The sequence below is a fragment of the Lutzomyia longipalpis genome, chromosome 2 (genome assembly GCF_024334085.1).
Source record: "Lutzomyia longipalpis isolate SR_M1_2022 chromosome 2, ASM2433408v1".
In the NCBI taxonomy this organism is placed as follows: Eukaryota; Metazoa; Arthropoda; class Insecta; order Diptera; family Psychodidae; genus Lutzomyia; species Lutzomyia longipalpis.
The window spans coordinates 5559895-5701455 of NC_074708.1; the positions used below are offsets into that span (position 1 = coordinate 5559895).

The window sequence follows — 141561 nt, forward strand, 5'->3', positions numbered from 1 at the left end:
ATGAAAAAAAGAACTTTCCCAAAATCCCACAATTTCTCTTATTTTCTGATTCTCCTCTTGAGTTTTTCCTCTTCACCCACTCACATCATTTACGGTCTTGTGTTTTCAATTAACATTCAGTGAAAATACATACACCCTGTGGCAGAAGAATTAGAACCAAGTTTTCTTTAAATTGTTTCTTTGGGGTAGAGAAATGTGTTGAGAATTATTTTAAAAAAACTGACAGAAAGATTAAAACTTAAGGGTCGATTCTGTTAAAAAATCTTTTCTCTGTTTAGAGAAGAAAAGAAAAAGAAAAAGAAAAGATTTTTAACAAAATCGACTCATTTCTTAAAGAAGTTTTAAATTTTTCAAACTGTATGAATTTCTTAGAAACCAAAAACGTTGGAATGTAAATATAGAATTAAAAATAACTAAAAACTTTATAATGAAAAAAACAATTCTAGATATTAAAAATCATTAATGATTTTCCGGGTTTTTTGTCGGCTAAATGCGGGTTTTTACCCAGAAAAACTCACGTTTTCCAGAGCTTTCGGCTCCACTCGGAGCCTTCTTCAGTGGCTACAAATTAAAATTATCTTAAAATGTAGCCTTTAATTGCTATAAAATGTTGAACTTACTAAATCCACCACAACTGGCGTTTATGGAAGGTGAGGGCGCTGATTGCCAGTTTTATAGCAATAAAGAACTTTCCTTTAGCCAACACACATTTTGTTTTTGTGCTATAAAAAGGAAAATAAAGTCAAAGAAACTAAGAAATCTAAATGATTTCCTTTAACTTGTGCGTATCTTTGAAGGGGTAGCATAAAAATGAATATTCTCCTTTTGCAAAAGACCCTTTACCTTATTTTCTTAACACTCTAATTGAGGTTTTTCAAGCCAATCTCCATTCTCTTTTCTCTCTCTTTAAATTCCCATCAAAATTGGGCTTAATTTATTGTCAAATTTCGATGTTTACGATTTAAAACAAATTCAAAATAAATTTTAAAAAATGCAATCAGCAAGTTTAACCTTTTTTTTGGGCAGTAAAATACAATTTTATTGCTTGAAAAAATCATTTTTGTTGCATAAAATGATTTAATTTGAAAGCTTTAATGGTTCTTTCTTAAAGTGTTTTAATTCTTCTGCCACAGACTGTAAAGCTCTTCTCCACAAGCAAAATGAGAGATTTCTCCCTCGATTTCCTTCGGACAAAAATTCATTTTTCTTCTCCCACACCGCGCTCCACTTATTCCCAACAACAACAAAAAATAAAGAGAAAAACAGTGTCAGGTACAAAAACTTCTCTCTCTGGGTGACACAAACATCCCTAATGTTACAAGAAAGGTGGAAAAATTGCGTGATATGAAGCAGTTTCGTTCTATACCCAAAGTGTTTTATCAGAGTTTTTTTCTCTTCTTCTCACTTCTTCCATTCATGTCTCAATCGTCCCTAAACAGCGAGTTATATTGTGAGGATTGTATTTTTGGTTTTTTGAGCTTTTATCAGTGATTAGAGGGGATGCTATTTTCTATTTTTCTTTTCCTTGTTGTCAATGAGAAAACTTCCAACTCCAATAGTGTGGGAAATTTCTCGAAGAAAAAAAGGAAGATTAATCGCCGGCGCGCGCATCTTTTTTAATCATCATGGTGTAAGATGGAAGAAATTCAGCGATGGCGACAAAATTATTAGCAGACAAGTGTTTGATTTTCTTTTTTTTTCAAAATCCACTTGAGTCTCAAGCTCCTGATTCATTCATCCTATTTTTGTGGCTAATTTCATTTTGCAAAAATTTCCACACGTGTGATGAATAAATAACTCTGCGTAAGAGAGATGCATAAAAATACTCGGAAGTTTGTGTTTTGTATGTTAAAAGACATTTTGCGCTAAATCGGAAGTGATTGTAAAAAGTGTCTGCATTGATTGTTTCTTGTGCAAAATCTTCCCAATTTCTCTCTTAATGTTGAACAAACAAATTAAAAAAAAACTCTAATTGCATTCCCTTCTAAATCCTTCATACTGTGCTGAATGCATGGCAAAATGGACAGGAAGCTAATCACAAAAGGTCACAAACAGGGTGTCTCAAGAGCAGAGCATAATTTTTTATTTTTACTTCTTTTTAAAGTTTTTTTGTCAGACTCGTAATTTTTGATTTTTTTGAAAATATTTTATTTCAAAAGAATGCAAAATGTTGGGAGAAAAAATATTTAACACCGGAGGACTTTACTGGTATTTGCTACCAATTTGAAACTAAAAATCGTCACAGAATAAAATCTATTGGGCCTATCTCGATGAATTTAGCATCTATGTATAGGGACATTTAATTACTTTAAGATAGCAGAAAGAAAATCTCGAGAAAAGTCTTTTCTTTGCAAGATAATTGAGGTCAAAGTCAGAATCCAACGTGGAGGATCAAATTGGTACTAACTACCAGTCAAAATTCCATACATTTTAACCATGGTTTTGAGGTTATGTTTCCCCGTATTTCCCAAATAAAGTTCTCTTGTTCACTTTTCCTCGGTGAAAATCATTAATATGGACTAATTTTATTGTCGGAAGTGACTAAAAACTTACTTTAAGAATCAAAGTTTGTGATGATTTAGGCGCAATAATAAAGTATGTAAAATTGTAGCTAAAAAAAGTAGTTTGAATTGGCAATTTTGCATCGATTCGATGCAATTTTCTTTCAGTGACGATTTTCTCAATTAAATATTTAGTAATTAGGTGTAGAAATGCTTGAAGGAGATCAAGAATTAGTGAAAATTTCGATCCTTCATCATCATCACTATGGTCAAATAACACAGTGCTCAACAACTTGGGCTATATGCACAGAAAAAATTTCGATCCTTGTTCAATAAACTGATTAATAATTAATCATTGAGCATATTTTATCAGCTGGTAGTTATTACCAATTTGATCCTCCGCGTTGTGCCAAATGTTGGGTCCTCCAAGTGTTAAAGGTGTTTTAATGGCAAAAATGTATGTGAAGGAAAAACTCCACGGAAATTTCCGATGATTTTCCATTGAACATTAACATAAATTGAGGAATTTTCAAATTAAATTAATTTAAGCATTTTCTTCAAATTTCTTCACTTAAACTGCTTTAAAATTTTCTTTCTAATAAAATGAGCAGTATAATTGTTATTTCGGAGTTTTCATAAACAGCTGAATTTGTTTTTTAATGAATTGTAAAACTTATGTAATTGTGAAATTCTCCGGGAAATTTAACGAATTTTCACAATTTTTCAAAAAGTATTTCAGTGTTTAATTTCCATGAAATTTTCACTGATATTTCTTGGAAAATTCTGCAAAAACATTTGAAGAATTTCTATTTAAAAAATGTTGAGAAATTCTCCATCGGAACTTCGTACGAATTAGCATGGAATTACTTACAGATCTTTCCAGTAAGAATTAATAGATTTTCCGTATTCAAATCTTTTTTAATTTTCCCTTAAATTATCCTTAAATTTTCTGAAAATAATAGAAAAATAAATAAATTCTTGTATTTTATACAAATTAAATCAGAGAATTTCAATAAATTCCGGCTTATTGTAAAAATTCTGCAGTGCTCTTGGAACACCCTGTAATATCATCGTATCTTCATGATTTTTATACAATAAATTGAAGGAGAAACTTCCTCCTTCTCTACTTATATATATATATATATACGAGGTAAATTGTCGCTTCGCTCCAATTTTCCTCGCCCCGCTTCGCGGGGGGTTTTGCGCTTCGCGCAAATTTTAGAGAGAAAAAATTGTGATGATTTATAAGTATGATTGGGCACACCTATCAATCCCAAAGAAAAATTTGCAAAGAGAAGAAATCATTTTCATACAACATTTCAGGCGCCAAATTCAAAAATTCGCAAAAACTGCATGAGAGTTATATGGGGGCTACCTGAAGGGGGGCTTTGGGGGGGAAATGGATACGGCCACTCGAAACCGCCTGATATAAGGAGCCTCTGTACCAAATTTCATCGCGATCGGTCAAACGGTGTAGATTTGTATAGCCGAACACGACGGAAGATTACCAACAAACAGACCTTTCTTTATTATATAGATCGAGAGGTCTCATCAATTCCAAAAGAAAAATTTGCAAAGCGAAGAAATCATTTTCATACAACATTTCGGGCGCCAAATTCAAAAATTCGCAAAAAAAGCATGAGAGTTATATGGGGGCTACCTGAAGGGGGGCTTCGGGGGGAAAATGGATACGGCCACTCGAAACCGCCTATTATAAGGAGCCTCTGTACCAAATTTCATCGCGATCGGACAAACGGTGTAGATTTGTATAGCCGAACACGACGGAAGATTACCAACAAACAGACCTTTCTTTATTATATAGATCGAGAGGTCTCATCAATTCCAAAAGAAAAATTTGCAAAGCGAAGAAATCATTTTCATACAACATTTCAGGCGCCAAATTCAAAAATTCGCAAAAAAAGCATGAGAGTTATATGGGGGCTACCTGAAGGGGGGCTTCGGGGGGAAAATGGATACGGCCACTCGAAACCGCCTATTATAAGGAGCCTCTGTACCAAATTTCATCGCGATCGGTCAAACGGTGTAGATTTGTATAGCCGAACACGACGGAAGATTACCAACAAACAGACCTTTCTTTATTATATAGATATATATGTATGTATATATAGGATACGATATTATATAGTGCGATGGTGATACTTTCTCCTAATATATAGTTTTCTTCATCTAAAAATAAATATAATAATCTCATAGAGTAAATTCTTCCCTCTCTCTTCACTACATAATAATATGAAATGTAAACTCTTCATCGCCATTGTCTCGAAGATGAGATAAATTTTGTCTTCTTCCCTCTCTGACTAAAAATAAAAATGTTCCTCTAATAGACTCTGATAAAGTGATAACATTTATAATAAATATTTTTCTTTTTTTTTTCTGATAGATTTTTCTTTTTCATATCAAGTTTATTAGTTTATTTTTCATTCTAATTTTTCATTTTTTTTTAAATAGATTTTTTTTAATATAATATGGCTCTAAGAGTTTGATATTTTTTAATGATTTTTTTTTCTTGTTCCTTAAAATGTAAAATATGTTTTTTTTGGATATTTTATCATGTTGTTTATGTTACTCACACCCCGCGTAATTTCTGTGGGCTTCCTATACGAATCACTTTGTAAATGATGTTTCCCATCTTCTTCCGGCGCGCGCTTACGGTACACGAATATCCCTGGCATGCATTGGTGTTGTATCCTCGGGGCTCGGGGAATCCTCTCCGCGTGGCCTGATCCGCACCACAGCCCGTCTCACCTCCTCATCACGCTGCGGAATGTAAAGCCCCGTTGGGCCGGAGTAGCAGGGCGCCCCCGCGCCTGACAGTCTCATCTTCTCCGACTCACTCGCCCCGCTGCCGTATTCCGTGAACAACTGCCCCAGATTCAGCTGGGGGATCTGATAGAACACCGACAGTGCCAGCATGACACCCGCCAGGCCAAGGAGGAGGTAGCACGTGGTGAGGGTTTTGTACACCGTCGGATTGGCAACACTCTCCCCGTCGCCCGGAATGAAATCCCCCAGCCCAATGGTTGTGAGTGAGATGAAGCAGTAGTAGAAGGCATCCAGGAGGCCCCAACTTGGCTCCATGTAGGCAAAGATAAACATCGGAGCCACAAGGAAGAGTAGACCAATCACAATCACTGCAACAACAACAAGCAGTTACATATACGGCCGGAGGAAATGTGCAACAGATCCCCATAAATTAATGTCCCCCTGATTCAACGCGAGCAGCATCAGGTGCATTTGTGGAGATGGCACACACAGATGCACCTCAAGCAGAGAGGAATTAACTACCATAAAGATTCTACGAGGAAGCTCACAATGAAATGTATACTTAATTGCAAAAGGAAATATACGTTGCATTTAATTCAAGAAGGGTTTTAATTTAAGTTCCTTAAATTTTTTTTTTTTTTTATCTCCTGTTTTATTCACAATCTGTCACGATGTACAATGTACTTAGACAATAAGTGAGTTTTTTGGCGTTTCAATGGCATGGAGAGAGACTGCTCAGCAGCAGTCCTCTAAAAGAGAAATCAATTTATATAAGAATACAAAAAGAGATAGGATTAAAAACAATAATTTTTGTGCAAGTTAACACAACATTTGGTTTTAAAGAACTATAGAAAAAAAAAATTTAAATTTTCTTTTGAACTAACGCCTGTGTAAGCAGAGTCATCATAGCGCTCATCTGCTGCATAAGGGCTTTCATCATTTCCTTCAACTCGGACATGTCGTTGGAATGTTGGACTGGCGACGGAATGTTTGGTGGGTTGTCGGCCGGTTGTGTATTGCCGCGCACGACTCCCGAAAAAGATAATCCGGGAGTGATTGTCATTCCATTGTTTTGGTTTTGGATGCCATTGCCACTGCCTCCAGTTCTGGCGAGTGTTTTTTCCAGGGGGTAGACAAAGCCCTTTTTTACCCGAACACAGCAAATAATGGCGGACGGTTTGCAAAGAAATTAAAGGAAGAAAATGACGTCACTTTATTTCCAAAAAGTGCATCAAAATTTTTAAAATCAGTTTTAGTGCATTAATCTTCGTGAGACACCCCTCAAAAGCTATCATTCGATAGAATATTAAATTATCTATCCAGTGGTGGTGGATTTTTTCAGATTGAAGCATTTTCCTGGGTGTCTCAGCGAGTGAGCAGTGAATTCCTATGGAAATAGAGTTTTTGTCTACCCCCTGGTTTTTTCCCTTAGTCTAGGAAAATAGCGCTTCTGTAGCTGTTTGTGCACCTCACATCCACGGTAATTTGCGGGGTGAGCACCCCCACAATTGGCACACTTCACCTGAGGATTCCTCTCCTTTCTAAGACACTCTGCAGTCAGATGTTCGCCGGAACACTTCACACATCGCGGCTTTCGTGAGCAATAGGCCTTTGTGTGACCAAACTGCTGACATCTGCAACACTGTGGGAGCTCTCTCTTGGCACGGGGTGGCTGGAATTCCACCACACAATGAAGCATCCTGTTGATCTTGTAGATCTCCTTGTTGCTGTCCCTTCTCTCAAGATTGACATTAAACATTGACAGTGGCACTTTGGTTGTTCTTTGCCTGACATTAATGATGCTTTGCACTTTATGTCCCAGTCGCTCAAGTTCTGTTTTGATGTCTTCGGTTTTCGTTGAAGAATGCAATCCTTTCAGGACAACACGAAAAGCTCGTTCGCCCTTGAATTGATATGTATGCAATTCTAGCTTTTTTGTCGCCAAATATTTTATAACGGCATTGTAAGCTTCAGCCGTAAGCACCTGAATTTTTATCGCGCCATTGACCAGGCATTTTAGAGAAAATTTGTCTTCGCCAGCCACCTTCGAGATATAATCCTTCAGTGGCGCGATGTCTTCTAGATTATACACAAATATGGGTGGCGGTTTAGGCTCCTTAGCATCCTTCTCAGCCCCTTCCGAGGCGGTATTGGTGTCCATTGGTTCATTTGTAGGTGCGATCGGCTCAAACCTATTTTGTGTTTCCGCAGGTTTTGCTGCGAGCCAGTTGCTGATTTTTGGCTGATTCATGGTGTCATTAGAGCTCGAGTGAACCTCATTGGGGCGTATGCCGCCCTTGTTAACTTGTTGCCATCCGGAGCATCCAGGGGAATCTCTCCCCGACGGCATTTTGAGGTTAGAATACCGACTTGGAGACGGGCGGTCACAATTTCGTCAAATTTGGCTAAAAGAGTCCACTAAACGATCGCGTTTCAATATAGAGCCCCCACTTTGGACTTTGTAATTGCCAGATAGGCACAAACGCAAGAAATAACTTAAAAAAGCGACAAATTTCTCGAGACGATAGCACAATTGAACAAGTCGCTTCGCCTGTCAGAGTGACACCATTTCCTTAAATGAACAAATTAATATATATGCACGAAGTTACGCTGTGTGGAAATTCTGCACTCTAAAGGAGGAAATTAAGGAGAATTATTTAACCAAGATTTTGCCCAGGAATTGTTGGAAAATTTCGCAAAGTATTTTCAAAATTGTCTAGAAAATTCTCTATTGAAATTCTTAAAAATCCGCAGAAAAAAATTCTTAAATTCTTCCTTTAACAGAATCAATTTTCAAGTTTTATTAAAATAAGAACTTTTTATGCTATTTCTATGCACTGAAAATGAACAAAGAAAATTTTCCGAGCATAAAAGGGGCAAATCTGGATTAAAATTACATTTTTGGAAGGATTTTAGTCATTTTCATGGCTTTATGATTTTTTATAACGTTCACATCAAGAAATATAAAAACTAGATGATTTTATTTCTTAACACTTGAACGACAAAACTGGTAATCGCTGCCAATTTGACTTTTTTTTAAACAGCCATAGATAAAAATCTATTGAGCTTATCTTGATAAATTCTACATCTATGTATAAGTGATTGCAAATACTGGAAGTTCGTCAAAAGAAAATCTGGATAAACGTTTTCTTTATCATAGAAAATTAAGCTCAAAGTTTGAGGTTAGAAATTCTTGTCCTCCAAGTGTTAAATACGTCTACCGCTAATCTAGATTAAGCTTAAAAACATATTTTCTCTATCTTTGCTGAGTAAATTACAGATAATTCGGTTCTCAAAACTAATTCTCTCTCTCTCTCTTTATAATCCATTAATTTATTGAAAAAAAAAAAACTTCAAACTCCATTGAAATTAAAGCTGGACCATATGTCTAAAAGAATTTGCGCAAATGCGCAAAAGCTTTGCCCTAATTTTATCTAATTTACCATAAAAATGAATGAAGCATATACGTGTGTGCTTCAATGAATATTTTAAAATTTTGTATGTTTTTTTCACTATCTAAAGAAGCATAAAAATGAATAAAATCCTTAAAAAAAAATTGATCCGTTTTTAAAAATATCTTTCTAACTGGAAGGATTAAATGCCAAATGAATATATCTCGCCTTGAATTCCATTTTTTGTGTATGCGATGAACTTGTTGAATGTACTACATATGCTGCTTTAACATAAGATTTCTGTGCTTTATGCTTCATTCAATTTTTAACTGACTCTTTGTTCAAGAAAATTATTTATTGATAAATCCATGATTGATTTTTCTCTTGAATAACATGAAAATTAGTTTTTTCCCTTAATTTCTAATGCTTTTTGCATAATGTTATTATGCAGCATACGTAGCACATGAAACTTATACAATAGGTGTAACGGGTGTAACATATGCTCCATCTTTTTGTTTTTAGCAAAAATATACAATTTTATAAAAATGCTAGAAAAATGCGAAAAATTAAATATTCTAATGATGCGGAAAATGGAAAATTCAGCGATTTCTCTTCAGTTTTATTTCTTTAAATTAATTTTCCTACAAAATGTTAATAATCTTTTTCCCAATTCCCTCAAATTCTCTCAATTATTTCCAAAAAAATGAATCAAATTCCTTCATATTCTATTGATACTTTTGTGATAAAAACAAATCATCTCTCATTTTGGCGCCAATGCAAATCAAATTAAAACGTAAAAGAATAAAACAAAAAAATTCTCCTTGTTGGTCTTCAATTTATTTGCATTCCCCTGATAAGCGCCATCAATTAGGGTCACTAAATCCCCTCATATATCGCACGTTGAGGGAAATATTGAAATTTCCTTACAGCCTCCCTCATTATAAATCATATACGCATGGCATTCCATATGCAATTTACACTGGAATTAAAAGCACAATGCGCTGAAAGTTCAAACTCCTGTCTAATCAGTCAAAGTTTGTGAGCTTTAGTGGCAATAAAGAGATTTTCTATTAATCTCACGTCATGAACTTTGGTGGAAAAATGCGAAGAAAAACGAAAAATCTTTTCCAAGAATTTTTTTTTAATGAAAATTCTGGATAATCCGAGACTTTCTAATTCCTTTGCAAAGCTTGAAAAGTGAAAATGGACTATTAGGGGAAGAAAAAAAAAAGCTTTTAGAGCTTTTTTTTTCAGAAGATGTGTAACATTTCTGTGTGGATTATGTGAATATATTTGATCTCGTGCTGTTTCATTAAATAACAATTTGTGCGATTGCACGGTCATGCCTCACAATCTGTCTATTCTGGTATTTTCTGGTGCACAGAGAATTTAACTTTGGTGTGAAGAAAAAAAAATGTATTTGATGAGGTTACTCACCGAGTAGTAGCAAATGGAGGAGACGAATATTGAATGGCTGATAGAGATGGCCCAATTTGGCATTCATGAAGCCCAACAGGCTGCTCACGGGTACCATAAGGCGATCTACGATAGCCGACAGAAGTACCAGCGTTAGCGGAATCCCCAGGGTAGCGTAAATCATGCAGAAAATCTTCCCAGTCTCACTCAATGGTGTCACATGCCCGTACCCTATACGAGAGAGAAAAAAAAACCAGGAAAATTCCCATCAGTGGGTGGCGCACACAACATGGTGGAGGAGTATCCTGTATGCAAATTAATTCCTCGCGCTGGGATTTAATTTATTTAACCACAAAAAATATGGAAATAACCTTCCATTGTGATCCATTTTCACATAATTTCTGCTTTTTTTGCACAAAAATATTTTTATTTTATGAAAAATAAAAAAAATCCTGATGGTTAAAGGATAAATTTAATTTTAATCCTGCTATTTGTTTGGATTTTCCATTCATTCACAGTGAGAGAGCAAATAAACGACATTTACACACCACACAAATTGATTTAATTCATTCAAAATCACACTTGAGGCTCTCTCTGAAGTACTTCACAGCCCCAGGGATGCATTAAGAGGCGTGATATGGTTGGATTTATTGATAGACGTGGTAAATTAAATGTTTATTGGGTAGTTGAGCTGCAGGATATTTTCACTGCTTTTCCCGCCATGAAAAAATAGTTCTTCTGCTATTTTTAGTTTGCAAAATACTTTACATTTTCTGTGAATTATGAGGAATTCTCTTGATAGCCTTTAAGCCCTTTAAGGGGGGTCTCTTGTGAGAGCTAGTGAAATTAAATATTTTTATTTTTCTTGGGGTTTTTCTTAAACTTGGTTTTTCAATATTGGTTACATTTGAAGCCCAATTATTGAAGAGTAAGAAAATCACTTTCCGCCATCTTAGGTGCGACGCTATCTTGAGATTTTCCTCAAAACACAAAGGTAGGTTTTTCTCAGAATCTACTGGATGGATTTTGATGGGGTAAAAAGCAAATGAAAGAGGAAATACCAATGCAGATTTTGATGTAGCGGAATTTTGAATTTCCACTCTGGGGCTGAGAAAAGTGGAAAAATGTGACTTTTTTCTGATATTTTTGACGTTTTTCCACTTTTCTCAGTCCCAGAATGGAAATTCAAAATTCTGGTACATCAAAATTTGCAGGGGTATGTCCTCTTTCATTTGCTTTTAACCCCATCAAAATCCATCCAGTAGATCCTGAGAAAAACCTACCTTTGTGTTTTAGGGCAGTTCTATGGAAAAGTCGGAAAATCACAAGATGGCGTCGCACCTAAGATGGCGAAAAGTGATTTTCTTACACTTCAATAATTACGCTTCAAATGTAACCTACATCGGAAAACCATGTTTAAGAAAAACCCCGAAATTTACATCATTAAAAATTATGTAAATTCTAACAATTTTCCCAAGAGACCCCCCCCCTTAAGATTAAATTTGGTTTTCTCACGAAGTAATTTCCGAAAATTTTCTTAGCAAGTATTTACAAAGGGAGCTTTCAAAGCTCTTTAGAATTTTCCTTTAAAAATGAGAATTTGGAAGTTTTCTTAAAATTCTCAGAAATTCCCAAGGGGTGTTTATCTGTGAATGAAATTATAAAGATTATTCGATAAATATTCGGATGATTCGCGAAAGAAATCAAAAAACTTGGTTTTCTGTTCTAAAATGGCTCAGATTGAGGAGGAGAAGCTTAAAAATATTAATTTAAGTCTAAAAAGATCTAAATTTAAGCCAAAAAATGTTTTCTAATTTTCAGTTCTTAAAAATGGCTCTGATTGAAGAGCAAAAGCCTAAAAAATATTTAATTCAGATCTAAAAAGTTATAAATTCAAGACAAGAAATTAATGTTATTTGGCTTTCAGATTGAGCAGCAGAAGCCCTAATTTTTTTTTAAATTTATGCCTAAAAGTATTAAGTTGAAACCGAAAACTACTAAATTCAAGCTTAAAAATGACTAAACTCAAGCCTAAAAGAAGTAAATTCAAGAATAAAACAGTGCTAAATTCATTTCCGGCTTAGAATTTATTCGAATTTATTTTTATTCGGTTTTTAGAAAAGGATATTTCTATGAATTGAAAAATTAAAATCATTGGAAATATTCACATAATCCTTCAAAGAAAAACCAAAATATTTAACAGATAGGTACCCCCTTGGAAATTCTTAATCATAAAATTGTGCCAATCTTGACCCACCGCATATAAGAGCTTTCATCATCCACTTTTCCCACCACGAGACATTTAAGAAATTTCTGCCGAAAAGTTTAACAGCCTCATCACCCACTTTACATGCTTCACAAAATATTCAGATTCTCCACCACCCCAATTTAGAGATCAAAACCTCTCTGGAGAGGGCGACTAAAGGTCTTCCATCCAAAAGGAGAAGAAGAGAGAGAGTAGAAGATATTAAGTTACATTCCACTGAATCCGCCCCTAAATTTGTTTGCAAACCACTCTACGTGCTTGGGGGCGACAAACACACTGGAACGATGGAGTGCTGTGTGCGTCTCCAGGATGGTACTCGAAACCGGAAGAGCGTACTCCCCAATGGCAGCATCCACCACCACCCACTCCTTCTCCCAAATAAAAAAAGTGTGTGGAGAATGAAAGGTGAAGGATGAAGAGGCCATCCTTCAATTTCATCGCACAATTCAATTCACATCACGTAATTGTTAATCTCTTTTTCTCCTGCTGAAAGCACACTCACACACCAACTTTTGCTTGTGCAAATGCCAGCATATTATGCTTTTCAATCAATCAATTGATTAAGTTTTCACGCCGAAATAATTCCCATCATCAATGGGATTTTTCACTTAAAAGAAAAACTTTTTCTTCTCTGTCTCAAAAAAAAACTCACCAATTGTTGTAACGACAGTGCTGGAGAAGAAGAGTGCCTGTCCGAAGCTCCAGTTGAGCTCACTGGAGGAGGCATTGCGAAGAATGGAGATACCCCGTTCACTGGCAGTCACGACTTCCTTGAGAAATGCCTCGAGATCATCATCTGCAGGATGGAATTTAAAAGAAAACATTCAAGTAGAGAGAGAGAGAAAGCGAAAGATTCGCATTAAGATGAGAATAATTCTCCTTTCTTGCCCACACCCACGCCCTGAGGAAATTCCTCTTTTTTTTACCCACCCGCACATCTCATAGTTATGAAATTTTCATTACTCCACATGGAAATGTTTTATAAAATTAATGTGCAAGAAGTTTGTCAACTTTCTTCTTGCGTCATAGCATAAGAAGGAGAGATGCCAAACTTCCCAAAAATAATCCCCATTCAAGAAAGTTCACATCACAAAGGGGATGGGCTTGAAAATTATGGGAACACAGAATACAATTTTTTGTTGAAGAATTTTCAGTGAATTTAATGGAGTTTTGAATGATTTTTCTTTGGAAAATCTATCTACAAATTTATGCAGGAATTTTCTTTTTAATTGGATCAGAATCAATTGGATTAATTGGAAGTAATCTTGCCTGCCTTCAAAGGGAAATTTTCGAAAGAATTCAATTATTTGAAAAGCTTTGAAAGTTTCGAAAATTATATATTTTTTTATGTATGAAAGTTTTTTGATTTCGTATTTTGTTTGAGTAGACTTAAGAAACGTCAAAGTTTGAAATATTAACGTCAAACGTAAGAGAAGAAACGACAAGTGTTAGAGAGAAAATGTCAAATAAAAACGTTGAACTTTCAAATAAAAACGTAAGTTAGAATAGAAATGTAAAAACGTTAGATTTCAAATTGATCAAAGTGTTCAAATGAATTGTCAAGCACTTTTAATTCGAATACAAAAGCTCTTAATCTAATTTCTAATTCTCAATCTTTATCCTCTGGACTCCTATGTCATTGAAAATTGGTTTAATCCGTTTTTAGAACCGTTAAAAATTATGAAAATGTTCTAAACAGACTTCTGGTGAAATCTTTGCATTTAACGGACGTTATTTCCAATTGTTTCGACAGATAAACTGAAAAGTTTTCTTGTGAAGAAATAATTGATTTTTATTCATCAATTTTTCTCCATTTTGATAAACTAAAAGATCTCCAAATTCAAATAATTTGAATACATTGAATTATCCTTATCGTCCTTATCCTTATTCTCGTAACCTAATTAATCCCAAAAAAAAATGTTCCCATAAATTCCCAATGAGTCTCTCGATCCTCAACACTACTCGCCGATTAAATGTTTGTTTATGCAATAAAGCCAACAACCATGAAAAAAATCGCGATTAGTTGATTGTTTCTCTTCTGCTAACCTTGAATGCTGTACTTGGTGAGAAATGCGTTTCTGGACACTCTCAGCTCTTTCCTAATGGCCAATTCCGTGGGGGATTCAACGGTCATAAAACTAAGAGCACCGAGCACGAGAAAAAATACATAGAAAATCCCAAAAGCAAGGAAGTACACGTGATTGCGCTTCGTGAAGCGTTTGTAGTGAATCCCATCGTAGTGAAGCTCGTGCAGATGATCCAATTTGGATTGCTTGAGACGAATCTCATCGGCACGAGCTTCAAATTCATTCGCAAAATCCGCCAGGAGACCCGTGAGGTCATCCGCGCGGGAAGATCCTTTGAACTTTCCTTTCTCCATGATCTCAAGATGAGATGCAGCTGCTAGGGGCTAAGCGGTCAGGGTTGAGGTGAGGTCAAAACCTTGACAATTTCGCCCGCAATTTATGTCTCTTTTGTATATTTTATTATGCGATCAAACACACACAGAGGGGATTCCTCGAGAAACCAGAGAAGATCGCGACACACACGCGCACAGAAGAAGATGAGAAACAATTACAAAGTAATGTGGGGGGGAAATGTGCCAAGAAGGTACGTCAAATTGGGATCAATTCTTCGCCAAATGTGAACCAAATTCTTTGGCACTGTGACGCATTTATGCAAAGTTCCGCGTTTTGTAATATCATATTTTTCTTATCACACACTTTAAGAAAAATAAAATAATAATTTGAAAGCAAAAAAATGCGTGGAAGTTATTAACTAAAATCACTTCCCAAAAGAGCGAGCACTCTTAACTGTTCGAGAAGAATCAGCTTCTGGTGGCTGATAATTACTCAATGATACGACAAAGTATGTTCCTTTCCCATTTATACGAAGAGAAGTCATGGAGACAACACTGGCAACTGATAAGGCATTCAGAGAGTGGAATGATAAATGCCCCAGAAGACGAAGAGAGTGCGGGAAGAAAGCAAAATGTGGGATAAGAAATGTAAATTATGTAATGTAAATAGGCGCACATGTAAAAGCCCCCAAAGACTCCCTCTTCTCGCTCTCTTGTCTCCTCGCACGGGATGAATTTATGGGTGTTATGGGAACAATGGAGGAAAATCGGTCGGAAAACTAAAGTTCAAAGATTTCTCCTTCATCATACAACAAAGTTATTACGTTTTGAGACATCAGTGCTGAATTGGCTGAATTATATTTTCATCATTTTCACCCGGGGGAATGTGCATCGAGTTGAATTGGAAAAGTTCTCATTCAAAGAACTCCCATCCGTGACTCTTTCCCCCAAAATGAAAGTTTCTTTCGTAGAAATTATGATGAATTTTTTAAGATCGATTTGGGAAACGATGCATCCGATGCATCACATGTAGGGCATGTGGGATTAACTTGAAGGTACAAAGAAGAGCTTTTTTAATAAAGAAAAATGATCTTTTTGAGGATTTTGAGCTTTTTTTTTGTATAATATTGAAAACCGATAAAAATACAATTTTTATGCAAAATATCGAGAGCATAGAAGAGCATGCATAGTTACTATTCAAATCTCGATTCAAATCTCATTTCATTTAAATCGATCGACCTCAATACCCCTAGAAATAGGGCACAACTATGTGTGTGATACATAAAGTCTAAAAATTATTATTTCTCTACGTTATTTTTCAAGTAATAGCCTGAAATGATTACACGTTTTTTTTTGTAAAAGGGTAATTTATGGGACATTTAAGGGCTCACGCTTATATACAGTGAAGCCTCGGTGTAGTGCGTTCTTCAATTTTATATTGTAAATTAATCCAATACCAGTTAAACAATATAAAATAAATTAAAGAACTTTTCCAGAACGTGAAAATTCCATAAAAACTTTCACAAAAAATCATGAAAAACTTGACAAAATTTCGTAAAATATGGAAAAACAAAAAACTGATTTACACAACGTAGAATCTAGCTAGGTAAAAGCTGAACGAACCGCTCCGACTCTTAGGTGAATTCCTAAAAGATTATAGGATTGCGGTGTAACTGTAAATCAATTGTAGGTGTTGGCGGTCCATATGGGTCAGTAGACCCGAAGACCTTAGGGAGGGGTGGGAGTTAAAAAAAGAATCTAGCTATAACTAGTTATGCGAAATAGGTAAAAAGAAAAATGTTTTTCTTAATAAAAAAAAATAAAGAAATACTTTTCTTATATACCTTTCAAAAGTTTTTCACGTTAGAAGATTTATTACAACGTTTGCCGTTCCTTTTGGACTGTTTGCTGCTTCTAATCTTTACGATTTTTTCAATTTTCAAATGCTTGACGTTTCTTTCCTAACGTTTGATGATTTTTTTAAATATTAAACGTATTTTTGGAACATCAATATGACTATTTACGTTAATTTTCGGGAAAGAATTCTTCTTTTTCTAACGTTTGATATTCCTTTTCAACGTTTGATTCGTTTGATTGTTATTTTAATGCTTTAAATTTATTTTAACCCATGTTGGAGATTCGGTCAATTTACAAATGTTGTGGGAGTCAAAACGCGGGATCTGACCTTTAGAAAATACTCTTTTATTACTTCTGCGACGTTTCGGAGCTTTATTTCTCCTTCCTCAGGCATTAATAATTGAGGGTATTTTTGTCAAATTGATTTTCACTTTTTGCATCCACTTTGCACCAATTACGGTTCTCTTCACCATGACTTTTTGACTTGGACTTGACTTGACTTTGTCCAAGTCAAAAAGTCATGGTGAAGAGAACCGTAATTGGTGCAAAGTGGATGCAAAAAGTGAAAATCAATTTGACAAAAATACCCTCAATTATTAATGCCTGAGGAAGGAGAAATAAAGCTCCGAAACGTCGCAGAAGTAATAAAAGAGTATTTTCTAAAGGTCAGATCCCGCGTTTTGACTCCCACAACTTTTATTTTAACCCTTTGGGAACCACTTAACCTGTTCAACTGAAAGTTTCTCCCATATAAAACTGTCCTAATTTACCGGCCATCAGCGTGTTAAATTAGAAAGAACGTCACTACACTAGTCCATTAGCCAGCTGGGTACGTTTTTTTCCACCATAATTAATTACACGTCACGTAAAGAAGCAATCTCAATTTTTTTTACCGTCCTTTAGCTTGTTAATCTAATCAAAATGCAAAAAAAAATAACATAATTTCCTATTTAATTTTAAATTAAAAATGTTGTGCATCACTTTATCAGCTTTTACTAGACGCAAAATAATAACATTTTAATTATTATTTTTTTAGAGAGAGAAAGCAGCCAATCTAATTAATGTCACACGGATAATAATGAAGTTTTAAAAAATTCACAACAACTCTGTCATCCCACGCAGGGGCAAAAATCAATTAATCCACGACAGGGGGCTCAATTATCCTTATTATACGTGAAAAAAAGCTTTTTATTATTCCAAAACGCGATGATATTAAAAATTATGTATATGGAGTTGAGGAAAATTTAATTCATTGAGTAAATATTTATCTCTCAGGGAAGCAACGGAAAAATCATTTTTAGCACCCACATCACTGGTTTTGCTTCCCTTGTTAGCTGTTAGTTATTTTTTTTACGGTGAAGCGACAAAAAAGGAGCAAGAGTCGTGGGAAAAGCACAATGTGCTTTCCGCAAAAGCGCAATTTGGAATGAAATAGTGGCTAATTTTCTCACAAAACTTCATCATTATTCTACAGCACAAAACTGCTAAATCTTCATCTAATTAGTAGAGAAAATTAGCCAAGGAGGAAATTTGCATTCACATCTGAGGGAATTTGCTTTTGCGGGAATTTTTTTTTTATTGTATTTTGCAACCCCCACGATCCCCACTGAGACGCCATTTTGCAAGTCATTGAGACAATGATCCATCTTTTAATAAAATGAATTAGTAAAATTCATCAGAAAGGTATCATTCCCAAAGGGACACAGTGAGTAAATGACAGCATGTCTCGAGATAATTGCTATTAGATGAGAAAAAGATTGAGATGAGGTGGGAGAGATTTTCTCCCTTCCTTCCCTATTAGCTTAGCTACACCCACTACACTACCTCGATAAAACATTTCTCATATTGAGAATAAAATATTTAATTTTATTAGCAGTTTCTCAGACACACCTCTGTGTTAAAAGGCAATAGAAGATTTTCCGAGTTTCTCATTCTTGTAAGAAATAATGAATTATATTCTTTCACGTATGCTATATACATACATGTGTAGGTACAACCTGTACAACATACATAACGTATGTATAATTAAGGCTACATCCCACCCTACCCTCATTGCTATATACATTGTACAAAAGCTCAATATTTACAAGAAACAAGAAAAGTTAGCCTAAAGACTCACCATCAATACACGCGTACTTCTTCAGGAAGTTACTTCGGGCGAGATTGAGTTTCTTGGCAAATTCATCCATTCGGGGTGCTTCAATGGCCGAGAAGATTGCTGCTCCGACAACAAGGAATAAGATGTAGCCGCCACAGAGGAGTGTAAAGCGGCACTTGCCACTCTTTGGGGCGGCTGTTGCGGTGGATCCGTGGTTGGTCTTGCCACCAAGTGGCCAAGCCCCCAGTAACATGGTGCTCCACTATCTGTGTCTGACCTACAATGAGAACGAGAGAGAAAGAGAGGCATGCGTACCAATAAATAGACGCATTTTAATATTTACTGAGGCGAAACGCAGGCAAAACCATCCCAGAGTGGCCAAACAGATAAAGAGAAGCCCTCACATGCCCACAGTGAGTGATTGAAGTGAAACTTTACTACCTCTACACGGCATATGACTCATCCCCATCGATGGATTTACTGGGTGAGCCACACACACACCCGACAGGCCCCAGTAGATCCCACAAAATTCCCACCTCCGCCCTGTGCTTGGGAGCTAATTGAAATCCCAATTTTGCAATCCAAACAACTTCAAATTCTCTTTTAGGACGCAGCACAAGCAGATCCCACAGTTTCCATTTTATATTGATATACAAAGAGAACGATTCACTCGGTATGAAACATCCCGAGAGAAACCGCAGGAGAATATCCTGCCATAGACCACAAGAGAACTTCCACAAAGCAATTTCGGTGGAATTATTTTCATGTTTAAATTACAAATTCAACCCTTAGTTTAATCATACGCTCTGCTGAATGGACCTATGGGCTATCATTACCACTGCCCTTGTTATAGTAAAGTTCATTCAGTTCCCAATGACGCAGACACTACTAATCAATGTAATCAATGAATGTTTGGAAATACAGTTGTGTTACGCACAATTAGGGAAATGAATAATTTTTATGAATTATTTGAAAAATTCTTAAACTATTAAGGATTCTCGGAAGATTCTTGATGTTTTAAAAGAAGTTTATTCATTCCCCTATGTAAGTCAGGACATGCTTAACCCTTTCACGTTAACGTGAAACACTGACAATTGCGATCTTTTATCACAATTTATTCTATGAAAGATCTCAAAAAACATTTTTCAGACAAAAAGTCTTCTTTGACCTTTTTTTTGCATGGATTTCATGCGCTTCTAACTTGATAAAAAATTTAATTTTTATAAAACTTTGGAAAATATGATATTTCATGTTTGGATCTACGTATAACCCAAGGAACGCGAAAGGGTTAATCTAGTAGAGTATCAATTAAAGAAAAAATAATTATCAAATTACTGAAATATCTTTTTTTTAAATCATACAATTTTTTCAAAGCTTCATCAACAAAACATTACCCCAAAAGTTTCATGAATTTAATCCTTTCGCCTTCTCTGGATCATATGAAGACTCAAGCGTGAAAATTTTATTTTCCGAAATTTTTAAGATTATAATTGTTTTTTCAAGTTAGAAATTCATTAAATTCACACAGAAGAGGTTAGAAGAAAAAAAGACATTTTGACTGAGCGCGAAAGGGTTAAAGAATCAAATAATACAATATGGTGACGTCATTATAAACAAAATTAGGCAATTTTTTGCCTAATTTACTAGCTGATTCCTCAGTGAAAATATGAGAATTTTTTTGGTGATTTCTTATTCTTTCTTAGTCCTATTACAAGAAGATGTTCTATTTATATTCTCAATATTAACATCTACGAATAAACTCCTTTTACTAAACACTCAAAGAAAATCAAAAAATCCAAGATTTTTTTCAATATAAAATTCAATTTAAAAGTTAATTGATTAATTCACGTTTTGGTGCTTTCGGTTTGTTTTATTTAATGAGCAAAGCATTGTGGTGTGCTTCATTAATTTGTTTATTGTTATTCTTTTTAATTGCTTCGCGAGGCGACGATACATAGCGCGAGGTCTTATTGCAATTTAGTCCGATTGTGTTATCAATCAAAATTATTGTGAATCACCCAATTCGTGATTTTTCTTTCCTTTCTTTTGTTCATTGAGATTTTCTTATCATAAATAGCTTGAAGGAGCTTTTAAATAAAGCAAAACGTCGCTAATAGTCAATTGGAGGCAACAAATTTGCTATTATTTAGCACATAATTGTACACATCATACTAATCTCTCACTAAGAATTTTTGAAGTAAAAAAAAAACTTTCAAAAAAAAAGAAAAAGAGGGATAAGTTAAGACAAAAAAAAAGAAAAGAGAATTTTCAAGCTTTTCCAGTGCGACAGGTGTGAACTTACACACCACCAATGTTTTTTTTTCCTTCTCACTTTACATTAGCACGCCCATTGAGAAGTTATTTTAAGAGGCTTGAGTAAAAAAAAACAAATCACTTCTGATTTATTTTTAGATGAACTCTGCAAACATTCTTGGAGCGAATTTATATTAATCACCTCACGATTAGCAAAACTTTCTTCCTATCCCAAAACTCTCTCGAAAGTGATTGCAATTCATTATCATCCCCTAATAGAGGGGAGAAAAAGAAGTTGGTATAATTGAGAGCATTTTATCTTGTCGGCAAGTGTTAATGGTGTGGGTGGATTGAGCGATATATGTGATGGTATGCGAAGCTTGAATGGGGAAGAAAATTCAATGAAAAAGCCATCAACGGTCGATGATTGGATATAAACCGGAGGATTAAGTTTGAAAACCCACGAAAGGATCGGGTTTCCTTTTTACAGTGCCACTGTGTCCACTAACTCCCCGTGAAGCCATGTAAAAGGGTATTTATGGACCACAGATATTTTTCATTGAAACAAAACTCCCCGTTGCTGAAGAAGAAAAATTGTTATGGGAAAAGAGCAAAGAACGCGTCACAGAGCTTTGTACCTATATATACAGAGTGACGTGAAGCTCCAGAAGAGGGGGCGAGAGGCATGGGAAAACTACTATCTCTCTGTGGGTCGTTATTGATTTTTCCCATTCTCTCAAAAACAAACGTGAGAGGAGAAAAATTGACACAGACAACCCAATTTTTCGACTCAATTCAATTCCAACTCGAAAATGTTAGGCAAATGTATTTTTAAAGCTCTCACACGCTAAGAAAAAAGGCAAAACCCTTAAAAAAATCCCATTAAATTGTTCAAGAATTTATTGCAATGAATTTTCATGCATTTTCCCTTTTCGTCCTTTCCCATTCCTTCCTTTCAAAAATGAGTTTTATCCACGGAGAATTCTTAAACACTCCAACATTATATTTATAGAAAAGACAGGAAAACAAACATTTTATTTATTGATACAAAAGCGGATTTAGAGAGTAGAGAAAAAATTGCATCAACGTCAACGAGGCAGTAGGTTGTTAAAAAAAAAGGACGCGCACAACAAATAACATTATTGATAATTTCCTCATCAATTGGGTGTCGAACAAATAAACAGAGAACATAAACAAGGGGAAATCCTTCTGTGAAGAAATAGAGAAACCGTACGAGGGATGTTTTCCCGCTTAAAGCACAACAAAGGCGGAAAAAGAAGAAAATAAAAAAAAGAGAAAACATTTCCTTTATTAATTTAATCACAAAAGAGCACAAAATGAAGAGAAGAAGCTAAAAGTTCTGAAGAATTTTTAATATTTCTTCCATTTTATCCTAGATATTCTCAATTAGCGGATTACAAAACAAAACAACATAATGTTGAGAAAGATTTTTATCCTTGAGAAATTTTAATTAAATTTTTTCCTTCACATCAAAAGAAAAAGGGTGTGGCGAATGAATCAGATTAAAAAAAAATAGAAAATTGAATTTCTAGAACATTAATCGTTTAATATAGGTATTCCAAATTCATTGAGTCATTCAGACAATCTTTCACGTTTTAATAATAAATTAGTATAATTCACCTAAAAGCTTCATATATATTCCCAATGCAGAGGAGAATATGTAAAAAGACAGTGTGTCTCAAAATAGTTGCTGTTGAATGTGAGTGAATAAAAATAGAGTAGCGTGGGGTAGGAGAATGTATTGCTCTTCCAAAATTGAAAATTGTTGTTTATTTATTAAATCAAATTATTTATTTATTGATACGTTAAAAAATAAGTCGAGAAAAGCTTTTAAAAGTTCAAATATATCCATGATTTTAAAGAACTTTTATTTGAAGAAAGAAAAACTTCTAAATTTTTTTTAAAAAATCGCAAAATTCAGTCGTTTTTCTGGTTTGTTAATTATTCAGTGTAAGGATGAGCATAAGACGACAAAAGAACTTAATTATAAATACACGAATAACAAATATTAAAAAGTTCTAACATGAATAATTCTTAAGATTTATCTTAATTTATTCCTTTGACATTTACCATCAAAATTGGACAAGGATCCCTTCCTTAATTTAATATTCCTTGACTTTAAAACAATAATTTTTAATTCAATTTTTTCCATTAAATATTCTTCCAAAAAAATCAATTGAAAACCAATTTTTCTTTCATGAAAAAATAAACGCGAATGTAGGGCAGTCTATTGAAAAAAAATTCTAATATATATTCTCATCCCGGGATGTGGTGAATTTGCCCCAATTCTGTCTCTCCGGCACGAGGAGTATTTTTTGTGCAATTTATCTTGCGATTGTGTCGTTGGAAAAAAAAATCCAAAAAGACATCTGGTCATCCAATTCGACTAGCGCACTGATAAATTTCCCGGGGAAAGCACGCAATTTTTCACCCAAAAGATTTTTCTTTCGCTCAAATTGAGAGGCACTTGTGAGAAATTTATAAGAGAAAATTACTCCACTTCTTATTTTTTTCTTACATCGCACACAGTTTTGCGATGAAAAAGAAAAACCGTGTCAGGCTATAAAACTTGTACATTATTTCCCGCATTCGTACACCTCAAAATGCGGGGGTGGGATGTTCTCAAAATAATCTCTCTCTACATTGAATATGAGATATGGAATTGGATCGAGTGTGGAATTGGCTATCGTGGCAAAAAAAAGAAACGAAAAATAAAGTTAGAGCAACAAAAAACGTGCAATAAATTGAAGCTCAAGAAGCAGAGCAATGGGAACAATAAGGAAAATTTTCTTCATGGTTTGTGTGCCATGTTTAAACATTTTATATCGATTTTGTGCGCGGTACTAACCCAGTATTGAGTTTTGGGGTAGTCCTGCACCACTCATTTAGGGGGTACACAGACCCCGGGGTACATGGTTCATTCAGCATACATTCACAGTGAAATAATTGTATGTAACAAACTACTACAGAGGCATTTTAATTAATGAGGCTAACCCCCCATATTTTCTATAGAAGTATACAGCATTTTCCCGCACCGCGCACTATTTTATTTAAATGCGATTCCACCCCCTTAACCCTTTTCTTCTCCCCTATCAAGCTCTTTTTTGCAAAATTCATAATATTATCCTTTTTTCTCACCCACTCTCGCAATCTCTCATCAACACATTCATTTTATTTCTCATGGGGATTTAATAATATTATGCTCTACTCTGTTCTTTTTTTTTCATGACTGTCCATACGCCACATTGCTTGGGAAAATTATGATGAAAATTGGATTATTTTATGTGCATACTATATAAGGGATGGTCACGTTATTTTGGAAACTCGGGGACTTTCAAGAGCGATTTTCAAGCCAATTTTTAAACCAAAATTTTGAAATCTGCTTGCACTCTTGTTAAATGGCCAAATACTGATAAGAATTCAGTATTTTTGATTTAGAAAATAAATTTTTGTGCTCAAAAAATTTATTTGAAATTCTCACATTTTGGCCATTTTGTTCCTGTAGAGTTTCCAAAATAACGTGACCATCCCTTAGTACATATACATGGAGAAAGAACATTAATTCAATTTTGATTATGATTGTTAATTACATTTTGTGCTCTCCTACTGTTTTGCTTTGCTTTCCAATTGATTGATCGAATAAAATTCTCAATTGAGACGTAGCAAATAGAGATCATACGGATTGATATATTTATAAATAAGTAAAGGGAATGTACTGGTAAGTTTCACTTACGGGCTGTGATTCTTCCTTCAGATGACAGTCCAAGTGTGGTGAAAATTGAGGTGGATAAATTTTTAAGAATGGCTATCTCACGCAACGAATCACAGCCAACGCGCATGAGTAAGCCTTTCCCCAGAATTTACACGCGTTGGCTGTGATTCGATGCGTGAGATAGCCATTCCTAAAAATTTATCCACCTCAATTTTCACCACACTTGGACTGTCATCTGAAGGAAGAATCACAGCCCGTAAGTGAAACTTACCAGTACATTCCCTTTACTCTGCTGGACCATCATTGTACTTCACCACACTTTGACTGTCATCTGAAGGAAGAATCACAGCCCGTAAGTGAAACTTACCAGTACATTCCCTTTACTCTGCTGGACCATCATTGTACTTCTATATGTATATTTATAGGTTTATATATTTTTATATCTTTATATTTTTTATCTTTATATTTTTTATGTATAAAAAAGGCGCCCCGCTTCGCGGGGCGCCAATTAGTTTGTTTAAAATATATGTGAATAGGTGAAAGTAATTGTTGATGTAGCAAAAAGGCACAAGGCGGCCATTTTGAATTTTGAAATTAGTAAAATCTGATAGGTCATACCCACTATACCTAATGAAACTTCAATCGAAAAGCCTCTATCAAGTACCGTTAAGCCGATATAAGGCAATATTTCAACAATCGGTACATATGGAAACCTGTTTTGGTCTATATCTCTGAAACCGCGACATAAATTTTTTTTATTTTTTTTTTATTAAAAGGTGTACATATCACCTATAACATACTAAAATTTAATCGAAATCTATCGTCCAGTTTTTGAGATATTAATCGAAAACTGGTCGAAAACTCATCGAAACTTTGGTTTTTGATTGTAGGCCCTCTAGCGGTAACTTTTGATACTTCCTATGTATAGATAATTGTAGACCTTTTTGAGATCTTTCATTCAAAACCGGTTTGGTTAAAATCGGTCAACCGGTTTAGGAGTTATGGCCGACTTTCGATAAAAGTCTATATTTGCTAAACCGCTTGTCCGATTTTTGGAAATGGGGTATCGTTGAAAAGGTCTTAAGAGTTCCTACAACATATTAAAATTTCAGGCCTTTAGCTGTAATAGGAGCTGAGATATAGCAAAAACAAAATTGAAAAAAATTCAAAATGGCGGATGCAGGGGTGGGGGGTCGAATTTGATATCATAGTTGGACGACTTCCAGTCGATAATTGAACTTTGCCGTTGACCGCAAGTCTCTATCTATTACCCCAGTGGAAACTGACGGGATGTTTTAAGTTTTTTGGTGTTTTAGGAAAATTCCTTCCGATTGCGTCAGCCAAGGGACGGTAGGTCAACCCAAACACATCCTTTCAATTTTAGGAGGTGCGATGTGGTGTACAGTATTCCTTGTAAGGATTGCCAGAAACGGTACATTGGGACTACGTCCCAGATGTTGAAAAATCGGCTCAGTGGACACAAAAGTGATGTGGGTCCTCCCATGAGAAACTCCAGGGTATCCTCACTGTGCATCCATGTGGCTGCTACTGGACATGAATTTGACCTAAAAGCAACAAAGATCATTGATCAACACAGGAATCACAGGAAAAGATTGATTTTGGAGGCAGCTCACATCAAGAAGAATCTCTCCCGGATTGTAAACAGACGTGAGGAATGCGCGGATATAAACATTGCTTATGCAGCATTGCTGCATGAAACATGAAGGAAACCGCTATGCCACTATGCCACATATGTGTTATCTCAATGTTTCTGGGATAGTCCCCTCCCCTACATTTTAAATAATTAATTCAGTTATGCCTCAGATAGTTGCAAAGAAGAGTCAGTTATAGATAAGTGAAAGAAAATTGTTGAAAAAAGAGGTAAAATCAAGGAAAATATTGCTTCCATAGTTAGCAAGTTAGTTAGTTATCCTTTTTCTTCCCTTAAATAGAATTCTCCTGCATAAAAATCCACATGATCACTAATATCAGACGATTGACGATTCCCAAACAAAGACACAATTGAGTGAGTTAGGAAATTTTGAAATATTGAAAGAAATGAAATTTTGTAAATTGATGAAAAATTATAAGAAATGTTTAATAAAAATTCCAGCCACTGAGGAAGACGCACAGAAGCGTCGAAAGCTTTGGCCCTAAAATTGAAAGGATGTGTTTGGGTTGACCTACCGTCCCTTGGCTGACGCAATCGGAAGGAATTTTCCTAAAACACCAAAAAAAAATCTATCTATTACCGTTCTCTTGTAATTGAGCTTCAAACTACGGACGGACGGACGGCCGGACGGACGGCCGGACGGACGGCCGGAAAAGTTTTTCGGCGCATACGTTTTTTGGAATGTGGGGACCCTAATTCGTGCTCATACCAAGTTTGAGCCCGATCCGACGACCTTGAGTTTTAGAGTGGACACAGAAGCTGTGCTATTCTTTTCTTCGAAAGAATCACAGCTAAAAACCCTCAGAATAGCATCGCGGATTATGAACATTGAGATCACAGCTGACACATTATTTGTTAGGATCATTCCATTCTTAAGAGAACCCACCGAAAGAACCTCAAATGATATTTTGAATTAACTGTATAAATTGAAATTTTTTTGAGACGTTTTTCTCATTTTTCTTGCGGCTATTAAATTTTAAAACTTTACAATCTTATTTGCAAATATTCCTTTCGTGGTGGGATGCAAAGGAAGGAAAGTAAACCAGATCATCGTTGCGGTATGTCACAGCTTCTGTGAGTACAAAGAAAATTTCTTTTTGAGAAAGAAAATATTCTCGCACAGTCATTTGCATTTTTCCGAAGAATTTCTCCTTCATTGCATCAACAACTCTTGAGGATATGTTGGAGGATACAGAAAAAAAAATCATTCACAGAATGAGGAAACTGAGTGACAAGAATGTTGAGAGATGGAGGTGATGAAGGAAAAGTGAGAAAAGTTGGAAAATTGTATTGAAATTCTTTCATCCGCATTTTTATCTCTCTGACACCTTTCGCCAGTCTCTACCCAGCCTTTTGCCAAGCCATTCGTAGTTCTGCTGAGAAAAATGAGATTATGCGGAGAAGAAGATGAAAAAAAATCCATTTTTTTTCTGTCCAACCACCTCGGTCAGTTTTCCCAGCTTTCCCATGGAAAAACTTCTCAATATATTCACCCCCTATTCAAGCGTACAACCAGTGAGGTCAGAGAAGGTGAAAGATAAAGCCAGAAGGGGGTTTGTGCGACATGGAAAATCATTGTTAAACACGAACAGGGTGACTTTGTGACTCTTTGGGGGTACTCCTGAGTGAGAGGAAGCCTCCATTTACGAGAGTCCTTGTACTTTGAGAGTATGCCGAACTATTAAATTTTACTTCCACATGATTTACCTCTTCCTGCTTCAGTGGAGGATGGGGACGACCAATAAAATCATTCACATCTCTCCCTCTCTCATGGAAAAGGTCTTTTCATGTGGAAAATATCCTTCTTAGCACACTTAGCACCTGACAAATCGATAAAGTCAATCTTCTGACCCTTTCTCATTTGATTTCTTACGTCTCGCATGAAAATTCTTAGGGAGGGATGTTTTCTTGGAAATTTATCCTTTTCATTCTACCCACAAAGAAACCATTCATGTTTTCTAGACATTTTCCCATGCATTTTCCAAGAATAACGCGTGGAAATTGTGATGTTTCTCCAAAGCCTTATATAAGAGACATCTCATGAGAATGTGATGGAATTTATGGGGCACTGAAGAGCATAATAATGATCAGAAAATAACATTTTTTAGATTTCTTCCCATTTGCAGAATTTCCATTTAGAATATTGTGAACTACGTTAAATTGATTCAATGAAATAAATTGAATTCAATTCAATTGAACAAAAATGTATGAAAAGAATTATTCTGATTAGAATTAAATGAAATAAAATAATTAAATATTTAAAGAATTAATACAAAAGTAGAGAAAGGAATAAAATTGAATGGTTTGAAAATTATCTACGTATAAGAATTCTTCCAAGACTCAACGAAGGACTTTATTCATTAAGATCATTTCATGCCGTAAAATCGCAAACGATCATAAAAATCAATACCTGCTGCTTTTATTTCAATTAAGACAAAATTAATAAAACATTAAAGAAAAATCATTCAGATTTTTCATTTTCCACCTCCTTTAAAACTACACGAGAGCCTTAAAAATGAATAAACTCCTTTTCTCAAGGAAAATTTATCAATTTTAGATTCATTTTTGATTCATTTATCCCTAAAAAAAACTCTTAAAAATTTCTGGTAAAAATTCTTTAAGCAATAATAATTCCTTTAAGGGTTAAAATAATAAGTTTACTGAAACAAATTTAATACCACCTGAAAGTACCAATATAATGCTCCTTCCATTAATGTAAAATATTCCTCAACGCTCAATTACATTCCTCGTGGCTGAAATGTGGTTAAATAATTTACAGCAAAAGTTTTATCGAAACATTAAATATTGCTGATTTCGCGATAAATTCCACACGATATGGAGAAAACATTGATGGGGTTCCATAAAATTTGTCTAAAGGTAAGATAAAATGTTCAATATTATGTACATAGGTAACCCAGCTCTCATGAAGCTCTTTTTTGGAAGGAAATTGTGAATGTTTGGAGGCAGAAACGAGTAAGAAATTTCGTATTAGGATAAAATGAAGCTATTTAGTAACTTTGGCATACACGCGCAGAAACTTTTAGTACCATCATCCCCATGTTGTTTAATAACCAAAATATTGGTATGGCACTTAAAGTGGTGCGAGATGATGAGAGAAATGTGTGCCAGATGAGAAAAAGCATTTAATGATTGTTCAGTGTATGATGAAGGGGTCAGGAGGGAGAGGGGCTGTAATTCCTCAAATCGTTTCAACGTTTCAACCCCAAACAAAGGGATCCCCCCAGCACCCCACACACACACACACTCTTGGCCTGATCTAACCCCTTGGCTAACCCGGAGAGTAATTCAGCGGCCCCATTAGATTTTTATGACTTGGCATTAATAACGAAAACAGTGTGTGTGGGGAGATGCTTCGGTAAATACTCGAATATTGTGCTGGAGCAGCGTAAAAGGAGAATGAGGAAATTGACATTGAGGCCGACACTTCAAATTCTCATCCACCCACACGTATCAGTAATTCTTATCACACACCCATTCGTCACAATATATCTGATGGGGCACATTGCTTGGACAGAAAAAAATCTCATTACAATCCACAATCTTCTCCTCATACAGATCTCATCCACCACCCCCCAATCCCACCCCCTTTTTGGCGTTTTGGGAAATTCTCTGAAGACACAAACGAGGGAAAGGAAGATGGGGGATGTATGTGAGAGAATTTTTCATTCATAGAGACACGATGGAGGTGCCTGGTGCCTCCATTGGCATTTTCTCTTCATTCTTTTCCCATTCTTTTGCACTTTTCGAAGGGGTACAATGGCACACAGAGATATTTCAGGTAGGGGAGACCGGGGGTAAAAAAGTCACTTAAGGGTTTAGAAAAAGCTCAAAATATCATATTTCCCAAACAGATAAAGCGAAATGTATAGCTCAATTCTTTAGGAAATTTACTGCCCTACAACTCTTTCACAGATCATTTTGTTCTATCTAGCTAGGAAATATGATATTTTAAGCTTTTTCCAAACCCTTAAATGACTTTATTAGCCCCGGTCTCCCCTATATAGCATTCTATTCAATAATAAATAGAAAATTTGTCAAAGACTTGTCCATTTGCCGAGGATTTGCCAATAAAATGTTTTTCTTTAATGATTTTTTATTAACCCAAAATATTTCATCTTTAGATATTTTAATTAAAAAAAATATATAATAAAATACCTCGTGCGTAAAAATCTCTTTAACAAAGGCTAAAGAATAACCAATAATTTATTAATTTTTTGTTGTTTTATTTTTATGAATAAAATCTTAAAAGGTCAGCGATAAAGTTGATTTATTTATGGGACGTTAGATTTTTTTAATTAATCTGCAAACTTATTAATCAATTTATTATTATTTTTATTTGATTCATAGTACTTTTTTTAATCGATTCAAAAAAACATAATTCAAATTTTGGTCCAATTTTCCTACAGCTTCATCAAATATTTTAATGCCTTTTAATCTTGTTCGCTCAAAAGAAAATCATTGAAGCGTATTATTGAGTTAATCTCTCGTAAAAATCTCAACTCTGCACATTTTTTTTTATTTTATCTAATAAATCAAAAAGAAAAACAAGGCATAAATAAATTGCTTACGTTGTGAAATACCAACTTTTATAACGTCTACGCGTTATCATTTGGCTTTTCATTCAAATATCTTCCCTTACACGGAGGATTAATAAATTAAATTTCCTCATTTTTCATGAATACACCATAAGAAGAAAATTCCCCTAATATAGGTATTTATGTCGCATCTTCCACTGGTTTTCCTCTGACTTTTTCTCTATATTTCACTCGCAATTTCACACGAAAAAAAAAGTGAGAGGAGATTCAGTGAAGAAGAACCGCATCATCCCACAAATAATTAAAATCAATTAATATAGAAAACTATATCTCGCGTCTCGCGTAAGTTTCATTGAAGTGAATTGAAAAATGGTCTCAAGATGAAGCCACTCTGGCGAGAAATGAGAAAACACTGCGTCTGGCAAAGACGGATGGGAGAGAAGGGTGCATGATTTTATTTTTAAAACGCGGAAACTCACCTTCAGCGCCGTGCAAAATGCTCTCACCAAGTGCAAGTCGACGGCCTAGCCCTCCGAAATGGGATCACGAAAAAAATTCTAACTCGGTCGGTCAAATCTCACTCACCACCACCACAGAATTAAATAAAATCTAACTCACTGATCTGCCCACGAGCAAGCAGCCGGCATCTCCGACGCGATTTTCGTGACTGACTTGCTTTTCACTACCTTCGAGCACTTCGAGTGTGGATTCAGCGAATTTCACGACGTCAGGGCCGAACCCAGTTGCGTCGGTGCCCAAAAATCCCATTCATTGGCGCCGCGAGATGCTTTCATTCTTCCCAAGAAGTCCAAGAATATTTTATTCGTGCGAAATTTCTTTTGAGTTTTTTGGGACAATTTCTCAGAAGAAGTTGTGCAGAAAAAAAATTAATTCAGCTGAAAGGAAAAGAAGTATGTGGTGAGGGTGAGTGAACGCAATGATTTCATTTTCTTTTCCTTTTGAGAAGAAGAAGTGTGCGAGCTGTTAAAGTTTGATCAATATTTTAAAAGAAATTGCGGAAAATTTTTAAAGTTTTCACTTTAATTTATTTAAATTAAAAGTTTTGAGAAATTAAGGAAGTTAAATAGAAGAACTGAACAAACGAAATTTTTTAAAAGAGATTTATACCTACACTTTTAGAAATACTTCAGCGGAAACGTACAGAATATGGCAATGAATTTAAAATATTCACTAAATGGTATAAAATAAACATATATACATATATAAACCTATAAATATACATATATAAGTACAATGATGGTCCAGCAGAGTAAAGGGAATGTACTGGTAAGTTTCACTTACGGGCTGTGATTCTTCCTTCAGATGACAGTCCAAGTGTGGTGAAAATTGAGGTGGATAAATTTTTAGGAATGGCTTTCTCAGGCAACGAATCACAGCCAACGCGCATGAGTAAGCCTTTCCCCAGAATTTACACGCGTTGGCTGTGATTCGGTGCATGAGAAAGCCATTCCTAAAAATTTATCCACCTCAATTTTCACCACACTTGGACTGTCATCTGAAGCGCCAAATTATTTGTTTAAAATATATATGAATAGGTAAAAGTAATTGTTGATGTAGCAAAATGGCAGAAGGCGGCCATTTTGAATTCTGAAATTAGTAAATTCTGATAGGTCATATCCACTATATTCAATGAAACTTCAATCGAAAAGCCTCTATCAAGTACCGTTAAGCCGCTAAAAGGTACATATGGAAACCTGTTTTGGTCTATATCTCTGAAACCACGACATAAATTTTTTTTATTTTTTTTGGTTAAAAGGTGTACCTATCACCTATACCATACTAAAATTTAATCGAAATCTATCGTCCAGTTTTTGAGATATTAATCGAAAACTGGTCGAAAACTCATCGAAAATTTTGTTTTTGATTGTAGGCCCTCTAGCGGTAACTTTTGAAACTTCCTATGTATAGATAATTGTAGACCTTCTTGAGATCTTTCATTCAAAACCTTCTAGTCTAGACTTCTAGTCGATAATTGAACTTTGCCGTTGACCGCAAGTCTCTATCTATTACCGTTCTCTTTTAATTGAGCTCCAAACTACGGACGGACGGCCGGACAAGTTTTTCGGCGCATACGTTTTTTGGAATGTGGGGACCCTAATTCGTGCTCATACCAAGTTTGAGCCCGATCCGACGACCTTGAGTTTTAGAGTGGACACAGAAGCTGTGCTATTCTTTTCTTCGAAAGAATCACAGCTAAAAGAGAATTAAATTGAATCATTGATTACGGAATTTTAATTAAATCTTTTTTTCTTAACTACATTTAATGTTTAGGTTTTTAAAAATATTTTGGATTCAAAAAATATTCTTTAAATTTTTTTTTCTAAGCGGATTAATTGATCGCGATAAAATTAAAAAAAAAAGAAAACGATCTTTAAGTGAAAATTTAAATTTTTATTTAAATTAATTATTTTATTTTATTTTTTCTAAAAAAAATTGTTTAAACGTAACAAAGTATTCAAATTAAGGAATTATTCTTCTTGTTCTATTTTGCAAAAACTCACACCGATTCATTTAAATAGAATCAATAAAATTAGAAGAATTTCTTCAGGCAAAAACTCCGAGAAATTTTCCAATTTCTCTTACAAAATTTTCCTCTCCATTTCATCTCAATTCCCTAAATTTAAAGCACAAATTAATGCTAATATTGATATTTTAAATATGTACAATTTAATGTTTCTTTTACGAGTGAATTCTCGGAAAAAGGGAAAATTGATCTATGATGTATGTACTATGTACATAATAAAATTTTCTTACACCTTTTACTTTTCATCCCCAATTTTGCTAATCAAATTCAGAAGTGAAACAAACACTGTCTACGACACAGGCAATTTAATTTGAAATGTATATCCACTCGAGTTGGAAAATGTTCAATGCGAAGGAGCTTTTGTTAACCAAATTGTAGATCAACATCATCCCCTATATATTACAAAAGCATTAAAATCAATGAACAAAAGAGAAATTCAACAAGAAAGAAAATTCAAACATACCCAGAGCGGAAAGTCAATGGTCATAGAGAGAAGAAAAATCTTTTTTGTATATCAACAGGAGGAAAATGTGGAAAACAATGAGAAGAAAAATGTCCATTGAGAGCCTGTTTGCCAACACACTCACACACCCCTATGGTGCCCACCCTGAGGCACACAGCACGAAAGTATCCAGGACCGTAAAAAGGGGTAAAACGGTAGGCATTGCGGGGGCTGTAAAGTGCCACCGAGGTATGGCCTTTTGTCCTAATTTTTTCGTCTTTGTAATTTCCTACGTTTCAATATTTTCCATCAGAATTTTTTTTCTCCCTTTCAGGTGGGCGAATTTCACGGAAAGGGTGAATGGGAAGAAAATAAGGTGAGTGGTGGGAGCATATGAAAAATGTTAACATGAGGGATGGGGGTGCAATTCAGTGGTTCCTGCTGAATAATTCAACACAGCGATCGTCGTGGCACGAAAGTGATTCGACATGAAATCGCCGAAGCCGGAATATGCGGGAGGTACACCCACCCACCCACTCATTCCCCTTTTTTCGGGGAGGAATGTTACAAAAGGACCACCCACCCTTGGTGGTGACGTCAGTGGCGGTTGGGCGGTCATTCAATCAATGTTTGCTGAACTTTACACACATTCATGGCACGATAAATTAGGCTTCTGAATGGCTTTACTTTCTTTGTTGTCGCCATCTCTTCTCATCTCTTGCGCGGGGTCATTTTTTTTTTTTGGGGAATGTGTCTGTCTCACCATTTCCGGATTATTCCTGGGGGATTAGAGACACGCACACAGCCCATCATCCAGTGTGATTGTGATTCAGTTCACGGAGGATGAATCTGATGGATTTTCCTCAATCATTCCTCCCGCCACGTGTATTGTGTGTGGGCAGGAAAATTCGAGGACTGTCATACATGCAAATACTCATGCATGAATGTACGTAACATGCGAGATGTGGGAGGTCATTCACAAAAAAAACGAGATATTTAAAATCTGCCAGGATTAGGAAACAATGAGAAAAAAAAACTTTTTTTTTAAATTAAAAAAGACGTTACATGGGTGCCATTTTGTATTAAAAAAAAGAAATGTTTTGCACGTTTGGCAAAGACATTAATATAAAGCCCAATGTTACGTATTAAAGGACATTTTTCATAATTAATCTGCAATTTGTAAAGACGTGCTTTCAATTTAAATTCAATGCCACGTGAATGTAATAATTTCACTTAATTCTCTTTTAAAAAAATGTCTATTCCGCATTTTTATCTCTTTCTCTTTGTTGAATTGTTGTAATAAATTCAATTAAATTTAAATAAAAGATCTGATTTGAAGGAAAATCGTTTAATTTCTAAAACATTATGTATTGGTCAAATATTTTTCATATATGTAATGATTATTTAGTCAAGACACATACCATAAAATTTATCATTTAGTAGAATCAGACAATTCCCTTTTATAGTACGAAATGTATTTTAAGATAAGATAATTTTGAGATTTTTTGTTAATTTCAAGAAACCAATAATAAAATGTTTTACGGAATAAGCATTAAAATCTTCAATTTATTTTAAAATCAATTTAAAACAAACAATTTTTTTTAACTTAGTGAAGACCTCTTAGCTGAGACTCCTTTCATGCTATAAAAACTATAAAATAAATGTTTTTATATTTGAATTGAAGATTAGAATTCTTTCCAATTTCGCTGAATTAAGATTACAAGGATTACAAGAAATGAAAAGAAAATTCAATTCCTTTTCACTTTTTCGACTAATAAATCACATTTTAACACATTCTCTACACACTCCATTAATAAATCTAGTCATCCTTATGGTAGACTTCCCTTAACCCAGAGCATTTCTGTACCTACCTACATAATTTGCTTCAGGGGATTCTCTCGCACCACATGCCTAGTTTTTACGATCGCCTAAGATGACAAAAACATGGGGATTTTCTCGGAAAATCCTCCGTTTTCGCACCCCCAAAATCCCACCGTTGTCCCTCCGCCAAAAACCCCAAACAAGGGAGCCACCAAGTCATGGAAGGATCTCATGCTGTGCGTAAATCCCACCCGAACGTGGTGTGATGGAAGGAAAATTTAATGCCCACCAGCATCCGGAATTAATTTCATTCATCCGGATCCCTGCGTTGAGAACATCGCAAAAAAAAGCTTTCGGGCTGTACGAGGCACCCTGTGTGGCCCCTCACCAATTGCTACAGTTGAGCAAAATCAATACCATTTTTGGGGGGTTGTATGTGAGAGTATATATACTGACTGAACCATCTTCTTGTTGCTACTACACCCTAGAAGAATTCAAAATGCAAACCATGGCGCATGCGTTGCGACGCGTCGCAATGAAAAACCACCATCAGAGGGTAGGAAAATCTCATCAGTCTGTGTGATTTTTCCTAACAAACAATCCACATCACCATTTAAATCGCATTCACGTGGACTTTTTTTCATTATAATTCTCTCTTTTTTGTTACCTGGACAAGAAGTCATCTTCATTTGTTCTTCCTTGGGGTGTGTGTGCGTCAAAGGGAAATTCAAGAATTTCTGCTGCGTTCGGGGAAGTGAAGAAACCCACCAGCCGTCATTTGGAGCTCCGACGCCCCTAAAAAGGTAAGACAAAAACATCCCCTTTTTAGTTCTTTGCAAATGGCGTGAAAAAGTCACAGAGACGGTTACAAAAGCCAGTCGGCTTTTTTTCTCTTTGAAAAGGGATTTAAAGTGATTTGGCAATGAAAAATAGGGGTTGTTGCATAATTGCGACACATCCGCGTTCCTCGAACCCTCGATATATATAGAGGAAGAACATCTATGAAGAAGAGAGAACACCGACCCCGGGGTCTTTGTGCACAAAGAGTAGAAGGAAAAATCAATAATCCACCTTCTAAAGTGGCTGCAACGATGACACGGAGAAAAAGGAAGTGCAGGAAAAAAAATGGGGGATGATTCGCATTCCGAAAGGTGCGGTATGTTGGGTTGAAAACGACGCGCCTCGTTGCCCACAACAATGGCCTCTTGACATCGTATTTTTTTCCTTCTTCCTCTTCAATCATAGGAAAAACTGCATTTCCCTACACTCCTACTCCCTCGTCGTGTCCTACATCTCAAATTTCACATTTTCACCCTCTCATGGGTGGATTTTTTCTTCCCACCAGAGATTTTCATTTCTCAATTACATGCGCCCTATTAAAATTGATTGGGTCTTTCGGAATGAAATGGGATTCGAAGGCACATCAAAAAAGTTCTCATTAAATTTCTCCCGAGGGGTTGTTATATTTGCATTGAAATTCCATCGTTAAATTTATGCTTACAGGACAATTGGAGTGAAGCTTTAACAATAAATTTTCATTTTGATGGTTTCCCGTAAAATTTTCATTCGATTGCATTTTATTGATGCGAATAAATGTAATGAATTTAATCCCCTGCGTTGAGTTGATTGTGAGAAAATATTATTACTTTGTATTGTTTTTCATTCATTTTCTCTTCAATCAGCTTTGTGAGGAAAATTCTTTAAAGCTTGCAAAAGAATCTTATTGATCTTATTAGAATTCTGTATCATAATTGAGAATTGAAAGGAATTCTTTAAAGGAATTTTTCCCAGAAATGTGGTAAAAGCTTCAATCGAGAAACATACTTTATTTTTAACGGATTTAAATGCTTTAAAAGTTGAGAAATTAATGAGTTAGTAAAAAGGAAATAATAAAAATTAATAGGGGAACGTGGCCCAATTCGGACCTTTTAAGCCTTTTTCAATCCGCTATTACTTAAAACTGATAAAACTTTAAATGTGAAAGTTATGGGAGTTAAAAGAGCATTAAATGGGCTTTAAAGTGGTATCAAATTTAAGAATATTGCTTCTTATTTTATACCACTTTTTCTCATTTTGCGTGGACCTTTGGAGGTCAGTATTGGACCACGTTCCCCTAGTCTGCAAGAACCAAATAGAGGTGAATAGAATATGAAGCAAAATTAATGAATTAAAACATGAAAAATCAGTTTAAAATCTTCAATTTTCTAGAAAAACTGCAAACAATTTAAAAATTAGAATTATTTCTAGTTAAAACTTATCTTTCTAACTTTCTAATGAATCTCGCATTGTAATGGAAGAATTTTAGAACTTCTTGTACAACATTTAAAGAATTTCGATTTAAAATTAACAATTTTTAGACAATTTTTAAGTCAAGTTTTGTGAAAACACAATAAAAGTCCTGGACTTATCTGGGCTCAAAGGGGTGTCTATTTTCACTCCAGTTAGATGGTTTCGATAAGAAACCTTTTTTTTAAAATAAATTTTAGAGTATTTTTATGGTAATAATCGTAATGATAATGAAATCTTAAACGAAATAAATTGAACTGAAGCAAAAATTCAATTTTCATTCAACTTTTCGTAATTCCAAAGCGATTTATTTCTATTATTACCCGTTAAACGACTTAATTATTTAAATTCTAATTAACACGTTAAGCAATAAATCACAGCACAAGCTTTTCCTTTTTCTTGGAAATTTTCCAAACACATCTTTAACATTAATTCTCAAATGTTTTGTTGTTTAATTAAAAAATGTCCAACTCGGAGGATCTAATTTTCCTCAATTTAATTCATTATTCTCATTATTATAACCGCTACAAGATACTCCATATCTATGAGATTATTCCAGCAGAAGGATGAGAAATGGAGATGAAGAATAAATATTCATTAGCTAAAATCAATATTAGTTATGGATCTTATGATAAAATCATATTGAAGGACTTGAAGGAGTTTCAAATGGAAATGGAATTATTTATGTCGTTTTCTCGTCGACTTCTCTTCTGCAATCAATCTTCTTGGTGCATGAGATGGAGGAAATTAATTATTCCGCATATTTTCCATTGCAGTTAAGCCCCAAGAGTGGACGAGGAGTGCTCAACAATGGCGTGCATTGGAGATTGCTATGATTTGGGTCCACCACCGGATATGATCCTATCAATGCCTCCGCCGCCATTGCCATCCTTCCTATTGCCCCGAAGCGCTCTCGCGTCCCCAAATGGGAATGATTCTCAGCCATGTTTTGCTGCTTTCATGTGTGATCCCAATCCTGGACCGAGAGAACATTCTGGGATTGAATTCATTGAGCTGAGTCACAAGAATATGGGAGTGGAGGATACATGGTTGTTTGTGTTGATCTCCTCGTGCGTTGGTGTCCTACTCCTGGGTGCCATCCTCGCCATGATCCTCATGAAGTGTCGAGAGTAAGTAAACAGAGAAACCGAGAGATAGGAGTTAGATGAAGAAGAATCTTTGGGTAATCATTCCTCTCTCTCTTTGCAGATCCTACAACTTTTCCTATCACGATTCAACAAAGCCACCAATGCCTGTAATTGGTGAGCCCCATTTGACACCAGCAAAGCCCCATGGAAGCTACTTGACGGGGACAATGTTCTACCCGACTGCTAATCAAACTCACACCCTGCAGCAGCAACTAGCGCACGACAATCGCGTCCTCTGGGCAGCCCTGACACCTCATGGAACGCGACATTTCATTTCAGATCCCTACCAGGATGATCACTATGAAGTTGTGGACTATGCAGCAGGGAAACCCGAACCACCGGCTCATCATACCATCAATCGTACTCCAGTTAAGGTTGGTACGTTTGGAATGATTTGAAAAGTAAATTGTAACGATCCTAAATGCCTATTTCCTTCCGGCAGTCCTCGTTTGATAACTCCGGCTTTGTGGACTACGACTACGAGGACCCAACACCCCTCATTGAATCCTACCACAACAATCTCGATGAAATAGACATGGACTCAGGGTATCAGGAGCCACAGGAGGTTCTTGGGACACTATCACGTGCCTCCCCAAGGCCCCATGTGAGCTCCCCAACACGAATTGAACATCCCAACATTGCACCCCTCAATCTCTATCCGCACCACCGCAGCAATCACAGCACTCTCAACAAGAAGTCCACCCTCAGTCGCAGGATTAGTGATGTGTCTGCTCCGTACCAGGGGAATGTGTGAACTACCCACTGCAACACATCGAATTTTACTGCAACTGCCATATCAGACGACGCTGTTTCACATCCCGATATACAGAATTTTTTACCAACAAGGATTTGCGACGCTGAAAAGATTACTTGCTAAGAGAAATAACGTATTTCCTTGGAAAAAAATCCTTTTAGACTAAATTTTCTTTTGCAAATTGTCAAACTGCTGAAACATGTTTGAAACAAATCCGTTTCAAACATAGGCGGCGACCAACGGCGAAAACGCTAAAATATCCATTATCGCGTTATACGCCATTTTATTTTTAAAAGCTGATTTTCTTATACGAAACAATTTTCATAAATCCAAAGATACAGAAAAATGAAAACATTATTAAAATCACAGAAATAATAAATAGAAATTCATATAGCAACATGTTTCTTCCGGATGCATTTCCGGACATCCTATTGCGGCTGTAGACTGCATAAAAAATGGCTTGCGGGTGATCCTGAAGGATCAAAATTATATACTTATTCACAATTAAATATAATCACCCTATCACTATAGCATTTTGCTACATTTTAGGAGTAACATATAAAATTTAAATGATTAAAGACAGATTTTACGGATAAAGGATAAAAGACGTAGATTGTAAGAAATATAAATTTAAGGATTTTATGTGTGGCGGAAGATTTGCCGAGGCGATCTTATGCACATGGATGAGCTCAATCTAGTCACTAGAAATTAAGAAAAAAATATTATAGCTGTTGTCCGAGAATTGATGAAACGTAATGAAATTCAACATAAATTTTAGCTCGCGAATCATCAGATCCGCCATTCCTCGTAGTCCTGTGTAGTTTTTTTTTGAGGACGCCATATTGAATCATCAGCTTTCAATTTGATCTCAACAATGTAGTGCAATAACAATGTAAATAATTTTAAATGTATTTTTATTCCTAAACAATGTATGTCCCCGAAAGGAGTTGATGAAAAAGGATATTTCGAGAAAAGAAAATGTACCAGAGAAACGAAATAAATGTTGTAAACGGACATTGTGTTTTCAAATTGCGCGCGCGAACCAAGATAACCTTACTTTTTTGCACTGACGCAGTTTGTCAGGGAAAAATGAACCGCCAGTCAAAACTTCAGTGTGATTTGGAAGGAAAGAGAGAAAAATGTGAAGTGCGTAGAAATTTTGCAAAAAAGGGCTGGAAAAGTTGATTGTGCGATTGGTTGTGGTGTGAAAAATGGAAGGAGATAAGTTCCTGATGGCCGCTGGCGTGACGGCTGCCGTTGTTGTGGGGGCATTTGTATTTTGGGGCCCATCAGGTATGCAAGGTTTTTTCCACTGTTCCCCACATAAGGGTTGAAAGTTTCACTGAAATTTTGCTTATCAGTCTTATCATGAAAATTACAAATAAATTATTTATTTATTTTCTTTATGAATTTAAATCTTTATAAAAAAAATAAATTTTTTGAATTAAAAGTATTGAAACTTTCATAAATTGCAAAAATTTCACTGGAATTGGGGGGATGTTGGAGACGATGCTAAAATGGGGGTGTTGTTTTTCTTTCTCTCGCTGCAAATTGGGCCACAGGAGCATCACGCCTGCGCCAGCGTCGAGGTCAAATTGCCGGCCTCCACAATTTTGGTCGGACATGCTTCCTCAATGCCCTGCTTCAGGCTCTTTCCGCCTGCCCTCAGTTCATCGGCTGGCTGCAGCTCTCCAGTGCAAATGACAAGAAGAGCCTCGTCTCGAGCCTCCTCAGCACCCTGGAGGTCATCAATGGGACTCATCCCTCCCTGCGGGGTGATCCCCATTCCCCAGGCTCCGTCATCCGGGCACTGACTGCCCTTGGATGGGTAATCCCACCGGATGAGCATGATGTGCATGAGCTGCTGCACGTGATGCTGACATCGCTGGAGGAGGAATTGGTGAAACCAAAGAAAGTTGGCTGCCTGTCGGACGCGCTGGGGCAGCAACTGCACGTGGATATCCCACAGGCGCGCCCCTCGAGTGCCATGCTGTCTGACTTTGACAATCCCGAATACAATGAGATGGCAAATCTCATGCGTGCCGTTCGCTCGGAAGCCCACACTCCGGACTCCCCGCATTCCACGTGCACGGATATGGATGATTCCGCCGACACATCGCTCCTGGATGAGCAGCTGGCCTCCCCATCGATGGGCTACCACCGTATGGTGCGCCCCACGAATGAGGGTGCCTTCGGGGGGAGCCTCAGTAAGCGCATCTCCATGTCCTATCGCTCTCTGGATCGTCTCAATCGTGGTCCCGGACGTGTGTCCGTCTGGAGTGATCGTACCGGCATTCAGGTGCCCCATCCCTTCCGGGGGGCGCTAAGTAGTCAAATGGCCTGCTCCGGATGTGGTTTCAAGTCCGTCGTGCGCTATGATAAATTCGACAGTGTCTCCCTGCCATTGCCTGAACATCGCAATCCAGGGCTCAGTTTGGGGCATCTCCTGTCGGAATTCATTGCCCCGGAGACCTTGACGGACGTCACGTGCGAGTCGTGCAACGAAACAACAGTTCACACGAAAACACTGACCTTTGCCAAACTTCCGGCATGCCTGTGTGTTCATATTTCCCGCTGTACGTGGCTCCAGATGGGTGGGCAGGTGGCAAAGCGGCAGGATTACGTGCATTTCCCGGAGAGTCTCTCAATGGCCCCCTACAGCTTCGTACAGCCGGGTTTGAGTAGTCAAATGAGCACCCCGTGGGGTTCAACGCTGTCCCTCCTCTCGAGCAGCTTCCCCACGCCCGGGGGTGGTGGTGGTTGTGACACCCCAACAGCCTCAACGCCCTACAACTTCGGCTCAATGTTCCCGCGCAATCTCTACCGCCTCCTGGCTGTTATTGTGCACTCCGGGGAGGCAAGTAGTGGGCATTTCGTCACATACCGCCGTGGAGCCCTCCGGAATGCCCACAAATGGTACTTCACGTCCGACACCGTTGTCCGGGAGGTTTCCATCGATGAAGTATTGAGCGTCCCGGCGTACCTCCTCTTCTACGATCGTGGACCCCAAAAGGGGGGCCACTAAAGAGAGATCTCACCCAAATTTTGGGCAATTTTTTTCTAGACTTGTCACAACACCAAAAAAATCATTTTAGGGGCGCTCCCGGACATTTCCCTCCCTGTGATCTTGCTTCCGGACAAACTGGGCAATATAGGGAGCACCATGTAGAATTCCACAGAAGATTAAAAGCATTTTAGAGATGGCATTCAGAGCATCATTCAAATAAATAAATTAATGTAAAAAACTCTTCTCAGTCAGTGTGTCATTTGTGTAGGCATTTCATTGCAGAAGAAGCAAAATAAAAGTTTTTTTTTAAAGAGTCAGCAATTTATTCCTTTAGCTGCGGAGAATTTGCATTTATTGGTCATTAATTAAAAAAAAATGTGGAACAGAATAAATTCAATATTTAGTAGAATATTAAACTAAATTCCCTCAAAAATTGTGAAGATTTCTTCTCAAAATTATTTTGGTAAATAAAATTGCAAAAATAAATTTATTAATTAGCTTATTAAAAAGGATTTTTAATTGAATTTTGTCCCCATTTTGTGGAAGGATTGAAGAAAAGAAGATTTCAGATATTCAGGAAGGTTTTTTTTGTGAAGGTAGCCAAGGGGCTAATATGTGGCACAAGAATAAGACAAAAATTCCGAATAATTAAAAAAAAAAATTGTTTATTCTTTATTTGTCGATTTTATCTAAAGATTCCTCTCGGATATTCTTACAAAATTCATCAAATGATTGAATCTTGATAACTTCAGCGAAATTCTTTAAAAAATATCTGAAGAGAATTAGTTTCTTTACTAATTTGTTAATGATCCCAAAATGTACGGGTAAGCTGACCAAGCTTACGAGAGCTGTGTTTCTTTCAGTGTACCAATTTTGTGAGAGCAAACTAGACCGCGAATTTGTTTAAATACATGCAAAGTCGGGAAAAGTTGAAAAGTCATACCCTAAGAAATCTTTAGAAGGCCATATCTCGAGAACGGATCCATAGATTTTCGAGTTTGAGCTATCGTTGGAAAGGTCTTAACCTCAACTATAATATATTAAAATATGAAGTAAATCGATAATGGCATTTTCGAAATATTCGAGTTCGAAATTTTCGAAAATATTGATTTTGACTTTAGCGCCTCTCGCGGTCATTTCTCGAACTTGAAATGTTCTAGACATTTGTAGGGCTTCACGAAACCTTTCATTTGCACTTGAGTTGATCAAAATCGGACTTGTAGAACCCGAGATATGACATGCCAACTTTGGAAGGCTATATCTTGAGAACGGCGACATAGATTTTCTTAATTTTTGGCATGGAGCTAGATAATATGGTCAGCTATAACATATCAAAAAATGAAGCAAATCGATAATGGCGTTTTCGAGATATTCATCGAAAACTCATCGAAAACTTTGTTTTTGATTTTTGGCCCCCTAGCGGTCACTTTTGAAACTTCGTATGTTCTAGAGAGTTGTAGGGTTTGTTGAGAGCTTTCATTTGAGCCCGGGTTGATCAAAATCGGTCAAGCCGTTTTCGAGTTATGGTCGATTTTCGATGAAAAATTGTGGCGGCCATATTGACTAAACGGCTTGACCGATTTTCGAAAATGAGGTATCGTTGGAAAGCTCTTGATGGCCCCTACAACATATCAAAATTTCAGCCCTCTAGCTATAATAGCGGCTGAGATATAGCGAAAACAAAATTTTGAGGTTATTCAAAATGGCGGACGGAGGAGTGGGGGGGTGAATTTGACCTCATAATCGGATGTCTTCCAGTCGATATTTAAACTTTGCCGTTTACCGCAAGTCTCTATCTATCACCGTTCTCTCGCAATTTAGCGTTATACTACGGACGGCCGGACGGCCGGACGGCCGGCCGGAAAAAAACTTATTTTTGGCGCATACGTTTTTTGGAATGTGGGGACCCTAATTCGTGCTCATACCAAGTTTGAGCCCGATCTGACGACTTTCAATTTTGCTCGGTACACAAAAGCTGTGTCTGAAAGAAACACAGCTAAAACCATAAAGAAAAACAATTTTCCTATTTTTTTTTTAAGGATTTAACCCTTTTTATGACGAAAATTATTTCTAGGTTTAAAATTTTGAAAATGGTATTTTCAAACGTTTTAAAAAGTATGTCTGGATGAATGTAAAACATTAGAATACACATCAAAGATAAAAAAATCAAACAACGTTAGAACGATCGATAAACGATAATAAAAACCAAATTTAATAGAGAAGTGATAAACTTTCGAAAGGGAACGTTAAATGTTGGAACTGGAACATCAAAAATTACCCTAAACAATCATTCTGCAAAGAATAACAATATTTCTTCAATTCAATTCAATCGTTAGAAAGAAAATGTCAAATAAAAAGATATTACTCGTTATGAAGAAATGTTGAAATTAAAAACAAAGTCAAGCGTAAGAAAATGAACTTCAAATGCTAAAAAAAATAACGATAATCTGTACAAGTATAAGAGATTATAAAAAAAAACACGTCACACGTTAGAGTCTCTAATATTAGACAAGAAATGTCAAATGATACAAAATGAGTGTCATCAAACATTATGAAAAAAAAATTCTAACGTAAAAAAAATTAACGGCAAAGAGATGTTCCAAAGACACGTCCAGTACAAATATAAAAACCAAACGTTAGAACAATAAACGTCAAGTATTTGAAAATAAAAACTTTAAACGTTCGATCAGAAAGAACTAACGGTAGAAAAGAAATATCAAATGTTGAAAAATAAATCTTCTAACGTAAAGAAATAGTGATTTTTTTTTATTAAGAAACGTTTAAGATTAAACGGCAAATGTTAACAATGAAATGTCAAACATTTAAAAAAAATCGTCAATCGTTAGAACAGAAAAGGAGTAGGGGTGGATGGGGTAATTTGGCCACTTTGGCGGTTTTTGGGATATATCAAGCAAGTGTGGTAGTACGAAGCAAAACAAATAGCCATCTCGATGAGAAATGGGTGAATTTTCCATTCTCCAGGACCCTTAGCTTAGTGGCCAAATTACCCCGAGCACGGGTAATTTGGACACTTTGGCGCACAAATTATTAAACATGAAAATTTTTGAACAATAAAAAAATTTTATTTTTTCGATTATTTTTTTGGAAGATAGGTTATTTATCTAAGATTCATTTCCAGTAATTTGCCAGATAAAAATATTTAACAGAGCCTCAAACTTTAACATTTTCTGAACCGTAAACGGGCAAAGTCTAAAAAAGTCTATTTTTCAAATTATCGTAATTTTCTCTTTTTAGCCAAAATTTTTGGTCATACTTTGCTTATAATCTGTAAGAAAACATTAAAAGGCACAACCATAATTAATATCTTAAATGTGGTCGGAAAATTCTGCCGGAAAAACTCAAGTGGCCAAATTACCCCACTCCAATTTTCCGGATAAAACCATTTCAACAGGAAAATCTGTTTGAAATATCTGGAAATGGATGACACTAACGTGTTTATGATGGATCAATGACCCTTAATGGCTTAAAAGTTAATTTTTAAGCTTAAAAAAATTTATCGAAAATGACGAACTCTCAAAATGCCAAAGGCACTTTAAAAAGTGAAAAAATGATTTTTCTCAAATAAAAGAAAATCTAATGATCGGATCTTCCTCAAACTTGGTACGATTGATTATCTCTATGGGGAGTATAAACTGTAGAGAAATGGATTTTCTAGCTTTTACTATACTTGAGATATTCCCATTAATGACTTTGCCAAAGTGGCCAAATTACCCCGTCTTCCCCTACCTATCAAACGTTTTAAAAAGCTTCTAACGTTAGAAAAAAAATCATTCAATTTAGCAAAGAAACGTCACAAACTCAAAACCTTGGAGATCTTAAAATCTTGATCATAAATCAACCAAAAGCCCTAAAAACTTTTTTAGAAAATCTCAATTTCATGAAGTGAAAAAAAAATCAAAATTCCGAATCAGGACGAAATTTATTGAAATTTTCAATTTAAAAGTCTCGTTACAATGATATCGTCCATAGAGAGAGACCCTCACATTGACCTGGAAAATCTCCGACTATTCTTCTTATCACTTCTGCCTCTCACATGGAACACTTGATGTACAAAAATGTTGACAAAATTCTCTGCTGGGTGATCTTCGCGCCAAACCTGATATGGAGTGCTGTGGTGGCCTCCCCCAAAGACTTTTGCGCCAAAAGTCGTTGAGCGATCGTCACCGTAAGATCTTCGCGTGCTTTCCTCACTTTTTGGGAGTTTGCATGAAATTCACGCGGGTACTCCACATTTTCCTGGTTTGCAATTATATCCTGAAAATGGGTGAGTGGGTGTTGTGTGTTCGTTGCGTCCCTGTGAAGCTTCCTTTTGAATTTTAATTAAAAAAAAGTTTTTTTTTTGTGTTTTATCCTTCGTGCAGAGTTTCCCTGTATAGCCCGTCAGTGTTTAATTGACAAACCCACTCCACCGGAAGGCCATGTGGCTGCCTTCCGGGAAATGGGGCGCTTCTATGACTCCCTCGTGTGCTGGAGTAAGCAAAAATGGAGGATCTTCGGTGACGGGCGGAGTCTCAAAGTTGCCCGAAGTCGTGAATTGCTGCCAAATGTTGTTGTCCTCATCTGCCTTCATTTTGAGCGAAAAACATCCCAAATGTGATCACAAATACGTGCCAGGGTAGCCTTGGACCAAGGTCGTGTGGCCCTACGCAATTCCGCGTGGAGAAATATTTTTTTTTGTACCGCCGCGCGTATGCAAATGTGAGCCCTTCGCTGCTGCTGCTGCTGAAACAAATTCATCACGCAATGATCAGACTCTGTTGCTTCTTTATACAGAACTTTTGCTTCTTTAATCATCAACTATTTTTTTTGTGACTTATTTACAGTGATTGTTTTTTTTTAATATAATTTGTATATAATATATATAATTTCCCTAAGCTTACGCTCATTTATTGTTTTCACTAAATAAATATATCATATAAGACGCACATTTAATCTTTTTCTCAGAGCTATTTACACACATCGCGATTATTTACAACAACAACAGAAAATTAATTCGGAAAAAATCCCCCCTTTCTGGGCAACTCAACAATGATGTGTAGACGAGAGATTTTCTTCAGCTCCTCCCCCCAATTGCTCCTGGATGCGAGCACTCTCCGTTGTCACACGGATTGTTAAGATAACGAATTAAAAGTAAGAAAAAAAATGTTTTTGTGACGAAAAAAAGAGTTAATTGCTGCCAAAAGCATTTACCGAGTTGCTTTGGCGCTCATTTATTTGTCCGGGCGTTTTTTTTGTGACCCTCCGGTTGATCTTTGAGCCCTGAAATCACGGAGAATTCCGCCTTTATCAATCTCCCCGGGGCTCTGTGTCTCTCTCTATCACCATCCACATGTGAGCATGAAGCGATGCTTCATTTGTACCGTCTTTTGGGGGATACCCAGATGTTCAATCATGTTCATTTACCCCACTCCCTCGCAATACTGTAGCATAATTAGCACCTAAAAGCCCCCACAAACACATTTTAGGGGGCCCTCAGACAAAGAGGAGCTTATTTGTCGTGGCTGTGTTATTATTTAAAAGAAGATTCGTCGTTTTTATCCCTCCATTCGCATAGGGCTTTCCATTCCCATAGAAATTGTCAACTGTTGGCAATTGGCTGTAGTTCCACTGTTGATTCGTAAAAGGTAAAACCGGGGGCTTTGTGTCCTTATGCCTGGACAGATACTTTGCCTACAAAAAAAAATTAATTTGAGACATTTCCGCTAAAGAAAAAGAAAAAAGAAGAAATTCTCACCCTGTTGTAACCAAGGACACCCAAAATGGCAAGAACCATCCCAAAGATATTCATCCACGTCACTGGATTCCCAAGGATAAGGAGCGAAACTCCAATCACAAAGATCCTCTTTGAGGCACTCGCAACGGCATACGTGAGCGGTGTCACGAGCGACAGAACACTGAACGCAATGATATTTTGGAGCCAATTGAGGACGCCATCGGTGAAGAGGAGCGCCAGCACTTTGTAGTCGCGTGTCAACACCGTCGGATGGGCGATTATGCTGAAGAAGTCCATGTAAAACCACACCGGGAGGAACATAAACAGCGCCAGACGTCCCAAAATGTGAAGGAGCCTCAAATGATGGACTCCCGTGTCCTTTAGCACCTAAAATGGATAGAAGAAATTTTTTTTACTAAAAAAAAGAAAGGAATTCTTTAACAAAAATAAAACTACCAGCAATAATATTTTTGTCTAAAGAAATATTTCTGAAGGAACGAGGAAAATTTAGTTCATGCAGTTTCTAAGAAATGTTGAAAATAAGCTTTTTCAGGATTGCTCAATAATTCAAATAAAATTAATCCAATTTAAACAAAATTAATTAATTAATTTTCTTTATTTTTCAGAGAATATTTCCATAAATTTTCATTAAAATCGGTTCAGGAAATTTTCTAGAATTTGTGGCGCCCTGCACAGGAGGGGGGCGCCACAAGGGGGCTCTGGTCAACTCCCCCAGTAACCTCAACCCTCGTCCTCACTCTAAACTACAGAGCATTTTGAGCTAACAGCCACCTGCGACCAAGGCTGAGCTCCGACTAACTCTCTACACTCATCAGTACTCTTTACTATTCTCCCATCTAATTACTTTCTCAGTGCTCTCCTACATTCTCTTGTGGATTCTCATATTCTCTCGCCTATTTGAGGGTTTGTAACCTGGTGGCAGAAGCCGTTGCCAAGGGGTGGGCAGCCGTTACAGTTACCGCCAATCTAAGGGTACTCACTCTATGGGCAGGTTAATATTCGCTGGATTGTGAGTCGGGCGCTACAAATTAATGAAAATTATTGATTTTTTGGATAAAAAAATTCTACCTATTTTTCATTTAAATTTTTTTTGTAGAACTGATTTACTGATTTTCAATGCAATGTTGATTTGAATGGCTTGAATAAAAAATGTACTGGTAAGCTGACCAAGCTTACGAGAGCTGTGTTTCTTTCAGTGTACCAATTTTGTGAGAGCAAAGTAGAACGCGAATTTGTTTAAATACATGCAAAGTAGGGAAAAGTTGAAAAGTCATCCCGCAAGAAATCTTTAAAACGCCATATCTCGGGAACGGCTCCATAGATTTTCGAGTTTGAGCTATCGTTGGAAAGGTCTTAATCTCAACTATAATATATTAAAATATGAAGTAAATCGATAATGGCATTTTCGAAATATTCGAGTTCGAAATTTTCGAAAATTTTGATTTTGACTTTAGTGCCTCTCGCGGTCATTTCTCGAACTTGCAATGTTCTAGACATTTGTAGGGCTTCACGAAACCTTTCATTTGCGCTTGAGTTGATCAAAATCGGACTTGTAGCACCCGAGATATGACATGCCAAATTTGGAAGGCTATATCTCGAGAACGGAGACATAGATTTTCTTCATTTTTGGCAAGGAGCTAGATAATATGGTCAGCTATAACATATCAAAAAATGAAGCAAATCGATAATGGCGTTTTCGAGATATTCATCGAAAACTCATCGAAAATTTTGTTTTTGATTTTTGGCCCCCTAGCGGTCACTTTTGAAACTTCGGATGTTCTAGAGAGTTGTAGGGTTTGTTGAGAGCTTTCATTTGAGCCTGGGTTGATCGAAATCGGTCAAGCCGTTTTCGAGTTATGATCGATTTTCGATAAAAAATTGTGGCGGCCATATTGACTAAACGGCTTGACCGATTTTCGAAAATGAGGTATCGTTGTAAAGCTCTTGATGTCCCCTACAACATATCAAAATTTCAGATTTTTAGCTATTACAGGGGCTGAGATATAGCGAAAACAAAATTTTGAGGTTATTCAAAATGGCGGACGCGGTGGTGAGGGGATGGATATGACCGCATAATCGGATGTCTTCCGGTCGATATTTAAACTTTGCCGTTTACCGCAAGTCTCTATCTATCACCGTTCTCTCGCAATTTTGGGTTAAACCACGGACGCATACGTTTTTTGGAATGTGGGGACCCTAATTCGTGCTCATCCCAAGTTTGAGCCCGATCTGACAACTTTCGATTTTGCTCGGTACACAAAAGCTGTGTCTGAAAGAAACACAGCTAAAGGCTCCAACAGATGGACGAGAAATTTCTCGTGCGGTGCGGTGCGGCGAGGATTTCGTGGCCCATCGTCGCTTCGGATTGGCCGAAAAACGTTCTCGCACTGTGCGGTGAGAGTGTGTGAGCCATCTCTCGCTTCTGATTGGCCGAAAACCTCGCCGCACCGCACCGCACGAGAAATTTCTCGTCCATCTGTTGGAGCCTTAAAAGTTTAATTTGTCTCTGTTTATTTGAGTCATTTTGAATTTTTTTCAAACAATTTAAAGAGCTTTTTCAAATGGTAGATTTTATTGATTTAATTGTTTTAATCAGAAAATCTGAATTTTGGACAGAAAAGTATTTCTTTTTCATCAAGAAAACATGTCAATTTGACCAAAAATCGTTTAATTTGATCAAGATATTGCTTGAAGAATAAATTCTTCATGAGATCTCTATTTTTTTTTTCTAATAAAAACAAATATGGTTCTGCAGATTATATTTCCTAAATCCTGATTTTTTGTTAATTTTCCAGAATTAAGTTGAACGACTAAAATGAAACATTTTTTCACCAAAATGACTTGTTTTCATGATAAAAATAATTTCTTTCTTGGCTAAAATACAAATTCTCTGATAAAAAAAACTTTTTTATCTGAATTGATCAACATAAAATATTCTTTTAGTCATTTCTTGATCATTTGTAAATTTCCTGATCAAATTCATTTTTTTCTTTATCAAAATATATAATTTTCCAGTCTTAAATACAGATTTTCTGACCAAAAGATATTTTTACCTAAATTCAACACAAATCAGTGATCAAAATCGAATCAAAACATTGCATAAAAAGTTTCCAAATTTCGAAAAAAAATCGTTTTTTTTTTGTGAAATTTCTCCCTGTGCACGTTTTGTGAGAATTTAACTCATTTTCTAATTCAATAATATTGTTGTCTTGTCATCCCTCCTTATCGTGAGTTTGATAAAATTTACTACATTTAGATAAAGCAAAACGTTTACAAAAATCTGCATGAAGTGTGTTCGTTCCTAAACATTTTTATGAGAATTGTTGTCTTTCTTCAATGTTTCTTATCATCCTAACTGTGTTACTAAGAAAGTTTTAATTGAAATTCATTTGAAAATTAAATATTACGCAAGCAAAAATAAATAGTCTTCCCAAATGCGCCCCATTAAACGTTTGTTTCTCCACATTTTGCTACAAATTCTTTGACAAAGTTTTCCCAATTCAATTTCCTGCCTGATGATGAAGGAATAAAACCTTCGAAACGTTGCAGAACATATCGAGGGTTGGAAAATATACTATACTAACTCATTTTTGTTGATTTTCAGGAGAGCGATTTGAAGTTTGAGATTTACATTGCTTCTTATGTAAATTTTTTTACAGTTTTCGCTGTAACTTTGTAGGGAACAAATATTCGAATTTGTCCTTTTGAGGGAAGATGAGGGACATCAAAAGCAATCGAAAAATGCGTTAAAAATATACTATACTAACTCGACTTAGTATAGTGTATTTTCCAACCCTCGATATTGTGTTTGAGAAACTGCTGAAGGTCGAAAACCGTGCCCACCCACACCAAAAATAAATAAATAAAATAAATTTCAAAGCTTTTTCTCTAATTTCTCAATGAGAAAAATCATTAAGTATAAAATTCTAACACGAGTTAGGTTAATAAATTTTGAACACAGCGTTAAATTAATTTAAAGGAAATATTATGAAAGAAACAAACCTTTTTGGAGAAGATATTCTGAAGTGAGAAGCCCATTGTGGATAGGAGGGCACAGATGAGGCCAATCTTGTCAAAGGATAATTCCGTAACTGTTGCAATGGCCACTCCTGTGATAATTGGCACGAGACTCATGTAAACCAGCGTTGTGTGCTTCTCCTTGAGGATTACCCTGGACAGGATGACTGTGAAGAGGGGCATTGTTGCCTTCACTGCAAAAATTAGGAAGCTTTCAGTCTCTGTTGGGCATAGCAACCAGTTTAGCTTAGGATTCTTCCTCCCAAGAGTTCACGAATCTAAGAGATAACCCCTTTGGTGGCTTATCTGACTCCCAATGTGGGGAAGTCCGGGTGTTTTGATTGATTACGCATGAGGAAGACCAACAAGTGATTGCTGCTTGATGATTGATGCTTTCCCAGCGGTTCCCAGGGATTCCGGGAACTTTGGCAGAGAGCATGCTGAGCCACAAACAAATCAGGGAAGGCCATTGAGAAGATAGAGCTGTCTCTATCACTCAAACAGCATTCCTCTGTACCTTTCACTCGCGGGCACTTTCCCCGAAATTATTGCAAAATTTTGTCGTGGACACTGTCTTTGGGAAAAGTGAACGTCCGGACGCATGCATTGAGAGAAGGGGCAGACTCACCTGTATGCGCATAGGAGACAGGCACCTTCCAGATGCTTATGTGGGATGAGACGGAGGCAACAAACTTGCCCAGAGCCAGGGGAATAATTATCTTGGCGTAGTACCGCCAGGACATATCAGCGTACTTCCGGACACCCCAGAGATTGAAGAAGGGTCCACTGTAGACCGTTATACTCAGCAGCTGGACCATTGTCACGGTGGTGGGGAAGGGAAATTCACTGAGGACAAGCTTCCCGATGACATTGTTGCTGGATGAGACAATGTACCACAGGATGCAAAGCAACAGGATCGTTGCCCACTGGCGGCTCTCCTTGCGCTCCGACATGACTCAATGGAGCACCACAATCACCCACACAAACCCAGTTTCCCTGGAATTTTCGTGCTTTTTTCTCCCCGCACACGAATTTATGCCACGCACTGAAATTTTGACATTTTATTGGTGCGTCCAATATTTTGTCGCGCGCTCTCGCTGATTTTTATTCAAATTCCCAACGGTTTTTTTCTCATTTCCCTCCAAATTCTTTTAAGTAGCTAAATATTTTATCATGCAACATTTGGGAGCTTTGGGACTTTTTTTGTTTCCTTCCGGGTGAAGAGAGCGCTGAGATAACTCTTTTTTGCAATCAAAAAGAATATTTTTAGCTTCTAAAAATAGCCTTATCGCAGGCACTTGAATGAAGAAAATGCTGCTTGTTCAGCTTCTCAGTGAATTCCTTGATAAGATTCATCACGAAAAAGCAGCTAAACGAGCTAAACTGGCTGCTAAACCAATTCGGAAGTTGGTCAATGCACTCTCAAATAGACAAAAGTACGCCTGATAAGAGGGACAAAAAATCATCTTTTAGCGTTTATCTCAAAGTAAAGGTCTAATAAAAATTGGTGAAAGGTCAAAATGGGTCTTTGGAATGAATAAATGTGAGAAAACATGAGAAAATATGCAATACTAGAGGTCAAAATTATGATTTAGCACAGCATGAGGTCTTGTGTTTGAATTTGTTGAATTCTTTTGCAATAACCGCTTTGTTCAATGTTTTTATCACTTTCTTGCGAACTGTGACCTTATTTTCTGTGTTTTCCCTTTAATTTTGCTGATTATTGGCGTTTAAATCAATAACAAATCATTTCTGCTAATTTTGCTTAATTTTTTCCTAAAGAAAATCCAAAAGAGGCGGGAAATTGAGGTTAGATCGAACTTCTTTTAAGATTTTTGGCGGGAAAGCCTTCTGAAGCAATTCTTGTGAATATTTCCAAGAATTGGAGGAAAATATCAATCATTTCCACATTTTCTTTTGCAATTAAGTGATTTTTTATCGCTTCTGTGTTGAATTTTCTTCAATTCCTTTAATTTTAAAAGTTCTTTTGTAAAACGGAAAAAGGTAAGAAAATAAGATCATAATTTTGATTTTATTCCATTATCAACATTCTACCTCTATAATTAATTATCTATAAAAGAAATTAAAGCACAATTTAGCTAATAGTTTTATACAAATGATGAAAATCACTGAGCAAGAATTTTATTTTGTGAGGTTATGTCAGGGAATTTGAAGAAAGCGTCTTATAGGAGTTGAATCTTTAGAAAACAGGAGCATTCATGATAAATAGGCTTGCTTCTTCTTTCTTGATCCACTTGAGGAGTTTATTGACGAGTGAAATGACCGCATTCCTGTCCACTAATGGCTCAAATGTGACGTAGAGTTCGTAGCCGGACGTTACCCAGGCCAGCATAATTTCGCGCTCCTTCATCTCGTAGAGAAGCTTCAGTGGGCGACTGGGGTTGTGAACGCGACTGTGGATGCTGCAGTAGAGCCCCTCGAGACGCTGAAATTCCTCCGGAGTGGCGTATGGGGCAGAAATCTTGGAGCAAAGCAGTTGAGCATTGGATTTGCACTTGTAGATAAAGTGCCGAATCTCGGGGATTGCAATTGTCCGGAGATTAATTCCGGGGCTACTCATGGCCTCATTGATGGCTTCCAAGCAGTTGGAGCGACGAAGTTTGTCGGTGATTCGCTTCTTTGCCTCGGAGAGTGTGAAGAAGACATCCCGTTCGACGCTGAGGAGGAGCAGACAGGCCTCACAGTCATCCGCGAGGTAGGAAACATGAGCATGGAGGTAGCCGTTGGGATCGAATTTGGGCAGACAGATTGGTGTCCAACTTTCGGCTGCCTTGAAACTCTCGGAGCACTCGATGAGGTTAAAGATGAGCCTCAGATCAGCCGGATGGATGAAGTACTTCTTCATCCGGATGAGGCAGATGAGCTTATTCTGCGCAATGAGGACAGCAAAGACTAGATTTTTAATTTTGGAGCAATTGCTCTGAATGGCGCTCGTAATACTGTCGCGGATGCTGGGGCTCAGCGGGAGGATTCGCACGGAATTCGTGAGGAAGCTGAAGGTATTGTTGGACACCTGACTGTGCCCCCCGCTGTTGGCCAGGAGATGATTGAGGAGGCGCTCACTCCCACCCAAGAGGCGCCGGAGATCGAAATTCTTTCGTTTCTCGTAGATTTTGTTCATGTAGGACAACGTGAGGATGCTGAGGATTTGATTGTAAACATCCGACAGCTGCATCTGAATCTGGTGGACGCTTGTATTTGTTCGTGACACCGCTACGAGGATCAGGGGACTCTTTACGAGGAAGACAAACGTGGTGCCCGCTGTGTGGATTGACTTGATACTATCCTGATTGGATTGCACGACACTCACGAGGGCCTGCATGACCCCAAAGAGTGACGCCAGCTTATCCTCACTCCCATGCAGGGAATAGATTGGCTTCCCGGCTGTACTCAAGATGAAAACATGCCTCTTCTGATTCATCCACTCCGTGTCTTGCCCCTGATCATCTGCTTCCTGCTGCGGATTACTCTGAACGCTACAGAATGAGTCACTCTTTGTCATGGCGCCAGCTCTATTGGAGGAGGATTCACCCTCTTCGAGTTCCACGCCAAGCTGCCCAATGGCTCCCGGTGGCGCTGGGTGCTCCTGTGCCGTGGAATCCATCTCCTGCGCCAGTAGTTCCTCCTCAAAACTATCTGTTGTTATGAGGCTACTTTCACGCGATGCCCCTGGTTCACAGCCCACATCCCCACTATCACTCATCTTGCCTCTTACGTGTTACCTTATCACTCACCAATCACCTCACAGCATGATATTCCCAACAACTATTGATTAGTTTCTTTTCTTCGTAAATATTTTGCACAATTTTGCTGAAAATTTTATTATGATTTGTGACGTCACTTGCACAAAAGTGTGGTTAGGAATTCTAAAAAAAGTGAGGTTAGTTTTGTTTGTATTTTTGTGGTTAGTGACGTATCGACAAAACCCCGAAGGGTGCAAAGCCCAAACAAATCTGCAAAAAAGTGCCTGGAAAGCTTGAAAACATCCCGGAAATGTTCAAAAATACCTTCCAATCGGGTTTCCTGTCAATCCTCTACAGTATTGGGAGTAAACCGCTGCAAATTTGGGATAAAAAAGTCCGAAATGGGCATATAAAGCGCATCACAGACGGCGACATTCAGAGTCTCGTCCTCGAAATCCTGGGAACAAATGTCTCAACGACCTACATAACGTGTCCAGCAGACCCTAAGAAGACGCTGGGCATAAAGCTACCCTTTCTCGTGATGATCATAAAGAATGTCCGGAAGTACTTTACATTTGAAGTGCAGGTATGTTTGAGAAAATCAATTTATTGACAAAACGCGTTGCATTGCATGTTCCGGGAATGTTTATCTTTCTCCCCACTCCTCCCCACGCAGGTGCTGGACGACAAGAATGTAAGACGACGCTTCAGGGCGAGTAACTATCAGTCAACGACTCGCGTAAAGCCATTCATTTGCACAATGCCTATGCGCCTGGATGAGGGTTGGAATCAGATTCAATTCAATCTGTCGGATTTCACACGCCGTGCCTATGGAACGAACTACGTGGAGACACTCAGGGTGCAGATTCATGCCAATTGTCGCATCCGGAGGGTTTACTTCTCAGATCGACTGTACTCCGAGGATGAGCTACCGTCGGAATTTAAACTTTTCCTGCCCATTCAGAAACCCGCACCGAAACCTCTAGCTCAGCAGGCATGCTAGACAACAAGTCCCTTTAGGCACCCCAAAGACAGTTTTTTATTTCCTTTAATCTCTACACACACTTGGGAGCAACAAACTTCACGGTCAATCAGGAAGCGTGAGAATCTCCACGTTGGAGTCTGTGATGAGAACTGTGTGCTCAAATTGAGCACTCCTGGCACCGTCACAACTTACCGCTGTCCAGCCATCCTCGAGGATCTCCACTTCCTGACCTCCAGTGGAGATTACGGGCTCCACAGTGAACACCATGCCGGGCTTCATGAAGCCACCCACGGAATTCTCTGCAAAAAACAAAAGTCACATCATCTCACGCCATTCACGCAAATCATGTATTTAGCTAGAGAAATAAATTCATAATTTTAAAATTAAATCCTTTTTGGAACTTACTAAAATGCAAAATTTCCGGTGGGCCGTGAAAGTATGAGCCAATGCCATGGCCAATAAATGCCGGGATTACACTGAATCCGTGCTTCCTGGCGTGGCTTTCAATGCAACTTCCAATCCTGGAAAACATCCGGTTGGGTCCACACGCCTCAATACCCAGCATTAGGCATTCTTCTGCCACTTTAGCCAGCTTCCTGCCCAAGTCATCCACATTGCCCACAAGGAAAGTCCTTGAGCAATCCCCATGGAAGCCTTGGTGGTACACTGTAATGTCCACATTGATTAAATCCCCATCCTCAAGCTTCCGATCATCAGGAATTCCGTGGCAGGCAACATTGTTCACAGAGGTACAAACAGATTTGGGGAATCCGCAGTATCTCAGTGGAGATGGATAAGCACCAGCTTTGATAATTTTTTCATGGACAAATTCATCAATGTCATCCGTTGTTCTGCCCACCTGGACAACTTCCCGGCATTCATTGAGAATTCTCGCAGCTAGTTTGCAGCTCTCTCGCATTTTGGCTATAACTTCCACAGATTTTATCTCCACCTCACCCATTGTTGATGATGGGGTCTGTGGGGTGTGGTAATAAGGTGGGGCAGTGATGTGACTGGGAATCAAACGCTCAGGACTAACAGAGCCTGGTGAAACTGGACAGAATGTTCCATGATCTTTCCTAAAGTGTTTTATTCAAATATTAATTTCCCATTGATTTAAAATTAAATTAAAGATTCTACTTACTTCCTGGAGAAGGAAAAGATCTTCCTAGAGAGGAATCTTTCTGTATTTCTCGCAGTTCTGGCCAAGAAGTGTTGAGAAATTAACTTCATCTTTCCGGAGATTTGATTCCGGGAAGATAACTCTAGAATAAACTTTACCTCTTTATTGTTAACAGGATTTTTATAATTACTGCGATGGATATTTCTTAAATAAAAATATTGAAATAAATTAAATTAGGAAGAAAAAAATGTCTTCAACAGAAATGAATTTGTTTTAATTTTTTTTAAATAAAATTTAATGAATTTAATGTATTGATTAATTTTCATTTTTCAGTCAAATACAATATCTGCAACTTCGTGGTTGATGAGCTTGAGAGCGCTATAATGGGGAAACTTATCAACAGAGTTATGTAAACTCTTCAATTGGTTCGGCGCTAAAAATTGCGCCAATTTTTTTATGGTTAAGATCTATTGGAAAAAATCATGGCGAAAGGATCGAGTTTGATTCAATTTTAGGGATTTTAGATTTAAAAAATTAGCAGAATTAATGCCCAGGATGGAATTAAAAAGTAAATCATTTAATTCTCTAGTATTCTATTCCTCAAGCGAAATTGCAACAAATACATTTTCGTCCTTTAAATAGACAGACAATTTAAGTAAAAATAAATCGTTACCTGTTGCAAATAGCAAAGAAAAATTTGAAAAGAAAATTATTCCATCATCAAAGACGATTAAATTAGGCATTGATTTTATGATGAAGTCTTTATGAATATTTTTCTTAATGCTTCATAAACGAAACTCATAAAATATGTAAAAGAGCGAAGAGAGAAAGATATGGCTATAAATATCACGTGCACGCTCTAGAGAATCCTCAATATATCGTGAGCTTTTCACGATGAAGCTCCTCAAATTGCTGCTGTGCTTTTCCACAATTATCCTTCTTCATCCTTCTGAAGGAAAAATTTCAACAGATTTAGTGGAAAAATATTTTATTTCTCAGCGAAATGTGAGATCAGTTGTGATGTTGCTGTGCAATGAAAATGGTAGGAAAATCTCTGTGGAATTTCCTAAACATTTTGGAGTATTATCTGGATATTTTTCACAGATTTTACAAACCTAGGAAAGCAATTTAACAATGAAAATATCTATTTTACATCTCATTTTATTGGAAGGGATGAATTGAACATAACGAATTTATTCTCGAGATTCTTTATTGCTTCTTGTGGAGTTCTTGTGGATTGTGGTTGTCCTGGAATTGAAAATATTTTGGAGAAATCATCGAATAACCGTTATTTCAATCTCACCTACTCTTGGATGATTTTTGGTGCTCCTGGACACACTTGGGAGGAATTCTTGGATCCTTTTCTCAACATTGAGTTCTCAACTGATTTGATTTTTGTACAAAAGAACCCAGAGAGTCCCTTAAAATTGAATCTTGTGGATGTGTACAGTTTAGGGAGACACAGAGGAAGTTCTCTAATTGGCATTCCTTTTGCTGAATACGATTCAGAGGGAAAGGAATTGAGAATTCTCATTAATCTGTGGCCAAAATTCAGAAAGACAAATCGCGGAAATTTTCAAAGTTTCCAACTGAAAGCTGGAGCTCCTGTAAGTTAAATCTCATTCTTATGAAAAAGATTCAATTTTTAGTTAGTATTTGAATTACTTTCAGATTGATAGGGACAATGTGACGCAGGATGATGTGAATCCTCTTCTGATGCTTCCAGGAAAAACTCCTGGGGTTGCTTCATTTGTAAAATATCAATCCTATTTGAATTTCCTTATTCAGGACATGCACAACTTTACCCTAAAATACCGCATTACGAGAGCCTGGGCAGGACATCTTCCATCAGGATATCGATTGGGTGTCCTTGGGGTAATGGCACTTGATGAGGCAGACATTTGCATGAGTGCAATCTTCCCTTTCAGAAATCGTATCGATGAGTTTGAATTTGTGCACAGCAGCTACAAATTCATAATCGGTTTTGCCTTTCGAGTTAGCTCAGAATCGAGTGATTCTAGTGCATCCTTGCTGGCACCTCTACACACTTCTGTTTGGATTTCTTTGATTCTCACGATGCTCATTATTCTAATTGTTGAGCTTACAGTGAGAATAATTTTTATTGTGTACAAATTTTCATTTTCCGGATCTACAGCGAAAGATTTCGTGGATATTATGGGTGCTCTATGTCAGCAAGGAATTGATCCTATTCCTCGGAATATCGTCCAGAGGATTATCATCTTATTTACCCTCTTTCTTGCTTTCTTTCTCTACAACTATTACACCTCATCGGTGGTAAGTTGAAGCCACAAAACTAATTTTTTACCTTGATTTTTAAAAATTATTTTATTTTCAAGGTTGGTGTGTTGCTGAGTACTCCGGTTAAGGGACCTACAACTGTCGAAGAACTCCTGGGAAGTTCCTATATGTTCTCTTTCGATGACGTTGGCTACCACAGAATTCTCTTTCGTGAAAAGAAAACTCCAATTGTTGGAAAAATCTACGAAAAGAAAATGATTGGAGTCAAGCGCGGACCCAAGGACTTACCCATGTACACAGATATCTTCAGTGCAGTTCCTTTTATAAAATCAGGAAAGTGGGCCTATCACTGTGATCTCACAGAAGCTTACTCAGCAGTTGCTAAAACATTTACAGATTATGAAATTTGCGATCTTAGAACCGTATGTGGTCTCTTTCCAATATTCTACCTTCAAGCAATCCTGCCAAAGTTTAGTCAGTACAAGGAATTGATGAAGATTGCTTTTATGCATCTACAGGAGGTTGGATTTGTAAAGAGAGCCCTCACCATCTATCAAATTGAGAAGCCGGATTGTCTTTCGGGAATCTCAGTCTTTGCTGTTGGTTTCCAGGCTGTTTCCGGAGCCTTTTATGTCCTTATTCTAGGCATGTGCTTGTCACTGCTAATCTTGGTTGGAGAGATTTTGTGGAAAAAGTATAGTTTTGATAAGAAAAAAACTTAAAATTTTCTCACAATTATCAAAAAATCTTTAAATTGGAAATTAAGGATGATTCCTGTTCTATCAAAATGAGAAATTTTGGTAGGAGTAATATAAAAAAAATTAAAGCAATATTATTAATTTATTTAATTTACCTAAAAGGCTCATAAGAAAATTTAATTAAAATAAAATATTAATTTATTAAGAATTTCATTTTTTTGAGCAAAAAAATGAAGGATATTCTCTTATGTAATAAAGCAGATAGTTTGTCCCTGAACTACTTATGTAATTCAACTGTATTAGGCTTCATAAAATATTTGCTAAAGAGCTAAACTGCGATATAAGAGAAAAATTGCGACTTTTGCATAGAAAATTACAAAATTGCGAAGAGTTTTCTCCAAATCGTTGGTTGATTTTCTTCCTTGAGGGGAATAGGAGCATAAAATTAAATTAATTACGGCAAAAACGGATAATAGTTTTCATTAAATATGTACACATACTTTCCTTAAAGATTATGAAATAAAATTGTCTCTTAAAGCTTGATATAAAGATTGCGTGCAAGGCTGCAGAGCTTCAATATTCTGCTGTGTTTTGTAACAATGAAAGTGCTAAAGTGGTTGTTGGTGATTCTTGTAGCCAATGTTAGTCGTTCTGAAGGTAAAATTTCCACAGATTTAGTGGAAAAATATTTTATTTCTCAGCGAAATGTCAGATCAGTTGTGATGTTGCTGTGCCAAGAAAAAGGTATGAAAGTTCCTTAAAAAAGATTTAAGGATATTCATGAATAATTTTATCATATTTTTTCATAGAAATAAAATATCTGGGAATGCAATTTAACAATGAAAATATTTATTTTACGAGCCATTTTATTGGAAGGGATGCATTGAACATAACGAATTTATTCTCGAGATTCTTTATCGCTTCTTGTGGAGTTCTTGTGGATTGTGAGTGCCCAGGAGTTGAAGATATTTTGGAAATGTCCTCAAACAATCGTTACTTCAATCTCACCTACTCTTGGATGCTTTTTGGTGCTCCTGGACACACTTGGGAGGAGTTCTTGGATCCTTTTCTCAACATTGAGTTCTCAACTGATTTGGTTTTTGTACAAAAAAACCCAGAAAATCCATCAAAGTTGAATCTTGTGGATGTATACAGTTTAGGGAGACACAGAGGAAGTTCTCTAATTGGTGTTCCTTTTGCTGAATACAGCTTAAAGGAAAAGGAAGTGAAAATCCTCATTAATCTGTGGCCAAAATTCAGGCAAAGAAATCGAGGAAATTTCAATGGATTCAAACTAAAAGCCGTAGCTATTGTTAGTTTAATAATTTCTATTTTTTTTTTGGTAATATTTTCTTGAAAGATAAAAGAATAATTCTTTGCAGATTGACAGAGATAATGTAACAGAGGCTCATGTCAATCACCTAATGGAACTCCCAGGAAAAACTCCTGGGATAACGAACTTTGTAAAATTCCAATCACATTTAAATTTGTACCTTCTGGAGATTTACAACTTCACAGTGAGCTACCGAATCGCGAGAGCCTGGACAGGACGACTTCCATCTGGACACAAGCTTGGATTTATAGGTATCCTATCCCGCGGAGAAGTGGATATGGCCATGGCGGCTGCTATATATGTGCCAGATCGAAAGGATGACTGTGACTTTGTTCATACCAGCTACAGGGCAATCTTTGGCTTTGTCTTTCGCGTTACTTCTGATTCTAGTGCTTCAGAAGCATCCTTGATGGCACCTCTGCATCGCGATGTGTGGACATCTCTTTTCGTAACAATATTCATCATTCTGCTCGTTGGCCTTCTCGTGCGGGGAATTTATTTCTTCACAAAACTTTCTGTCTCAGGATCAACATCCAGGGATTTTGTGGATATCTTTGCTGCTCTTTGTCAGCAAGGAATCGATCCAATGCCACGGAATGTAGTTCAGAGAATAATTGTTCTTATGATGCTCATAATGGCTTTCTTTCTCTATAACTATTACACCTCATCGGTGGTAAGTTATTGTGGGAAAATATGTAAAATTAGATAATTTCCTTATTTGTTAATCTTTGGTGTCTTTCGCTCTAGGTTGGCGTCCTGCTGAGCACCCCTGTGAAAGGTCCCAGAAATATTGAAGAAATTGTTGCAAGCTCCTACAAGTTATCCGTTGATGATACATCCTTTCATAGAGTAATTTTTCGCGAGAGGAAAACTTCTAATGTTGAGAGGATTTACGACAAAATAATTCGACTCAAAAGAGGTCCTACTGACCTCCCTATGTACGCACCAATTTCCACTGCAATTCCTTTCATTAAATCCGGAAGATGGGCCTGGCACTCTGAGCTAACGGAAAGTTTTTCCACAATTGCCAAGAATCTCAATGCTTTGGAAATATGCGATCTGAGAACTACATCTGGGCTCTATGAGTCAGCCTATGATAATGAATTTGCAGTATTGCCGAAATTTAGTCAGTACAAGGAGATGATGAAGATTTCATTTATGTGGCTCCATGAAACGGGATTCGTGAAGAGAGGCCTAACAATCTACCGGAGTGAGAAGCCAGAATGCTTTTCAGGAATTTCAGTTTTTGCTGTTGGATTTCAGGCTGTCTCAGCAGCCTTTTATGTCCTTATTGCCGGCATGTGCTTGTCGCTCCTGATCTTATCTGTTGAAGTTTTATGGAAAAGATGTCCTTCTAATTGTAAATCAAAGAAATCTAATCAACTTTTCAGGCCATCAGGAATTGTTTTGAAGAATTAGTTCTCGATTTAGTTATTTAGAATGCTTAATTCGGTCGATAAATGACCATCATCAGGTCCAAAAAAAATATTAGAAATTATATTTCGTCTTAAAAAGATTTTTATCTAATTTAAATTTCAAAGGACTTTAGTCACAGATATATGGAATATTTCCTTATTAAAAGAATAATAAGAAATCGTTAAAGAAACATCTAATTTTCCATAAGATCAGCTAAGGAAAACCGGAAAATATTTGTTTAGGAATGCAAGAACAATGAAAAAACAATATTGACGTCATTTTCTGCAATTTCAGGCAAATCTTTGCTATTTTTCCCAACTAATCCCAGTGGAAAATGGGAAAGTTTGGTGATTTCTTTTTCTTTTTAAGTTTTGTAAAAAAAAATTAAGCGTTTCTCAATTAATCCTTTAACACATGGAGGATCAAGGTTTCTAACCTCAAAAGTTTGATCATCATTTTCTCTCAAAAGAAGATATTTTTCCAAGTTTTCTTTCGACGAGATGTAGAAATTATCACGATATGTTTAAAAGATTTTACTCTGTGACGATTTAAAAAATGTCGAATTGGCCATGGTGACCAGCAAATCCTCCAAGGGTTAAAGAGTAATTTTTCCATTATATCTGTGACTAAACTCCTTTCTTAAGCCGATCCTTAATGTCTTAAAATCAAAAAAGTACTCCAGAACCTCAATCCTCGGATCTGAAGCTCTTATTTCATCAATTTATTACCCCCCAATTCCTTTGGATTTGCTTTGTTTAGTAAAACGGCGACATTGTATTGGAATATTGTAAATTCGTTTATTTATAGTGACTTTGATTATTATGTAAAGTGTGCAATTTTAGCAAAAGAGAATAAAAATGTTGCAGAAAAAAATTCTCCTTCTGCTCAAGGTTTATTGAGTGCACGAGATGGTGCAAAGAAATGTGTAAAAAAAAGAAGGTATATGTAGTGTGTTGGCTGCCAATTGAATTGTGCGCTGATTTTATGACGAATCCACTTCATAAAATATTTGCTTTACCGCAGATTGCGGATTTTTGCATACAAAATTACAAAATTGCAACCAATTTTCTCCCTCAAGCATATATAGAACTTCGGGGTAGCGCAAAGGAGGCAAAGGAGCATCAAATTGACCAAATAACTATTATATTTAATATTTATTGCTAAATGCATTAATATCACTTTCTTGTCTGGTTCATCACAAAATCGGGCATCTCATCGGTGTTGTGGTGGCATTTAATTATGCACCACAAGGAGTGTTGGCATGACTGAAGACAGGTTCTCCATCTCCATACAAGAAGTACCTTACCTACACACCTCGTAGGGCTCTGGAGGTTTGTGGTTTTGTGTCATGGGTGAGTGAATACCTTGCTTCCCATTGATGAAAGCCATACACGAGAGTCTAGCAAAGAAATAAGTCTTTTGGCTTCCATGGAGGGAGGTAAAGAAGAACGAATCACAACCGATACCTACAATATAATTTTGCAGGAGACAACAAAGGAAATTTTCCTAATAGGATCGCGCACAACTGCTGGTGTCAAGATTATACATACATACATACATGCATAGGTATGCAAAGATAAGAAGAATCGAGATCAAAATGATGGAGGAAGTATGTCTGGGTGGAATTGATGTTAAAAAAAAATGTTTACAGTTTGAAGATGGGCGCGGAGGAGGTAGCATTTAAAAGGTATTCATAATAATTAAAAGTTTTGCTCTCCCATCTGTGGCGAGTGCGTGTGTTTTGCGGGAAAAACAACCCGCCTATAGCGAGGAATTTCGTTCGCCATGTGACTTTTTTATTGGTACTTTTCACTTCTTTTGCCCGCGTACACACAAGTTCAATGGTGTTTAGCGTGTTTGATGATCTTCGATGAACATAAATGCGTGCACTCTTGACGTTTTATGCAACTTTTATGACACATCTTTCCTTCTTTTTGCAACTTTTATGTTCTCCCCCTGCCCTATGGGTTAAACAGCGTCAAGCATGAATATTAGACTTTCTTAAAAGTTAAAGGGGAGAGAATGTGGTTGAAAATTTTGTACACCGCGTATATATTTTTACAAGATCTCAAAAGTTCTTGCTGAATTTCTTACGATAACGAGATTTAGAATTCTCGTTGATAAACAGACTAGTTTATAGAAGCTACTTAATTTTTTTTATTTGTCGTTTATTATCAATTCTTTGACATTTCTTTCTTAACGTTTGACTTTTATCGTTTGATTTTTAGTTTTCTAACGTAAAACATTTATTTTCTTATCTACGAAATTTCTTTTCTAACTTTTGTTTACTCTAACGTTTTATTTGTAACGTTTAACGTTTCATAACTATATTTTGACTTTTTTTTTTTATTAATTTTTGATATTTATCTTCTAACGTTTGACAATTTTTTAATGTTCAACTCTTATATCATTTGTCTTTAATTTATAACTTTGACGTTTATTTTAATTTGACTTTTAAACATTTATTGTTTCATTTTCTACGATTGAAAATTGTTTTTTTTTAATTTCACATAATTATTAATAATAATAATTGTTTATTCACATTCCATTCAGAACTACACACTTTTACAACTTTTCTCTACAAATTCAATTTGCGATATTATTTGTAATTGGCGCGCAGATCTTCCAGGAACGGTACACCGCGCCGGAGTCTAGTAGAGACTGTGTTGGCTGCGGGGGGGATATTAGTATCCTGTCGGCGGCAGAGGTCGGTCGGTCCAAGTTGACTTCCGTAACTTTCAGTCAGTTTCCGGTATGAAACTGACTGAATTTTTTACTTAAACGCCCTAAAACTTTTCCTAGCGAGTCGCTAATGAAATTTTGATTAAAAATAAATTGAGAAAAATATGGAGAACTATCAGAAAAATCAATTTATTTAGCGTGCAGTACACCACATAGCAGAAATGTACCCCCTTGGTGTTAGGGGAAATAAGGCATTGGTTTAGCATGGAGTGCGATCTCAGCCATGAAAACGTGTGGTTTTCCGTACACACACAGATGAATTCCCCCATTTGATGGGAAATTTGAAGTATTTGACATGAATTCCCATCTGGATGATTCCTTCTTTGCCACAGAGCGTTTGCAATGTGAAAAAAAAAAGAAAAATTAGTCAATTGATGCCCTCTTACCACAGACAATGGCTCGCGTAAGAATCCCAAAGCAAAACCACCTCTACAAGACAATCCGTGTGGATCACATAAATTTCTCACTTTATAGTTGACAAGGGGAAGAAAAATATTTTTCCATTGTGAACAATGAGAATTATTAAATTACCTGATGAATAGCACAAGGTGCAAACGGAAAAGAATTCCACTGCATGGTTTGTTTTTTTAATGCTTGGCTGCGTCTACGACTGAATGTTTTTGGTGTCGCGGGGAGCCTCTTCCACACACACACAACATGTTAAACATAAATTAATTTATGCAAATTATCTGCCCCAACTAATTTTGCATTTTTCTGCCAGAGAGTATAGAGACGGAGAGCAGTGAAATGGGAAATTAAATGGGACAGATGCGCGATGATCCATGATGGCAATGTGCTCTCCTGCAAAGCAATTTTCTCCGCATGTCCTGCAACGTGTGGAGAACTCTGGAGAGATGTTTCATTGAATAATTAAAATAATTTAATGATTATCTCTTAGGTTGTGTAGATTGATGGCATTACCGTGCTCTTTGACGGTTCTACTGCATTTTGTTCCTTGCCATCTTCCTGCAAAGATCATCTATTGAGATAAAAGAATAATTCACTTTATTTTAGTTAAGGGTTAATGTGATGGTAAATTGAATTTAAAGATGTTATCTCTCCTATGAGGAATTTAAGGAATTTTTATTGCATCCCCTTCGTTTTATTTATTTTTTCTTGTAATTTTGCAGTTTAACCCTTTAAGGATCATTGGGTTATAGAAGCAAATAAAGGAGGCATTTCTACAGAGAAAAACTTGACCTTTGAATGGCAAAAGAATAAATCAAATTATGGCACAAAATTAACATTTTTTGTATAAATGAAAATTTCAAAAAAAATTCTTGATTATGCTGGAAAATATTGTTATGTGCCTTGAATTTATTTTTGAAGATTTTTCATTGAGTTCATGACTTTCTTCTCTCCACACACTCCCTCTCTTTCTCTCTCTCTTTATTCTAACAACTTCCTCCATGACTTTAGGAGGAAATCATTGGAAAATTGCACATCAATTTCCTCTCCGGGGAGAACTTTTATTGACGCACAACTAATTGCCAATTACTCTGCATGTCCCAACGTAATACATGTGTGTGTGTGTGTGTGTGATGAAAAATTGCAATAACTTCCAAGACTTCTTTGGACACACCACATCGCAAGAAGGGGCCGCGGGGGCCATTGTGGAAGAAAAAGATGAAGAAGCAGCAGAAGGTGAAGATGATATTGAAAGGCGATCATGATGATGATATGTACCGCTTCTAATGAGCGGGAACTAACTAATATCGCAATGTGTGGATCAGCATCTCGCTCCTATACCTCTCTGTGCGCGCTAAGATGTTCACAAGACTCCTGCCGCTCTCTCTCTGCTTCTTGAATTGATGGCGATGATTGAGGTGTGTGTGACAAAAAGTGTCTCTTGTCGTTCACCTCTCATGCACACATTCGCGCATCCCGTTGGGCTCCGTGCGAAAATATTCCAATTGATCGCTTTGAGGATCGCGCAAATGGTGATATTCCAACCCAACCAGCAAAAAAGAATCATTACAAATGAATAACATAATTTTATGTTTTTTTTTCTTATTTAAAAAAAATGAAAATTCTAAATGTACGAAAAATTCTAGGCAAAGAATTTTACTTTAGAGCCTCTTCTGGTCTCCATTAAAACCTTAAATTTTCTTCTCAAATACTTTAGAATTTTCATTGTGAAGGTAAAAAAAATCCAGTTTTTCTAGAAAAACTAGAAAAATTTTCTAGAATGAAGAAATCCTTTTTCTAACTCGCGAGAAAAAAATGAAAAATCGAAAGAAAAGGTTTAACCTCTAGGCCGCCAAGCGGGGTCGTTGAACGACTCCAGCTTTATATTTCGTGCTATAACTTAATAAATATAAAAGTTAGCGTTTCCATCTTTTGGAAATAAGTTCCTTGGTTATCCTGAGGAGGTTGTGTAAAAATTTCAGCTCAATCCGACCACCACAAGAAAAGTTATTAAGGAAAATGTAGAAGAAGGGAATTCAAAAATTGGTGTAACGGCCATGCTGCGGAAAAAAAATGAAGTTAGTCACGTCATGAACCGTGTGCCAGTGGGGTTGTTTTTATTTATCAATTTACCTTCTCAGTGTCAAAATTATCGCGAATAAGTAGCATAAATCGCATAAAACATAGTCAGAAGCACATAAATGTTGAAAAGAATAAAGAATTTTCTAGAAATATTTCCATTTATCACGGTGCGGGAAGTGAGGGGAATGTGGGGAAGTAGTGGAAAAAATAGCGGTTGCGGTAAACTTCGTGGCAAATTTCTCAAGAAGAAATTGTGAAAAATGAGTGAAAAATGTTTTTCCCTAATATCTTCTTCTACGTGTTTTGTGGTGGAAAATTTGTGATGCAAGGGGCAAGAGGACTATATAAGGAGTGTAAAGGTAGTGACCCGACAGTTCCCGGTTGTATGGTTTATGAGAAAATCGATTTCCTTCTTGGGGTCGTTCAACGACCCCACCTTGGCGCTCTAAGGAAGCTCCAAGGTCTTGGCGGCCTGCAGGTTAAAAAAGTTGTAGTTTTAAACCTCTTAGCTAAGACACATTTCCATCTGAAAAAAAAGTCTTATTCTCTGTACAGGAATATATTTTTTATTCCTTAGAAAAATATATCAGAAGCGATATTCGGAGCTTCACAGAATATGAATAGGATTATATTTAGGGGTTCCTAAATGTGTTGAAAGAATTAATTGCAAAAATTCTAAATGTGTCTGGACTAAAAACATAATTGGAAAATATTTTTTGTTATAAAATAAGATTTATAGAAGCTACAAAAAATGTTAGAGCAATTTTTCCATTATAAAATCAAGAATCAGGACGAAAATTATGATAAAAAAATAAATTCAAACATCTCTGGAAAACGAATATATTTCCACAAGCTAGGTGTTAAATCCGTAAAGATTTTACATCAGGGGGTATCCGACTCTTGCCACTTGCGGTGCACTTCCTGCCACTTTTTCATTGCCACTCTTGCCACTCTTGCCACTCGCGGTGCAGTCTCGCGGTACATTCTAAGCATAGTCGGTTACCCCCTGTTTTACATCCTAAACAATCTTTCGTTATTTTTTTTAGCAAAAAAAAATGTTTCTAGATAATTTGTAGACATATTGCCATGCTTGTTGGGTATCTTTGGTATTCATATATTCACCAATCATCCATGCTAGAGAGATAGAGTCCACTACATAGCACACTGGGAAAGATATCCCTCTGCTAATTGCCGATCTTGTGCGATCGTGTGCAGAAAAATGGTGATCTTCGCACACTGGGGGTATTATTAAATTTTACGATCATCATGTGGGTGGCTTTGAGGAGTCATCCGCAACTCGTTAGAGACCATTCCCTTGTGCGCGACTTCTTCGTATATACAACACACGTCTCACCCCGGAGGTGACACTAATTTACTTTTTTTTCGTTGGTTGTCTTGTCCTCTCCTGCGTGTCCCACCAAAGGTGAAGGAGAGAGACAGAGACAATTTATTCACTAAATATTGTACGCTTAGGAGAATTTATTCTCGCGTATGGAATTGCTGCTCGGGTTCGGGTTTGTTTGAAAATTGCTCTGGTAACATGAGTGCTCAGCAACCAACACTGAGTCAGTCGATCTCAATACTCGATCCGCAACGGTCGGTTCACTCGCGCTTCTGCCGGAGAAGACTCTCTTTTTGCCCCAAAGGTGTTAAAGTTAGCAACGAACATTTCAAAAAAAATTCGCACCAATCGTCGTGTTGAGTTTCTCAAGTTCACAATTGTCGAGGATCACACCCAGGAGCATTTGTGGTGTATTTTATGTGCAGAAGTTTTTCTTCCTTAGAATTTATTGGAATTTTTATGGTAATTTTTTTCTTTTTCCTGAATTTTTCTTTTTTGTTTTCCTGTCCTCTATTGAGCTCCCAAGGGAGCGCATCTTGAATGATTTAATGTGTCGTCTTTGGTGAAATTTTCCTGCTCATCTTCCTCCTTGTGATTTCTTCAATGTGGGTCCTCTTCGGTATGCTATTGCACTCACGCGTATGCATCTTCAGTTCGGAGCAATATGTTGGGAAACATAAGAGCAAATTATGATATTCCGTCGCGGCTCTCATTCCTGTGAATTGCATAATGTTGCTCACTTGGCTGAGGAATCTCTCTTGTCTTCACCAAGGCAAAGTAACTGATGAGAAAAGCCCTCTTTTCTTGCATATCCCCCCAGCATAAGAAAGCAACAACAACAAGAAAAAAAAGAAGCAGCTACACACTAAAGAAAAAGAGCACTAAGAAGCAATATATATAAAATTCATACTATTTCACATCATTGAGGTACATAAGAACAAATAATACGCGTTGAGATAGAAGGAACAAAAAAAAAACGTCTTGTGATTGCGGATGTGTGTGTGCTTGCCCTCTCAGATGAAGTTTAAGAAAAAAAAATGGCAATAAAATTGACGAGAAAAAATTGCAGAAGTCAAGTTTCATTGTGCGCCTCCTTCTCCCGTTCGACATTTAATCCACGGCGCAACAACGGCACAAAACAATACCAACTCACCAAGCTAAAAATTCTTTCCCATACCCAAGAGCCGCGGGCTCAAACGCGACACAACGCAGCACCGATGGGGCTCGTCTTTTTTTTATTCTTTCCATCTTTCTTTTCCTCTTCCCCAAAGAGGTGCCCTCGGTTGTGTCTTCGCGTCGTAAAACCCATTGCAGCTGAGAGTGAGCACAAACCCAAAGTACAACCATGTCACAAGAAATTCAGGAACTTGAGACGATTTTTGTGTACCATCCAAAAGACATCGATGTGGGTGCAAAAAAAAAGAGATTCACCTGAAAAAAAAAAACACGAAACCAACAATTCCCATGGGGTTCACACTGCTAATGAGAGTTTTATGAGAATAATCTCCACCACCGGAAGTCTCAGCTGTTGGTGCAAAAAAGCAAATTCCAGTGCATTTTGCTCTGTAATGAATGCAAAATTAATAAGAAAATTATGAGAATATCTTGATAAATTAATTCGTGCCTCTTTACCTTCTTGGTTTAAGCCCTGCAAAAAGAGTTGAGACATTCTAAACGAAATTAGTGCGCAAAGTGATTGTGAATATAATGCTAAAACACAGAAAAGAATATAAGTTTAAAAAAAATTAATAAGAAATTCGAGAGAAATTTTAAGAAAAATTTAACTTGGAAAAAATTCTGGAAATTCTTGAAATTCTATTTTCTTAAAAACCTTAATATTGTACAGAAAAGTAATTTTTGAAGAAAGAGTTCTTAAAATTCTATGCAAATATCTAGGAATTCTTCTTTTTGCCAAAATGACTCGATTTTCTCACAGAGAACACATTTTTATGCTTTTTAAGGTCTTGAAGTGAATATTTAGAGTCTTTAATTTTAGGCAAGTTTTCTCAACATATTTTTATCCTACTTAACTCGACAATACGCAAAATTCACATAAAATATTTTTTTAGATGTTTTCTTTTTAAGAAAATTTCTTTTAGAATTTCACAAGGATCGAAAAAGAAAATCAGAATTTTACATTTATAGTTTTCATCTCAAGTTTTCATCTTGATCAAAGAAGGGTTAAGAATTTTTTTACTAATATAACGAATAGAGTACCTAAGATGCGACATTGAACCTTCTCATTGTTTCAATTTTTTTTATATTTAAATAAATCAAAGATCACTTAACAACTTTAATTATTAATCCACATAACACTCACATGAAAGTTATCCAAAGAGCCCTTAAAACCATGCAATGTCAGATCATAAAAGATTTCTGGAAGATTACTTAGAAATTTACTACGCGATATGCAAAGGTGAATAAATGAAATATATTTCCTAAAGGTGATCATGTGATCCACTGACCGACCAAAAAGTTAACTGCTGCATTCCAAGAATAGCTGCAATTTAAATGGCTTTGATTGCAGTGTTCGTTTTTTATTGTTTTTTTCTGTGGTTTAAATCGTCGTCGTTAAACTAATTAAACACGCTGCTGATGAAATTTATCTGAGTTGTCGGAGTTGAGCTTCAACAATAATAATTTATTATGATTGAAAATATGTTGCATATGTACGTACAATTATGCACTTTAATTGATCTTATATGGATTTTCCATGGCTCAGGATCAGGAAAGAATGGAAGCAATTGGTGATGATCTTGAATGGTTACTTACTCAAGAAAATATCGCGTAAAATTGGAAAATTTCTGGGAAAAAAGGGAAGGAAGATAAGTAACCAATGTTCATTGATAAAATTCCGAAACATTTTCTATTGAGCCGTGGTGTTGTGCCGGAAGAATGGAAGAAGGATGGGCAAAAAAATCGCGATCATTTTGAGTGGTTTTGGCACGTTTTTGCAGACGCGAAGAAGCTCACACAGAGGTCAATAGTACGGGTGAGTACCGCATAGTTTAGAGATTAGTGGCGGCGAACGCCGAAGGTGGAGAAATATCCATTTCATCGCGAAAGATAGGTCCAATGGGTCCAATAGCCTTGTGCATGGTCGCGGGGCGAGAGATCCGGTGCGCGGTATGATGATTTCGAATCTCGCGCGCCGTTTGACCGCCCCTTCGGCAACATAGGTCGATCGTCGAACCGTTTTAATATCATCGCGGCTGTGTTGCAGCGCTGCGCAAAGGGGTTAATATAGGAAAAACAATAATTCAGAAGTTTTATGTCAATGACAAGTTCTCTTACCTTTACCGCCAATAAGACCCCAATCGAAATGGAAAATTACAATATACAGGCGCGCTGCGTGGGTTGCAATTACTCAAAGTCATCACCAACAGGTTTTTCTCAAGTTCTCCCCCCATATGTATACACCACACGTATAGTTTGCAATAAATGATTTATCTGTGGACGAAAGAAAATAGCAGCAAAAATACAAAAATATCTATATAAATTTAATAATAGTCAAATGTACATATGCATGGGCTGTAAATCCATAAAATACCGTCTACGATGATTGAGTTTGTGGAGAAAAATGCCAAATTTCCCGCGCATCCAGAAAAATTCCCATCACGGAGCTAAAGGATCAAAAGCATGTATGATCAACCCCACACACAATTACTCCATCCATGAAAAATTCCCAATATTTTCATGAAAGTTCCCAATCCTCGTGCGCTGCACCGAGAGCTCCGCTGAAAAGACAGAAGATATGCAAATAATTTATCTGTGTGTATATTTTCATTTTGAGCAAAATTGTCTTCAGCCAGAGGATCTGCCAGCAATAATAGAAAAAGATGTTATTGCAGATTGCTTGATGATTTCTACGCTCGAAGGTGAAGGTAGACGCGACTTGGTGAGTTGCACATCTTTTTCGATTGATTCACTTTGGCTATTGCTGCAACAAGAGCAACGATATATTTTTTTTTGATTCTTCACATTTGACGATGGGTTTGTTAGGTGATGAGTTTAGCTCAATTGATCTGTTTTAAAGAAATAATCCGTCTTCCTCTTTCTTTTGTATTTAACCTTGTAAGGATTCTTTAGTCTCCATGCAAATTAACTGCTCTTCATCTCGAATAAAGTCCCTAAAACATACATATTGTTTAAAAAAAAGAAGTGATGAGATTTCTCTTTAATCAAAAAATTTGTTAACTCTTCGAACGCCATGCGTGAAATATTTACGTGCATTGCTATGAGATGAACAACCCCTAAGATGTTTTTTTTTCCAAAATTTATGACCAAATGAAGTTTAATTTTAGATTTTTCGCTGAATTTTAAAGAGTTTTTTTTATCTTCTTCATATCAAAAATTTGTTTTTTGAAGAATTTTCAAAGACTCTTAAATTAATTATTTCTTTTTATATCTTTTTAAGCCAAAAATCATGCTAAAAATATCTTTTTTCAGAATATTTTACTCATAGCTATCAAAATTGTTGAATAATACAGTAAAAGAAGCTTTGGGGTTGGTTACTTACCCCTCATGGTATACGGAGGGTTAATGTGAATTTATTAGAATTTATTAATTGCAATTCTTCTCACTATTGGCAATTTTTGTTCTTCTTAATCAAATAAATAATAGAATGCATTAAAACGGGATTTTTGAGAAAATGATTTATTTTAGAAATATTGGAGATGAGCTTGATATTTCCTTATAAAAATTTGACAGTGGAGGCGCCGGGTGATTTTCAAGTTATTTTGAATTAAATCAAAGAATAGATTCTTTCGTTGAATAAACTGTGTTCTCTCGGTTCTCTCAAACTTTGGTATAGGTTCTTTTCAGTTATGGAAGTTGAGGAATGAGGCAGTGAATGCGATTGAAGGTGCACAGATTTAAACAAGAAAAAAGTCCCTGATGGAGGTGCTCATCGTGGGGATTGATGAGTGTTGTGATAAAAGGTTAGAGATAGTGCCCGTAAATGCGATAAAAGGAATAAGAATGAACCTCAAGTGTATTATGGGTGTATAAAAGCTGAAGTATTGTACGACGTATTGCATGAATACCAATTCGATGGACAAAGGGGCTGCCTCATAGTCCTCATATATATGGGGTCCCTCCTATGTCGCCTCTCGTGCTAAAATACTTTTTTTTATTTTTTACTTTTGTGCGACATAAATGATCTCCCCCTACTGATTGGGGCCCGTACACAGATCTGTGCAACTTGTTTGGGAAGCTGTGGTGCGCAATCATGATGGGAAATTTATGGAATAACACCGCCACTGTGTAACTTGTCACATTTATAAATGCGTATTGCACGCATTGATGATTGCCAGACGATCACGCGGGGAGTTAGGTGCACTTCCACACACAGCAATCTAGCCGTGGTTTGCGGGGGGAAATATAGCTTCGATGGAAAATCACAGAAGCATAAAATGGATGGATAGGTGATTGAACACACTTCGCATCTTAAGGAGTGATCGATTGAGCATTTTGCGATTGATCACGTCCATCGATGATCATTTACACGCAAATTTATTCCAATTCATCTCGCGTACTCCCTCTCCCTCCATCACCTATTCGCATTCGCCCCCCCCCTTAGGATGTGACAATAATAGTACAAATGATAATTGCATGTGCACAATGTTGCAAATATTTAGCATAAAAAGCTCACCTTTAGTATCAACCCGTAATGCCCCCCGATGGCTGATTTATTTTGGGATCTGTCGAAGATCACTTTGCAAGGAGATCACAATGATGAAGATCATGTGTGATCGCCATTGATCTCTCCACCCCCCGGCTCCCCGCGTCCTGTGCCATGGTGAGCCGAGGAAACTTTATGCAAAAATGCAAATATCGTAGCAGAAATCACTGCCACGGTCTCCACCCGACTTGCCCACTGCATCGCTCCCCATCTCTTGCGCTTCCACCAACAGAACATCACATCAATTAGCGTAATTTCTCAAAATGATCTCGCAAATTAATTCCTTGGCAATTTTCTCTTCCATTGTACAGATGTGTGTGTGTGGTGGCTCGGATAGTGTGCGAGGAGCAAGGCGGATGAAAAAAAAAAGAATCAACCATTAGAAATGTTACGGAGGTTCTTGAACTCGAACATTTAGATGCATTTTTATGGGCAAAAAAATGTCCATTTTATTATTTACATTATATACATAGCTTAGCTACATATGTGTGTAGGTATGTATTCCACTCAACCAGCATTTTTGCGAAATTTCACTGCCACACGATTGACCGATCCACCGCAGTCAATTCCCGATGAATTGCTTCATTCTGAATGGCACGAATAGCAAATGATTTTAGTTGTTGTTCCTCTCACAAAACACAACTTCTGTATATCACTTTAGAAAAATTATGTAAGATTCAGCAGGTTGAGCTGGAACTTTGTAGGAGCAAGAATTGAGAGATTTTAAAGATTTTTGAGTGAGGGATTGATTTCTTTTCATTTCTAGCTAGTAAACGAAAATAGAGAAAGAAGGATAAGTCGATTAGGCCCTTAAATAGTTGAGAAGTTCTAGTTTTAGTTCACAATACCTCAATTTATGTATTTTCTAGAATAAAATAAGAAAGGCGTTCCAAATAACAATAAAGCTCAAATCACCAGGCGTCTCCACTGTACCACAATTTACCTAATGCAAAGAAGGAATATCTATAACACCCCGAAGATAGATAAAATCATTTTAATTCTTCAATTTAAAGAATTTCTTCGACGATGTCCCACAGAAGAATCACATCTATCACAAAACTTCCGCACCTGACTGACACTTTTTCTGCCATCATAAAAGCATAAAGAAAGAGCTTAGCTCGTGTTTTAATATATCAATTCACGGAATAGATTTTCATATACCTTACTAAACCATAGATGAACATTTTTTCGCCATCAATCGATCTTACTAAATATTGTCAATCTCACCCGCGGAGAAATATGATTGAAATTGATACTCGCCCCTGATGGTATTCAATGCAATGGTAATTTGTTGAGCAAACGAGTGTGAATTGTTGTGTAACAAGTTTTTCTTTTAGCTCCATTTTTCGCGCAGTTCTCACGCGGAACCTTTCTCGGGTGATTTGCGGTCACTCCTTGGCTAATCATTGTCATTGTTATATATTTTAGAGAAGGTATTCGGGACCTAAAGAAAGACATTTTGCTGGAATTTATTCTAGCATTTTGGTATTAAAATTATGATTAAATTGGGAGTCAAACATAGAAAATTCCTAATTTTGCGTTTATTCACCTTGAGCCATCTTTTGGAGAAAAGAATTGATTAAAGTGACATCTATGATCAAAAATTAAATTCGTTTTAGGGCAAAAGGAAGTTTGATACCTATGTAGATGCAACATAGCGACGTCCCAGGAAGATGAAGTATTACGTGTGTAGAAATGTAGGTACATACATACACTAGAGCATATAAAGGGTAGTTGGGTACTCCTCTGGTGTGGAGCTCCTGAGGATGCCGTTCCGATGTTATATTTTATCCGGTAGCGAAAAGAGAAAAACTGGTATTGACCACTGTTAAATTGCAAAATCGGCGCATAGCAAGAAGTAACTGTTGGAATTTTAATTAACAAGATCCCATCCCATTTGGCGATGGGTCCAGCCGTGGATACCTATTGCGTATATCATCTTTGTCCAATGTTCCTCTGCGCCAGGCAGTTTTGAGGGATGCCAATGGGACCAGAGACAAAAGGGCGCAGAAATTCCGATACCCATAGCAAATGAATAAATTCATATACGCCAGCAATCAATGTATGGTTGGCATTTTTTTTTTTTGGGTTCGTGTTCTTTTTTTGGTGCGCGCCCCGCGCGATCGCCATTTCTGCTCACATCCACCAACCGATCAGTCTCCGCGGGCACAGAGCGAGCCACCAGCTCTTGTGCAACGTTTTACGAGTTCGAAGACCCATGTGAGCACACAAGAGAATGCACATCGTCCAAAATTAATTATTTTAATTTATTTTTGATCCAAATGCGCGACATTGCTGATGACTTGTTATGGCAAAGTGCATTTTTATCGCTCATCATCTTTCCTTCAGGTTCACACAGTTCTCGTCATTCTTTCTTTTTGCTGACCATCGCTTTTTTTGTTCTTAGGCTCTCCTTTTCTCTCTCTCTCTCTCTATCTTTGTACATCCATCCGTAAAAGAACCATACACGTTGATTTAGTTTATTTTTCTGCCATCTTCTGCTGCATCGCGGATCGATGTATCCCGCGCGAGATTGCAACATATTAGCGATCGATTGGGTGAAAGAGGCATCCCTTCTGACCTCTGTCTCCTTTTTGTACATTTTAAAACTCAACAATCCCCTTTCACTCTGGACAGCTGAGTGATCGCATGATCAACCCTAAAAGATCGCAGCCAAAGAGGTCACAACTTATATACGATCTTCTTCTTGCGGTGATCAATGATCTTCGTCATCATTTCCAATTGATGCTTCGTACGAAGATCACCTGGAGAAAAAACCCTCTCTTAATCACCTTAAATCACATTAATTTTCGAATCCGCTATTTCTTTGTTTGCACAATATCTTCCTTGGCAGCATAAAAGTAATCCAAGATAGATTCCTTAACCGTTTTTTTTTTTTCAAATTTGGGACAAAGACTTTTTTCGATAACTTTCAAATTAACATCTTTTTTTACATTATTCTTCAACTTTTCTTTCTTGCAGTTTCCCCGCAGCAACGTGTGATCGTGGTGATTGCCAATGAACGCGTGAAGTGACGTGAATCAGTGTGGTAAGAAATAATACCAAACAAAGAAGGAAAAACTCTCAAGATCACGGTCGTGTGGATGAGAAATTGTGTGTGACATTTGGGTGCAAATGTGCAAGTGAGTGATGGTGCAAGAGTTGATCAACTCCGTCATGATCATCATCTCGGCATCATCATGATTACTCCTGACGACAAATAGGCCTACGCGCGCGCAATTCCCCTCCCTTCATAGCCCCCTTGCTAATCCAGCAGCAGCCAAAGTGAAATGCAGCAGACACAGGTGAAGAGCAATACATACCTCAAAGTTTCTTATGCAAATAAGAAGTCCCAAGAGTCCAACCCTGCGGTGGCATCGTCTCAATCTCAGCTTCCGTTAGATCGCACACTCATGGGGAGTTTTGAATCTCTGTATGGGTTCTCTGTGCATACGAGAGAAGCTTCTTAAATCCCAGAAATGAAAATCACGAAGATTGGTGTCGCAAATAGAGTCAGTGAGGCAGAGAGCTCATTTCTGTACACTCAAAAGGTCAATCAACCTCACCTATTCCTTACAGTGGGTAACCTTTTGTCAAGAGCTCTATGTGACTCTCATTCCTTTTTGCTATATACCCACTTTCACCTCATACATACCTATGTAATGTATATATGTAGTATACATATAGCTACATTTTAAGACATCCCCGCGAGCAATCCCTCCAATGCACGGCGTAGTCTGTCGGTCGTGTATCTTCAAACACGAGTAGCCCCTCTTCTCTCTGGCCATTCTTTTAATTTTTATTTGGAGTCTCACAACAAATTTTATATAGCAACATGCGCACTCGCCGAGGGAATCTGCACCGATATTCTCTGCGCCAATACACGCGGGGTGATTAGACATTCCAAGATGCTATACGCGATGTCGTATTCACATGTGAAATGATTTAATGGCACTTAAGAGCACGTCACGATTGGTATTATTGTAATCAGCAGTGTGTTTTAAAAGCGCACTAATTGCTACATTTGTCATTCGCCTATCAATAATCAATATGGGTATTAAGAGACTAATTTTTGAGCATCTCTTCACACATGAAGAGATCTCCTCCCCATTGTTTATCTTCCAACTTCACAAGGTATTTTCGATGAGCTTCAACGGAGATTTTGCTCTTCTTTATTATGTATATGTACTAGTCAACCCGAGCCCCAATCACGTGTGAGCAAACTCCATTTTAAGCTATAAAAGGGAGGCGTATATTAGTATAGGGGGGGTGAATAATACGGTACCTTGAAAAGTTTTTAAAATATAAAAATCCCGTTATCAGCAGGTGGAAAATGGGAAAAAATCAATTTTTCTGTGGGGGCGCTACAAAGAGGGGTTGGGGCGGAATCCCATATAGCGCTTGCAACTCGTATTGACCCCCTCTACCCCCATACCAAATTTCATCAAAATCGGCCAAGCGGTTTAGGAGGAGTTCATGTGCCACAGACAGACAGACAAACATTTCAGCATTTTAAATACCCTTAGAGTATAGTTTCATTTAAAAGACTTCCAAAGGATTCATTTTGTCTTATTCGTCTCACTTGAGGAAGAAATAAGAAAAATTATGGTTAAATCGGTTAGAGATGTAGGCAGTTAATTCTTTTTTAAGCAAAACGTTTTAAAGTATTGATTTTCATCATTTTCCTCACTTAGAATCTCTAAATTTGAAATTATTCATATATTCTTGCAGTTTTCAATAGAACCTTCAGCATAGTTTGCACAAAATTTTATTCCCGCGCATTTTTCAAAGAATTTTTGAATCCAAAAAAAAATTAATTTCGGTAATTGTGCATCGGAAAAAGATGGTTCAAGCCAACAGGTAAAAAAAGACTCAGTATTGTAAGATAGATGCTTATTGATGATGATGCATGAAACCCCTTTAATAATAATTTCCACCACGACAGATGATCGCCCTTTCTCCCATGAAGGCAAAATGACGAAGAAAGACAAAAAAAAAACTCGGGGAAGAAGCAGAAGTCTGCAAAATTGATGGGTGCTTATTGAAAAGCACACTCCATCCCGCAAACAATCACGCGCAAATTTCTCTCTTTGGGGCTCATTAGTTGGCAGCTGTTTTAGTTGCAACACCAAATAGCGCTTCTCTTGCGCCCAGGAGTGTTCCGCATTTTAGCATCATGCTGCACACATCACACACAGAAGGTGCCCCAAACGTGATCTTGAGGCACGATAAATGAACTTCGTGGTGTGATAATGGCCAAATTGTTTTGGTACATTTTTATTTGCTTCCTTGCACGCGCCAAAGCTCATCATCCGCACTGTGGATCATCTTCCATCGTGCGGTGATGCCCAGCACAAGAAACCCATAATCCACATACACTGAGAGGAAAAGTTTAAGTCAAAATTACAGAGATTGGGCGCAAATTTTGAATGACCTTCCGCCTTTGCCAATTTGCCATTCTTTTTTTCTTTATATAAAAATAAATATCAATCTGTGAGCCATTTATAGCTTCTGCAAGATTGAAAGCCTTGGGCGTGGAGGACACCTCCGGGATTTATTATTGTAAAATATTATTTGCATTGTAATAATACAAAGCATATTGCAGTGGAGGCGCCAGGTGGATTGATATTTTATTATTCTTTTCCTGTTGCTTTCGTACAAAAGAGTATTAAAACATTAAATTGTTAATTTATTGAAAAAAAGATTGTAAAAGAAGCAAAACTAAATAAAATCTTAAAGATTTTTCTCCGAGTGTACTCATGATTTAGTAGGGAAGACTTCACGGAGGGATTGGATGAATTTGTGTTTATGTGCCAATGGCAGGAGGAAAATTACTCTCGAGCGTGCCACTTTGGGTGCAAAAGGGGTTAAAAGTTCATCGAATAACGCGCGCCGAATCCTGTAATTCATTTAATCTCCCATTATGTGGGCTGAACGGATTGTTTTTCCACTTTAATGGCTTCGAATGTTCTTGAGCGTATTTTTTGCGGCCCTTCCCCCCACGCATTTGCTTCTTAATTGCTCAATCATTAGGGGGACGCGAGGGGGGCACATCATAAGCTCAATCGAAATGGGAAATGATGATGGGTGGAAAAAAGAATCAAGCGAGTCTCACGAATTTATGAAAGAGCGGAGAAAGATGGCAAAATGGGAGGGAAATGCGTGGAAAGAAATAAGATATCTAAAAGCAACGAATTAACAGTGACTCTGCATAAAATTTCTATTGATCTCAACACCTGTCCCGAAGTGAGGAAATATTTAAATTTAAAATAGTTAAGTGATAGCAAAATATATCACTTAACAAGGTCCCCCATTACAATTCACTTTCCCATGAATTTTTCACTAATAGATATACCTCTTTATTCAAAATATTGGAAATGCTACGAGGTCAAGTACTTCCCCCCTTCTTCCTTGTTATTATGTTGATTTGCCCCTTATTTTGATGATGGCAAATTCCACGCCATTTTGCCCACGATCTTGCATGAGATCGTGGAACTGATGCGATGTGCGCAAAAGACGCCCCTTAATTGACTCTGGAATTTCCATGTTATAGAACTTTTTTCACATCCCAAACAATCACACCTTTCCATCCACATTTTGCTGCTGTTAAGGCTGCTGTAAATCATCGCCAGAGACTTTCTCTGGGTACATCGTGCCAAAAGAGAAGAACGAAAGGAAAATGGTTCACAGCTAACTAATGCTTTTCACCGCACGTAATGCAAAATATACATAGCTGGTAAGCTGACCACTTACCGATGATATTTCTCTATTAGAAAAGTCTTGGAGGGACTCAGAGGAGAGATGTCTTTAAACTAGGTTGATAATGTTGATTGGTGGATAATCTTTTAGAGTAGTGTTAGTGAAGAATAAAATCGGATTAAAAAATTCTTTTTTTTAAATAAATTTTAAAAACATAAAAAATAAATTAATTACAACAATTCGTACTCATAGCTAGTTTAAACCCAATCGAATGACTTTGAATTTTAGAAAGTGCACATCGCAGAAGCAGTACATATATTCTGAAAGGAAACACACACCTGAAGGTCTCTCTAAACAAAGAGACAAATCAGCTATGAGAGTGCAAAACGATGTTTAATTTCTCAATTGATGAGATAAAATCTACTATAGAGTATTTTTATCTCTACATAGATCTATCTCTAACGAGAATTAATAATATTTTCCACTTAAGTGAAAAGCCAAGTGTGGATGTTAAGAATCCCCCCCCTCGCTATATATAGAGGAGTCTCAAATAGAGCTTTCAAAACTTAAACAAAAAGCATCTAGACGTAGAAAAAAATAAGATCTTTGGGTGTTGATCACGACGTGAGAAGGTTGGTGATTTAATTAGAATTTAGAGAATAAAATATTTTGGATAGCGTAAAGGTCACCAAGAATTAAAGAAATGACTCATTCTAGCTCTCTGAATAACACCTTTAAAATTCGTTTACAGGAAATTGCGAAATTCTTTAAAACAAATAATTTTAATATTTTCATGTAAAAGTTTTGATAAAACTTACCGTCAAATGGGGCTACTTTTTTTTTAAATTAAACAAAATAAGTTTAATGATTTTTTGCATTCTAGAGAATTATTTTTAGAGAAATCTTCAAAGAATCTTCGCAATAATTTGCAAAATAAAATAATTTCCGTCTTTTAAGAAAACCTATCAATTTGCTAAGTTTTTAAGAAGAAGTCTGAAAAAAGTTCTAAAACTTAATTCATCGTTGTGAGCGTAGTATTTCCTTATTATACATAAGATTTAGAATTTATTAACCTTAAAGAAGTATATTGAGATGGGAAAAAACCCAAACTCGCCGGTAGCGTCGCGTAGAAGAATTTGTGTCTAGCTAAACACGAATTTTCCCAAGCTTTCGGCAGGATTCAGCCTGCCTTCCTCAGGGGGTAAATTACGTTAAATACAAGCTAAACTCCGTCAATAAAATTTACATCTGGAGGAGCCGAGGGGCATGGGAGCTAGAGTCTCCGCGTTTCCCGTGTCAACTTGGGAACAAAACAAAGAAACTTTGTTTTGTTTCTTTGTTTTGTTCCCAAGTTGACACGGGAAACGCGGAGACTCTAGCTCCCATGCCCCTCGGCTCCTCCAGATGTAAATTTTATTGACGGAGTTTAGCTTGTATTTAACGTAATTTACCCCCTGAGGAAGGCAGGCTGAATCCTGCCGAAAGCTTGGGAAAATTCGTGTTTAGCTAGACACAAATTCTTCTACGCGACGCTACCGGCGAGTTTGGGTTTTTTCCCATCTCAATATTCAACGTTGATCCCACGTCGCTTAAAAATCAACTTAAAGAAGTAATTCTAACTCCAAAATCATGTAAAGGAAATTACTCAATTTCAAAAATTATAAATGAAAAACTTTGTGTACAAAAGTAACCCCATTTGACGGTACACTCAATATTATTCTGAATTTAAATGAATCTTTCAATTTTAATACTGATCTCGCAATGAATTCTAGCTTGACAGTACAAAAAAACGGTAGCATAATCCGACTAACTTTATAGAATTTTTGAATATGGAGAAAAAGAGCTTTACTTATTAACCAGAAGTTATATATATGTTTTTGAAAGAAAACTATATAGAGTTTACCTTAACACAAAGAAAGTGAAGAGAATTTTGGTATCTCTTTCATTTTCAGAATATATAATCAAAAAGCCAACATTCCGAGTAAAAAAAAACTTCCCAAGCTCCTTAATGGTCCAAAATTATGTATTTTCTTCGCTATTTCGCCATACGATTAAAGCTTTAAATTAAGCTTTCACCGAGCGCTTCTACTGATCTGGAAATGTTGCCATAAATTTCCCAAAAAATTCCGCCGACAAAGCATTCTCACAGCTTTTTCTCCCCCTCTCGCCCCTCCTCCTCTCGCGGGAACACTTCCAAAAAAAAGACAATCTTGCGTCACCTTCTTTTTTTTGCAAAGTTGAAAAAATTTTGCACGATGTGAGAAAAACGGGAGTGTGAATTAGGAACGAGCATCGCCAGGGAATTCACCAATATTAAATGCCACAGAGAATGCGCGAGAAGATGTCTTGTGGGTTGCTGGGGCTTCCGACATTCGTGAAATGTTATTAACAAAATCATAAACAATCAATAATGGGACATTCGATTAATGCGTTCTGCTACATACACGACATTTATTGCCAATTTTTCCAGCCCCAGACCTTGATTGGACGCTGAGGTAACGGTTTTTTCGGAAAGATAATTCACTTTTTCATATAACTCATATTTTATGCTTTTGCTCGCTGGTGGCGTTTGTGTATTAGTTGGCGGATCACTGGCTGAGGCGCGATGTGCCTTCCAATTTAACGTCTGCCTGTGTGATGAAAGATTTCTGGGCATTTATAAAAATTCTGTTTTCAATGCTTTTATTTTTATTTAATGGTAAAAGATTTTTTTTTGGGAGAAGAAATAATAACTTGGGCTTTGTTGAACTTTTGTCAATTTTTTGCCAAAATTTGTCAGGATTTTTACAAATTAATTTTACAAGAAGGATTATATTAATAGAAATTCTTTGAGCTTCCAACAGAATTAAATCGAAAAAATTATTAGGCATAGACTAGACATATAGCTGAAGTTTACACCTTTGGCAGAGGCGGCAGAGGGAAGATTGCAATCTTTTTGCATATAATTTTGTATCATAGCAAAAGATACTCGCTGGTGTATAGAGCCATCACCTATTTAGCTAAAATTAAAATTTCTCGCCAATTTGTGGTATTAAAGAGCTCTTGCTGTGTTTTGCATATAATTTGTGGTCAGCACTCAGCACTCAACGCCGAATGCTACAAAATTGCATGGAATTTACAAAGTGCTGGCCATCCTCGCCACAGCGAATGGAGCTGAATGATATATTCGTTTAATGCCAATTTTGCATCATTTGCCTTCGCGCACTGGGCTCATTCCAATCGTCTTCCGGTCCGGTACATCTTGTCTATTTGCCTCCACCGTACTGATCGTGGTCACAGGTTGACGTAATTGTGTACATTTCATTGCAAGAAGCTGCGATAATTTTCCTAAAATCAATACTGACACTAAATGCCCATCACTTTGGCTTCTCTCAGTCACGTTTACCCCGCGGAGTTGTTTATCGTCTCTTGGCCATATGCCGATCTTTCGCGGAACGATATATGGTACCATTCCTGCGATCTCCTGCCAATCTCTTTGGTATTTGATTGAGAGATCGTGGGTGTTTTGCTCCACATTCACGTACTTCGTGAGTTTACTTTTTAGAATTGTTCTGGCTAACAAATGAGGCCAAATCATGTGGAAGAATTTAAATTCATTGAGAGGCTTTTAAATTTTAAATGCCCTTCGGTTACAACTATATTTTTTTAGATCTTAATTTGCTTAATTTCTCTATAATTGTCGTGTTTATTTTACTATTCAGCGACGCTCTGAAAAAAAAATTATTAAGAATTTCTGCAAAAGACTTTGATATGGAATTAATTTGCAATTTGTGCTGAAGAAAATCCAGGTGAGGAGCGTGCGTTCCTCAATTTCTGCACAGTTGCGCATTCCGTGGCTGATGGGCAAATTTTGGCGCGTAAGTTGTCGCCAATTGCAAAAGCAACTTTCGCCAGGAATCGCCAAAGGGGCAGAGTGGTGAGTCCCTCACTTGATGCTTCCACACACCGTCTGGGGCAAGAGAGAGAAGTAGATTGCTAATTTAATCAAATGTCCAATCGGAAAATATTACGCAACGGTACTTGAGCGGGATGGAGCACTAAAAGAGTTTCTCTTCGCCACGAGATACATATCGACATCCATATATTTCAAATATTCCTCCACCAAATGACACCACGGCGGACACGTATACTTGTTGGGCGTCTGGGGGTCCCGCTCTCACCGCTGCCTGGTCTGAAGGTAACGTTGGAGATGAAATTTTATGATTGTTTGATGGGGTACTAAAGGAGTTTTGTTGGTACAGAACACTCTCGCAAAAATTCTCATTGTGCCCTTTTCCGCGCGCGCGCAATGATTCCTCAAAAGAAAAAAAAAAGAAAAACGAACATCACTCTCTTGTCCAAGTTTGCGGTGCACTCTTGGTGACCCCCTTTTGGACGCGGTCGGGGCAACGGGGACATCCCGTCCACACAAAACTTCCTGCTACAACAGTAGCGCGCCAACATCATGATTAACTGGAAAAAGTTTCATCACAATAAATCGCACAAAAGTCTCTTCTCATCTCTTGCAACTCTCTACCATCCCCGCATCCTGTCCCCATTCGTGGCCTCTTTTTTTTCCATACACAACCATCGCTGACCCCACTGCGAAAAAAAAGGCATCTCTCCGTTTGACATTTATGTTTCCAATTCGGCGAACTACTCAACATTGATTGCATGTTCCTCCGGTGTGGAGCATCGTGAAAGAAGCGATAAAAATTTGCCTTCTCAAGAGATTCCTCCCGGATGATTGAATGTTATCAATTTTCGCACACTCTGTCGCAGAGACCCCGAGACACATTTTACGATCACTCCGTTTTTTTTGTCTCTCAGCATCTCTTTTTTTTCCTGGCATGCATCATAATGTTGCTCCACAAAATTTAATGCACCTTCGCCTCGACAAAAATATGCCATGAGACTTTCTTTCAAAAATCATCGATGAAAAAAAAAACTCCCAAAATCGCAAAGCGGTGTGCTGCGGATACTCGAAGAAGGGTGTCGAATTTCAGAATGTTTAATAAACACGTCAATTAGGGTCCCATCTGTGGTGTTGAAGAAATTTGAAACTGCTGGAAGTCTTCTTGGGAGCTTCGGTACCTATATGAGGAGGAAAATTCATGCTGCTATTCTCTGGCTTGATTACGGGAGGGCGGGGCTAATTGTGTCAGTTTGGATAAATCTTTCAAAATTTGTTTATTTTTTTATTCCTAAACTATTCATCGAATAATCACCAAACTACAGTCAACCATTGAGGGTAGAGAGGACTTCTTATCATAATTTTTTCAGATACTTCCAACTAATAACTTGGGATAAATTGCCATTTAAAAATTTCAAACTGACTTAATTACCCCGCCTTCCCCTATCTATTTAAAAAATTGACATTTTTCCTATTTTATTGAGCTTTAATGGCTCAAAAGATAATATTTCTTTGAATAAATATTCTTACATTTGACGTTAAACGATTTCCTTAAAAGAAAAATTTCTGTAAAGCATATCGCATCATACCTTTGTCTTCCGGTGGCACATGGTATGTGTCAAGGTGTGCCTCGCAGACTCCTTATCAAAGCTCACCTGCCGCGAAAAGATGTTGGGAGAAATGCAACGTGCATTTTCTTCAGGTGTGCCAAATTACGCATACCTACCTACCTACCTACTATTTAACCTCCATCGCAAAGGTGCGCACGTGTCACGGATTGAGGGTCTCTTTGTGGTCACATTGTGCATCCTATAGTGTCCATTAGGAGGTATACAATATGTAACCTATCAATGCATCGTCGTGTGAGCACATCTTGACCCATTTTGCACCCTTTTTGCTGGAGAAATGATTAAGTACCTCCGATTGTTGCGCGAGACAATTTCTCAATCACATATGGCTGAAGAAATGGCCGTTTCTCCCCAATCAACTGTAATCAGTGGTGTGTCAACATTCCCATCAACGCGCAATGGATTTATTGTGTGCCCCCGACAAAGAGGCATCTCATCGCGAGGTGAAAATTGGAATTTCATGCTCTCTTGCCAAGTTGTTGGCTGCACCAGGAATATTGCATTGCGATGATCGATATTCAATTGCAATTGCTGGGTGTCAATGCACGGCACCTCTTTGAGGGGAGTTTAAGAGCAACAGTTGTGGGAATGAGATTTTTGCTTCACGAGGATGTATATATTTTCTGTTTTCTTAAAGTTGCTTCCCTATGGGTCGGTTCTCTCAATTCAATTCACAATTATGGTAACAATTTAATCTCTTTAATTAAATTAAAAGAGAATAATAAATAGAATAAAATTCGTTGCAATTCCACTTCTTTAGAAAACTAAAAGAAGAATATTTAAATCTTTTAAAAAAATAATGTTGAGACCACCCATGGGAATATAAACATTATAAGCATAAAGTCATAGTTGGAAATCATACAATAAAGTGCATCTACTGCATGGCAATACATGTGTGCCATCTGCAATACGACAAATTCCAATTAATTCGTGATTTAGTGGAAGATGGGGGAAATTGCGAAAAATTGCTCAATTTCCTCCTTATAAGCAATGCAAGGCATTTACCCCCTATCTCCACAATCGGTACTGCCGGGCAGCTTTATGCGGTAATTTGCACTTTCTTAGGCCCCATAGGCGACAGTTGATGCAGCCAATTGCCACACAGCCATTTCCTATGATGCCCCATGTGGTCATCACCCACATAGGGTAATTGCACTGTGCACGCAGGAGGGGCTGGTAAATGGGTTTGCGCGTTGTTGCGCACCTTTTGTCGGTTTCCCTCCCCCTCGCGTGCCTTTTGCGAGAATATTGCATCTCCACCACGCATTGGGATTATGAAGATCTCTCGGGTACGAGATGAGTGCACACACAGTGGTTCCAAGTAAGCAAAATAAAGTAGCGTGTTTATTTGGTTCGCGGTGACACCAAGGTGAAGTGGTTGGGGAGTTTAGTGGGTTTGGGGCCGTTAATAAGATTGCCTTATGAAGACATTAAGAGTGTCTCCGGTGTGGATGGGCATTTGAGCAACAATCATCGCGCGGCACCCAGATCGCCATGCTATGCTGTTGCTATATACATGAAACCTACACAGAGCGAGAGAGGATTTCCCATCTTGACGAAGGACTACCGCAGTGCATTTTATTCCAGCGTGAATCGATAATTTGTTTGATAATTTCAATCGCATTCTTTGGCTCGCCATATAAATATTGTATGTAATTTGTGGTGAGGTGACCATTTGATTAAACCGTTGGAGGGCTCTCCAATGTGTGGTGTGTTTGCTTTCTTGCACTTCTTTTATAACAACACACACACGACACGCCATAGGGAAATGTTCCAACTCTTAATTCTCAAATGTTATGCACTTCTCTAAATTCTCTGACACATTCTCACTTCTTGGTGCTTAACTCCGCCGGAACAGAGTTGATGTACATCAATGCAACGTAGATAACAATAATCTTTACTTGTAAATTATAATCTATGCTCTCTCGGGCATCATTGCATACCATCTCATACTAAACTGCCTTATGCTATACTTTATGAGCTGAATAAATTCTATTTACGAATGACTGCGAAATAGGGTTTGCCATCATGTAGCCCCAGCTTCATTAGATCCTCTCAGAGGGAAATATATTTTGTGGAAATTATTATTTTTTTAAAGCAATTTATTAGAATTTATTTTTCCAGCAAGTAGTACCGTTAACTGGAGTTAAAAGAGCTGTGTTCTGAATTATGATCTAAATTATTCTAAAATTATTTCTTCACTTCAAAAGCTTAAACGTTGTAACTGCTACTCCTAATTTTCTAATATTTGATTTTTGAAGAATTTTATGATTTTTTTTTCAATCTAATTTACTCCAGTTGACAGCAAACTTATTTCCTAGATTTTTCTTGGCCATTAATACCATACTTAAAATAAACAAATTAATATATTCTTGATTTAAATTGAGAATAGAATTTACTTTTGTATTATCTAACGAATTTTCAGATTTTTAAACGTTTCTTTTTGTAAAGAAGATCATTCATTTTGAGTGCCTGATTAGTTCACAGAAAAGTTTACCAAAAAGAAAAAAAAATTAATTTTTAATTATTTATTTAATCTACTTATGTTCAAAACAATTTCTTTTGAATTTTTCTGATTTTCTATCGATTAATTGAAAATGTGATTTGCCTAATTTTTCGTTTAAGAATTTTTGTGCTTTATTTCCTCTTTTCTTGTAGTAAGTCAACTTATGTTAACCCTTTTAAAAATTTAACTCTTTTAATCAAACCTTAATTGATCTTTTGAACCGAAAATAAAATTAAAAAAAATTTTAAAATAAATAAAAATTTATAATTTATTTTCTTAAATAAGTTCTACATAAATCACATAAATTGTAAAATTTGATTTTTTCCAGAAACTCTTGATAAAAGAATAAAATCTATTTGAATTTGTTCCCTCTCAACTCTGGCCACTGGCACTTGTGATCTCTCCATGGGTTCTGGTTCCCCATCCGTGCGCCTTCTTTTATGACTATTGACACAATTGCAATTAGCAGATTGTGGATGGAAGGGTATATTGGTTATTTACAAGACCTCCAACAGTTGATTAGAGAGTCCCGAACATGTGTTAGCTTACCTGCTGCGGTCGCCAAGAAATGCCCAAAAAATCCAGTTCAAATAACGCACCGAAGTGCGAGCAAATATTTGATGAGAGTGGGTTCTTTCTGTGTTTTTTTTTTTGAATGGTAGGTAGGTACCTCCTTCAACGAGACATGCCCAGCTACCACGCGGCCCCGGACAAAGGGTTGTATACATCTCGATCCATGTTTTCACTCCTCATTTGCATAACGTCCTGTCTCTCCCAAATATTACCAGTGCACTCGAGATCGGGAGGCTATTTTGGGCGCATATATTGGCTTGTTCGTTTTTTTTTTTTTTGCACAACCAGCGATCGCTCACCTCTAGATGAGGTGCTCTTGTGTTGCTCGTGTAGCTCCTCGCTCTAGCTTCTCGTGTGGGACTTTGTCTTTCTTTTGCGCACACGAAGCCACCAGCCGAAGCCACTGATCTTGTTCCACCATCTAACAAAGTCAACACACATTGATCATTTTCCCTTACGGTCTTTGGCATGGTCTTCATGCTCACCTTACAGGCGCACGGGATGACCCATTCTAAGGTGCACGTGCTTGGTGTGCTGAAACTGCGATTGCATGTCAGAATGGACCACTTGGTGGATGTTTGTGGTTGTGAGCTGTTGCTCTCTTGTGTACAGTTCCTGGGACAATAATTCAATCACTTTGGCGATTGGAGCAAAGTGGTTTTCTGCTACATATAGCCTCCCATGCTACATATGTAACTATGCTTGTGAACAGAGGAGTTCAGGGACAATCAAGGATCTTATTCTCATGCCAATTTGCTGGTAAATTGATTCCTAAAATTCAAACTTCGGATGTGACTCAACAATGATGACCTGATGTTCCCAAAAGATTGAAATCTATTTGGGGTATCGCGACCAACATGGAGGCTTCCTCTGCAAAGAGATGCGAGAATAGAGTTGTGTGTAATATTTTGCCTAAAATCCATCTCACACTGAGTGTTTGAAAGTGAAGAAGTAAATGGCGAAAAAGAGATAAAAGCCACGATTTCACCAATACAGACATTACGTTATACATCGTCTTTACCTGGCCAAGAGCTTTAGCGTATCTCACTCGCACTACTGCTGCCCATGGTGTGTGGGACAGGGAAGCATTGATGGTACCCGGGTGTCCAAGACGTGGTAGACGTGGTGCAGGAGGTAAAGGTAGCTTGAGCGACTCTGTGTGAGCACTTCACAAAACTTCTTTTAGTTTCCTAAATGTTTCGAGCGCGTTGTGACGTACCTGTGAGAACGGTGCCTATACTTTTTGTCCTCCAGTAAAGAGAGATCATTTGTTGTTGTTGTTGTGTTGTGAAAAGTGCGCCCTGTGTGCCCCATCCTGTGTCCGCCACATCATCTCTGTGTGCCAGAAAAGTCCAAATCCTGCTGACGGACTGAGTAAATGAGTGACACAGACTGCATATAGCATAGATGCTCTCCCCCATCATTTCTCATACGCGCAATCATCCTACTACCAATGTATACTGCTGTTGTTTGCTTTTAGCTTCATTTGGGCTTTCTTTGTGCTGACCTCCCCCTTTTGTGCTTGTCCCACCGCTAATCCGTATGCGCCACGGCTTGTATGTTTCCGATTGAGGCTTCCGTGGGGCAAAATTGTGGGATTTATGGATGCAACATGGGTTGATATGTGGAGTAGTGTTGCGCAGGCATCCATACTATAGGTAGCTTACCCACCACGGGACGTTGGAGAAGGGGTGGGGGGGAGGGGGCTTTCGCGTCTCTGTGCGATCGTCACTGTGGACATGTTTGGTGCAACTGCACAGAAAATAAAGCATTCCAGCTGGAATGCCATTTCGTAGCACGGAAAGGTCTCAGCAGTGTTGGTTTGTGGCTGGGTGCGATTGCAAAGAAATCCGCGCGCACCTCCCGCTCTCCTTGTGCTCCGCAGCCAGCCACGGTGTGAGTTGGTGGCCGAAAGTGTGGAAGCCACCTCGCGCGCCATGGCTCAGCGAGAAGAACCCCAAATCACACACACTGCCATCTCCGGGGCAACAATAATAATATGCAGGACAAGTGAACCACTAAATTACTCAACAGGTCCCCTTCTTGCAAGTTCTTCTTTGCTCCTCTTCCATCGCATCTTCGTATCGTCGTCTCTTTATAATCACATACAAAGAGCAGAGGCGAACCCATGAGAGCGTTGCGAAACCAGAAAAGTATTACGCCTCTAAAACGGAAATCAATTCTAAGGTTCAATGCTCCAATAATCTCCCACTTACCATCCCAAACATCAAACTCCACATATAATATGGTGGAGAACTTTCAAGAGAGAGATGCGACCCGGACCACGTCACCTGGGAGCACGAGCGGTGAAACCAATAAAAGTAATCGCACGGGGTCGCGAAGATTGAGGTTGTTTTTTGGCCAAAAAAAAACCATTATGGTCTGGACTTTTTTTGTATATAATTGTGCAAGACATCACCCCGACTTTTTTGGGCCAATGATCGTGCTCGCCAACATATCTTCAGATGAAGAAGAAGACAAAAAAAACGTTCCACTCTCCTCGTGTGTGCAGAACAAAGACGCGAAACCATCGTGAAGATTGCTGCACAAAGATGCAGAGACACCATCAATGGGGTTTCACACATATTGGTGGGATCTTGTTCTTTTTATAGCTTTGATTCTTTCTTATTTTATTACATTATATTTTTTTAACTTTTTTTTCTTGCTCTCAAATGCAATACTAAAGAAAATTGCATAGGTAGCATGAAATAAGTAAGATGCTTCTGCATTAAATCTCATACGAAATAGGTCAGAATTTTATTTTTCTTACTTGATTCTAATAGGTCAAAAACTCCTTTTAACTAGGATTCTTCTGTATCTTTTATTAGGGGTGAATAAGTAAACAGTTAGCGATATTTTAATTTAATTTTTAAAATCATTTTCTTTGAATGTTACAAAGAGTTTTTCTTGAGAAAGGGGATGAATTGGGTCGTTGAGCTTATCGAATTTTATATTTATTTCGCATTTGAAAGAAAAATAACGAAAAAGCTTTGATTTTTTGATTAAATTTCATTGGAACTTTGGAGTTGATACTTTTATTATTATGTATTTGTTTCATAGATAATTAGGCACTTTTTTACATATAAAAATTGATACTTTTAAAATCATTCAATTGTCGTTCAATGAAAAACATTAAATTTTCTTTTTCACAAATCTTCTAAAAAAGTATAAATAGGCAATCTAAGTCTTAGAATACATATGCTTTACAGAATGCGAAAACATTTACAATTATTTTGCTAATATAACTCTCATATTACCCGTCTAAGCATAATACAAAAAAAAAACTAAGATTAAAAGATAAACTTAAAGAATATATAAAAAATATTTTTCTATGGATGGAATGGATAGATTAAGAGCCTCATAATTTACTTTTAAAGGATGACGATCCATATTCACCCCAAATGACGGAATTCTTAATATTTTTCTTAACGAATTAAATACGTCTTGATTTTTTTTTAATTATTAAAAGAAAACATAATTTCTTAAGAAGTTTTTTTCTTAAATATTTATTCACTTTAACTAATAATATCAGATAAGGAGTTGAAAAAATCTCAGCGATATACGATTGTCTATTTTTCTCTATGAGCCCCAATCTCTCCTAAATATTGATATGAATTTTAAAAATAAAATGAATGATTCATTTTTAAAAAATCCCAACGATTGCTGCTGCAAAAAAAGAGAAAGAAAAATATCCTGCCTCGGTGTGGCTTCAATTAATCCACCTGTGAGCTCTTTGTCCCATTCGAATGTGTTTTGGTGGTGTGCTCAATCGCAAAATGATCAACTCTGGGATATACAAATGTATATAAGATGGAGGAATGAGGCACACAAGATCCCAGCATATAGCACCCAAAGAGTGAAAGAGCAACGTATATACAAATCGACAGGCTAATTTATGCAAAAATTCAATCCCAAACATCTTAATCGTGTGACGCTAAGAATTTTATTAGCATTTATATTTCTTAATATCCTCATCTCCACCAAGCAGAACCGTGGTGATCAATTTGAAATTTTACGCCACTTTTCTGCACAAAATCGCCGCATGGTGGTGGTTGTGGCGAAACAATCGGGGGACGGGGGCGAGGAAATTTGCTGACACAGAGAGATTGAAAGAATTTTCTCTCAGATGGAAATTCTTTGGCAGCAAAAGGAATGATCTCACGGTGTGCAAAGAAGTGCACGATCATCTGGGGGAGCTGTGAGTTGGCAAGAAATTGTATATAATGTGCAAAAATTAAATGTGCCCGCAAGGAGAGCCCGCAATCCACTCCACCAAACCCATATGGGGGGATGAGAAGGCTTGATTGCTTTGGCATTATGTATAGTTTGGTGATCGCACAATGATGATCATTCCGAGAAGTTGGTGCGATCAAGAGCATTGGCACATCCCGTGAAATCATAATTGCACATATGGAGGCGAACCACAAATCCACAAATGATGCAGTGACATGAAATTTTACCATTAAGACGTCATTAATCTCAATTTAATTCCAAAGTTTCGCCTCACACCAAACCTCAATCGGGAACAAAAATGCCCCCACCTCGCGGAGATCTAATTATTTCGTTATATTGCGTCAATTTGCATCTCTGCCCCCGAGATATTTGTTAGAGATAATTGCCTGATTAATTATCATGGTGCTTGGGGACCAATCCACAATAAATCTTTCATCGCCATCTCCCTTCATCAGCATACCTCCACCTCCCAATGAACAAAAAAAAGAATCTCTCCAAAGACATTCGGAATATACCTAAAACATTAAATTAGAAATTAATTTCTTCTGCCTAAACTACTCAATTAATTCATCCTCCAGCTTCTCTCTATCTCTATGTATGGCGCTCTGTCGAAGAAATTCTTCTTCATTTCCCAATCTTGGTGATCATCTCCAGATTGTCTCTCCTATATACATTCATAGCTTTTTTTTCTTATTCCTTCTGCTCAGCACTCTCTTTTCTCTTTCGTAGATTTCATTTCTGTGTGTGTTATCTTGTCGGGTTCAGCTACGAAAAAAAAACCACACATATTTGTTTTCTCACATCTCCCCAAAAAAATATCACATTTCGTCGTGCAAAAAAAATAAATTAATTTATCCATCCCAACAATGATGGTGTATCCGGAAGAACCCTATTGGGAAGTGCCACCTGTATCAGGAATCTACGATGATGGAGATTATCGCGGTAAGATTTATTTTGCCGCTTAAATATTCAACATTTTACTTATTTTTGTGGAAAGAAAAATATTTTGTAAAGAAGTTTGTACAATTTTGTTGTTTTTTTGAATTTGTTTTTTAAAAATGTTTCTTCAGAAAAAAAGTTACCTAGTTTTATTCAAAAGATCATTTCAAAAGTTATCTATGAAGCTATGAAGAAAATTGTCAAACGTCTATAACTCTTGTGATTTTTCTTAAAAAAAAATTTAATTTCATAACGATTTTTTGCAAACTTTGCACGCACACTGTCCACTGAAAATGACTTAATACAAATGGAATATGGTGTATAAAAGAGAACATTTAGAGAGAGAAACGATAAATTTGAGATATTCTCTCAATCCATCCACTTCTTCATTAACATAATGCATGAATGTGATTCAGCACTTAGCAACAATGTTGCAGCATGCCTTCCATTTGAGGGGAGATTCCCCAATTTGATTGACTTCAAGACGTTCGCAAGAAACTTCAGCAAAAGACTTTAGCAAAAAAAAAACGAACGTTCCGATAAACTGGAAAAGAAGTTCTTCTGTGTCAAGTTGTTGGTGGGAAATTGAGGTGTGCTGACCAAATGCGATCGATGATTTGGCCAAAATACCACAAAAAAAAGTTCTTTCGCACCAACTTCTTGACCGTTCGCAGAAGATCTAAAGATAAGCGTCTGCGGTGGGAGAAAATCTACGACATACGGCAAATTTTCTTTTTACCCACGCTCCTTTTGCCAAAGTTGCTTGCAAATCGGCTCGCATCTAATTTTCGCGCACTCCACTACAAAATCCGGAAATGTCGCGTGGATAAAACTCTGAGCTATGCGACATCATCTGAAATATGGAGTTTGAGGTCAGATGAATTTCTTCGGCGGTTTGCGAAGAAGTTAACGAAAAAAAAAGAAGCTTTAGCACAGCTGCGTGGATCCCTCTTTGTCGCACAGAGATCGCGCGATCTCTCATCACAATGTGATACCGCAAGGCGTAGGCACTTGGGATGTGACATAAAAGTTAAGTTATTAGTAAATTATGATGGTATGAACGCACTGCGCAGTGATATGTGCATTTAACAATAAATTAATGTGCTCACCTTGTCTGCGGTGCGCGATTTACTCCGGTTGGAAAGCGGGTACAATTTGGTGAACAAGGGATGTAAAGGTGATGGCAAGTCGTTGAGAAATTTGTACACCACACGCATTGATTGATTTGGCTTGTAATTGAGAAATTATAGGTTTCATTAGATTTTTTTAATTAAATTTCTGTTTAAGTTTAAATTTCAAGAGACAGAAAAGATGTGAAAGGTAGAAGATGCATAAGAACTTTAAAAAACGTTTTTGAGAATCGGATTTGGCAAGATTTTAGATAAAAGTGACGTAAATATAATAAAATGTAGTATAAAAGATTTTTGGTGTTCTAGGAAAATTCCTTCCGATTGCGTCAGCCAAGGGACGGTAGGTCAACCCAAACGCATCCTTTCAATTTTGGTGCCAAAGCTTTCGACGCTTCTGTGCGTCTTCCTCAGTGGTCAATTGTGTCTTTGTTTGGGAATCGTCAAACGTCTAGTTTTGGTGATCATGCGGATTTTTATGCAGGGGGATTCTCTTTTTTCAGATCTGGGATCTTCTTTTCCCAAACAAAGACACAATTGACCCTTGAGGAAGACCCACAGAAGCGTCGAAAGCTTTGGCCCCAAAATTGAAAGGATGCGTTTGGGTTGACTTACCGTCCCTTGGCTGACGCAATCGGAAGGAATTTTCCTAGAACACCAAAAATTTAAAACATTCCATCAGATTCTACTTGAGTAGTATAAAAGACTTCAATTGGTTAAAAACAATCAAAAAATTCAGAGAATTACGTAAAAAATAAAAGAAGATTAATAAAAACGTTAGAAGACGAGTTAATTTTTTTTTTAAAAACTCGTAAAATCGTAATAAAGTTCTGAGTTCTGATTTTGGAAATTCTACATCAAATAATTTGGTATCAATTTTGGCTTTCAATCTTTATCAATTTAATATTTTTAATTCTTCATAAAGTCTAATTTATAATTTTTTTTTCTATTTATTAAATTTTACTACTACTGTGCTTAATTCTTACTGGATCCAAAAAGTTAATTTTAAAATAAGAAAATTTCTTTTATCATCAATAAGAGCAAAAAAGATAATTTTAAATGATTTAAGTACACCACTCTGACTGAATGAACCTCCCTTGAGGATTCATTTTCCATTCTTACTCATCTCACACCCAACGAGGATCTATAAGTTCCTCAACACCCACGACAAATTTTCTCCTTATCCCCCTCTTCACTTTGTAGTCTCCTCACCCAGCTAATTGGTGACCCCTTGAAGAGACATGAAGGAGATTCTTGTTTTCTTCCTTCCATCGACACGAGAAATTTGTAACAATATTTTCTGTATGCGTCGATATTGAATTATTCTCTTAGTCATGCCATTTCCATATGAATCATTTTGGCATCTTCGAACCTTTTTTTTTTCTCCTCCATTTGTTTGCTTCTTCTTGGCCTTTTAAAGCTCGTTATGGGTACAGAGAGGATGGAATGGTATGATGGTGTTATGTGCAGCAAACAAAAAAACGCAATGTCGAAATTGACTTTCCTGGCGCGCAAAAGAGCACCTCTTGTGAGCTCCAACCTCTCTGCACTCAATATTTTGACTCAATCCGCATTATTAATTGAGTGAAATTCATCAAAGTCCTTCCACATTGGCCACATATTTGCGCCCATATTATACAATGTTGCCATACCCGGATAAAACTCATTTCAGCTAAAATCTCAACAAATGATGGGGACTCTTGAAAGAGATTGAGGAACCTCCACAAGAACCTCTCATCATCACGATATTTCGTTTTTTTTTTTTTGTTTCTTTTGTAAAGTGCTCCATGAGGAGCTTTCCCTGACAGGGAGACAGGATATGTGCGCACACAGAGCAGCACCCAATTTGTGGAAGTTCTTGTGGATTCCTCCACATGTGTGTCGTGTTTAATTAAAAGCAAGTTTAGAGAGTGAAACACACTCACGTGATTTATATCGATGCCATACTGAATTGGTTTGCATTTTCATCTTCTTGCGGAATTAATTCCCTTTCTTCCACATGCGCAACTCCTCTCTATGGGCAACAATGTTGCTGGCTAAAAAGATATCATGAATAAGAGATGAAAAATCGCTGTTACTCTCAAGATAAAATAGGGCAGCATGATGGAGTATAGGGACCAAAATAGAGACACCACGATATAACGTCCAAGTTTGCATTTTATCCTTCTTTTTTGCTGAAGATTCCCTTTTTTTCCTGCTCGATCTCTGCATCCAGTGATGCCTATTATTTGCTTGGCACAAGAGTGTGGGTTAAATGTTCATCAGAGTGCTGAAAATGCAGAGAAAAATCACGAGCAAGAGCACTTTTTCCTATCATTAGTCACAATTCAATTCAAATGTGCAACTTTGCCCCAACGTGGAGCCTCTACCACCGCAGTCATTGCTTGTGGTAGAGGCACCCAAGGAGCCACTTGAGTACGGTGCAAATGATGGAGGATGTGTGCACAATGACGCCCCCGAGGATCATATTAAAAAATCATTACTCAAAATGAATACATATCAGAGCGGCAATGGGCATGGCGTTTTAATTCACCTTCTGGTGAAAAGGATGGAATTTTTAGAAAATCATCTCTGCAGCAGAAGTCAATCAAAGTTTATTTTGATGACATTCTAATGATGGTTGATGCTCTCTGCAAGTTGCAGATTGGTCATTAGATTGCATGTTTAACTAACTAAAAGAATTCCATGCAGAAATGCCTGTCACTGTTATTATCTTGAGCTTTTTGTATTTTATTCCGTAAGAAAAAATCCAACTCGAAGGCTCAAAATTCTCTGAACACTCGTACTTAAGTAATTTATTTCATTGCAATTAATGGAATCAATAGATAGTTAAAGAACATTTTAGTCATAATTTTAGGGGACGTTCAGTGACTTTTTCATCAATTAGAATTTTTTTTCCAGAAAGATTAAAGAGATTTTCTATAAATCAATTTAAGAAAATTCTTAAACTAGGATTAAAATATGAATTAATCTTTATCAAAAAGAATACTGATTTTTTTATATAACTGGAGGAACTAGAAAATTATTTTCTATTCATTTTCTAACAAGAAGAATGATTTTTTTTTATTAATTAAGGGAAATTAAAACATTCTTTAAAAACTTTTCATCTGGACTAAAGGAACTAAAAAAAATCTTTCTTTAAAAGAAAAACAGAAATTTATTTTTCTAGATCTAGAAAATTTAGGAATTTAATTCTCTTGAATAAGAAAAGGCAGAAATTAAAAGATTCCAAGAATTAGAATATGTAGAAAATTGAATTTCTAGAACTTAAAAAAGCAAAAAATCTAATTTCTAAATAGAGCTAAAAAATATTTTTCTTGTTACCTATATTTTAATAGCCCAAGTTGTTGAGCACTGTGCTATTTGACCATAGTGATGATGATGTTATATTTTATATCAATAAAAATAACTAATTTTATTCTAAAAGGTCAAAAATTGTATATTTTTTTTATATTTTGAACTTTAAGAAAAATATTGATCTTCCAGCTTTTGAATACATTCATTTTCTTCAGAATACTTTGCTAGAATTATTTTTTCTATTTTTTTTTTAAACTTTTTAACAGAATTTATTTAAGCTTTTATTTATTTATTCAACTATTAGATAGATAGATAGATGGATTTTTTGATACAAAATATTAAGAAGAATGTTGAATTAAAGTCGCTTTTCCATTTCACCCCAGTTGACAGTATATATCTCCAGCTAATTTAATAGCGTGATTTTTATGCGATAGCAAATGGAAAATTTATTAAGGCGCCAACTATTCCGCCTCCCTCTCCCATCAAAGACTGCACTATTCTAATCTTTAATCTCAATTAATCCAGTTTATCGAGCAAACTTTTGAATTTTTCACCACATTTCTGTGTGAAATGCGAGAAACATGAAGAATTGTGCCACAAAAATTTCACAATCATTCACTTTGCGAAACGAGAAGCCTTTTTTTTGCACAGGCACGAGATCAAAAGTCGGCAATCACCTGAGTCCCAGACATTTTGCTGCTGTTGTGCAGTGTGATTCAGTTGTTGTATTCCGTGATTCCGTGCGGATGCCAATTAATCCGTGATTTGGGTGTCTGCTGTGAGAGAAGAAGAAAAAGGGAAATTGACGGGTTCGGGACTATCGGGACCCCGTCCCCGAGGTCATATTTCACACGGATGGGGATCGTGTGCTCTCTCTCCCTGGTGCCAGGGGAAGCGAATAGGAGCCCAAAGAATAATTTCAGAAGTCATAGCTGGAGGCTTATTGTGTCTGCCCAGATGAGTTTTTGTTTGTACCTCTGCGTGATGAATGGATGTGGCTCCACTCAATAGCTTCTTTTGCTATTTTTAGAGCGTGGGATTCACAAATCTCCTTCTTTGCATCTCTTCTTTCTCTCTTCTATCCTTCGTTTGTATTATACATTATATAGCTTCTTTATCCATCATATTTTCTGGGGTGCTCGCTAGCTCCATTCTTCAAACTCGCGCAGCAAAGCGATTTAGCACAAACGGAAAGTTAATCTATATAATAAAGAAAGGCCTGTTTGTTGGTAATCGTCGTTCCGACTTTTCTATACAAATCCACACCGTTTGTCCGATCGCGATGAAATTTGGTACAGAGGCTCCTTATAACAGGCGGTTTCAGATTGCCGTATTCATTTTCCCCCCAAAGCCCCCCATCAGGTAGCCCCCATAGAGATTTCATGCAGTTTTTGCAAATTTTTGAATTTGGCGCCTAAAGTGTTGTATGAAAATGATTTCTTCTCTTTGCAATTTTTCTTCTTTTTCGTTCGATGAGAGCTTCCCATCTATATAATAAAGAAAGGCCTGTTTGTTGGTAATCGTCGTTCCGACTTTTCTATACAAATCCACACCGTTTGTCCGATCGCGATGAAATTTGGTACAGAGGCTCCTTATAACAGGCCGTTTCAGATAGCCGTATCCATTTTCCCCCCAAAGCCCCCCTTCAGGTAGCCCCCATAGAGATTTCATGCAGTTTTTGCAAATTTTTGAATTTGGCGCCTAAAGTGTTGTATGAAAATGATTTCTTCTCTTTGGAAATTTTTTCTTTTGGGATCGATAAGTGGCCCAAATCTGCCTTTAAACCATCACATTTTATTTTCTCTCTAAAATTTGCGCGAAGCGCAACAAATCCCCGCGAAGCGGGGCGAGGTAAATTGGAGCGAAGCGACAATTTACCTCGTTAAGGAAATAATCTTTTAGGTTTTTTTTGGATATTTGTGCCTGAGACGGTTTTTCTAACGTAATTATTTAAATTCAAATATCTTAAGGAGGCTTTTGAAAAAGGACGCTACAAAGATGGCGGCCTGTAGCCATTTCAGCAACGAACATTAAAGCTAAATGCAAATTTTATTCAAAAAATCCCGCCGCCGAACAGTCTGCAAAGTATTTCAGCATCTCATCATTTGGTGCTACAGTTAAGCATTTAATGCTGTGTTAGATTCTTTTTTTTTATTCATTAATAATTCCGGATTGCGTGTTTTCTACACTCTTCTCATTGTAATGTTATACGCCGTTTAGAAGCCGAGGGAACCGCGTGGTGCGAGGGCGAAAGATCAAAGACGCAGAGCCATCGAAAAGAACCCAAAAAGACTCTATAGAGAGACACACGAGATTACAGTTTAAGCTTCACGACACGACATCGAAAATCGCGCGAGAGAAAGCGCACGATGGCATTTCTGGGCTGGCTTTGTGCGAGAAAATATCGTGTGGCTCATGGCAAAAATCTCTCCTTTTATTTTGCAGTAAACGTCGTGGAGGCTCTTCAGGAATTCTGGCAGATGAAACAGTCGCGTGGGGCTGAACTGAAGAACGGCGCCCTCGTAATCTACGAATCAGTCCCATCGAATAGCCAACCCTACATTTGCTACGTTACACTCCCCGGTGGAAGTTGCTTTGGGAGTTTTCAGGTAAAACAAAAATGGAGTTTAACCGTTTTTATTTAAAAGGAAAATTCTTCGTGATCTTTTAAAATTTTTATTTTATTTTGGGTTTTATTTTTGAACAGAATTGCCCCACAAAAGCCGAGGCGCGACGGAGTTCCGCCAAAATCGCCCTCATGAATTCCGTGTTCAATGAGCATCCCTCCCGGCGGATAAGTGATGACTTCATTGAGAAGGCGGTCAATGAAGCGAGAGCCTCCTTCAAAGGTGGCGATGGTGAGGGTACTGATGGACCCGACACGGGAATTGGCGCCTTCCGGTAAGTTTTTTTCTTAACATTTTCCCCCAAAAAAATCTCACGATCTTTTCATTAAAATCGTTTCAAAATTTAAATCAAAACGTTGAAGTTTTAATTCTTTTATATTTTATTATTCTTACTAATATTTAACTGATAAAATGAAATGGGAATTGCTTTCATTCAAAATTGTTTTCTCGAATTAAGCCAAAATCCATATAAGCCTGAATAAGCTCCCTTTAAAAAAATAATTAATTTAACGAATTGTGGTTAAAATCTTTGTTTCCATGCGCAGATTTATGTTGGAGGCAAACAAGGGGCGCACAATGCTGGAATTTCAGGAGCTAATGACGGTATTTCAGCTACTTCACTGGAATGGGTCACTGAAGGCAATGCGGGAGCGGCAGTGCTCACGCCAAGAGGTTGTCGCCCACTATTCCAATCGTGCCCTGGACGATGATATGCGTGCCCAAATGGCACTCGACTGGATCGCCCGGGAACAGGAGAATCCGGGTGTGTTGGGCCGGGAGCTGGCTGTGGCTGAGAGAGAGTTAGAGACTGCCCGCCTGGCCGGTCGGGAGCTGCGATTTCCAAAGGAGAAAAAGGACATCCTCATGCTGGCACACACGCAACTCGGTGGTGGGAGTGTGATCAACAGTTGAACAGAGCTCCCTCCCCCCCGACGTCCTTGTAAGTCCACACAGCGATTTAGCTGATGCCCCCCATACTCCCGCCCCCACAATTTCCTTCCGTTATATATATAAATAATATAAATAGTTAGTCTTTTGTAACATACTTTGTCCCACGTTTTATCGTTTAAGTTATATATCAATCGTTGATTGTAATCATCATAAGCTCAAGTTATATGTGATCCATAGATTGACAGACTCACGCACGCACCCGCACACTCATTAATTTTACAGTTGATTTAATCATAACATTACGCGTGTTCTTCCCTTGAAGATTTAACAGTTTTATTTAAATTAATATCTTCTGAGGACTTTGCAAAAATTTCCTCAGCATAAATCACTGAAGAACATGCAATTTTGGAACCCCTTATTCCCTTCATTAGTCATTGAAAATTTCCCAGATAAGGAGAGGAAATCTCCCTGAAAGTAATTCAATAATTTTCTATTTTTTAAATTAAATTAAAAAAAAAAACATTTCAAATCAATTTTGATATAAAAAAGAATCATAAAACTACATAAAGAAGCAATTTTTCCAAACAATTACCCCATGAAGTGGCCATGGCGGCTCTAAGTGGAAGGTATGAGCAAAAAGAAGTTCATTTTCCACCGTCGTCGTGACTTTTTTATGTAATGAAATACATTTTGGGAGAGAAAATTGTTGTAATTCCCATAATTCCCATGATGAGCATTTTAGCGTCATCCACCATTCCCCTCTTCCTCTTCTTGTCCCATCAACCACAACATACACCATTCACGGGCACAACAATCCCATTTGGAAGTAAAGAAAAAATAGAGGAAAAAACGCATAGATATTAAGATATTTTTATTGTATCATTAACAAATAATCAAATGTGATGACTTTTAATTTATGATTTTTTTTTTATAAAAAGTAAAAGAATTATATTTTTTAATATAAGAAACAAAAAAAAAAACAACTATGACTAAACAAGAAAAAAAAGTAAATATTAGGAAATATATCATTCCCTCCCTGGACATGAAGCACCTTCAACAATAATAGTTTAGTAGGAGATAATAATGGTAATCTCACGTTACGATGTTACTTTACCTTTTTCTTCTTCATTTTTTTTTCTTTCGAGAACAAAATAATATATACAATACATATTACATTCCATTCAATGAAATTTCCTTTTGCACAATGACAAAAATAAAAACAATTTCAGAGCATTGAGATTTTGGGAAAAGAAAAAAAAAGAAAAATCTTCGACGAGTTGATACAAAAAGTTTTGGCCAAAAAACGCTTTAAATATTTAAATTTAAATTAAATCCAAAATTATCTAATATTTAGGTAAAAAAATTTAAAGAAAAAAATTAATTGAGTGTGAAAGATGCAAGAAAAATCATCGAATTTATGTGTAGAAAAAAATTAAAATATATTTTTGATGTGATTTTTTTTTAATTTTCTAGGAAAAAAAAAGCTAAATTCGTAATAAAAAAATTCTTTGCATTGTAAAGTTGTAGGGTTTTCACTTTTCTTCTGAATTTTAGAATAAAAAAAATGTGCTTTTTTGTATTTTTCTTCCAAGTGTAGTTTATTAAGAAAGTACATAACTCTTGTTAGCTTTGTTCTCCATCCCGTAAGAATTTTTGAGGTTCTCTGTTGGTGAAAATTTCAAGCCGGAAAAGTTATGAATTTTTAAAAAATGAATTGAGTTCTAAGAAAAGAAGGAAAAGCTCAGAAAAATTAGAGAAAAAAGTAAAATTCGGCAATGCAAAAAAACATAAATTGAATTAAAATGAACTTAAGTTGAATTATTTGATATTCTTGTTTCATTTTTTTTTTAATTTTCTTCATTTTTCCAGATTGAAATTTCAAAAATTCAGAACCTTTCCCTTTTTGCAAAAATACTAAGAGAAAATTTAATTCTTATTCTGAGAAAATCTTTGTTTGAAAAACTTTCATTGATTTGTCCAATATTACTTTGAAACCTATGAGAAAAAAAAATAAAATTTTAAGAATAAATTTGGGTAAAAATTAAATTTTCTCTCAGTGCATCCACTCTCTATAGACACGATTCTCTCACTGTAAATAGTTAGTTTATGCTGTACACACACATAATTTCTTAATTGGATGATTATTGCATTATGAGAAACATTTTTTTAAAAATAAAAATCATATTGAAATGAAAACTGACTCAATTTAATTCTTTTGGAGTGATTTTTTTCGGGTTCGTTGTTTCTGGCGTTGAAGTCTTTTGTTTTTTTTCAGCGGAAATCATTGTAAAATTGGCAAATTGTGCAATTTCTTCGCAAAATTGAATCATTCTTGGGTCTCTTGGGATTTTTTTCATCCATCTATGGTTTGAGGTAAGTTTAAGGAGTGATTAAAATTGGATCAGCATGTCTCACAATTGCTGGCGATTGAGGTGATTTGTCATCATCATACAAAATAAATATCCTGTTTGGTGAAACGAATACGATCTCAATTCTCCATGGTGCTCTGGTGCTGGTCAAGATCGCCACATGGCCCCCGTTGGCATGAACCATGAGAGTGAGATGATCAATCTACCAGGGAATCTAAATATTATAAACTGCGCGTGTGATCTTTTCATAAAACTTCTCTCTGTCTTATTGCTCTGTTGATGTCTCTTGTGTTTGTGTGTCTTCACGAAGGATCCATCATTCATCAACATGGCGCACTACTCAGCATAATCAGCAGTGTGGTATTTTACGATGCCCATTGCGCTATTCTAGCTCATTTTACTGCCCTGTCCGTGCAAAAGTTGCAGAAAAAAAAAGCCAAACACCGATGCCTAACGGAGCATTTATGACGCATATCCGCATGTTACATAAGCCAATGGATGTTTTGTTCTCATTTCATTTGGGCGCCTTTTTGTCAAACATCGGCGTCATCATCATTAGATGCCCGCAGACACATCTACACTCCTCACACACCATCTGCACACTGCACGCGGAGATCATTGACCAAAACCACGCGGAGAGATGCTTCGGGGTGCGTGCAAATTTGCCATCTTAATGCCTTTTAAATTGCCCGCAAATTATTTCATTAGCAAACAATTTTTGTACATTGCCACCGCTCACGGGGGAGGATTTGGGGCTCCCCAATTCATCATCGTTGCACACACATATTGAAATCAATCCACACGCCTGGGTGCCATGGAAAATGAGGTCTGAATTATTGGGCGAATGACGCGAATTAGGCGCCCTCCAGGGATGTTGGTCATGCGCCACAGAAGGGCAATACGGAGCGCCGCCCAGCCAATTAAATAAACATTTGAATATTTATGACGATTGCTGGCTCAGGGCATCATCTCTTCTGCGTATGTCTCTCTGGAACACCCCATTCGCACTTCCTCACGTGGCGCTTCCTTTTTCTCTTCAACATGATGATGAGCTGCTGGTGCGACGAGAGATTGCACCTAAATTATATCCCACAAATTTTTCATAGACTTTCCTGCATTTTAGGGAATTTTATTTGTGCATTTTGCGTTGTTGTGTGAATTATTTTCTTAGGAGGAAGTCCTTAAAAATTTTATTTCCAGGAAATTAAAAGAATTTCTATGTCAAAGAATGAACTGATTTTATTCAATTAAGATCACTAAATGAAGCATTTTTCAGAAAGAAATTAAATAGAGCCAAAGAGACCTTCTATTTCCCTCTGAAGTCAACTGGAAAAGACACCAAAGATTTGCGCAAAAATGTACATATACAGTGACGTCACTTGTCTTCTTTTTGTTATTAATACTTTAAATTCATGAAACATTCGCGATAATGTTTCATGCGAATCATTCTATTCTATTTCATTCGCGTATCCCAATAATTTAATAATTCGCTAATTAAACATTAAATAATTCCTTGATAAATTCTCAACCATTTACCAAATAATTTTTAGGTATAACAATTTTCCTGCAATTTAAACTGAAAGAAAAAACTAACTTTCTTACCCACAAGCCCCAGCGTGGTGCTTGCGAATGGCCACACTCAAAGGGTTGCCGATAAACGTTAATTTCGGTCTAATTAGTCCCAAAGACATTTCATCAAAACCCCATCCAATTACTTTACTCAACCATTTCCTTTACATTTCTCCCAGAAATTCCCCTCCTCAAAAAAAAAAAGAATTAAAATCAAGAAGATCACGTATATAGGGGAGCAGAGGGAACTTGGGAAAATACAATAATGCTTACAAACAAACGACGAACAAAAAAAAGGGAGAACTTTTTGGCAGGGCATTCAATTCTTCATCTTCACAAAGAAAGTTAGCGCTGGACTTTGAGTGGTGCTGGGAGAATTCCCGTGAATAATGCAAGATGCATAAAAGAGAGATGGAGACAATTTAAAAGTCCATTGCAATGCTGAATTTTGGCGACATTTCCAAACTTGAAATTCTCTGTATTTTTGCGCTGCTCCTCTTTGTGCTGCTCCTCCGGCGCGGTGGTCAACCACGAGCGCCCTTTTTTGTAGTATCTACACAGTGAGTAACCCCGATGCTGCACACAAGGTGCGCGGGGATTGCAAAGGTGATTGAAGGCTCTTCTGGGACGACGTGAGGGGAGCCCGCGAAGATTTCCAAGTGGAAGAGAGAGAGAGAGGGAGGGAGGGAGAAAAAAGAGATTCTGATGCCTTTTTGGGCATACCTCGCAATCCGGCAGAGTCATGAAATAAAGCATTTCATCACTCTCGCGGGACGAGGCTCCCTCATCGTTCAAAGAGCCAAAACCCATCAGCGGCAGGGATCTCTCTTTTCTTGCACGCCTCACACATTTCATTTTATTATTAACAACCCTCTTTTTGCACACAGCTTCCATTTCTCTTGTTATTTTTATTGTTATGTCCCTTTTAATGTTTTTATTCCGCATGCGGCGCGATCTCAAACGGCGAGCAAATCCCCGCGCAACTCCTTCTGCCCCTTTTGCCAAAAAAAAATTTGTCATTGCATCCACTGGCATTCCTGGCCTTCCTGGCCCTGGTGCACACACACAGGAATTCCTTCCATTGGTGCCCCCTCGTGCTTTGTCCCCAAAAATCACGCATGACTGGTTAATTATTCTCTCTGCAATTGCGCCGGGTCTCAAGAGAAATTCTTAGTGCGAATTTCTCAAGACGATCCAACGTCTTTTTTTTTTGCCATATAGCATTCATCCCCAAAATCAACAATTCGCCTTTCGTCTTTCACGCACACACATCGTGGTAAAAGAATAATTCTTGTGCAAAATGATGTGAATTTTTCCAAGAAAAAATACTTCTGGTTTTGCGCGGACGCCGAAAGAATTGTAAGTGATCGTATTTATTATTTATAAATTTAATGCGATATTTTAATTATTAACTGCTCATGTTGAATGCACATGAAAGTTATGCGAAAGAACAAGCAAGTTGATTGGGCTGAAGAATTCCTACAAGGGGAAGAATTTGAAGATGATTTATCAAAATCAATTAATTTTGTCGTTAATTGGAAATATTTAATCGAATTCAAATTAATTCGTTTGATTGATTTTTTTTATTTCAAAAATTGCTTAAGAACTAATTTTACTATTAGAAAGTTCTTTCATAACAAGGGGTAAAAAAAATTCTTAGCATACCTAGATACATTTAGAATTAGTTTAGAATAAAACTTCAATATTTTCTTCAAAAACGCATTTTTTATGAACAAAAAATACCAAAAAATGTTGTAAATTGATGAAATTTTAGTATGTTATAGACGTTAGTCTTTAAGACATTTCAAGCCGTTTCTTTGACTTCTTAGATTTCGCTAAATGGCCAAGATATTTTTATCTTTTACAATAGATTTTCATCTTAAAAAAAACTAATAATTTTCCATCAATTCCTCTAAAAGTTTATTCAAAACCGACCCTTTGATTTCCTAATTAAACAAAATTTCCCCTAAAAGAATCCAAAGAACCCCAAAGGAAAATTTTCGGATTTTTCTTAATTTTAAGGCTAAAAATTGAGCATAAAAAAGCAATGAGGCCGTGTGGATTTTTGGCATTGAAAACACGCTCGCTGGCTGTGCAGATTGAATTTTGATGCTGACAGGCGCACCACAAACGACTGATTTATTAGCACAATTGTCCGGTTTTGCTGACTGAGAAAAATATACTGCTGAGGGGCTGAGGGTCATGCATGTCCTCACGATGCCCAAAATTTCCAAAGAAGAACAATTTATACAATTAAATGCGCAGTCATGTCTATAAGTTGTGCGCGAATTTTGTCATTCGATTGCTTCTGGTCACGTGAAGGGAGTTTTTGTCAACATCTGGTCATCCAGGGCTAAACTATACCATCTCATGGGGCCGTTGAAAGTTTATTAGTTGTGATGAGGTTTGTGAAAGGAGTTTATTTGTTTCTGAATATTTTTGCTTTATGCATTTAAAGAGACAGAAAGGACAATTAAAAATTAGAAGCTTCTTCAGTTATTTCTTTTTTTTTAATTCTTGTTAAATGATTAGGCGCATGATCCTGATTAATTTTTTGATTGAGGATTTGTGCCACACAAGAACGAATAAACTCCTTTTGGTTAAATTTAAAAATAATTCGGGTAAATTCATCAGAAAAGCAGTCGGAAGGCTGCAAGAAAAACGCAAATTTTCTGCAATCAGCGACGTTTTGAAGATTTCAAATAATTCATATTTATCTCAAGGCTCTAGAAAGATTAATATAAATTATTCGAAACGTCGCTGATTGCAGAAAAGTTCCGTTTTTCTTACCCCTTTCCGACGTTTACGATCGTTAATGTAATTCTGTATTAAAAAAAAACATTTGAATAATTTTATTTTCATAAAAAAAATTAATTTTCTTGATCCTAATCGCATTCCCCAACAAAACCCGCAGCAAAAGAACCCCAATGCATCCCTGGCTGAACGTATAGAGATCAGTAAATTCGCAGTGTCCAATTTGGTTTGGGATGCTGTGTGGCTTATTAAGTAGGTCTTTTGGTGAATTTTGGATGATGGATGGTGTTGGGAATTTGAGGAAATTGTCCACAAAGGGCGACTGTGATGCCCAAAATTGGCCAAACAGGGGAACCTTTTTTGGCAACAAAAGCAAAAGATAAAATGCGATGGGAAAAATCCCTGGCGATTGTATGTGGCGAAGAACATTTAAATGGCCATGGGAAAAAGCTCACCGATCAACTCGATCCACTCCCAGCGATCATCGACTTCATGCAGCACCAGTGTTGTTAAATGATTGAGAGCCCCGATAGTGGGGCTGGTGGTGCCTAATCAACGCGCACTTCTGACCGATCACAAGATGTGCGGGGGGGAAGGGCAAAGGAATGGGGTCCACCAAAATGCGGGAATGGGATTCACGATGATCGTTTGACGAAATACACACAAGTCAAGATTTCAGGGTGAGATTTTGCAACGATGACCATCGCGAATCCCTCAGGAAGTGAAGCATCCATGCGGAGAATCTTCAGCAGATAGATGGATGAGATAGTGCTGGGCTCTTTGGAAAGTAATTTAAATATTTGCTGCACATCTTTTGCTTTTCTTAACATTTTATGATTTTTATAATCATTTTTATGGCGTCTAACATCGGAAATTCCAATGGAAACTCCAAGAAAAATTCATCAAGACTTCTCAAGGATTTTTAAGTTAATCCTGAATGTTTTTTTTTTGCACAAATATATCTCGCAGGATCTTTAAAAAAAAAACTAATCCCACGACATTTTTTCTCATCTTCACTGGCCATGGGAATTCCCTTGAGGGAAATTCCTCTGTGTATGAAGGGGAAAAGCTCCTCGAAGGCATAATGGGTGGAATGCATTCGCGCACTCGATAGAGGTAGCTGGTTTGGGATTGAGATTGTGCCATTCTCGGGGGATGGATAGATGTTTTATGTGATGCGTTATTATGCGTAAAAGGCCCCCATATGATAAATTATTATGCATCATACACACCGACAATTTGCTCCATGTTCTTGCCCACAAGATGGATGAATATTAAATCTCCTGACTAAATAGTTCTTTTTTTTCCATCTTCTTGCAATACCTTTTAACTCCTCGGCCAACCACTTTGTTTTTTTTTTTTCTTTTCTTTTCTTTTGCCCACTTAAAGCATCTTTTTTTTTGTATAGAAGAAGGTACAATAAAAAAGGTAAAAAAGAGGGAGCTTGATTGGCTTTTTTTTTGTCTTAACGTTGATTGTTGAGTAAATTGTCGCACAGACGAGATAATTCTTCCGCTAGTGCGCGCGCGAATTACAAAGTTCAAAAGAAAAGTCAATTCGATGCGCGAATGCTGAGACTTTGCAATCTTTCTTGCACATTGGTGGATTCCTGATGAGGATGTCGCGAGGTGGGCAGGCAGGGAGATTACTGCGAAAATTGTGCTCCCTGTGTCACCTCTCTTCCCATACACCGTGGGACACCACACACGACATGGCAGCAGGGCAACATTTTAAGCAATCATTCCATATAATCTCGCGCTGATTTCTCTATTTGGCGCACCTCTTAGATGCAGCAGCAGCAGCAGCTGGGAGTGTGGGAGATTCATTTAACCCTTGGAGGATTTTTTTCTGGCCACCCTGGCCAATTAGACATTTTTTAAATCCTCACAGAATAAAATCTCTTAAAAGTATCGTGATAATTTCTACATCTGGAAAAAGTATTTTCTTTTAAGAGAAAATGAAGGTCAAATTTTTTAGGTAAGAAATATTGATCCTCTAAGTGTTAATATGTCTCTTTTTTTTCGTGAATGGCATAAAATACAATTTTCTACACCACCCGAAAAGACGCCTTCTGTTTGGTAAATAAACACCAGTGTAATAGACTTTTAAAAGGTTAAATTGCTTTAATTCCTTTTAACTTCGATTGTTTAAAACTTCATGGAAATTACCAATGAATTAAATTCTTAATACATTATGTGGGAGCAGTTTGTTCAATTTGAAAGTTTGTATGTAGGTATGCCAAACAATCAATTAACCTTTAAGATATAAAGAGAGGGGTCACTCTCCTTAGGAATACTTAAGAGCTGTATTAAATGCTGATTTAGTCAAAAATTTTATGAATTTTATTCTTCAGAAATAAAATTGAATAAAAATCAAAAAAAAGAAATATATAAAATATTGAAAGAAAATCTCATGATTCTCCTTCAGAAAAAGCTCCTCAGGGAAAGCTCAAAGTTCAGTAGCATAGAGAGGAATTTCTTGGCCTTATGTCAACGACATTAGACGCTTGTCCCCAGACTAGAGACCGAAGTTAGTCGAGTTGAAGTCGCGACTAGTGACTAGTCGATGGATTTTCTTGAGTCGTCGTCGTTGATCAATTTTGTCGACTAGTCGTAAGTCGTCGTAGTCGATCTCAAGTCGACTCAAAGTCGACTAGTGCTCAAAAAATAATAATAATTTGATCATTTTTAGTTTTTTAATTTATGAAAAACCTCAAAATTTCTTATGATTTAAAAATACAATTTACCTCTAAAAAAACTTTTTTATAATAAGTTAATTTTAAGCGCAAAGTGCACTTTGAAGAGAAAATATTTTTTTTTCTTTTCAACTTATTTTATAAAAAGTTAATGCCAAACGCGTAACAGTTGACGAAGAAACAATCTTTCTTAAAATCCTTTTCTAACAAAGAAACGTTACAACTTCTGTAAAATATTTGAACTGGAGTTTCACTCTAAATGTGTTAAAATAATATTTAATTGAGCGCTAGTTATTCAAGGTAGTTAGAAATACAGCAATCAAAATTCAATATTATTTTAATTATTTTTAGTACAACTCCGATTCTTTATAATTAACACAAGTTCATCTTTTTAAAGTAAATGTTTCGCAATACAATTAGACTGATTTCTGCAATCTTAAGAAATTCAAGGTGAAATTCACTAAAAGTAAATCTGTCATAAAAAACTCAATTCAAACTCAAAAATCTTTTTTTGTACCTAAAAACCTTGCGACTGACTTAAAAAAAAACCTAAATCTTACGTAAAAATGCTGACCTTAAAAATTCAATCCTATGTAGCTTATGAAACTAATAATTTTGATTAAAAACTAAAATAATACTGACTTTAAAAACTTAAACCTGACTCAGGGAATTTCACCCTAATTAATGGATTTTTAGTCAATTTTCATAATTCAGCTTTTAGGCCAGTTTAATTCTAGCTATGTATGTAAAGACCTTACTATGGGTAAAGGGGTAATACCTTTAAGGATTAACCCCTTATGAATAATAAGGAATCCAGTGGGTGGAACAAAGAAATAAAAATTAACTAGCCAGAATTGGACATTTTCACAAACAAGGTGTATAGCGAAAACGTCCCATTGGTCCTTGGTTCTTAAGGGGTTAAATAACTCTGGGTAAAATGCACTACTCAGTCGGGCTTAAAAATTTAAATCGGTTTTTGAGTCGGTTTTAAGGTTTTAAGTCAGGTCTTATTATAACCAGGATTTTGTCTGCCGACAAAATCCAGAATATCTTATTATAACCAGGATTTTGTCTGCCGACAAAATCCAGAATATCTTATTATAACCAGGATTTTGTCTGCCGACAAAATCCAGAATATCTTATTATAACCAGGATTTTGTCTGCCGACAAAATCCAGAATATCTTATTATAACCAGGATTTTGTCTGCCGACAAAATCCAGAATATCTTATTATAACCAGGATTTTGTCTGCCGACAAAATCCAGAATATCTTATTATAACCAGGATTTTGTCTGCCGACAAAATCCAGAATATCTTAATATAACCAGGATTTTGTCTGCCGACAAAATCCAGAATATCTTAATATAACCTGGATTTTGTCTGCCGACAAAATCCAGAATATCTTATTATAACCAGGATTTTGTCTGCCGACAAAATCCAGAATATCTTAATATAACCTGGATTTTGTCTGCCGACAAAATCCAGAATATCTTATTATAACCAGGATTTTATCTGCCGACAAAATCCAGAATATCTTATTATAACCAGGATTTTGTCTGCCGACAAAATCCAGAATATCTTAATATAACCTGGATTTTGTCTGCCGACAAAATCCAGAATATCTTATTATAACCAGGATTTTGTCTGCCGACAAAATCCAGAATATCTTAATATAACCTGGATTTTGTCTGCCGACAAAATCCAGAATATCTTATTATAACCAGGATTTTATCTGCCGACAAAATCCAGAATATCTTATTATAACCAGGATTTTGTCTGCCGACAAAATCCAGAATATCTTATTATAACCAGGATTTTGTCTGCCGACAAAATCCAGAATATCTTATTATAACCTGGATTTTGTCTGCCGACAAAATCCAGAATATCTTAATATAACCAGGATTTTGTCTGCCGACAAAATCCAGAATATCTTAATATAACCTGGATTTTGTCTGCCGACAAAATCTTGAATATTTTAATATAACCTGGATTTTGTCTGCCGACAAAATCCAGAATATCTTATTATAATCAGGATTTTGTCTGCCGACAAAATCCAGAATATCTTATTATTTTTATTCTTTTTTTTTTTAATTATGCGAAATTTGATTGTTTCATCGAATAACTCTTCCCATACAAAATTTGGTACTCCTTAATTTGGCTAAAAGCATATTAAATAAATATTATGATCATACTCATTCTTTCAGAAATATATTTTTTATTAAAAGCTTCCTTATGAGCTTCATTGTAACTCTCTTCGGAGTTTTGTGCAAATTTAAGAAAAACCTATTTCTAGAGCTTTCAGAGCTTCATTATGCCATTCTTTAGGGTAAAAAAAATAGAATCCAAAAAAAGCTCCTGAACATTCCAAAAAAAATGTGATAAAAAAAAACAAATTAAACACTTAAATTAATTGAAAATTCTTAATACTGCCTCAAAAGTATTGAATTTTTCGCAAAATAAGAAAATTCTTGCCGTGAAATGAGCTCAATAGACCTCTTGATACACTCAAAGAAGTATATATTGACTACTTTAGAACACAAAAATAATGTTTAAAATGAAACTGATGGCCCCTACAACATATCAAAATTTCAGCCCTCTAGCTATAATAGCGGCTGAGATATAGCGAAAACAAAATTTTGAGGTTATTCAAAATGGCGGACGGGGGGTGGGGGGGTGGATTTGACCTCATAATTGGATGTCTTCCGGTCGATATTTAAACTTTGCCGTTTACCGCAAGTCTCTATCTATCACCGTTCTCTTGCAATTTAGCGTTAGGTTCCGGCCGGCCGGACGGACGGACGGACGGACGGACGGACGGCCGGAAATTTTTTTTTTGGCGCATACGTTTTTTGGAATGTGGGGACCCTAATTCGTGCTCATCCCAAGTTTGAGCCCGATCTGACGACTTTCGATTTTGCTCGGTACACAAAAGCTGTGTCTGAAAGAAACACAGCTAAAATATTTAATTATAAACTTTATGCTCTGTATAAAAAATTTTGTGTAATTTTCCTCTATAAGTCGACTAAGTCGTTGAGTCGTCGTCGACTTATGCTCGACTGACTAACTCGACTTAGTCGTCGAAGTCGATGCAAACTTTGCATCAAGTCGTCGTCGACGAAAAGTCCATCGACTTCGGTCTCTACCCCAGACATAAATCATTCAAAGAGAGAGCAAATATCTCGTGGTGAATCAATCATCGCCAAGATCATCGCTCTTAAAAGCTTGAGGGCAGCATTATGTATGTATGTACTTCAGCACAGCATAACAATAATCTTGCGGTGGATTTTCACTTTTCCAGGAAAAATCCACCACAAGTGGGGGATTGAGGGGCAATTTTGGCACAAACTCCATCCTTTTTAGCACGAGGAGTGATCTTGAAAAGAAGTTCACCTCAAGTGTGCTTCTGTTGTCGCTCTTCTCTACCTGATCACCAGTATAGGTACACTGCGACCGTGAAGAGGTGTGTGCGGAGGGAGAGAGCAAAAAATGTGATCAAACAATTACCGTTTTTGATATAAAATCACATTTAACGGCGGCAAATGGGGAGGGGTGTGCGCGACGGGAGGAAAAAAGGCCGTGGATGTACAGAGAGGTTCAAAAAAAATCCTTTACATGGTTTTTAACAGAAATTAGCATAATCTACGGGATGTGCGCAGAAGAGGAGTACGCGATTGTGGAACGCACACACAAGAGGTGGGAAGACGCATCGCGGAAAACACGGTCAAATCGCCTTGAGCCACACCGAGGCTCAAACTCTCATGTGTGCCACCATTCTCTCTGGGTGCATCCTCACTTTGCTGCACTCGCTGGACCCATTATAAAACATCATATTTTTGCATGCTCGGGACAAACTCTCGGTGTTTTATCTTTGGCGAATTAATGCTGGCGCGCACTCAAGCGAGACAGGGGCAAAGAGATGACCAGCAAATACAATCACTTCCACGTCCCCAGCGTCCACTCCACCCCGCTGCGACATGTCGATAAATACAATTTTTGCATCGCGGCGACGAATTGTGGCAAAGTAGATCACTCTCCTCCGGTTATGTTGACGCGCACACACACACACATGAGAACCCAGAGAAAGAATTGCGAGATCATCAACAACGCGCCAATGGTCACCCCGTAAAGATTTTTTATGAAAGATTAAAATTTTTGTAATTTTACTGCCAATTTACAGCAGACATATTATGTATGTCGTTTAACATGATGAACCGTTTGGAGAGATATTTTCATTATGCTCTCTTTTGGATTAACTTTGATTTATTCTTATTAAATATTTTAAGTCAATCCTCGAAGAAATCTTAAAGTTTTATCGATTTTTTTTTAATTAAAAAGTTAAAAGTTAGAAATCTGGGGCTTTAAATCCTGCTTAAGGGGGGTCTCTTTTGAGAGCTGGTGAAATTAAATGTTTTTATTTTTCTTGGGGTTTTCCTTAAGCTTGGTTTTCCGACGTTGGCCACATTTAAAGACTTATTATTGAAGAGTAAGAAAATCACTTTCCGCCATCTTAGGTGCGACGCCATCTTGTGATTTTTCTCAAAACACAAAGGTAGGTTTTTCTCAAGATCTTCTGGATGGATTTTGATGGAGTAAAAAGCAAATGGAAGAGGAAATACCAATGCAGATTTTGATGTAGCGGAATTTTGAATTTCCACTCTGGGGCTGAGAAAAATGGAAAAACGTCAAAAACTTGTGAACAGAAGTTACAACAAAAGTTTTTTAGTAAGGTACTATTTATTACATAATTAAGAAAACAAATGACTTTAGGTTTAAGGAGGTTCTATGAAGTAATTTTAAATTGCAGAATTAAATAAAATTGAATTGTAATTGAATGATTAGATAAAATTTTTCACTGTGAAGATGTTAAAGAAAAAAGAAACAGGGTCGTAGCCATAAATCTCTTTAAAGTGGTATTTTCAAAAGACGCTAAAAATGTATAGGTCCTGGAAAAGAATAAGAAGCTTTAGGATTTTTTTTATGAAATTCTAACGTTTGACGCTGCTTTTCTAACCATAGATGTTGCTTTCATAGTGTTTGGGAGTTCTTTTTCTAACGTTAGATTTTTTAACGTTTTAAGATTATTTTATTGTTGAACGTTTATTTTTTAACTTTACTCGTGTCCATTGCAACATTTGACGTTCGCTTTCTAACGTTAGATATTTATTTTAACATTTTGCGTTCTTTTTCTCGTTTTCCATATTTCTTTGGAAATGTTTGCGTTTCCTCTTAAGCATTTCATAGCATTTAAAGTTTCTTTTTAATATCTTCAAATCCACTTTAAGGTTTTTAGACACCCAAAGATTCTTTCTAACTACGCCACTGGGAGAAAAACAATTCTGAAAATCTTTTTATTTTAATTTTAGGATATTTTAAGTTGTTAGAAAAACCTCCTTCTTGCCTTGTAAAAAAGAAACTAAATAACCTTTTAACCTTTTCACTTTATTAACCTTTATCAACTTTATATTAACATTTGAAACAATTTTAGAAAGAAAAATTGTAAAAAAAAACTTCAAAAATTTGCTTTTTCCTGCAGAAAAATCTCTCTCTGAGACATTAAAATCTCTTCACATCCATCAGAAGCAATAAGGTGACCTCTCGGTGGTGGTTGTGGCATTCCAATGATCCCTGTGTGAGCCCCAACACACTGGGATGGATGTTTTGAATGCAAATCACCGCGAGAGTGGGTTTAAAAATAATTATTAATTAAATAGAGTGAGTGGTCGTTTCTTTGGGGAAGGGAGGGGGGGGGGGGGGAGAGTTGCACTATGCTGTATTTTTCACTGCAGAGGCGCGAAAGGGGTCTTGTTGCAAGATTAAAAAGAAAAAAAGAACCTTCGTCAAGTTGAGAGAGCAGGAAGTATCTCCGTGATGAGCAGCATCAATTAATGATTGATAGTAATACAATTTAATCGCCATGATAGGAGAATCATTTGTCAATTTATAATGGATTTGCGTCTCTTCCACCGTGAGCCACATAAATTACTCTGGCGCATCGCTCTCATGGCATAGCTGCTGCCCCTTAATTACACAACACGCATTTTATATTGCCTTCAATCTCCCCATCATACACCCAGGATTTATCTCTCGTTTATCATACATTGCTCTTTTGCCTTTACAATGTTTCATTCGTTAAAAGGATTAAAAAGGAAATTCAAAGAGATTTGATAGTAAAAAAAAATCTTTCTAAAAAACTAAGATTCACCTGATGCTGGAAATGCTGCTCAACTTGATTCCGTGGGTTTGTCATCCGTGGTCTCTGTGGCATTGGGTGGATGCTCGAGGACACTGTCAATGAGCCCCAGAGCTTTAGCTTCCTCGGGCGTGAGGAATGTATCACGTTCCATTTTCCCATAGAGCAGATCGTACGTTTGCTTAGTGTGCTTCACGTAGATGTTTGTCAGCATCTTCTTCAGCTTTATTATTTCTTCAGCTTGAATCTGAATATCCGTCGCCTGCCCTTGTGCCCCTCCAGACACCTGATGAATCATAATTCTCGCATGGGGTAGTGCATGTCGCATTCCCGGTGCTCCAGCTGCCAGCAAGAGGGATCCCATTGAGCATGCCTGCCCTACGCACCACGTTGCAATTGGGGGCTTTACGTACTGCATTGTATCATAGATGGCCAGCCCAGCTGTTACACTCCCTCCGGGGGAATTGATGTACATATGAATGGGCTTTGTGCTATGCTCGGACTGCAGGAAGAGCAACTGAGCCACCACCAGGGAACTCACTTCATCCACAATAGGGCCCATTACGCAGATTATTCTCTCTTTGAGCAATCGCGAGAAGATATCATACGCCCTCTCGCCCCTTCCAGTCTGTTCAATGACAATTGGCACGAGCCCCAAATTCCTTTTCGGTGCCCCATTGAATGCACTAGCTAGGCTCTGTGGAGACCGAAAGTGAGGTTAAGATGTTAATTATTCAATGAAATTCAGAGAAATATTTGTGAATTTAGACAAATTACCTTTCCACGAGAGAATAGGGAGGGCAGTCGGAACATTTTCAGTCTTCTCTTCTTATTTATTTAGCAAAAAATGCAAGAAAATGAACAATGACCGAGCAAACAATGCAAAACAGCTGATCAAAACAACACACGAAGGTTACCCGAAGGGCATTCAAACTTAACCTCAATTGTGCCGGAATTCAAATGTCGGCAAAATTGGAAAAGTTGTAACGAACTGAAAAAATGTTTTTCTCAATTTTCTCACACTCTCTGTCCAGGAAAACCGGAGAAAACCATCGTAGAAGCAAAAAGATAAACTCCAAAGAAAAGAAAAAAAATCTAATCATAATTTCTGCAAATTCTTGTAAAAATTCCTCAACACTGATCAACAAAATTCCACCAAAAATAAAGAAAATGGGAAAAAAATCACCTGAAAAAATTAAAAATGCATTTTCAATCTAATAAAACGTTCTTCACTGTTTATTTTTCAAATAATATTGGCTTTTTTTCAATTTGCTCTTCCGTGTCCATCACTAACTACGAATTAGTTTTTTTATATCAAGTTTTTGTGTCTTTTCTTTTTCATTATTATTAATCAAATGTTCGAAATAATGCAATTGACTTTGGGACGTTTAATTAGTAACTCTATGATGTTCTTCCACTTTATTTTTCATTTGTCCTTAAACACTAGAAGCAGTTTCAAAATTCTTTATAAATTTTTCTTTTCTATGAAAATTACAATGTTTGTCTTAAAATGTTTTTCTTTTTTTTAATTGTTTTAAAAGATGCCACAAAGATGGAAATGAGGGAGATTTTCTTTGATGTTCTATTTAATTATAATAAGTAGAATTCAAGGCAGTGTGTTCCAATATAAACGCATAAATTATTACTTTATGGAAAAAGCAAGCCCTTGGGCGGAATGAAAATTCCTTGACTTCTTTAACCGTCCGTATACTGTGACCAAAACACTCACGCGCATTACTATTGGGGTAGGTGACCGACCCCATAGAATTTTTCGCAAAAAAGCAAATTCATTCTGTCAACTCAGCTTTAATAGACTTCTTGGTACTCCCTAAGAAGTCTTTTGTCCATTTTAGAACACAAAAATACATTTTCGATGATTTTTATACTGTTTTTTTTTTAGGTTAGAAACGTCTAGAAAGAGACAAAGATTGACAATGGAAGAAAACTGGAATAAATTTGACCGTTACACCAATTTTTGAATTCCCTCTTCTTACATTTTTGTTAATAACTTTTTTTCTGGTGGTCCGATTGACCTCAAATTTTTACACAATCTTCTCAGATAACCTTATTAGAAGTATAGAACCAAGCTTCTGGAAATAACTAAACCTCAATAAATCAGAATATAGCTCTGGGGTTGGTCACCTACCCCTCATAGTATACGGAGGGTTAACGTGCTAAAAAATATTCAGAAATTGGTTTTTACTCGATGTGTAACAAATAACCAGTGCTGCATAAGAAATGAAACTGGCTGACTTATGGTTAAGATGTTTAATTTTGATAAAAATTTAATAAAAATTCAAAGAAAACTAATAATTAATAGAATGGATTTTAGATATTATGCGAAACAAGTTTGGAATGTTTTACATTTCTCTAAAATTCTCTCAATTTAACGTTTTATTGGAACACCTTATTTTGCAAGGTATTTATTCACATTCTATGTAACTTTTAAAACAATTACGTACATATTTAGTTTATTTTAGTTCTATACAGTTTAATTGTTTCCTTTTAAAGCAAAAACTAAGTTTTTTTTTGTTAGTAGCAATTACTATTTTTTTCTCCCCATCCTCTGTGGCCTCTTTTATTTATTTTAATTTTACATTTTAATGCAAAAAGGACATTGTTCGTTGTGCATTCTCTACGGACGTTTCTGTGCGAGAAACTAATGAAATAAAATACGGAAAAGGATTTATCTGTGAAGAGGGATACACGCATTGTTTTTATAGGAACAAATTCTGATATGAATCTCATATTTTTTTTTCTTTTAGTCTGTGAGAGAATTTTTCTTTTACCTCTTTTTATTTTTATTAATTTATGGTGCCTATTTTTGCGTCTTTTTTTCTCCCCACATTTTGTTGAATTAATAAGCCTTCGGCGGGTTTTAATGAGAGAATAATATGAAAATAATAATAAAAGAAATATTCCAAATAAAAATTTATGCTGTGTGCTCGTGTTTGGCGGTGATAAAGCTCCATAATAATGGTTAAAGTAATTCATGCTTCTGCTGACTTCTCTTTTCGCATTCTAACCTCCTTCTCTCTTTGCCTTTCCTCTCCATCTCTTTATATGTTATGAATTAATTTCCCTTAAAAGTTACATTTAGCAAAATATCGCAAATCACTCACGACTTCCTTCTTTTGTCATCATAATTTAATTAATATTTTTTTTTTCATATATAACTACATATATATAATGGAATGATTTTTTGCATATCTTTTTTTTTGGCATTAAAATTTTTCATCTCAATTTTTTTTCATCCTAAAAATTCTTAAAATTTAGTGAATTCCTTTCACTCTCTCTGCACTATATTTTATGAAATAAATCTCTCTGTGAGAGATAAATAATAAATATTAAATTCTAAGAGGAAGAAGAAATTTTTTTTAATGCAGAATTTTTAGACTATTCAAGATAACTTTGCACTGAAGCTCCACCGGGTAAAACATTAAAATTAATCTTATGAATCAACCAATAAACACTCTCCTGGATTTTATCAACCAATCAGAACAATCTGTAATTCTTCTTCTTATTCATTCATATTTCAATAAGAGCTTGAGTGCAAAGTTTCTTTAAATAGATTATTTAGTTTTTCGGACCAGAGACAATTCACTATTCAATTTAATTTTTCACTAAAAACTATTGATTGCTTTTTTTAACATTGGATTTTTCTTTTAATCCATTATGTGGGTGAGTAGGGTGGGGGGGGGAAGGAATAGCATTTTGTGATTTGTCTAGATTGCCGTCGACTTCTGGTCCCTCAGGGAGATTTAATATAATAATTTAAAAGAGAAAATAATATTAAAAACTTACCAAAGAATCTTCACGCGTCACAAAACAAAGAATTTTTTAAAAAAATAAATAGAAAATAAAATGAAGAAAAAATCTTTTAGAAAACCGAACCAATTTTCTTAATGAGAAAATCCTTTAGGGGCTGATAGTACTCATACCGCAGACACACCATTTCGGGCCAATTTTTCAGCCCCACAAACATCTCCGAGTCGGATTCAATGATAAAAATGGTGGAGAGCACAAGGACGAGCACGACAAAGATGAATGATGGCACAAAGGCCTGAATAAGGGAGAATTTCTTGGCACTTTTTGCCATATTTGTTGCATTTTGCTGATGTATAAGATGCGCCGATGCAGCTGCGTGATTTACAGCATGCGCCACAACTGCTGGCGCCTGATCGGAAGTGCTAAATTGACGCTGCAAACGTGATTCCGTTAAAGTGAGTCCACTCTCTGACGATGAATGCTCAAAGGAGTCACGGTAGTAGTAGTCAGACAGTAGATCACTATTCACGTCAATGTCTGTGATTAAAAAAATTTGTCCAAATAAATGACAAACTTTTACAGACATTTAACAAAATATATTAGCTTCACAATGAAGAAAAACTTACTTGAATGCTTACGAGATTCCTCAGAAACCGTCTCGAGGAGTGGAAGGGTTGTATCCGTGCAGTAAGCTGAGGATAAATGATCAGAACATCCCCCTAAAGGTTCTGACATTGTCGATCTTGGTAAACTGCTGTACCCTGATTAAATGAAAAATCCAGAAAATATTACTAAAACGTTCAATTCTTGCAAAAATATTTAATTTTATTAAAAATTCTATAATTCTATAATTTATTTTGGTATTCTGTGATGTAGAATCGTAAGATTAGACAGTTCTAAAAATTTAGTACCAAATTTTTAGACACAAAGTTGAGACACAAATTTTTAATTAAAAGATTCTACAGCTTTGAAATAAACGTCTTTTGTGTGTGTCTTGACTAAAGACTAAAATACTCAAAAATTAGTACTTTTATACTTCTTAACCAATGCATTTCGTATCATTACAGGTTTTAGTACTTCTGATTGGATTTTTTGTTTAAAATTTAAAAAAAAAAAAGAATTGTACTAAAATTGTACTAAAAATTTATGTACAGAAATTTGTTAAAAATATTTCCTTTTCTTTTCCATCTAGCAGAAGCTGAATAACAAATTATTTTCCTTATAGCACACAAATGTGTCTCAGCTATTAAGTCTAAAAGTGCTAAAAGTACTAAATTTTTAGACCTGTTTAATCTTTCAAATCTTTTTTGCAGAATATCACCAAAAAAGCTTCAAAAAAATCATTTTTTTTTTAAGAAAAACTCACTAATTTCAGCAAGATCCCCCTGTGGACTGGATGGCGTTGCCGGAACACTATTGGCCTTCCTCTTGCTTGGGCTGGAATTAGCTAATGCCTGTTGCTGCCTTAACGCTTCACTCAGAATCTCCCTCTCAGTGCGTCCGGAATAGCGAAATTTCGTGCCCCACGAAAAGAATCCGCCACCACTCACAACGGACGCATGCTGACTATTGGGCAGCGTAAAGAAGAGCATCTGCTCAATGGCACATCGCCACACGTAGCGACACGCCATCCCAGTTGGACATTTAAAGCCAATTGTGTGCTTCTTCTGTTCCCGATTTGAATCAATATAGCTCAAATGGGCAATAAACATCTTCCCCTCGAAATTTATCTTGTGAATCTCAGGCCAACGAAAATGCTGTGCCCGTCGCCCCACGGCAAATGTACTGATCCCACTGAAATTAATGCCCAAGTAGAGTTGAGTGCCACGATGATCCTTCACAGGATGCGGATCAACCCCATATGTCTCCAAACCACGTGCCAACTGCATAAATTCATCCTGCACCAAACGAATCTCCTGACCTGGTTCACGTTTCTGATGCAACTCCATCACCTTCCTCTCCAACGTATCCGTCTGTCGTAGTGAGAAACGAATTGACGACACATAGTCCCCCACATGGCACTCTGGATCATAATCCCCGAGTTCCTCTATACAAGAAGAATTCCACAACCCGGAATGAAGCAAGAAAAATATTATTTTAGTCCATTAGGTGCGCAATCAACGGAAGAGATTTAATTCATCTGATTGCCGGGAGTGTGTGTGCGCGCGAAAATTGAAAGCCTCCATCCGGATATGTATAAACTAAAAGCCAAAACTTGATGGGAAAAATCGATAAAATTCTCAATTTATTTTCACCAATCCACCTGATGTGCCGGCATTACATTTTTAGCACTCCCCCAAGTGAGTATATTGAGGTTTAAAGTGTGGGAAAAAACGAGCTCTCTGTGGGAGTTCCGGTGTACGACGAGGAATTGTGTTGTTGAATCCACCACCCCAAAACCCCCTTGAGGAATTATCTGACCTATTGAGGTAATAGTGCACCCAATACTCTCTCCCATTATACCGCTATACATGCAGGAAGTGCTTTCAGAGAAAGGAAGATTTATGGGCTGAGGAGGTTTAGCTAACTTTTCATATAATTTATGATTTTTTTCTAATTGAAAATTTACGATTTAGGAGTTGATTCTGTGGAAAAATAATTTCTTATATAAATCTTCATCTACAGCAAAATATTGGAGGTTTTATAGCACAAAATGGGTCTCGGCTGGTCTAAAATTTCTTTTTTTTTAAATCTGCTATATTTTACAAAATTCTTTTTCGCAGAATATTATTAAAAAATCTTAAAATCCACGAATTGTAATAAGATCTATCAAAAAGAATCGAATTATTTATTTTTAATCATCAATCGTCAAAAAAAAACAGAGTTAAGAGGTACAGGAACTAACGAAAAGATTTTAGCTTTTTCCATCATTTTTTTTTTTTGACAAATCATAAGTAGTTTATGAAATAAATTTTTACAATTTATAAATTTTAAGATTTTAGGAATTTTCTGTAGAAAAAAACGAACAACATTGTTAAAATATAAAAGTTCTAAAAAAAAGTATTTTTAGACCAGCCGAGACACATTTCGTGCTATAAAAGTTTTAATACTTTGCTAGGAAAATTAAATAGGAAATTATTTTTCCACAGAATAAACATTAAAATGCCCTCATGTTGTATAATATCACGAAACCCCCCTATTCTCCTTCTCCAAAAGAAGAACTACAATAAAATTCAAAAGGCTTAACTATTTAAAGAGAACATGCCCTAAATGTAACTTAAAACAGGCTCTTTGGTCATTTTGATTACATTTTCTCGTGACCGTTTAATTTCTTGTCTACAGATTTTACAATCTTATCGGGAAATGTGAAAAGCAAAAGTTTTTTAAGAGTTAAAAGAAGCAGAATTGAAGACAAAATGTCCAGAAAAAGATCATTAACCATCCTTCTTTTACTGGCAAAACTACCCTTACTTTTGAGCTTTAACTTTGTGAGTATTTCAAGATTATTTGAGACCTTTCAGAATGGATTCAGTTCATGAAGGATTCACTGTTTTTTCTTCTTTTATTTGTAAAGCTCCCAAAGGCCTTTAAAGTGGAAAGCTTCCATAGTTGCCCTGATATGCCCAATTTACCTAACAACATGGACAATGTAACCGTAACAATGATACAGAGAAACTTATACGTCCTCAATGGATACCTTGATATTACAAAGGATATAAACGTTCCTGTTGCCCTCTCAATGGACGTTAAACGCTGCACGCTCGATAAAACTCACTGTGAGGACTACGACAGCCTAACCATCACGAAGCTTTGTGGAAAGCTCAAAGATGCTAAAGCTCTTTGGGCCCCCATGATTGAATCAATACAACCCACACCACTCTGTCCGGTTAAACATGGAATCTATCGCATGACTAATGCTACGGCTAATCTAGCTGTTGTTTCCCGACTTCCACTTGACGGGTATCGCTGGGTTGTTCGCTTCACGGTTCATCAGGATGGGGACAAGAAGAAAATTCTCATCTGCTTGGATGCTGAAGTTTCCATTACAAATCAAAAGCGTCGTCATGAATGAAGGAGGACTTGTGAAAAAAATGGGAAAAGGGTGTTTGTGGAGGTCAATAAAATTGATGAGGACTATAAACAAGAGTTTACTCATTGTCTTATCCGGAGTTAACCGTAAAAGAGTCAATTTTTCAGCCTACGGTCTTCCTTTCTGAAGCCTCCTAAAATCAGCTTCTCCTAATATCTCTTCGATCTCTTCCCTGTTTACAGAATAAGGGGAAAAATGTCAAGAAAACGAGGAGTAAGTCTTCTTCTCTTACTGGTCAGTTTACGCCTGATCTATTGCCTAAACTTTGTAAGTACACACATACCCAAAGAATTTCCCAAAAGCTAGTTAGGCTAACAATTTTTCTTTAACCTTGTAAAGCGTCCCAAAGCCTTTAAAGTCGAAAGCTTCCACACATGTCCTGATAAACCTGACTTACAATCAAGTATGGATAATGTGACTGTAAGCATGATTCAGCGGAATCTCTACGTTCTCAATGGGAACATTGTCGTGAAGAAGAACATTACAATTCCCCTATCTCTGACAATGGACGTCAAGAGGTGTACGCTCGATAAGATGCACTGTGAAGATCACGATCGCCTAACAATTACTAAACTCTGCAGTAAGCTCAAGGATGTGAAACAAGTGTGGGGGCCAATGGTTGAAATGATACAGCCACCACCTAAATGTCCCATTAAGGAAGGACTTCACCGCATGACCAATGCTACGGCTAATTTATCTGTTGTTTCTATGCTACCTCTCGATGGATATCGTTGGGCAGTTCGTTTTACAGTACACCAGGAAGGTGAACCAACAAAAGCCGTATTATGCATGGATGTTGAGGTTTCCATAACGAACCAGAAACGTCGTCATTAAATTTGGGAAACTATGAGTTACGATTCTTTTGGGTTTTTAACGGTTTTTGAAATGTTTGTGGAATTCAATAAAAATAACAATAAAACTATAAATTTAAAGTTTTATAAGTACTTTGAACTAGGATTGTTTAGCAGGTTAGTCTACGTCAAGAACTCCAGCATAATCTTCCTTTCTCTAAACTTCAGATAAATAAATTCTCTGTTGTTACAAAGAAAAAACATTTCTGCTTCCAGAGTACGGACAAAATGTCAAGAAGAAGAGCAATAAGTCTCCTTCTAATTCTGGCTAAACTATCTCTGATCTATTGCCTTAGTTTTGTGAGTAAACTAACCTCCTTGTTTACGGTAAATAAATTGTTGAGAAAAGCCTTTGTCTTTACAGCGCCCTAAGGCCTTTAAAGTTGAGAATCACGAGCCATGCCCTGATAAACCTGGACTCCCTGTTAACATGGGTAATGTAACAGTTACGCAGATCAGGATAAATTTTTACGTCCTCAATGGGCACATTGACGTAACAGAGGACATCCCAACATCAATGGCTCTAACTTTGGACGTAAAACGATGCACCCTGAGTCGAACCCACTGTGAGCAGTACGATCATCTAACCATTAATAAGCTCTGCAGTAAACTCAAGGATGCCAAAGCTCTGTGGACGCCAATGTTGGAGACAATTCATCCTTCCCCACTTTGCCCTATTAAGGCTGGAGTTTTTACTATGGTTAACGCCACGGCGGACCTTTCTATCGTCACCAGATTACCTCTGGATGGGTTTCGGTGGGTTGTCCGGTTCACCGTACACCCAGATGGGCAACCAAAGAATCTAATTCTATGCTCAGACGTTGAGGTTTCGATTACGAACCAAAGACGTCGTCATGAGTGAATTTTTGAGGGACATTTTAAGGGTTATTTTTGTGTGCAAAAATATTAATAAAATATCGGGTTTGGAGATAATTTTTTAATATATTTTTTTTTGTTAATTTTTAATAAAGTTTTTTTTTTTAATTATCTTTGGGTCCTTTGGGTCAAAAAGTTTGGATAATGTGGTAGACGAATTAGTCCAGCTGGGTAAATTATTTTGACAGCATTTATCTTTTTTTACACATCGCGTAAAAAATTATTCCGAGTATAATACCGTCCCTGAACATATTAAAGGGATTATATCACGAAAATTCTTTTTTTTTCTCTTCGAAATAAAATAAATAAAAAAAAACTGAACAGGGTCAGATTTAGAATGAATTCGTGCTAGAAAGTCATCTAATTTTAATCTCACCTTGAACAATGAGCGCCCCAAGAGCAGCAGCCTCCCCGGCTGAACAGTAGAGTCTCCCATGAATGAGATCTCTCTTCAATTGCTGATAAAGCATTAATTTTCCATTTCCCGTCAGTCGTAGTGGATCAGCTGGGTAGAATTTCACCCGCAGGGAGAATAGAACTGGATCCACGTCTGAAAGAAAGAAAATGAGCCACAAAGTGCCAAATTAGAGTTTAAATTTTCATCAGATTTAATGATTTTTTTTTGGCTTCTTTTGACATGAATTGAATGTGATTTGTTACCTTTGACCTGCTTTATGATATTTTTGGCTAAATCCAGCCAATGCTGCAGTTCCGAGGAAGTGAAAGAATTTAAGGAAATGCAATGAAAAAGAACTTCCGGGATGTATCCCGGAAGGGAAGAATAAAAAAGTAGGCTTACCCTCTGTTTTGTAATGTCAACATAACGTAGCCCAAAGTAATCCTTCTCCGTGATATCCAGTTGCTCACAAACATAGTCCAAGAGGAACTTCCCCTTGTGATTTGGCTGGAAAAAAAGGGAAAATGCTGAAAATTCTTCCCGGAAAAGGGGATGAAGATAAGAATAAATATTGTTTATGCCGGGTGGGTGTCTCAACTAAAGTGAGTGGGATGAGGAAAAATCTTTCCGGCTCCCTGATTTTCCAATTGAGTTTGCCCCCCAATGAGTTCTTCTATTTCTCCCCAACTCATGAGACATTTTCATGCATGGAAGTGGGGTCCCCGGGATGGGGTACTTACGTGAAATTCACATTCCAAAACATCGGCGTCTTCGAGTAAGCGAACAGTGCATTTATACACGATATTTCCTTCGTTTTTGCTCTTAAACATCTTCCCTTATCACGCACGTGCAGCTGACACACCTGTGCACTCAATCATAGATACACACGCACCGCACAAACACAATTTTCCACGCTTTTCCGCGAGAAAACCAACAATTTTCCCAATTTTTGTGCAGGTACTACAAAATCGCTAATCTGTCAAAATGTCACAATCGCGCATCATTTATCCCGATTTATCCAAGTGCTCAAATGTTCCGATGGTTCCGATATTCCTTCGCGATAGTCGATAAATCGATTAATCATTTTGAACTTCCCTCCCTTTTAACGGTCACAACGTACGCATACCATGCACAGGTGAGTAAATAAATCGTAAATTAATAAATTTTCCAATGAATTAACTGCCCAGGGGCTGGGAAATTGTCAATTAAAGAGTAATTAGCACGCATTTCTCGCATGTGTGTGTGTTTATTGACAAACTCCAGCGTTGTGAGGTGGAAAAGCAAAAGCAAAGATCACGATGCGCGATTCACTTTGGCAATGTTCCAAGGAAAATCCGCGTGAAAATAGCCGAATAGCGCGATCTTAAGGGGAGCGGTCAGTGTGAGTTGGACGTCGAGACGCGTCGGGATACGTAAGTTGTGCCAGAGCACAAGAAAATCCTCCCAAACTCAGGAATTGCAGAGTTGAAAAAAAAGAGAAAAGTTTCGTGATTGAGTGTGGTGTGTGTACGAAGAGATCGAGGATTTTTCATTTGGATTTTCCACAAGGATATTTTTTGCCATAACTTCCCGACGATGAATTCATCAAGGTAAGGCTCTGAAGAAAATGGGAGAGAAAAATATTTTTTCAAGTGATCGTACATGCGATCACGTACAGAGTGTTGGAAAATTCAGTGAAGGGGGTTGGCTAGCTGCTGTCGCGGTCAGTGTCTAAAAATAAAGAAAACTGGTGAATTTTCAATCTAAAAGTCGCACGATCGGCCATTCCACGCGCCTTCCCAAGGGGGAAATGCGAATAATAATGTGAAACTCTCTAAAAATACATCCTTGTACGCGAAAATGTTCAAAAGATCTTCTTCTTTACGCAGCTTTGGAAGTTTAGGATTAAATCGTGCAAGAAAATGATCAACGATCGCAGGGAGGATTCACCTCTGCTGCTGCTACAGAAGCTTGCGATCGCGATCATACAAGCCAAATGAGATCCTCTATAAGCTTTAAATTAAATTAAATTGAACAAATTGAATTATCTAACGTTCAAACAATAAATTGGGAATGTCACTGTCGTGTGCGCAAACGCACAAAAAACCTCTCTCACAAAAACTCTTTATTATTTGACTTGCGAATAGAGCTGACGACCGATCCTATCCTTGATCCAAAAATACAAAATGAACTGCTGTCTAACACAACATTTTGTAATTGAGAGATAAATATATGCTGTCTCACAGTGCGTTATTAGAAAGAAATATAATGTACAAGCAATGTTATGAGGAAGACACCAGCCGTGAACATTTTATAAATCCTCCGCCAACATCCACTTTTTCCTCTTTCTTTACAATGAAGTGAGGGAAAAAAAAGAATGATCGTCCAACATGATTCCTCGCTGCGTAAGTTCATTTGCCCGAAGATCGTCACACCGTGCGCGATCGAGTGATTAAAAATATCACTCTATTTCAGGTTTTAGTGATTGCCATACAATATATTGTAAAAAGTGATCATCAGCTGGAGGATCACTTAACTTGATCTTCATTCAGGACTTGATCATTTAACTCCTTAATCATTTTTTAAAACTCTACGTCATCACACTAACTGAAATACTTCCTGAATTACTCCTAAATTAATGGATTGGGATTTTGGGATGCCAATCGAGATCAAAAGAGTAACAAAAAATTCATTTACGCAATACAACGAACGATGATCTTGATGATCGCAGCTGCAATGTTGCAAAACGATAAATAAATCTGTCAACTGTATGTATAAAATGCAAAATCTAAATTAGAGGTACTTTTTGGCAAATGATCACGCGTGTTTTTAGTGCGATCCTCATGCGAAAATTATGCGCATGATCGGCATTGATCCTCGTGCAAAGGTATACCAGACAGATGGTGAATAATATCTCTGCACATGTAAAGAAAATAATTGGAACGAAGAGATAGTTTTAAAAACAATTTTAAAATTATTTAAATCTTAGAATTAGTTCAAAAAGAAAATTTTAAAAATATAAAGAAAACATTTTCTTAAAAATAAAAAAAAAACAATTAATTTTTATGTAAATTTATTTAAATTATTTGCAGAAAATCTTTGAATTTCTTCCCAGATAATTTCCCCTCGATCATACAATGATCCTACGATCACTCTCCCAGGCGATCACATTGCTTTGCTAGACTTTAGTCATTTCGCACTCCTATCGTTTTAGTTTTGATCATTTTGATGGATTTAGAGCTTTACACTCTCCTCTCAAGAGCGATCTCCGCGATCTCCATCCCACATAGAGAAAAATGACTATCGACAAGAATATAAACATCTCTGCGTGTATGACAGTGATCCTTGGTTTTTTCTTCTTCTTCTCATTCTCACAGCATCTCATGGATCATTTTCTCTATTTTCACGATCATGGGATTTATTTTGAGTGCGATCAATCATGCACACACAACCTAAGTCTACCCACTGTAATCGCAATTTATTGGGTGATCGAGTGAAAATCTTCATTTCCTCTCACTTTTATGCAACCACGATAACGCATGAATGGTGGCAGAAGAGATGTGGAGAGAAATAAAATATATAATGAAAAATGAGAAATGATCTACGGTGTGGTTATTTCCGGAAAATTTTTATCTCACTCGCGAATGAAATATTGCAATATTTTGGCATTTTTTCTCTCTTTAACCAGAAACATAAAATACATATGCGGAAATGTGGGGATTAGCATAACAATGGTATGAAAATGAATGTTTCTGCAGTAGCACGATCACGTTGTGCGCATAACGCCAATGTCAAGGCATTTTGTCGAATGTGAGAGTTTGGAAGTTTTCCCAACGATCGCCAAACGATCGCGATCTTTGTTGAAAAGAAGCTGAAAAAAAATGAGAATAACGCGAAAAGTGAGGATCCCTGAAAGAAAGATTTGTTTGAAATGGCATCTATTTTCGTTACTAGCTCAAGGTTTTTCCAAATGGTTCAAAGTGTCTATGATTTTCAAGATCGCATGCAGAAAATAGCGTCGCCCGTGGAAAATTTCACTTTATCTTTCTCCAACGACAGTGGAGGTGTTTGCGAAGAATATTCACGCAAAAAAAAAACTTCCCATCAGATTGATCGTCCAAATACAAGAATGTCTGGCAGGAGAGAAAGTGTGTGCAGTATAATTAATCGATTGGTGACTTCTTGTGGTGGAGGCTGCAATTCAAAATGATGCGATCGCGCAAAGATCACAAAATTGTTAACTAAACCTGTTAGAGGAAACTCCTGGGTATTAACCGCAAATTAACCCATGAAGCGCAGGTGGTTGAGGTGGTTTTATTCTTCTTTTTTTTTTTTTAATAAACAAGGTGGTATTGATTACATAGGGTATTGAAATTTATTTGAAAGACACTCAACTAGCATTTTAACGTTAGATTTGTGTGTTTGAGCAATGATTGCACATTTATTGTTTGATTGATTAATAATTGACCATAAATTGACCAACTGATTGCTAAAAAATTGAACAATATTTGATCAATTGCAGAGGATCAATTATTGAGCAATCAGATTTAACTTGAGATTAATCAATTCTTGTCAATAAATTGATCAATTGATTGACTGACTCAATTGATTTATCAATTATTGATCAATCTTTGATCAATATGATTGTAACCCAATAAACAGTTTGATTGAGCCAATTAACGCTCAATTATGATTGAATCAATCTTTTAACTTTATTACCTTTAAAAATCCACCCTAATATCGTTTTATTTTTATTTTTCTTTAAAAGTATTTAAATATTAGTTTCACCTTTGAGCAGATTAGCATTTTACAACAAATTTCAGCTCTACAAATTCCATTTAACATCCATCCACCTCCTTTTGTGTAGAAAAAAAGAACCTACACGAAGGTATACTTTTCCTTATGCAATAAAATGTTAATTATGGAGGGATGTACTGGGGATACGGACGGATTGGCTTTTATTTATAGCCATCACTATGTGCGGGTTGGCATTTTATATTGCAATCTCCAAGGGGGATGATGCTAAAATATGATGGCAAAATTGCGTGCCAGCGTCCATTGGCACCGTACTGACCGTTCTTGCACATGGGTTAATTGCCACGATTTAGCCGTGTGTGGATGCGATTTCTAAAATGCGCGAATTTTGCACACACATTGCGGAGGATTTCCGAGAAGAGTCGTAAAGTTCGCACCACAATGCAAGCTGGCAAAGAAGGGAAATCTCTTTTGCGCACATATTGGGGTATTAATGATCGTGTCCAGCGATTGCAGATCTTGTTTCCCTCACTCTGTACCAAGTGCTTCCTCCGCGCGCAGAGGCATCGCGGTGTAAACTTGACACTGCCGAATGCGTGCTATGGCGGGGATCTGTGGTTGGGTGATCGTGTTATGCTTTTGGAGTAATGTTGGAGTCAAAGCATAGCAGCGATCTCCTCCAGTCACTTGCTGACGATCGTGCTAGACGGTAGGGCAAGCTCTCATTGAGTTTGCTGCTCATTTATTTTTTTTCTTCTCCACCATCCGTCTGTGTTTGCCCTCGAGGTTGTGTGTAGCATCTTTTTTCGGCAACATTCACCGACAGTGAATCATAGTTGAGGAATTTCCTCCGTGTATGGTTTTTTTCTTTCTCTTGGTTGCCCTTCGTGAGAGATTAGTGTTGCATTGTGTGCTAGCAAAGGAAAGCCGCCAGAATGACGACAACACTGCAACAACAACCTGTGCCCAATCCGCAAATGAAGAGGCTGGTTTACTCAAAATATCGCGAAATGCTGGGATCGTACAATGACAAAGCCAATACGATCATTCAGGCTCTACCAGAGTACCTTGTGCACGAAGACAAAGGATTCAACATAACGTCTCTCGTGGAAAATCCCCGTGATGGGTGAGTGTTGCTAATTATTCCCAACGTGATCCTTGAAATTTCATTCACCTCTAGCTATTTTGCGCGCTATCGCATCCCGCGGAATTTGCAAAGATCAATATTGCAAACTAATCTCTGACTTCAATTCCATCGAATTCCATAAAGAAACAATTTCTTATGCTAAATACATACCTTCCATTTATTTCCTCCATGGAAATAAAATTTATATTACATTCGGAAAATGATTTGATGGAGAAAAAAAACATCCACTCTGTTGTAGAGCACAAAAACGATGCTCTAGTGGAACGATAAAACGAATATAATGCATTTTGTGCTACCAGCTCTAGATATTTATTCCCATGATCATCTCTGATGTGCATTCTCGAGATTGTGCAGAGCGAATTATTTCCATGGGAAGACAATTAAAGCAAACAAAAAAAATATGATATAAGACGTGGAAGATTAAATTTCCTCGCGGTTAATAAAGTGCCCTTCAATTGCACCTCAATCTATGCGAGATGAACAAATTAATGCAACACCCATACATAATGCATTACGACATAATACGGACATTTTCAACTTCCGATCTTCACTTTCGTTCCAACCAACAACAAAAACTACTCTCAGATGAGCTTTAAAGACGTGAAAGTGAAATTTTTCGAATGCATCACACAGATTCCAAATAATTTCTTGCAAATTCATGCGTAATTAGTTGATCTTTTCGGGGGGAATTATTTCTTTTCTTTTTGAATAAGTTACGCAACATGTCTTTTATTGCTTTGCAATTTTTCGGTAAGAAAAGGAAACGATTAAAAAAAAATAACCCATGTTGGTTGGGTGTTAATGTGATCATTTAAATGCAGACAGAGTGATCTTACATGGGGTAGGATTTACAAAAATATATTATGGATTTCTTGGAAAAGAGATCTCCATCGCGGCTGCAAAAGTACCTACATTATGTGTGTAAAAAATGTTGGACCCAAAAGGAATCGGACTTTGCTGAATGTATTCCTTGTACTGCTGGATGTAAATTCAACTCATTTTATCTTTTTGTGCTTCTCTTTATTTTGGTTGAACTTTTAATGTTAACCTTTCGTACGCCAAGGTGAAGAAAATAACAGTTGTGTCAATTCGGGTTATTTTTTGAACTAAAATGGTCTTTTAATGTTAAAAAAAAAATATTCCAAATTTCTAATTTCGAATTTCTTTTGATCTTTAATTTATAAAAGAATAGTTAGAATACCAAAAAATATTTTTTTACACGATGTGTAATAAATATAGTCAGTGCCTTTGAAAAATTTTCCCCAATTGGTCGTAGGATTTTTACAATTTCTTTATTATTTTGTTACTTTTATTATTTTAAACATTTTAATGGATTGAAGCCCTATTGTAAACATTTTCATAAATTCTAAATTATTTTTATAAATATTTATATTTAATAGATTTCAATAATTTTTCAACAAAAACAGTAATTTAGAGGCATTTCTTAGGCAATAAAATTAAAGTTCAAATGTTCAGCAATGATCTAAAAAGAGAGAGTGTTTTTAAAAGTGTAAAACTAACCGTGAAAAGTTTACTTCGAATGGCGTGCTCAAAATTATTCGTTATTTTATGATTTTATGCTATTTTCTTTAAGTTTTTATTAACTTCTGTTCAGTAATAATCCTACTACTCTTTTATGTATTTTCTCTGAACAAAAACAAAACATTTCAAAATGAAAAATTGACAAAATTATTAATTGAAAAATATCACAAATACTCTGAGGTCAGAACTGTACGCTGGCATACGAAAGGTTAATAAAAAACCCCTACAAACTTTTAGCGGTTTTTTGTATAATTTTTTTTTTCAATCTATGATTTCAAAATCTTGAATCCATTCATTTAATAAAAATTTCAATAAATAATTGATTAAAAAATCACGAAAAATATCGGATCTCTAGTCCAATTTCTTTTGTGTCTTCTTCACTTTGGTATTTCTCTCCGCAATCCTGAGAATTAAAAATATATACAATCCATTTTCCGAGACAACAAGATTGCAAAAAATGGTCATTGTTCGGGCAAATGCGGAGCGAAGGAATAAATAAAAGAAATAAGAAGATGAAAAAAAATGAAGTAAATAGAGAAGAAGTTAAACAATTGCGTCATGGACAATTTTAGAATGAAATAATCCGCTGCTGAGACTGAGAAAAAAAATGGTGTGAGCGCAGCTTTCTGGCTTATGAGGAGGATCCATTCGGAAGTGACAATAAATCACAATTCGCATTCGCGAGGTGATCGTGTGAGTTGCCTGATCGCCAGATTGGCGGCTATCAAGGTTAAAAAAATAACAATTAAATTTTAAAAATAAAAAAAAACTCCAAGAGTCGATAAATTGAGAGTGAAATGCTTTCCCAAATATGGGAATGCGTGATCAAGTTCCGCGACAATTGCGCGGGAACTCCAGCGCACGAGCAGATGTTTCAATGATCTTCATCCAATGCCACTTTGCAGCTCCATTAACCATTTTCACAGCACCACATACCCCGCACAAACTCCATTCACCCAGCTCACCGTGCTATTTCCGGCAAAGGAAATACAACGCGCACGACCACCGACTGCGAGTGCAGAATGATCGTACAGAAACTATTTTTTTTTTTGCTTGAAAAAATGGCAAAAAAGGGTTGAGTCACACCACTCTTCTGCCCCAGAGGGAGAAAATGTCGGTTGGAATGCATTTTGTCTCATTTATTGTGTCGCAAAACTCAAAATGTGCAACTTTGCCACCGCAATTCCCCCAAAAATACCTCACAATGTGAGTCATATCCACTCAAAATAATTCCTCCGTGATCGTAAACAAAGAAAAACACCTCTGTGTGATCTCTTTCCAATTATAGAGGAATTCATAATGGGTACAGCGAGATAAATTTAGAGATGGAGTTCAGCTGATGGATTTTCTCACATAAATCTCAAAAGGAACTTCTGGATGGTTTATACGCAGCGTGATCTTACCGATCTTCTGGTCATTTGTATATGGTGAGAGTGTCGGTGCGATGCATTAGAAGAGGAAAATCAATTTTGGAAGGTGCTAGAATTTAAAATCTTTCACTGATCACAGCATTGATCGTGCGTCACAACTTTCCGTTAAGAATAGAATATACTGAAAGAAACAGAATTATATATAAAAATCGTGATCTTGAGCACGCGCATGGCAATGAACTTTTTTCTTCTTAAAATATCTCCATGGAAAAACATTGAGTGGAGCATATTATGATTTTTTCGAGAGAGAGAGCATTTAATTACTTTTGGGCATTTTTAGATTATCCGGAAAATTACTTGAACTTCCTACACGAAAACTGCGAAAACTTCTTTTGGAAATTCTATTTTTCCTACAAAAGACTGTTCCTCGCCTATTTTTCACGAAAACTCGTGGGATGATTTTCACGATCCTACAGCCGTAAAATCTTCTACAAAATAGAATATTTTCCTAAGAAATTTTTACGTTAAAAATAGAATTATAATTCAGGAAATCACGAGAAATGATCAGTTATAAATAAAACTGACTTTCCAATAAAGCACGATTATTTTTTGCAGAGTCAATAAACTCGCACCAGCCAAAATGTATTTCTTCCAGAGAAATTTATGCGCACGAAAAAAAATCAGCATAAACAGAAAATCACTGCAAAAAAAGCAAGAAATTCACTGCAGAGATATTTAAGATTGTTCCAAGAAGTCCAACGGTAACGTTATTTGCAAATTAAGAGCGAAAACCACGAAAACCTTTAATTTATTCAGCATTTTTAATGAAATCTCTATCAATAAAATCGCAAGAGAGAGAATTTTTGACTTTAGTAAGTAAATTTCGCTGGAAAAATGCGACCTTTGTGATCTCTGAAGTGATTGCAGATTATAGAGTATTGCAGGTTGAACGTAGAAATTTTCTATGAATATATCGGTTGGACTTTGATCAATTTAAAAGAAAGAATCTCACTCACAGCCCTCACAGCTAAAAAAGCTAAAAACTTCATTAGGAATGGTCAATTGATTTCAAAAAATCTACAGCAACAAATTGCATAAAAACTTGAATAGTTAGAGATTGAAATTTTAGATGATAAAAAAACTATTTCTTTTTAAGCAGAATTATCCCAAAAATATAAGTCAGAAAACTGCTCAAACTTCCAAAAATTATTTTGAACCTTTCCTTAAGTCTTAAGACGTTTGATCATTTAATTTAGATGAAGGAGGTAAAAGTTCGTTTTACAGAGTCTCAAATGATTTTAAATAATGCATGTTGAGATACCCTATAATGTCTTGCAAAAAGCATTAACAATAAAAAATCTCACAGCCGGGTCATCCAGGTAAGTACTCGATCAAAAGTCAATTGAATCACAACACAGACAATGAAAAGGAAAAGCATTTCTCATCTCATAATAATGTAAAATGCCTGACAGGCAATGCGAGGCGTCTCTTACAATTGCGTCGAGATGTTTATAGAAAAGATACACAAATTGAACGCTGATGAAGCATTGTAAGGCAATGTGTGGATGTTATAGAAAATATAGCAATATTTTTACATTTCACTCCCACCCAGAGCGATGTTCACGCATTGTATGGTGGTCACTGCCGCCTCCGCAAGAGATCCCGCATGAGAATGCTGCCAAAGAGGCACGGAGCCGTGGAAAAGCTAGACTTTGCTCTACGTCGAGTGAAAGAAATTTTCCCATTGAAATAAAAAAAAATATTATTTAGAAAAATGTCGCACAACTTCTTGCACGCTTGAGATATTTTAAATTATATTCATTCTCACAGACTTTGGAGGAATAAATAAATAGAAAATAAGACTCTTTCCAAGAAGAATTCTTGGGTAGAATTCTCAGAGAGAGACTTCTTGTGTTCTTGTTGCGAAGTCAAAATAAGCTGAACAATTGACATGGAGATTTATGAGAGCTTTTGGAGAAGTCTCTGATCCATTTTTTTTTCATGATGTAATCCCAAAGATATTTGCCCACCAGAGATGGTAAATAGAGGAAGAATTATATTCGATGGTAAATTGTTGATTCAAGACATTCCCTCTTGGCCCCAACTATTTATCCGTGAACAATATTTTCTCGTACCGATCTTTCATTCGTCACCAATTAATTTTCATGTGAGACCCATCAATAATGTCTAAACATTTCTTTTTCCTCGCACAGAACTTCCTCAAACAACGTCTATTTTTATTGAATCACCTAAAATACATTCTCAATGACACGCAAACCCCGAGCTTTTAGCATTGGAGGCACGTTACAATTTTTTTCGTACTGCAACGTCCATTGAGTAGAGAAATTTTTAACTTTCCTCGAGGACCTTTTTCCCATTTTCTTTTACATTCTCTCTTCAGTTTTTCTCACCACGGAGAA

The 141561-nt window shown here is 36.8% G+C and overlaps 14 protein-coding genes and 1 long non-coding RNA gene across 18 annotated transcripts in view; 9 read left to right on the forward strand and 6 right to left on the reverse strand.

Annotated features, from left to right (window-relative positions):
- Window positions 1–4948: 4948 nt before the first annotated feature.
- On the reverse strand, window positions 4949–31561 carry LOC129788755 (potassium channel subfamily K member 1-like). Of its 2 annotated transcripts, XM_055825080.1 has the most exons (5): window positions 31367–31561; window positions 18695–18950; window positions 13012–13155; window positions 10115–10324; window positions 4949–5653 (listed from the first exon to the last, which is right to left on the reverse strand). In XM_055825080.1, the coding sequence occupies exons 2-5, from the start codon at window positions 18924–18926 to the stop codon at window positions 5169–5171; spliced, it is 1071 nt and encodes a 356-aa protein (XP_055681055.1). In that variant the 5' UTR covers window positions 18927–18950; window positions 31367–31561; the 3' UTR covers window positions 4949–5168. The 2 variants fall into 2 exon arrangements, with proteins under 2 accessions (XP_055681055.1, XP_055681054.1); XM_055825079.1 differs by lacking the exons at window positions 18695–18950; window positions 31367–31561 and adding an exon at window positions 14406–15248.
- A 4661-nt stretch (window positions 31562–36222) lies between these two features.
- Window positions 36223–40897, forward strand: LOC129788768 (uncharacterized). The gene is made up of 4 exons (XM_055825103.1): window positions 36223–36498; window positions 38758–39111; window positions 39191–39503; window positions 39572–40897. Exons 2-4 carry the CDS (start codon window positions 38792–38794, stop codon window positions 39881–39883), a joined length of 945 nt encoding a protein of 314 aa, XP_055681078.1. The 5' UTR covers window positions 36223–36498; window positions 38758–38791; the 3' UTR covers window positions 39884–40897.
- Window positions 40898–40956: 59 nt separating this feature from the next.
- LOC129788736 (ubiquitin carboxyl-terminal hydrolase 30 homolog) lies at window positions 40957–43399 on the forward strand. The gene is made up of 2 exons (XM_055825055.1): window positions 40957–41176; window positions 41446–43399. Exons 1-2 carry the CDS (start codon window positions 41095–41097, stop codon window positions 42906–42908), a joined length of 1545 nt encoding a protein of 514 aa, XP_055681030.1. The 5' UTR covers window positions 40957–41094; the 3' UTR covers window positions 42909–43399.
- Window positions 43400–43695: 296 nt separating this feature from the next.
- LOC129788802 (uncharacterized) lies at window positions 43696–47836 on the forward strand. Its single transcript, XR_008750392.1, has 2 exons — window positions 43696–47175; window positions 47273–47836. It is a non-coding gene; the product is annotated as an uncharacterized LOC129788802 (long non-coding RNA).
- Window positions 47673–53800, reverse strand: LOC129788759 (solute carrier family 35 member E1 homolog). Its single transcript, XM_055825086.1, has 4 exons — window positions 53291–53800; window positions 52648–52856; window positions 48646–49011; window positions 47673–48581 (listed from the first exon to the last, which is right to left on the reverse strand). The coding sequence occupies exons 1-4, from the start codon at window positions 53613–53615 to the stop codon at window positions 48384–48386; spliced, it is 1098 nt and encodes a 365-aa protein (XP_055681061.1). The 5' UTR covers window positions 53616–53800; the 3' UTR covers window positions 47673–48383.
- Window positions 53801–54479: 679 nt separating this feature from the next.
- Window positions 54480–61968, forward strand: LOC129788783 (ionotropic receptor 75a-like). The gene is made up of 3 exons (XM_055825117.1): window positions 54480–54666; window positions 60630–60769; window positions 60832–61968. The coding sequence occupies exons 2-3, from the start codon at window positions 60650–60652 to the stop codon at window positions 61453–61455; spliced, it is 744 nt and encodes a 247-aa protein (XP_055681092.1). The 5' UTR covers window positions 54480–54666; window positions 60630–60649; the 3' UTR covers window positions 61456–61968.
- On the reverse strand, window positions 54676–56553 carry LOC129788737 (vacuolar fusion protein MON1 homolog A). Its single transcript, XM_055825056.1, has one exon. It carries the CDS (start codon window positions 56384–56386, stop codon window positions 54863–54865), a length of 1524 nt encoding a protein of 507 aa, XP_055681031.1. The 5' UTR covers window positions 56387–56553; the 3' UTR covers window positions 54676–54862.
- LOC129788791 (cilia- and flagella-associated protein 20) lies at window positions 56587–57739 on the forward strand. Its single transcript, XM_055825128.1, has 2 exons — window positions 56587–56952; window positions 57043–57739. The coding sequence occupies exons 1-2, from the start codon at window positions 56677–56679 to the stop codon at window positions 57367–57369; spliced, it is 603 nt and encodes a 200-aa protein (XP_055681103.1). The 5' UTR covers window positions 56587–56676; the 3' UTR covers window positions 57370–57739.
- Window positions 57382–58606, reverse strand: LOC129788767 (methionine aminopeptidase A). The gene is made up of 3 exons (XM_055825102.1): window positions 58496–58606; window positions 57757–58430; window positions 57382–57650 (listed from the first exon to the last, which is right to left on the reverse strand). The coding sequence occupies exons 1-3, from the start codon at window positions 58582–58584 to the stop codon at window positions 57454–57456; spliced, it is 960 nt and encodes a 319-aa protein (XP_055681077.1). The 5' UTR covers window positions 58585–58606; the 3' UTR covers window positions 57382–57453.
- Window positions 61969–62030: 62 nt separating the features above from the next.
- Window positions 62031–64175, forward strand: LOC129788373 (ionotropic receptor 75a-like). The gene is made up of 4 exons (XM_055824348.1): window positions 62031–62072; window positions 62814–63437; window positions 63512–64061; window positions 64156–64175. The coding sequence occupies exons 1-4, from the start codon at window positions 62031–62033 to the stop codon at window positions 64173–64175; spliced, it is 1236 nt and encodes a 411-aa protein (XP_055680323.1).
- A 28739-nt stretch (window positions 64176–92914) lies between these two features.
- On the forward strand, window positions 92915–107045 carry LOC129788806 (protein limb expression 1 homolog). The gene is made up of 5 exons (XM_055825140.1): window positions 92915–93109; window positions 96698–96910; window positions 103777–103940; window positions 104039–104232; window positions 104504–107045. The coding sequence occupies exons 2-5, from the start codon at window positions 96835–96837 to the stop codon at window positions 104868–104870; spliced, it is 801 nt and encodes a 266-aa protein (XP_055681115.1). The 5' UTR covers window positions 92915–93109; window positions 96698–96834; the 3' UTR covers window positions 104871–107045.
- A 12609-nt stretch (window positions 107046–119654) lies between these two features.
- LOC129788807 (ATP-dependent Clp protease proteolytic subunit, mitochondrial) lies at window positions 119655–121347 on the reverse strand. 2 transcript variants are annotated; one of them, XM_055825143.1, is made up of 3 exons: window positions 121204–121347; window positions 120439–121123; window positions 119655–119880 (listed from the first exon to the last, which is right to left on the reverse strand). In XM_055825143.1, the coding sequence occupies exons 1-2, from the start codon at window positions 121237–121239 to the stop codon at window positions 120458–120460; spliced, it is 702 nt and encodes a 233-aa protein (XP_055681118.1). In that variant the 5' UTR covers window positions 121240–121347; the 3' UTR covers window positions 119655–119880; window positions 120439–120457. The 2 variants fall into 2 exon arrangements, with proteins under 2 accessions (XP_055681118.1, XP_055681116.1); XM_055825141.1 differs by having other exon boundaries at window positions 119655–121123; window positions 121204–121346.
- Window positions 121348–123558: 2211 nt separating this feature from the next.
- Window positions 123559–131343, reverse strand: LOC129788808 (FERM domain-containing protein 5). 2 transcript variants are annotated; one of them, XM_055825144.1, is made up of 7 exons: window positions 131089–131343; window positions 130751–130855; window positions 130612–130654; window positions 130328–130501; window positions 125561–126241; window positions 124821–124955; window positions 123559–124731 (listed from the first exon to the last, which is right to left on the reverse strand). In XM_055825144.1, exons 1-7 carry the CDS (start codon window positions 131176–131178, stop codon window positions 124307–124309), a joined length of 1653 nt encoding a protein of 550 aa, XP_055681119.1. In that variant the 5' UTR covers window positions 131179–131343; the 3' UTR covers window positions 123559–124306. The 2 variants fall into 2 exon arrangements, with proteins under 2 accessions (XP_055681119.1, XP_055681120.1); XM_055825145.1 differs by lacking the exons at window positions 130612–130654; window positions 131089–131343 and having other exon boundaries at window positions 130751–130861.
- Window positions 127691–130316, forward strand: LOC129788809 (uncharacterized). The gene has a single exon (XM_055825146.1). The coding sequence runs from the start codon at window positions 127754–127756 to the stop codon at window positions 128204–128206; it is 453 nt and encodes a 150-aa protein (XP_055681121.1). The 5' UTR covers window positions 127691–127753; the 3' UTR covers window positions 128207–130316.
- Window positions 131344–135710: 4367 nt separating the features above from the next.
- The window catches only part of LOC129788374 (uncharacterized), an 18313-nt gene continuing 12462 nt past the window's right edge, over window positions 135711–141561 (forward strand). Inside the window, exon 1 of the mRNA XM_055824349.1 lies at window positions 135711–136208. Within this exon, the coding sequence (XP_055680324.1) occupies window positions 136018–136208 (191 nt within the window). The 5' untranslated portion in view covers window positions 135711–136017. The remainder of the gene's footprint in view (window positions 136209–141561) is intronic.

What these genes read in the sequence shown, in the direction of transcription:
- LOC129788808 (XM_055825144.1), bottom strand. Translation starts at nt 131,178, where the DNA reads ATGTTTAAGAGCAAAAACGAAGGAAATATCGTGTATAAATGCACTGTT. An exon ending in TGGGGCGCTCATTGTTCAAG is followed by an intron (nt 126,242 to 130,327) that starts GTGAGATTAAAA and finishes CTTCTTGTATAG; the next exon opens with AGGAACTCGGGGATTATGAT. An exon ending in GGAATCTCGTAAGCATTCAA is followed by an intron (nt 124,732 to 124,820) that starts GTAAGTTTTTCT and finishes TTTTAATCACAG; the next exon opens with ACATTGACGTGAATAGTGAT.
- LOC129788807 (XM_055825143.1), bottom strand. Translation starts at nt 121,239, where the DNA reads ATGTTCCGACTGCCCTCCCTATTCTCTCGTGGAAAG. An exon ending in CCCTATTCTCTCGTGGAAAG is followed by an intron (nt 121,124 to 121,203) that starts GTAATTTGTCTA and finishes CGGTCTCCACAG; the next exon opens with AGCCTAGCTAGTGCATTCAA.
- LOC129788755 (XM_055825079.1), bottom strand. Translation starts at nt 14,739, where the DNA reads ATGGAGAAAGGAAAGTTCAAAGGATCTTCCCGCGCGGATGACCTCACG. An exon ending in CACCAAGTACAGCATTCAAG is followed by an intron (nt 13,156 to 14,405) that starts GTTAGCAGAAGA and finishes TCCATCCTGCAG; the next exon opens with ATGATGATCTCGAGGCATTT. An exon ending in CACTGTCGTTACAACAATTG is followed by an intron (nt 10,325 to 13,011) that starts GTGAGTTTTTTT and finishes TCTCTCGTATAG; the next exon opens with GGTACGGGCATGTGACACCA.
- LOC129788767 (XM_055825102.1), bottom strand. Translation starts at nt 58,584, where the DNA reads ATGAAGTTAATTTCTCAACACTTCTTGGCCAGAACTGCGAGAAATACA. An exon ending in ATCTTTTCCTTCTCCAGGAA is followed by an intron (nt 58,431 to 58,495) that starts GTAAGTAGAATC and finishes AAAACACTTTAG; the next exon opens with GAAAGATCATGGAACATTCT. An exon ending in ACCGGAAATTTTGCATTTTA is followed by an intron (nt 57,651 to 57,756) that starts GTAAGTTCCAAA and finishes TGTTTTTTGCAG; the next exon opens with AGAATTCCGTGGGTGGCTTC.
- LOC129788736 (XM_055825055.1), top strand. Translation starts at nt 41,095, where the DNA reads ATGGAAGGAGATAAGTTCCTGATGGCCGCTGGCGTGACGGCTGCCGTT. An exon ending in TGTATTTTGGGGCCCATCAG is followed by an intron (nt 41,177 to 41,445) that starts GTATGCAAGGTT and finishes ATTGGGCCACAG; the next exon opens with GAGCATCACGCCTGCGCCAG.
- LOC129788809 (XM_055825146.1), top strand. Translation starts at nt 127,754, where the DNA reads ATGCCCAATTTACCTAACAACATGGACAATGTAACCGTAACAATGATA.
- LOC129788806 (XM_055825140.1), top strand. Translation starts at nt 96,835, where the DNA reads ATGATGGTGTATCCGGAAGAACCCTATTGGGAAGTGCCACCTGTATCA. An exon ending in CGATGATGGAGATTATCGCG is followed by an intron (nt 96,911 to 103,776) that starts GTAAGATTTATT and finishes TTTATTTTGCAG; the next exon opens with TAAACGTCGTGGAGGCTCTT. An exon ending in GTTGCTTTGGGAGTTTTCAG is followed by an intron (nt 103,941 to 104,038) that starts GTAAAACAAAAA and finishes ATTTTTGAACAG; the next exon opens with AATTGCCCCACAAAAGCCGA.
- LOC129788759 (XM_055825086.1), bottom strand. Translation starts at nt 53,615, where the DNA reads ATGTCGGAGCGCAAGGAGAGCCGCCAGTGGGCAACGATCCTGTTGCTT. An exon ending in TGTCTCCTATGCGCATACAG is followed by an intron (nt 52,857 to 53,290) that starts GTGAGTCTGCCC and finishes TAATTTTTGCAG; the next exon opens with TGAAGGCAACAATGCCCCTC. An exon ending in AGAATATCTTCTCCAAAAAG is followed by an intron (nt 49,012 to 52,647) that starts GTTTGTTTCTTT and finishes TATCCATTTTAG; the next exon opens with GTGCTAAAGGACACGGGAGT.
- LOC129788373 (XM_055824348.1), top strand. Translation starts at nt 62,031, where the DNA reads ATGAAAGTGCTAAAGTGGTTGTTGGTGATTCTTGTAGCCAAT. An exon ending in ACTATTACACCTCATCGGTG is followed by an intron (nt 63,438 to 63,511) that starts GTAAGTTATTGT and finishes CTTTCGCTCTAG; the next exon opens with GTTGGCGTCCTGCTGAGCAC. An exon ending in CTTTTATGTCCTTATTGCCG is followed by an intron (nt 64,062 to 64,155) that starts GCATGTGCTTGT and finishes TCAACTTTTCAG; the next exon opens with GCCATCAGGAATTGTTTTGA.
- LOC129788783 (XM_055825117.1), top strand. Translation starts at nt 60,650, where the DNA reads ATGGGTGCTCTATGTCAGCAAGGAATTGATCCTATTCCTCGGAATATC. An exon ending in ACTATTACACCTCATCGGTG is followed by an intron (nt 60,770 to 60,831) that starts GTAAGTTGAAGC and finishes TTTATTTTCAAG; the next exon opens with GTTGGTGTGTTGCTGAGTAC.
- LOC129788768 (XM_055825103.1), top strand. Translation starts at nt 38,792, where the DNA reads ATGGCGTGCATTGGAGATTGCTATGATTTGGGTCCACCACCGGATATG. An exon ending in ATCCTCATGAAGTGTCGAGA is followed by an intron (nt 39,112 to 39,190) that starts GTAAGTAAACAG and finishes CTCTCTTTGCAG; the next exon opens with ATCCTACAACTTTTCCTATC. An exon ending in TCAATCGTACTCCAGTTAAG is followed by an intron (nt 39,504 to 39,571) that starts GTTGGTACGTTT and finishes TCCTTCCGGCAG; the next exon opens with TCCTCGTTTGATAACTCCGG.
- LOC129788791 (XM_055825128.1), top strand. Translation starts at nt 56,677, where the DNA reads ATGTTCAAAAATACCTTCCAATCGGGTTTCCTGTCAATCCTCTACAGT. An exon ending in ACTTTACATTTGAAGTGCAG is followed by an intron (nt 56,953 to 57,042) that starts GTATGTTTGAGA and finishes CTCCCCACGCAG; the next exon opens with GTGCTGGACGACAAGAATGT.
- LOC129788737 (XM_055825056.1), bottom strand. Translation starts at nt 56,386, where the DNA reads ATGAGTGATAGTGGGGATGTGGGCTGTGAACCAGGGGCATCGCGTGAA.